This window comes from Amblyomma mixtum, chromosome 5, assembly GCF_055824585.1.
Source record: "Amblyomma mixtum isolate Tamu chromosome 5, ASM5582458v1, whole genome shotgun sequence".
Lineage (NCBI taxonomy): Eukaryota > Metazoa > Arthropoda > Arachnida > Ixodida > Ixodidae > Amblyomma > Amblyomma mixtum.
In genome coordinates this window covers 59,813,028-59,956,695 of record NC_143016.1, presented here as the reverse complement: position 1 = coordinate 59,956,695, position 143,668 = coordinate 59,813,028, and the positions used below count along the sequence as shown (strand labels likewise).

At 53.1% G+C, this 143,668-nt stretch overlaps 2 protein-coding genes across 2 annotated transcripts; both read right to left on the bottom strand.

Moving 5' to 3' along the window:
- Positions 1 to 38,845: 38,845 nt before the first annotated feature.
- Positions 38,846 to 49,133, bottom strand: LOC149342351 (polypeptide N-acetylgalactosaminyltransferase 1-like). Its single transcript, XM_089542154.1, has 3 exons — positions 48,197 to 49,133; positions 43,470 to 43,742; positions 38,846 to 39,292 (listed from the first exon to the last, which is right to left on the bottom strand). The coding sequence occupies exons 1-3, from the start codon at positions 49,109 to 49,111 to the stop codon at positions 38,981 to 38,983; spliced, it is 1,500 nt and encodes a 499-aa protein (XP_089398280.1). The 5' UTR covers positions 49,112 to 49,133; the 3' UTR covers positions 38,846 to 38,980.
- A 13,522-nt stretch (positions 49,134 to 62,655) lies between these two features.
- Positions 62,656 to 133,638, bottom strand: LOC149342350 (apoptosis regulator Bcl-2-like). Its single transcript, XM_089544644.1, has 2 exons — positions 132,991 to 133,638; positions 62,656 to 63,459 (listed from the first exon to the last, which is right to left on the bottom strand). The coding sequence occupies exons 1-2, from the start codon at positions 133,420 to 133,422 to the stop codon at positions 63,313 to 63,315; spliced, it is 579 nt and encodes a 192-aa protein (XP_089400770.1). The 5' UTR covers positions 133,423 to 133,638; the 3' UTR covers positions 62,656 to 63,312.
- Positions 133,639 to 143,668: the final 10,030 nt, after the last annotated feature.

Genomic DNA, 143,668 nt, shown 5'->3' with positions numbered 1-143,668 from the left:
TCGTGTTTCTTTTATTCTCTTTATTCAGTATTGTCTATTTGGATATAATCATACCCAACAAGTCTGGACAAAAAGAATTTTTTTTACGGGAAACCGCTTATGACCGCAATTTTTTCATATAATGTAAGATTTCACCGCAACAATCAATATATCCGCAGATCACCCGACGGCAGTCTTGCACTTTTTTTTTCGTCTATTAACGTTTTTGGTATCGTCAAAAGCGTTCCCCGTTGATTTTCTATGGCATTCTTTTCGATGCGATCGATGGGAACATTTTAAAAGAAAGATTTTGCTCCATATGATAAGAATATTTGTTTTTTGGGTTTTATGGTGCATAAGCAGCTAAGGCCATCATGCGCCAAGCTTAAGGTATATCATAAGAATGGACCATTACTTTCAATATTTCCGCAACAGTATCTCACAATTTTCCAATTTTCAACATTTTTGTCCGCGAATATTGAACATGTTGAACTTCTTGCATTTATTTATATCAGACTTATGTTGACATGAGCAGCTTTATAAACATGCATACGCGAGAAGTGATCGACTGCATTAAAAGCAGTTTTCAGACATGTTTCAGTTCTGCTAATCGTGCTCATGAACAGTGAAAACATGGAGGCTAATGTTACGGTCAAAACAAATGTGAGGGATGGAGTGCTTTTTTCTCGTTTTCACATCTGTACACTTTGTGATCATCATAAGCTGAGCGGAATCCACTGCAGGAGAAAAGTACCGGTCCCAATGGCATCTACTCCTGCGCCAGCGACGGCCACGCTCTCCCAGCAAATTGTCTGAGCTCGTCATCATCATCATCAGCCTGAATACGCCCACTGCAGGGCAAAGGCCTCTCCCGTGTGTCTCCAATTAACCCTGTCCTTTGCCAGTTACGGTCACCGTATCCGTAGCTCGTCAAACCACCCTACTATTAGCTGCCCCCACTCACGTTTTTGGTTTCCACTCTGACGCTCCCACCAGTTGCTAGTTATCTGTATTGCATGTACTACCCATGAACATTTCGCACTCTAAATTTCGATCAGAATATCCCGAACTCGCGAAACGCGTCCGAGCTGATCGTTCCTCTTAATCCCTCTCCTCAACCAGCCCCCGACTTCTCGACTCGTGAGAGCGGAAACTCGGTTACGGTCCCTCTGACGCATTCGGCGTCCGTAGAAGTCCGGTGGTGCTCTATGGTTTCCTGGAACCCGCGGTCGCCTTACAGACAGAATTACGACTAAAGACTCGCAGCGCATGCTGTCCAGGGGCGACTGCGGCGCCCTCTTGTGCACTCGCTGCCTGCGGCTTAACTGGGCGCAGTTCCTGAACACTTTTCGGCGCCGTGAAACAGCTGGCGTACGGCGGTGGCCAAGGTCCCCCGCTAGCCGTGGGAGCGTGTGGTCGTTTATAATACGCGAAAGGCTCCCCGGCAACCCCCTTTAACTCAGCGTGGCAGCCCAGACTGCGCGCAGAGCTGCTCTTGCTAATGAGCCGTGGTGCCTCTCGGCGTGCGGTTTATGTTTTAGGCCTCTCCTCTCGCGCCCGCTATCTCGCTTCAACGCTGCAGGCCGCCGCCACCGCAAGTTTGCGGGCGAGTTGAACCAGCTGCGTGCGGATGCCCTTCCCAGGACACGCGGTGCCTGTGCGTGAGAGGCGTGCTTGGCTTGGCTTGTGGCTGTGCCGTGGAGCGATTAAACCCTAATAAAGAGGACAAGGCTCAACAACTGCCAACGCCGCAAGTAATGGGTGCCGACATAACGCCATTTGAGGGTTTAGAGGGCATGGTAGTACACAGTACAGTGCTTCGCAAAGTTTGCCATGCCACTTGGCACTTGACCGGGTCTGCCACCGACACTTTGCGATGGTGTTCGTTGGAATCGAGGCATGAGTACCACCGTTTGAACGAAGTCAAAAATAAGGGGGTAGACAAACAGGGCGGAGGATGATGATGATGATGATGTCCTCGGGCTGAATGGCACATACCCACGGCGGGGGATTGGCCAGGGTGCATAAGGGCGGAGGAAGAGTCAGAGCTCGCTTTGAGGTCGTCGTTTTCTTTCCGCGCAGTCGCGTGATTCTGCTCTGTTCAAGGTTCAAGTCGACCTAGCGCACTGCATACGTTGGCAAAAGCCGCACACAGCTGCGCAGAGCACCTAGTTATTCAGCTCATGGTGACTCAACCTGTGCCCATGCTTTTGAACCAGGCCACGATTACCAGATGAGGCCTCGAAAACTGCCTTATACTACACCAGTAAGAGCCGTATACACAACTTCGCCGTATGAATATTTAGAAAGTGTTCAGAGCCTTACGTATACTACATATGTATAAAGTACATAAGTCCCACCTTGACTCCGCCCCATTTTTCTACCCCGTGTTTGCCCATCGCCAGTGAGAATAACTGCCTGCAGTGCGTGTTCTCGCTGTTCATAAGAACAAGTAAGGGCCACAGTTGTTCCACGCCCCCTCACCAAAATTCAGAGAGACCGTCGCTTGATCCACGAACACATCGTTTAATCATGTAATCAGAGATGATACGTTCTTCCCGGGCCATCAGGTGAACACCACAATGGCTCATTCGCAACGGTCAGATGCGGTCATGTTGTATGAGTGCCGTGACGTCAGTAAGCTTCGCTTATGATAGTAGTCCTACTACTACAACTGCCAATAATAAATGGAATGTCAATTTACTAAGCGTAGACAGGTGGGCTAGTTGGTTCTGAATGGCATTATGAAACATCGTTTCGGCGCACATAAAGCACGGGCGAGATGAGAGTACACAACACAAATGCCGGACATCAATTGCATTGTATTGACAAAAACAGGTTTTTGTGTACAGAGGGAGGTGCCACTGGTGACATCTAACCCTCACAGATAATCTGGGAACTAAAGTCAGGCAAAATTAGACATACCACAGCCCTCGTTGACTGTGAGGTTGGAGTGAAATACAGCATTACCCTCAATGTTACATCGGCCAGGCTGGGCGCTGTACGAGTGAACGATTGCTAGACCACCGCAGGACAGTTGCTTCACAAAGGGGCGGAGGCCATTTAGCTGAAGACATTCGCCGTTGCTCGCACGAGCCAGCATGCAAGGCGTCTTTTGGAACAGACACGTCTGTTGCGCAATTTGAGTACTCTGAAAAGCAGGGCAAGTTTTGAAGCCATCTTTATCTCTAATGAAAAAGATTACTGTATGAGTGAACCTTCTGTTGCGCTTGGGAAAAAGGAATCAGATTATCTAAGGGCAAACGTATTGATCGCATCAGCCAGGTAAAAAAGGACGGAGGTGCGCAAGAATGTACGTGAATGATGTGAAACTTATGCCCTTGATTAAATGTTCGTTTGTTTGTTTTGTTTTTGCCGCCTTGGATAATTGTCGCCTGGTTCCCGGATTATCTTTGAGCGTTAAATTGATGTCTCCGGTTGCGCCTCCCTGTGTACATAAAGGTCTGTAATAAAATTCAGCTGATATCCGGCGTTTGTGTTGTGCGATCTCGCCTCGTCTGTTTTTGTGCGCCGAAACGATGTTCCATTATGCAATGTTAATTCAATATTAACTACCACTCTTAATGGTACTCCTGCAACCATCCCCACCACGCTGTAAACCGATACAGATAATCTACTGTAATTCCGTTCTCAGCTATAACAGAAAACAACAAAGTCGTCTCGTGTCTGGACATGCGCTCGAAAACGATTCCAGAGGTTTCGTGCGTGCGCGTGCCAGCTCGCACGGGGTTACTCCGCGTTGTGCAATAACCGCACACGACTGAAGGAGGATGCTGCTGCGGCTTCGGGCATAATTACATGCAGTCACGAAGTCGCGTCGTATGTGGTGTAACGGGAGGGCGTCGAACTTGAACGAGCACGATTGCTCACGGAGCCCTCACACCACTCCTTCCGCAATGGTACAGTTATAGTGCCTAGAATATACTGCCAGTATATTCTAGGCACTATAGTGCAGCGGTTAAGGGATGCACCACTGCCCTTCTATGGCAGGCGCTGCCACCGGTGGGACTTTTCGACGCTTGTGCGATCCAAGTCGCTCTTCCCGACCAGCCTATCACGATCAGTCATTGATTTAACGGCCACCTGCCACGGTGGTCAATTTGCTCACAATCCCGTGGGAAGGTTTTGATGACGCCTCAAAGTCACGTGACTTAGGTGGCTCACTTAAGCTGCTTCTCCGGCGGGAGGTAACCTGGGTATAGGAGGCTTTGACCTGAGTCACCCTACGCCACCCTATTTTTTGGTCACAGCGCCGACAACGCCAACGCAGGATTTTTTTTTTTTTGGCAACGGGGCTTTAACGCTGTCGCGTTAATACATACCATGGCTGACAACACAGAGTCGACAGGAGCCCTCATCATAATCATCATCATGACTATGAGGTCACTATCATTGTTTGCCTCTTGGATGAGGAAGCGGAAACGGCCTAAGAAGAAACTCTGTAAGAAACTGTACCTGATTGCACCGAAACGCCCCCGTGATTCACCCCCCTTCCGCGCTCTCAGTGCTTCTGTTTGTTGTATTATTCCAAAGGCTTCGGAGCCTGCGTGGATTCCCGAAGAGGTGACGCACAGGGCCTATATAGCTGTGCATCTGGCAGCCGCGTACTCTAAAAAAAAAAAAACGTTTCATGCTTCCTCTTTCATTTTTCTTGCCGCCCATACCTTCCGGTCTTATGAGAGTGTATATACACGCGTGCTCCAGCGCGTGACCATTACGCTACCGGTATTCCTCGCTGAGAGGGAAAAACCACTTCTATCATAAGGTTTACAGAGGATTGCTACGCGGTTATGAAACAACCTGCACGTATCTATGTGTCTGTGACAATGCATGTATATATATAGATTTGCTAGTGACACACTTCACGAGTCACTGAAAATCGCCGGTTCTAGAATCATGGCTACCTGCAAACAAACAATAATAATAACAATGAAATTTAAAATGGTAGGAAACAAAGAAGCAGTTGGCGAGCGGGGTACACGTGTATTGTGTACGGGTTGGCAACAGATGTGCTCCACACACTCTGCATGTGACTACTCACAGGAAAGACTTTCACGTGAACAGGCTTGTCGCCATGGAACAGCTGTTCGCCTTTCTGAAGATATATGGTGAAGCGAGACAGGTGTTCTCTTTCCGCTTGTTGCACAGACGCGCTCCCATGGGTCGGGAGAAATGAGGGCGGCAAAACAACATTCCCCCGTCAGCGTTATTGATTTGTTTCAGGTATACGTTTCAACGGCCCGCTTTAACGCGAGAGGAATGAGGTTAGTTGCTATGAGCATAGACCGGCAGCAACACGAAATATGGTGCTCAGCTGTGCATCTGTTCCAATTTTCACCAAAGAAACAAGCACCAAGAACACCGAAGACGTTCATCCAACAGTGTGCGTGTAGTCACGGTATTGTCTGGCCGTATTACATGCAGACCATGAAGACTGATACGCTTTCACAGGAGTCATTAAGGGGAAGAGTGAAGGCTTTTTTGTTTAGTTTTTAGAAGTAGCAGGCCTTTAATATGTGACCAAGATCCCCGTTGTAGTCTGTTTCTTTTTGCAATTTGTTATAAGTGAGGAAAGATTGGCTTGTTGATTACACTCTATTAGAGGCTATGGGTCACATTTGAAGGACTCAAATTTAGTAATACGAAGTTTAGTAGTCTACAGTATCTGGAAGAGTTGTCCCATTGTGAAACTAACATTTTAGTGCACAAGGCAGCTGACACAAAGAACAAGGCTTCACACGAAAGGCTGTGCAAGTGGACCTTCAGAGTTTTTTCCCACAGTAATATTCACTCTTAGTGGGAGACCGTTATATCTAGATTGACCGGTATTATTTTACTACAAGTTATGAAACCCAACCAGGCAGGTCAAATTTCGATGGAGGCGAAATTCTAGAGGCCCGTGTACTGTGCGATGTCAGCGCAGGTTAAAGAAGCCCAGGTGGTCGAAATTTCCGGAGCCCTTCACTGGCGCGTCCCTCATAGCCCGATTCGCTTTGGGACGTTAAACCCCATAAATCAAACCAAACCAACCAGACAGGCCGTTGTGTCCAAATGAATAGTTTTTTAAATGCGTTGAGCACAGTAATATCGAAGAAAATTGGGCGTACCTAAGACGCGCCCAAGTTTCCAACCTAGGATAATTCTGAATGGGCAGTGCAAAGACAGATGAAGTGGAAACAAAAATGAAGTGAACATCGTGCATGGCGTTCTCATTCTAATTCCCACCTTTATATTTCAGCACATTCCAAAGAGCTGCTATCAAGAACATAAAAGAGATGCTGTATGCTTAACGGTGAACATGGTGTTGTATTTAAGCGGTTTCTCTCTGACTCTCTAATTTCACTATTCCTCTCCTAATATTCTGCTGCATCTGGACTGAAAAATACGTTACGTATACAATGGTCGAAACGTCACTGCGGCCGTATAGGATGGCAAAACTCCCACCATCCGGCTGCTACTTTCCCGAGGTCGCGGCGCTGGCCCCGGCCCCACGCCTCAGTCGTGCGTAATCGCCATTCAAAATCGCAAGGAAATGGCAGAATGATGACGGACGCGTGCGACAGCCGCTCCGAGCTGCCTGCATCGCAGGAGACGTCAGCGACAACTGACCGTTGAGGAGGGGGGGGGGGGGGGGAGTGGTCTTCGACAAGCGAAGCCATGGAGCTGCAGGAGGGAGCTGGGTGACGGGACAGATATTACAGAAAAGAGGAGGAGGAGGGGACGTATAATACGATCCCTCCCCCTTTCTGCTACCCTATGACACGTATACGCCGCTGCCCGGACGTGACACACAGCGACCGGGTTGGTGCGGGTCGCACGCCGTATGGTCGCGGCGCGTGACGCTGATGGATGCGTCTCCAGTGGGCAGCGCGCGCGCCTGAGCGATGCGAGCCAGCCATCCGGGCCTGAAGGAGCACAGGGGAAAAAAAAAAAAAGGACCCGTCGAGAGCACCGATGGAGAGCAGCCGGTGACCGGGCACTATGCAAGAGTGCCAGCCCCCCGACGGGCTTTCCAAGACAGCCGGACGGCTGTACATACGCCCCCGCTGAAGAACACGAGGAATGGTACGGCAGCCCGCCGTGATGCCGTGATGAATTGCTCGCGCAGCTCGCGCCGCTTTTCTTGGAGCCCGCGACCGTGTGGCAACTGGGATGCCCACCCAACGCGCCCTTGCTTTCTCACTCGATCGTTCTCTTATTCTGCACCCTGGCCCCTACGCCAGCGGAACTGCTGCCGGGTGTAACGGCTCTCCAGTTTAGGAAATGTATATTTCGCTAGGGTTTGGAGAGAATGCAGGCATACCGCGCTCCGCAGCTGGGTGCGAGCAGCGTTTTCTATTGGTTCCCAGCCTTTGACCCGGGCAGCTTGACGACAATTTTGCCTTGTAGCGGTCTTGTATGGCCTTCGCAGTTCGACCTGCGGATTATAAGTAGCTAGATGAAAACCTGGCAGTTCGAGTCGAAGCCAGATGGTCCCTCAAGAGTACGTAAGAGTCACGAATTGGTAAAGAACGTACGATGTCGCAATAGTCAACCCGCGGGAAAAATTCCTTTTTAATGTGAGCGCATGTATAGAGACTATAGGTCATATATACAGTGTGCAGTGTTTCCTCACTGCGTCTGTTTCCTTCTTTCAAGTGTATTTCCAACCTAGCCCTAGGAACTTTTTCTTCGTTATATACACCGGATGTTTCAGCGAATGTTTTGAAAAATTCCGGAAAATATTGGGTTCAATATAGCAAAAAAAAGAGGGTGTAGGATCACACTCTCTGCCCCGGTGGACACAATATGCTGCAAAACCCCTCTAATTATTCAGTAATAAACAAAAACCCTCTAATTAACTTTTTAAGTATCATAGCTGTGTGTGGTTAGTCCCAATTGGGAGTTTGATGCCGTGAACAAGACGATGTCATATCAGTTTTTGAAACGAAGAAAAATTCAATTTCTAGAGCCCTGCAGCGCGAAGAATTCCGACGCTTTTTCTCGCACGCGACCGAAATTGAGCGCCGGAAGTATGGCGTAAGCGAAGCGTCCGCTGGTGACGTGTCGTAATGAATGCAGCGCCCATATTCGAAACGCGTGTGCGAACTTTCCTCGCTAGAGAACCTCGGCGCTCAGCTTAGACCACGGACGGCGTTATCGACTGCTTCGTCGCTCGGAGTAAGGAAAATTATAATCATCGTCTGCTACGCGGCAGTCGCTTTCGGGAACACTGATAAGCACACCTGGCGCTCTGCCCGTCTGGTCAACTCCGGAAAGAGTTCTTTTAATCTTTTTTTATGTTTGTCACTAGCGTCGGGAAAGGGATAAAGGTACTCTTCTCTGACAGTGTGCAGATTACAGTTTAACGTCAAATAGTGCCGGTATATCGACATGCATTGCATTATTTCTGTGAAGCGTCTATCTCTTTTATGCGTTATCGGCTTGACTGCTACTATAAATGAGAATGATTTCGTGGATGAAAAGATTCTAACTGAAAACATTGCAATTTTAGCATTAAGATGCTCGGCACCGGCTCGCTCAGTACGGTTGCCGTGTGCTGGGTCAGACACGTCCCATGCTGTAAGAAGTGCTAGCAATTAATTAGAAAACCTTGTCCGCAGATGTTTAGCACTTTCTAGTTGTATGACAAACCGGAATGAATGAAATTTGTACCTTTTATGGATTTAGTCGGTTGCAGCACCGCTTCGAGACTCCAGGAGAGAACTAGTATACGGGATGAAAAGAACCCGTTTTCACATCACGTGTTCAAAATGCTTGCCATCCATTGCGATGCGAAGTAGAATGCGTCTTTGGTGAAATTCACAGCAGAATGATCATCTACCGTGGAATCTTTTTAATTGATATCTTGATACGCTCCTTCGGGTCTTTGAGGTTCGCTGGCTCCGTATTGAAAACTTCGTTCCTAACGTATCCCCAGAGGAAGGTATCCAGTGATGACAAATCGGGCGAACTTGGAGGCCATGCTGTTCCTAGGCGGCACTTCCACACATTCAAGTGATTTTAAACACTGGCACTGTAGTGACCTTGTCACACGCGCACCTCCAAGACAAGCGCCTGAAATGCTAACGACTGCGCTGTATGGGGAAATTGAAGCTAACACACGCTACCACAACCGCAAGAACAACTGCCCGATAGCACACAGCCGCTGCCACGCAAGCACTCCTTTCCACGCTGACAAAGCTTTTCTTTTTCTGACGTGGTTCCTGATGCACAGTGATTATAAGTAAACAGATGATCAACCTAGTGAGTAAACGAATTCATGATGACGCACAAAACCGAGCCCGTCGGGCAGCCATACCAGAAGCGGCGCATACACACACACACACACACACACACACACACACACACACACACACACACACACACACACACACACACACACACACACGAAAACGCCTGCAGATGCGCCCATCAGGGCTCTGAAAATCGACGTTCACGTAACTGACGATGGCTATAATTTTCCTTACTCCAAGCGACGAAGCAGTCGATAACGCTGGCCGCTATCTAAGCTGAGCGCCGAGGTATTCCGGCGAGGAAAGTTAGCACACGCGTTTGAAACTGGGGGCTGCTTTCATTACGACACGTCACCTGCGGGCGCTTCGCTTACGCCATACTTCCGGCGCTCCTCGTGCGCTCAGTTTGGTCGCGTGCGTGAAAAAGCCTCGGATTTCTCGCGCTGCATGGGTCTAGAAATTTTTTTCTTCGTTTCAAAAACTGATATGACACCGTCTTGTTCACGGCATAAACTCCCAATTAGGACTAACCATCGAGCTATGAAATTTAAAAAGTTAATTAGTGGGTTCACGTTAATTACCTGGGTAATTAGAGGCGTTTTGCATCATATTGTGTCCAACGGGGCAGAGAGTGTGATCCTACACCTATTTTTTGCTGTATTGAACCCAATATCTTCACGAATTTTTGAGAGTGTTCGCTGAAACACACACACACACACACACACACACACACACACACACATATATATATATATATATATATATATATATATATATATATCCTCCGCGTTCTAGTTACCTGCGACAAAATCATCATTGTGATGTGCTGCTTAATGGCGAAGCATGTGATTGCTTGTTACAGGGCAATTTCCTTAGGCATAACTTTCTTCACTACAGTTTTCAGATAGGGCAATTGCAATATGACAATCAGTGGCCGCCTGTTTGTGTACGTATCTAATGCTTGTCAAAGTGTTTTTTTTTGTTTCCTCATTTATTTTCAGTAATAATAGGTAAAAGGAAGTTACTCTTGTTTCAATGTCCTGCGCCCATGTCTAGAGGCCAACGAGCTAATCGAGGTGCGCTTAATGCAAAGTAAGTTTCGAACACTGGATTGTTCTCTTCGTCTATCTAGAGCGCTATTCCCCATTTGATTATTTCGTCAGCACAGGTCAAAGGTTTTGAAAACGAGAAAGGTTAAGCAAATGTTTGCACAGATGCCTAGAACTATGCAATAAAAAAGAGCGCTTTTTAGCTCGTAGCGAACGACCACTCTCCATATATGAGCGATGACCATGCCTTGTGATTTTTGTGTATAGGTATGCAATTCTTTCATATGCAGAATATTTTCATAAACATCTGGGTTGAACACGAGTATTCTGTACACAGACGCTTTTGCATTTAGCTACTTGCTTGCTGTAATTAAGTTATATGAACCATGATACTGTTTGGCATAGCCGTATCAGCCATTAACATATGCTATTGCTTACAGCAGCCCATGTGATCGAATCTGTCTCCAAGGCAACTTTATAAGCTGCAGCGTAAGCCGAGGGGGGGGGGGGGGGGGGGGGGGTCGTGATGACGTCATCTATGGTTCCGGTATATTTATGACTCAGAAGTGCTTTCTTTTAAGGAAAAAAAAAGAACAAACTGCATTGAAGGTAGCGCCTGCGGAGCGTTGTTTAGCGTCATCCGACGACACATGGTTAGTTGTGAGCAAGATCAGTGGTCATTTGAAATATTCCCGTACGTGACGTCATCCCCAAACTTCTCCGCACTCCTCCGTTGCTGTGAGGAGAATGCTGAAATTTAATCGTTGATTACGTCATCATTTTATGAGCTAGGGCAAGAAAACTTGCCATGCTTTCCCTACAGCTTATTCAGATTTGAATCCTGGAATAACGTAAAATTCTCAAAAATTGATGCAGCTGCCCTATTACATCAAGCATTATACAGCCCTAAAAGGTTTACCTCTGCTTTAAAACAAAATGAAATTTCTTCAACGATAAATTATTCGAGGCGTGAACCACAGGGCAGTAGAATACCACCTGTTGCTTGTCGCTAATTCTGGAACCCACAAACTTGTAGCAAACCTATTTTTATATTCGCTCCTTCAATTTCTTGTTTTTTTTTCCTTCTCTCTCGCGGGAAACGGGCACCGTGTCCTTGCTAAAATGGTGTCATTATATCGTCCACCCAGGCACACGGCTCACAAAAGCAAGAGCGGAAAGTTGGGGGCGGAGGTGGACTGCCAACGCCTCTGTGTTTCGAAATTGATCACCGGAAGAACCGTTAGAAAGCCGCCAGCCGGCTCAAAAAAAGAAAAGCACAAGAAGGATATGCGAACCAGTGAGCCATACTAAGGATCAGGTTTCACACAAAGAAGCAGCGGACGACGGCTTTGGAAACAATTTTCGCATGCTTCCATTCTTTTTTTTCTTTTTTTGGTACGTCGTCTTTCCCTCGCTCTCTTTGTGCGCCGGTGATATCGTTGCTACCATTTCTGCGCTTTCTATTTATTCTATTCTTACAAAGTTTGCTCTCTCTCGGTTTTCTTCCCGGGCAATCTGCGCGGTATTTTCCAACGCGTCATGCATCCCGGCTTCGCGTGTCCACTCTTTCGACACTAACACCGCGTCGCTCAGTTGAGCGGAACATAGGCTCAAAAAAATAACAATAATAATCATAAAACGGCGTTTCGTAGAGCTCGGTGCCTCAGCCGATTGCGGCAGGTGTCAGCCTCTCTCTCTTTACAAGGTCGCCCCATAATGGTGCACCGGGTGCGGGCATTTCTGCACTCCCCTTCCAGCTTTAAAACAGGACGCGAGCGCGCGCGGTCGGCGAGGTGGTGGGCGCAGCAATCCGCCGGTCACGCGAACAGGTGCGGATATGGGGCTCTTTAACGAGTCACGACGTGGCGACGACCAAGTCGATTGTTGCGCACAAAGAAGCCGAAGAAGAAGGCGTGCGCAGGCCGTTTCCACGCCGTTATGTGTATCTGCCTAAGCGCTGCACCGCTTCCATAGCTCCCATGCAGACGCGTGCTCGGGGCGTCCTTCGAGGGCGCGAGGCCTGCCGGAAACGTTCGCCCGAAGATTACACGTTAGCTGGGGCAACCTGTGTAGATTTCCGAGTAGTTTGTGTGGGAGAAAACGTCTGAAGGTAGGGTAACTAGAGCGTATGATGCCAAGAGTGATTGGAGCTCGGTGCGTGGCTAGGATAGTTACGACCAGGGGCGTATGGAGGACTCAGAGGAGTGGAGGCTAACTGCTTCCTCCCTCGATGTGTAAGTTCGCCCCGTGTGTAAGCAACGCTGATAGGCAGGCTTGTTTTGAGGTGAGCAATGATGAATTGTAAATTGAGGGGTTTGACGCCTCGGAGCGACACGTGGGCTATGGGGGACGCAGTAGGGGGGGGGGGGGGGGGGTGCTCCGGATGAATCGCCTCCATCGAAACGCGGCTCCCACGGTTGAGACTGAATTCTGGTCCTCCGGCTTAGCAGCCGAGCTCTCTAACCACTGAGCCTCCGCGGGGGGTCAGCATTGGTCAAAGAGCATCATGGAGTAAGGTATTTTTCGTCCGCACATAAGGTGGGACCAGAGCCCTATTTTCGAATCAGTTCACCCCAGAGAAGTCGAGGACCAGGCCAGAGGAAAGCTTTTACCCATTGGGAACCGGTGCGTAGCCGGCGGCACTGGGAACCGAACTCCGCACCTCCCGCATATGAGATGTACGCTCAAACCACTAGGCTACCGCTGTGGCGGCGAATAAAAGTGAAGCAAAGTGAAGTGAGGCTGTGTATAGCAAGCGTGCCAGAGCCCCATGGTCTGGCGGATATGTTTACTTCGTTTGCTATTTTGACAGGAAATCGGCAGAAGTTCTGGGACACGAGAGCCACCAGACGGTTGTTCTGCGTTCTGCCTGGACAGAGAGACATAAATTGTGAGGTGCTCCGCGTACTATTCATACATCGAAAGTGCAACTGCATTGTGCACTCAGTCTCGTGACTGAGAGGAAATTGGTACTCATTGGTACTACTTGTAAATTAGTACTACCTGTTTGGTACTCATTCCGTCAGGGTTTGTAAGGGACGGGAAGGGGAGGGATGTCACCCTTCCTAAACTTCGCTCCTGTTTGTGAGGATATCTCTACACGATTACTTTACTTTTTTATATTGCTTGTTTGCACGGGCACTTCTCGTTTTCAGTGTTTATCAGTGTGTTTTCCTTTGTGTGTGCTCTATGAGAGGCAACATCTCCGAAATCACAGCTGCTATCGTGACACCTCGCGATCCGAGATTTAGTGTTTCGACCTGCGACCTGTTTTCCGGTTTTTCAATTCCAATTTCTCTCATCTACCATCCCAGAAAAGTGAAGAGGCATGCCGATAAATATGTTATTACTACTAGTGCACTGCACGGGCTCGGGCCAGCCCGAAAGCCCGGGCCCGGCCCGGCCCGCGGGCCGGGCCGGGCCGGGACATGATTTGTTTTGCCGGGCCTGGGCCGGGCCCGGGCCTGAAGTTGTGGACCCGGGCCGGGCTCGGGCTTAAAGCTGCGGGCCCGCGCCGGGCTTGGGTCCGTACAGAAACGGCTGGTGTCCGACTTTTCATTCACTATAGCAGAGTGAAGTACACAACTGCGGCATTGAAGCAGCGACACGGATGAGCTATGGGTTATAGTACGCGCTGAGAAAAAACTAATCTTTATTCATTGACTTATTTATTTCCTTATTTCCACGCCGCAGTGCAGTAAGAGTAAAATTCAACCGGCCTTAATTGGCCATTGATCGTTCGTCATCCCAAAACATACCTATACTCTATTAGAAATGCATTCGGGAAGAACATATTAGTTTTGGACGCTTATAGTCTTCAAACACACACCGTGAAATACTCAAGCCTTTTAGCTTTTCGTTTCTGCTGAAAGGCGACCAGTTCGGCTATGAGTTCTACCTGTGAGATCGCGTTCACTAAAAAAATATCATCCCACTGCTTGCTAGGCAGCTTTAATGTTTATACTTTGCGGGTGGCAAAATATAACTGATTAAAATCGTGGGGGAATGCAAAGTAGCCTATTACGATGCAGCCCTTTTTGTTTGGCTCTCGTAACTTCCGAGTTTATCTTTGCGCACCTACTCGAGATCACTGACCAAAAGACAGGCCTGGCGAGCACTAACTACTCTTCATCACTTCCTTCTGGATTAAAAAATAACCAACTTTCTGCAGGCCAAACTGTGGTTTCAGAACCTTTGTCGGCCAGTTTCTTATCGGTCCAGTAGCAGTCTACTTCCTCAGAGTAAGCAGTATACCTCAAGCGTTACTCTGAAACGGACCGGGCCGGGCCCGGGCTGGGCTTCACTCCGGGATTCACGGGCCGGGCCGGGCTCGCTAGCGCGATAATTTAGCGGGCCCGGGCCGGGTCCGGGCTTGAAGCCGCGGGCCTGGGCCGGGCTCGGGCTCCAGGTCTCGGGCTTGGGCCTCAGATTAAGGCCCGTGCAGTGCTCTAATTACTACTACTACTAAACAGTCGAAAGCCTTGACGCCTGTAAGTAAGCATAGCAGCAGTTTCTTCGAGTACAGCTGTACTGCATCTCAGGTTGCAACTTACGCTAGCAACAACGTGTTTACAGGCGGAGTCGGCATGCGACTCTGTACACACTCTCCACGTGACATGACAGCTCAAACATGAAACAGAAGACAAGCGCACGCCATCGCGTCGCCGCCTGCTTCCGGCAAACAGTCCAGGCGGCGAAGATAACCCGGTGAGTGTACTTCGTGACGCTGATACAGCCTCGGGGAATGCCCACTTTCATTGTCGCTGTTATGAGTGACCCCGTAAAAGTATATTCCCACAGACCGACGTGCAGCGACATGTCTTAGAAGATCCTCATTTTGCCCTCTCTGAATTCCGTACTCTTTCTCCCCGCCCCGAAAGTGGTTCTCGAAAGGCTCTATCAACATGTAACGCATCGGTGAATATCAATTAGCGAAGACCGTCGATCGTCGCGCTCCGCTCGCGCTATCTTCAAGGCACTCGCTTTACGCTTGGGCTAGTGCGTTAATTCAGTTGGGTCTATTTAAGGCTCTCGTCGCGCGAGAACGAGCGAGACAAACCAGAAAGCGGTTCAATAAACTGCGCCTTTTAACCTCAGTTGCAGAAAAAAGAAAAGCCCGTTGGAGGATGCCGCGTCTACTGCGCAGAATTCTGTCAAACCAGTTTTCTTGGATCGTTGGCTGATCCTCACTTAACCCACCGAAATTCCGTCAATACAAGGGTAGGCCTAGACACTTGTCGCATTGTCATTGAGAATTTAGCGCGAAATTAACGCAGTTTTCTAAAGCATCTTCCAATTTAGCCTTGTTTTGGTTTATTTGTATCATTAGTAGATTTGCAGCGCAACGTTATCTCATGTCAGGTGTAGGCAGACGGCGACAGGAAGAAATGCTTGAAATCGCCTTAGACCTCGGTTTTAGCTTTGGAAAACCCAGTTCTGAGTGACCGACTGTATGCCTCGAGTGCAAATTTGCGAGGAGTGAGAGGACCTTATACAGTATTATCAATATTACTATAATTATATAGAATTACCGTAGAACTTAGCTCATTACTGATATAACAAGTCCAAGGTACGCGTAAGACGCTGCTGCAACTTCTTTCTTGTCTCATGGCATTGTCTCAGGATAGACAGCCTGCCACAGGATCCAATAAAAGGACGGCGCAGCACCAACGGAACCACAGAAGGCGTCCAGCACCCATAGAAATGTTTATTTTATGCGAAGCATACTAGCCGCACAACCGAGCTCTTCCTTGCTGTGCCGCGCGCGGCCGCGTAGCTACCACTTGACATACATCGGCGCACCACGTGATATGACGTCACAACAGCTGTGAAAGCTGGGGCTCAATTCGTGCGCTCGCTTGCGGACGCGCAGCCTCCACCGGCGGCCTAACTCCCGCTCCTTCCGCTAGGGGCGCTGACGTCACAACAGCTGTGAAAGCTGGGGCTCAACTCGTGCGCTCGCTTGCGGACGCGCAGCCTCCGCCGACGGTATGCTTCGCATCCTAGGCTTAACCATAAGCTATTTGATTTTACTTTACCCTTTCTCTTTTCAGTGCAGTTGCTTTTCTTTCTTCATGAAGCACTACGTAATGGCGATGGAATGACGTCATGACCCTGTAGACCAATGATGATTTGTGTAGTGACGTCATCATTGTCGCTTTGTGATCGTTGTTGGATGTTTGAAATACCCGCGTGAGGTCATGTGGTTGCGACGTCACAACCTTTTGACCAACCCGGATTTTCTCGACGTAGCACCGACACCAACTACAACGCCAGCTTTACCGCTGAACGGGACCCATAACTATATCGCGTTAGAAGTCGGAAGCTACGGCATGCGGCTGGGAACGGAGTGATGTACACATAGATTCAATAGGGAAAACGCATATGCTTAAAGGAAAAAAAAATCATATTAACTTCCGTGGGGAAACTGGGCGTGAACAGAACAATCCGAAGGCGAACAGAATGCGGATTCATTTTTACAAATTTAAACACTTGCGTGGCTAATGATCACTTCGGTAGAGCTGTGAGCATTCCACGAAAGTGACAACGAACTGCTTTTATTCGCCCTTCTTCTGTTATGATTCCCGTATTTTTATACCTGCATCTAAATTCTCGCCTTCGCATTTAATTTCACTCCAGTACAGCATGATGAGACAATGGATGAGACAAGCTACGTTTATAGTTTGCGGAATAATAGCGTCAATATTAACTGCACCAATGAGCTGCTCTTGGAGGGACAGAAGACTGCCATGCCTCAATGGTGCCGTGGGCAGATAGCTTTATTTTTCGCGTTTCTTTTTTCTCATTTTGGATGTATACAAAAGCGCGCGAAACTCCAGTAGCGCGCGAGATCACGGCCGTTCGCGTGCGCTGATAGCGATTGCAAATACATTCACACAGAATGCGTCATCACTTGCGTGGTCTAACGACTGAACTATCCGTCAGCGTCAAGGGAACAGAGATAAAGGAAAGCTGCTGCAAATAGAGAAAGTGACCGAATGGCCACAGATATTGAAGTAGACTTCCTACTTGTGGATCAACCAGGGGAAGCCGTCTGCAAGTTAGGACAAATTAATGCAAAAAATTATCGATTAGCACACAAATTACAAAAGGCTGCTGAAGAGAACACTTCACTTCTGTTTTGTGTTGTAGCACAACAAAGAAACACAAAAACATGACATCGTAAGACCCGTTGTATTTCCACAGAACACCATGTACACCAATCGAAATCAAAGGCATTTGTTTCGTCCCGGAACAAGCGTTCATTCCGACGCTGTATGAGCAGGTACGTTCAATCTGTACCCGATGCTGTGGAGGCTCCGCAGAAGAGACGGGCGCATTATAGGTCCGGGCTCGCTGCGGAAGGGCGATTTCTTGAGTGGCGACCATAGTAATTTCCTCGTCGGCGCCATCAAAGGCAGGATGGCCCCCCAACCCTCATTCAAATGGGCGAGCTGAGTCGCTCGCGTGTATGCAATCTCGCGGCACGCGAAATAAAGGCCTGTAATGGGGCGCCCAGCCGCTCGATCGTCCCTCCGCGTGTATACCGCTGGATGCAGCTTCGATTATGATAGCGATTGTTTTTCGATGTCCCCCTCCTAAAGCCCAAGGGCTCTCCTGTGCATACCGAAACGGTGGAATGCTTATGGTGGCCATTTGCCTGCACCGCTGTTCTGTGTACTTGCATGCGGATGAATCCCGCTCTGGGGGAACAATTTGGCTGCACATGAAGTTGGCAGAGAAGCGCATAATCTGGAAGCAAAGTGGTAGGATTTTTTCGCCGCGTAGCTCACAGATTCTGCGCTGTGGATCAGGAATTTTAGCGATCTCTTTTAGTGGCGCTCGAACTTCACCTGTGGTCTCCAAATGTCTTATAAACTGCATGGACAGAAGGAGGAGTTAGAGCGCTAATGGTTTCATGTTCACATAAGCGAAATTGACCATTATGTACTTAACATTCATAGATCCCTGGAAATCATCACACTACTACTGGCGCAGTGGTGCAGCGGTTAAGCGATGCGCCACTGCCCTGTGATGGCAGGTGCTGCCGCTGGTGGGGGTTGTGTAACCCAGGTTGCGTTCCCTGAAAAACTCCACGCGCGGCCAGTCATTAATTTAACTGCAACCTGCCACGCTGGGCAGTTCACTCACTATCCGGTGGGCAGGTTGTGATGACGCCAGGTCACGTGACCTAGGTGGTCCACCTAGGTTGCCAGAGCGGCCTAATGCTCCGGCATCTCCGGTTGTGAGGCTTCAAACGGGCGCCGACGCCAGTTTTTTTCCGGCATGGGGGTACTAACACTCTCGCGTTAAAAATTACCTCTTTAACACTGCTACAGAGTAGGAAATATCCGTGCCAGAGGGCGCTGGGTATGTATTCGAATAGCGAGGAATCGACGTCGTCCTTCATTCATAGTGATAGATTTCTCTGCGCAGACGAAAACTGCCGCCAGCAGCAAGCCGTTTACTAAGTCATGGGCACTCCGAGAAGTACCCCAGCCCCCATTTTCCCGCTTCCTTGTCTCATTCTCGATCGGCAATTACGCGCTAGCCGTAAATCGCGAAATAATGAGGCTCGATCGCCCGCCTATGAGCCAAGACAAATGGGTTCTTAAAAGGACTCCGACGGCGTCACCTACGGCGACATTCGATTCCACGCTACAGGTTCACCGACTGCGTACATCTGCACAAGCGAACCACTGAAACGAGATCACGAAACCCCACTGAGCCCCGCGGGGCGTCTTGAGTAGAGCGTGAGAAACGAGAGGTACGCTATCTCAAGCCACAGCAACCCGGCTTACATGGACAGTATTTACAGGCGTTGTCGGTCAGAAACACCGCGACCAGCGTGCGAAGAAAAAAAATATTACGAAGAAGAACACCGCAGGTCCTTCGCGGAACAAGTACACATCGCTGATAGCGATAAACACGCCAAACACGCGATACTGACTGGCCTGGCGACTCTTCGGATACGGTTTGCGTCACACGTATGAGCAAAAGAGCGCCGCCGAGAGAATCAACGCGCACGTTTCGGGGCTGCCCACGCAGTGTGGATTTAATTAACGCACGCGCTGCGATGTCGACATGGGGACGCCCACGGAACCGTCGTCTGTCTGCGTGCATGGCGATCGGTTTTGGTTTGCGAACGGCTGTTCGTGATAGGGACGAGAGAATCTCCAGACGACTCTGAAGCAGTGCAAGCCTGTTTCCTAGGAGTGCCCACAAAGTGAACATGTCTACTTGTTGCCCCGAATACGGAGGTGTCTCACGGCTGCGTGACGATAGCTGACGCGTCTTTCCTGTCGCACACTCTATTGGCTGAAACGGCACTTACCATTGCATAAGTAATTGTGACGCGAAAGTAACGCATTAGAACGACACAAGATGGCGTCATCGGCGTTTGTTTGTTTGTTTGTTTGTTTTCTGAGCTAGAGAACACGCAGCCCATTTGGATATGTCCACTTTGGGCTCACTTCCGGTACACGGGTCGGGACTGCCAGTTGGGCTTTGAAAGAAAATGCCATGCACGCACTTTCAGCTGTGGCTCGGCTGCTGTTTTGGGTGGGTCCAGTCTTGATGCCGCGACAATAAGGGAAGTTCGCAAGGGACCGCTTCTTTGACGCCGAAACGGCGACCAATTCGTGCCCACGCAAAGTGGCAGAGCGGCGCATGATTACCGACGCCTATGCGGCCCACGTATAGATGTGCTTGGTGACCGCTGCTCGTCGACATCTAAAACACCGCTACGTCCTGATGAAGGTACCATTTCATTTCATGCGTAGGCAGGAATTCTTTGGGGGCGATCGTGGTAGGGCCTCCAATTAGAAGAACGAGAGAAAAAACATTAAGAAGAAAACGACGAAGATGACGCGTCTAGCGGTATGGTGAGCCCTGCCCACCACCTAAGCATTCGCGGTGGCGGGCCAGCCGTCTTTCTCCATGGAGGACTAAGTGTTTTCCGCGATTCGCGAACCACATACAATGCAGACGCCACAAGATTTCCGTCTCAGACGCTGAGCAAGCAGCTGATACGAAGCGTTCCCATTCACCTGTGACGTTTTGTGTCGCACCCTCTTATCATCTTTCCGAGAAAGACTGTCAATGACTGACGAAATGTCAGGTTATCGCGCCCTCTTCTGCGACATGGAGAGCTTCGAGCACTTGAAAGCAACAAGCTCTTTAGCTATCTTTCCTCTTCACGTATTATTGCACGTGTCTTGAGCAAGTCCAGTTCAGTTGTTTTCTCTCCTTACTACAAAGAAGCAAATGGGACTGAAGGGCTAGAAAAATCTTGACAAAGTCCCTTCCAAGAAATTAAATGAAAATTCAGTTTATTTGCGGTAAAAATGGTTAGCTCCAGAGCAACTGCGTAGCAGATTTTAATGAACATTTCCTTTGAACTTTTCTTGGCGCAGTGAGAAAAACCGGAATGGCATCGCACCGGAATTAATCATACCGCTTAGGGAGTCAGCATTCACAAATGCTCACGGACATGCTGATTCTCTGCATCAAGAAACACAGGTGGTCGAAATTTCCGGAGCCCTTCACTACGGCGTTCCTCATAGCCTGAGTCGCTTTGGGACGTTAAACCCCATAAACCAACCGACCGATCGATCGACCGACCGACCAACCAACCAAATTTTATCTCGGAGCGACAAACACCAACACCGCCTTCAATATTAATATGTCGTCCTCGACCCGACATCAAAAATTTGACAGGGAGCTCAATCGCCTCACCTCATTCTCCAGATAGATCTCTCGCGAAAAATGCATCACATGAGCTGCACAAGCGTAGCGTTTAGAATCTCAGGCTTCAGGCTGCAGAGCTTTCCGCCTATAGACCGCGTCTGTCCTTCCCTTATAGCAGCTACGCAGGATTCGCTCAGATCCACTTCCCACGAAAGTTGATTTTCGCACGTCGACCGCGTCTGACTCCTGTCATCGAACGGGAGAGAAAGAAGAAAAAGGAAATGAATAGGAGAGGCAAAAAGAAGGAATCAGTCACTCCCAGTTTCCGCGCCTCACGCATCCACACACTCACGCGACAGCTATGTATAAATAGGAACGTGCCACGGCGTGCTCCGAATTGGACCGGCGATGCGATTCTGACGTGCCGTGTCGCGTCAACGCCTGCACGCGCCGTCACCCGCTGTCGCTCGAGAATGAAGAGCAAAGGGGAGCAGTTCTCTCCTTTCTTCCTCCCTCATCCCGACCAACCTTAAACCGTTCCCTTCAGCGTCATCCCATGTGCGCGTCGCGCGGAAAGTGCGAGCCGCCCGCACTCTGGCTGTCTGCCACGCGACTAGGCTTGCATGCATGCAAACGAACGCTCCCGTACACGCACGCACGCACGCACGCACGCACGCACGCACGCACGCACGCACATATATACACCCACACCTCAACGAACGACGTCAACCCTGCGAATCGATCAAAAAGCGCGCGCAGGCAGCACTGCCGCCTCGACTCCTCCTGTTCGTCCTTCTCTCCCCTCCCCCTTTCCGCGCGGGGGAAAAAAGTGTCAATCTGCGCTAAAAAGGGAAGCGGGACCGGGATTCAGGAAACGAACGCGCGCGTGCGCACAGCTGACAAAGTGTGGAGGAAAGAAAGTTGTCAGCTTTGTTCATTTCGCCGTTGGTCTCAGTGACGCTCCTCTGTTGCTTATTTCTTCGACCTTTTCTCCCTTCTTTTTTTTCTTATTATTTCTTTCTCTTTCTTTGCTCTGTTCCGCTCGCGGCATTTCGGTCGGCTGACAGCTGCACGTGCATAAAGGGACAGGGAGGAAGGAAAGGCGACGAATAGGCGGGAGGCCAAATTTGGAAAATAGGAGGCGGAGATTCCCTGTCGCCTATATTATTTCTATTTTCCTTTCCTCTTTCGTCGAAGCGAAGTAATCCACTGTGCGTCTGGGTTCGCGCACGAAAATGCTGACACCTCGCATTCGCTGCCGCTGACTGCACTGCATGGCTGCCACCCGCGGTTCCGAGCGCTGCGTGCGCACTTCTTTCCTCTTTCTGTCTATCCTTTTCTTCCTCTATCTTTGGCTTGCCTTCCCTGCTGGTTTGCCAGTCGAGTTGGGTTTTCTACGCCGCTTAACCAGATGGCGCCCGCGAGACTGTGTTTTGAAAGCTCCGAAAATGTAGCAAAGAACGCCGTCATCCAGGCTCCGAGGCGTGTTTTTGTACCGAAATGCTGCTAACCTCAACGCAATTTCGGTTTTTCCCTCATGTTTGTATTCATAACATTCTGCACATATGTGCGCGAACTCGTTGCAGTCCACATGCTTGAAATTCGTATAACGTTTATCAGTAGCCGGAGTGACGATGTACGTGTGGTATGCAGGTCGAACCGACTGAATGCCGCAGCATAGCGAATACACGTTTGCCTTTGCCTTGCCTTGGTTGTCACCAAAGACTGCCAGAGGATTGAAAGCCAACTGTTGGTTCTTAACCCTCAGCTGTTTTGCATCTTTCGTTCGTCTGTTTTCATCCGCTAAATTTATTTAGGGCTCGCAAGGCGATCGCATTTCAAACTAAAACCAACTATACGGGAAAATTAATATTTAGTTATTTCTACCAAACACATTTAGCGAACAAGGAGGAGGGGTGCACAGTGTGTATTGTTTTTGAATTTCTGTTCTTTTGTATTTTCAATCATTATTAAACAAATAACGAAGTAAGAAGCGCGTGTTAGCCCACGCGCTATCTTCAGACGACGGCATCACCCCGCAAGGCTGCGTCATGGAAGGTTTCGAAACCATCCGGGTCTAGACGGCAGCCCCGCTGTACCGAGCGCCTGATGGCGATCGAGGACCCCTGGAAGAGATGGGAGCAGCTGGCCATCCAGATGATGAGGCCAGCTGCCCAGACCCGATGGGGCTGTATACTTTGTGAAAGCTGTCGCCGCAGTCAGTGCGGCCGCAACGACGAGGCCTTGGACTTACTTGACCAATTTCGACACCGCGACAGCCGCATAACTCCAATAAACATCTGCGTTCTGTGGAGCTGTGGCGCTGTAGCGACGCTGGCCGCTGTCTTCTAAACACACGATGACAACCGTTCTTCACTGAGCAGCTGATGCTTCGTTAGAAGTTGTTTTGAGCCCTGAGCCGGCCTTATCGCCACCTTCGTATACCACTGTGCGAGTTGAATCCCGTGTATGACCGGTACGATACGGACTGTGCCAGCGTCAGCTTTTTCCCCCACTTCTGCGCTCGGCAGGTTTCAGATGACCGCGGTATTACGCCTCCCCCGTGCTGGGAATGGAGTAGCGTAGCCATCGGTGCCTCTGTCTTGATGTCGTGCCCGAGGAAGCAGAGATGCGCAATTGCGGGGGAAAGTACAGCTTGATGTACAGTTTCACATTACGGATTCAGGACGAGAAAGACATAACAGAGGTCGATGGCTACCTGCTTAATACAAATAGAGAAAATATTGCCCAGGTCCCCATATTGTCGTTAGGTTCGATGGCCACATGAAGTAACCGTGGTCGAGAGACATGAGGCCCGCCCTATAGGGTCAAAGGACACCTTGCCGCGGGTTTGTTTACTTTGGTCGTGCCATGGATGTTCTAAACGACAGGACGTCCAAGATAATTTCAGTGCCTATTGGGTTCACAGACGGCATCCGAGCCCCTGGGAGCAGGCCGCGGCGCCATGTCATGTCATCTCTTGTATGTCAGCTCTTGTATGGCCGGCACTCAGTCTCTTTATTTCTGGTGATGATCGCGCAGGCAGTCACTAATCTAGATCTTCGACAGGTGTACCGCTGCATCAAAAGGCGATGGAGTTGCGTTATATGCGTCTTTGATTCATTTTAAACGCATGGAATATGTGCACAGTTTTACAGTCTTAAACCTCTCAGAAATCAGAGTAATTTGTAATCAGAGTAATTGACGATTCGTGTCAGTGATCGCAGCTGATGGTTTCCCTGTATGGTTTCCCTTCAACGCGGATATTCCCTGTTTCAACTTCTTAATCTATTTAAGCACGTCTCACTTCTCAGTGGTGCCACCTGCGTTAAGATTAAGTAGCTGTCGTGTCCGGTCGCTGTGTTGAATGCAGCGAAAGACGCACACGGTACTTTAAGACTTCGTTTATTTAAAGCCGATGAGGGTGCGACCAGCGTCGACCGAGGCAGGAGCCGAACTGGCCGCCCGAAGAAAGGAGGGAGCGGAGAAGCGTCCACGGGAGGGAGTGGCTTCCCAAAACAGGAGGAGGATGCGGGGGCGCACCATGGGGGGGCATCTGGCGACAGCGTGCGACGAGGGGCAAGTGGTCGTTAGGAGGAGGATGCGAGTGGTCGTTAGGAGGAGGATGCGAGTGGTCGTTAGGAGGAGGATGCGGGGGCGCACACACACAAAAGCAATAAGGGGACACAACACTTCCTTCCCCCTTAGAAAGTTGCCTGGTATCGTGCAGGGGGTCGGCGCTCACGCGTGGAGGCGCGCTGGCTTTGTGCGCTCGGGGGAGAAACACTTGTAGGCTGGCTGTTGTTCGCTGTGTCTCCTAGGTCTGTCCTGGGCGAAGTCTCTTCTTCCGGGAAGAGGTGCCAGGCTATGTGGGAAGATGGTGCACGTGTTCTCTCCGCTGGCGGACAGCTCTCAGACGGCGTCGTAAATCTACGCAGCTGGTTGAGATGTCGGCGTGCTACTGTGCCATGTATGTTGACGAGCCAAGAGCGCAGGCCTATGCGTCTGACAATTGTAGCTTCCTCCCAGCGTGGCTTTTTCAGAAACTGTCGGGCGAGGACGCGCTGCCCCTCATTAAGCGTGCCGCAGCGCGGAATTGCTTTTTCTTCCCGGAACGTCTCTGCCTTTGGCTCGGGGAGGATGGCTGTGAGCTGGGTTCGCATTTCACGCTCGAACATCATTTTCGAGGGGGTGTCGCCTGTTGTGCTCTGAACCGTCGTGTGCTGCTTGAAGAGAAAGCGCGCAAGGCGGCGCTGCAGCGAGCCTGTCTGATCTCTTTCAAGGGCGCGTTTTAGCTCGGCTACGTAGCGCTCGGCTTGCCCGTTTGTCGCTGGGTGGTAGGGGGCCGATGTAACTGATGAGATCCCGTTGTCGCGATAAAACTTGAGGATCTCCGCAGACACAAACGGTGTTCCGTTGTCCGACACTACCTTGCGCGGCAGGCCGAACGTTGCAAATAGTGATCGGAGGTTGTCAATGACTGCTGCCGAAGTCGTCTGTCCCATTTGCCTTATCTCAAGCCACTTTGTGTAGGCATCTACGACCACAAGGAAAGTGCAGCCCTCAATTGGTCCTGCAAAATCAATGTGCAGTGTGTGCCATGGTGTGTCTGGCTTTTCCCATTCTGGGACAGGAGCTTTCGGCGGGGCGCTCCGGCTGCTCTGGCAAGGCTTGCATTCTCGCACCACTGTTTCGATGTCGTTGTCAATGCCAGGCCACCACATGTAGCTTCTGGCACACTTTTTCATTGCAACGATGCCCCGATGTCCGGCGTGGATGAGAGACATAGCTTGTGCGCGTAGTTCTCTCGGCATCACAACTCGGGACCCAAATATGATGCAGCCGCGATGGGTGCTCAACTCTGTAGCTCGCCTGCGGTAAGCGTCGAAGTTGTCCCCTTTGAGTTTATGCACGTTGCCTTGTTGAACAGCTGTGTAAACTAGCCGGAGAGCTGCGCACTTCTGCGTAGATGCTGCAACTGTGCCTGCTGTAAGCGGAGGTTCTGGCAGTGCTTCGAACATCAGAACGTCTCCTGGTGGAAATGGTTCGTCAACAGTTGCGTCTAGTGGCAGACGGCTTAGCGCATCGGCGTTTTGATGTTTACTCCCATTGCGGTAGACCAGAGCGTAGTCGTACGCTGAGAGTTTGATGCACCAACGTGTCATTCGCGGAGACAAAGTTGGTGGCATAGGCCTTTGTGGTCCCAGAATGCCCAATAGCGGTCGGTGATCGGTTATAAAGGTCACCTTCCGGCCGGCAATGTACTGGTGAAAATGTGTCGCCGCGTAGACGATGGCTAGCCCTTCTTTGTCAAGTTGCGCGTAGTTGCGTTCTGCTTGCGACAACGTACGTGAGGCGAAGGCGATGGGAGCTTCCCTTCCTTGCTCGTCAGTTTGCGATAGAACCGCGCCGACTCCGTACGGTGATGCGTCGCAAGCCAAAAGCAGAGGCTTCGTTTCGTCGTAGTGGCGGAGGACTGTACATCTTCGAATCAGGTCTTTCAGGGCATCGAATGACTGCTGATGGCGTGGCGACCATGTCCATGTCACATCTTTCCGAAGGAGTTGGTATAAGTCGTTGGCCACGGTAGCTCTTTGTTCCAAGAACCGGTCGTAGAACGTCAAGAGTCCGAGAAAAGCCTGTAGCTCCTGCTTGTTTGTTGGAGCTCGTGCTTCTGTGATCGCTCGCACTTTGTCCTCGGTAGGGTGAATGCCTTCCGCATCAATTCGGTGTCCCAGAAATTGCACCTCTGGCACCGCAAAACAGCACTTCGATTTGCTTATGCACAAATTAGCGTTTGCTATCCTTTCGAGAACGAGCTCTAGGCGCACTGCATGCTCTTCAGTGGAAGTGCCACTGATGATGACATCGTCAAGGTAGACACAAACTCCTGGGATGCCCTGAAGCACTGTCTCCATGAATTTTTGAAATATGGCCGGGGCTGCAGCTACGCCAAAAGGCAGTCGCTTGACTTTGTACAAGCTTTTCAGTGTGTTAATTGCCAATAATTCAGCAGTTGACTCGCTCACCTTCAGCTGCTGATACGCCTGGGTGAGGTCCAATGTGCTGAAGACTCTTGCGCCACGTAGTACACTGAATACTTCTTCAGGTGTCGGTAGCGGGTAAGAGGACGCTTTAGTCGCAAGATTGACGGTGCTCCGGTAGTCTCCGCAGAGGCGTATGGTTCCGTTCTTCTTGCGAACTACGACAAGTGGTGTGGCCCATTCTGAATGCTGCGTCGGCTCGATGACACCTTGCTGCTCCAGTTTGTCCAACTCTTTTTCAACTGAATCTCGGAGAGCAAACGGCACCGGCCTGGCCTTCAGAAATTTGGGTTGCGCGTTGTCCAACAACTCCAGTGTGACCGGGGGCCCTTCGTTTCCTGGAATCTCTTCCGAGAATACTCTTTCGTATTTCTCTTGGAGTTGCTCAACCATGTTCTGGCTCGGCGTCTGGTGTATGCCGCATATCATCACGCCTAGTGGAGAAAACCAGTTTCTCCCTAGAAGGCTTGATCCTGTGCCCTTCACAACAAGCAGAGGTAGCGTATGGGTCTGGCCGTTGTAGTTAACCTGCACGTTGGCAGAGCCCAATAGTGGCAGATTCTGTCCTGACCACGTTCGCAGGTGCGTGTCGTCTTGTTGCAGGGCGGGTGCGTCAGATGGCCATGAAGTTCGGAACGTGTCCTCACTGATCAGAGTACAGGCTGCGCCGGAGTCCACCTCGAACTTAATCAGCTGGTGATGTACGCTTACTTCTGTAAAAATCTTCGGTCGCGTGCCGAGATTCATGGTGTTCAGGTCGTACAACACAGATGGTGTTGCTGATGTTGTTCCATGGAGATCAGATAGCGGCGTATTCTCTGAGGCGTTGACGCTGTGATTAGGCTGGGAAGGTGACTTTATCTTGGCAAGTCTCCGTTTCGTAATGCATGCTCTTTCGATATGCCCTCGCTTGTGGCAAAAATTACACGTGGCTGACTGGAATCGACATCCCTGGGGGTTGTGTTGGTCGTCACACCGCCAGCAGCGTTGTGCCTTTTTGACCGATTTTACAACAACAGAAGGCTTGCGCACCTGGTTGCTTGTCTGGTGTACCGGCTCGGTGTTCCGGCGAATCCCTCTCTGCTGGTGACCGGCGCTCTCCGCTCGAACGGCGATGTCGTAAGCTTTGCTGAATGTGAGGTCCTTCTCAGCGAACAGGCGCTGCTGCAGTGACTCGTCACTCAGTCCGCACACAAATCTGTCGTGTAACATCACGTCCAAGGGAAGCATGGTGGTGTTAGCAGAAGAAGCTGCGTCTCCCTCCTGCCCGGTAGCTGTTGTCGACAGCGTTCCAAAATTGCAGTCGGCAGCGAGCTTCTTGAGCGCGGCTACGTAGGCGCTCACAGTTTCTCCTCCCAGTTGATCTCGTCGTTGGAAGCGAGCCCGGCTGTAGACCTCGGATGGCCTTGGGTCGTAGTGCTTTTGCAGCGCTTTTACGATGTCGTCGTAAGACACTGCCGCTGGTGTGCTTGGCTGAATAAGGGCGCAGACAGTATCGTAGGTCTGCTCCCCGCACAGCGTCAGCAGGTTGGCCCTCTTCAAGGCTGGGTCTGTGATGTTGTTAGCTTCAAAGTAGAACTGAAGGCGTCCAACCCACGATGACCACGATGAGCCGTTGAACTCTGGTATCTGATTGGGAAACCCTCGCGTAGCCATGGCTTGTCAATAGCGTTGCGTAGCGCGGGTCGAATCCACTTTCTCGTCGCCACTGTCGTGTCCGGTCGCTGTGTTGAATGCAGCGAAAGACGCACACGGTACTTTAAGACTTCGTTTATTTAAAGCCGATGAGGGTGCGACCAGCGTCGACCGAGGCAGGAGCCGAACTGGCCGCCCGAAGAAAGGAGGGAGCGGAGAAGCGTCCATGGGAGGGAGTGGCTTCCCAAAACAGGAGGAGGATGCGGGGGCGCACCATGGGGGGGCATCTGGCGACAGCGTGCGACGAGGGGCAAGTGGTCGTTAGGAGGAGGATGCGAGTGGTCGTTAGGAGGAGGATGCGAGTGGTCGTTAGGAGGAGGATGCGGGGGCGCACACACACAAAAGCAATAAGGGGACACAACAGTAGCCTTCTGTGGATGTCGGATATCCTGCATTCCACTTCGACTCCGTGACAGCCCGTAGCTTCTCCTTGGAATCCATAAGCTACGTGCAGTGAAGAAGATCCGTTGCTTACCTGCAAAAAACAAATGGTTATTATAAAAGAAGAGGTACTCTACAAATGTATATAATTTTAGCGAAATATATTAGGTAATGAAGACGTTATGTTAACTTTTGCGCTACTTTCGGCACAACTCTCAAACAGTTTTAATGCGATTAAATAAGAAGCCCCATTGGGCAGAAATAATGCATCATCGGTCGTATAATTACTAGGACCAGAAGTGATGTTTTGATACATCTTCACTGCATGTCGCCACATCTAGAAACCTTCGGGGAAACATATCTAACCCCCAGCTGGATGACCCAATGAGATGTCTGGTTATGTGCAGACAGATGTGTAGGGGTCTGCAGACAAAATCATCACAGCTGACTCAAAACTCGTTGCAAAGGGATCAATCTTGTAATACTATCGCAGTGCCAGCACATAATGTATAGGTGTCCCTGTGAGTTTATTATTTTTTCTCAACATTCGTTTAAAGTATGAGCAAGGATTGACGAAACGTTGGAGGTTGTAAAGTGCCATGGGAATTACAGGATTAAGAAGTGTTTCTAGCCCACAGAATGGCTAGGGGCCCAGTCAGGTTTCGATCAACAGCGCGCCGACGAGTTTGATGCTCACAGTGCCGGGCGCAGACAGCATGCACATGCATGCTAAGGACTCGATGCACCTGCAGCCAGCGGGAAACACGGTGGCGCGTGCATGTTTTTGCGCTACGCATATGCCATTTTATAAGCACGAGGAAACTGCGGCGCCTGTTGCTGTTGCTGAATGTTCGTCAACGTCGAGGTGCAGCTGCGAAATGTGCAGTTGCCGCCAAAGCGGCGCCGCCGCTGTAGCGAGGTTGTCGGATATGCACAACTCTAGCCCCGTGCATGCTTTTCATGTACAGTGCAGAACAGCGCAGCCAAAACAAGTTACCTGCGGTGAATGCCATTCAAATAAACAGGCGCATACTGGATTTATCTTGAGGGAAAACACAGCGCACTCCTAAGACACGGACAAAGAAAGGCAAGACGATACAGCGCTGTATCGCTGATACAGCGATACAGCGATACAGCGATACAGCGCGATTTATGCCCTGTAGCCAAAACTGAGCAAACGCCATCCACTCGTGTCTGCGCCCTTCCACTTTCCGGCTAATAAAAACTTGGTAGGGGTTTAGCGGAACTTTTGCACGACTTCTATCTGTTACAGGCGGCTACAGGTCATGAGGTGGGTGACCCAGCTGTGCGAAAGCACTCATACGCTCACCAACACCGACCAAGAATCTTGTCACCGTACGTACGCTCACCTTATACGCACATACAATCCTGTGCCGTTGCCTAGCAACCCGAGTTACTACCCATGTTACTCGGGTAAGCTCGGGTGAGTTCGGAGGAGCGTCGCGCGGTATAGCTGCGCGCGAGGTTGCTCGGGAGGAACAACATGGGTCGCCCAATCCTTACCACCGGTGGCTGTGACAGAAACAGCCATCTAGAAACAGTCGCGCATCTCTTAACTGCTGTCTACAGGGTCGACCCTAGGAGAAAACTCGATTCGCTACACTGCTGGTGGCACAGTATCGTTTGGAACGTCTCAAGGATCCTCAAAGTGGCTAGAAAAGCAGCGAATCTCTTCGGCATCAATGAAAATGAAAGCTACATACGGAAACTTGTCAGTGGTCCAGGCTGAGCGGAGCAGCTATTCATCTCTGTCCGACGTAAAATAAGACGTATGGAGATCATGTTTTCACACAAAGCTGTCGCTTGCATTTACACCGCTTTGGTTAAAGGGCCACGGACCACCCCAGCTCAGCAGACACTCTCTACCTCTCTTTCAGCGAGCCTCCTCTCCTTCCATTCCCTCCTCGAAATTCTTCTCTCCCGCTCCTCGTCGAGTAGGCTCGGCAAGGCAAAATCACCCCTTCCTTCTCCGACGTAAGCCGGAGGCGTGGTGTCTGTGGAGTGCGTCACGGGGCTACGTCATGGCCCCGCCTTCAATAGAATTCTTTTCTTGGTTTTTGCTGCTGGGGCTGAAACAGCGTCGTCGCATTTTCTCCGCACACTGAACGATCGAGAGGCGCGATCGGCTCGACCACCTAGACTTGTTAGCGAGCGCACCCTTTCATACATCTGTTTGTCATTCCCAGTTAGCGAGCCACCTTTTCATTTTTTTTTTTAGGCCTCCCCACCGTTTCACGAGCGGATGGGCGGAAGTCGTTTCTGTTCGAAACACACGGCGAAGTGCGGACCCGGCAACCGCCCGTTTGCTTTTCTTCATGTGTGTTTGTGTTCTGTGTGTTTGTGTCTTTTCTCCGCTCCGAAGCCCATGTCGTTCATTGGAGTCAGGGCGTACGCAAGATGCATGGAGGATAAGCGGTGTCTATGCGGAGCGCTCAAGTGGACGAGCGAGGGAAAGGCTCTGCTGCACTACTAATTAAAACCTTGTTTTGGGGGGCTCGCATAGAAGAAAAGAAACTGAGAAGGGAGCGCGCACGCAGAGCTTCTCGTGACGTGATCACGGCGGGGGGGGAGGGGGGGGCGAACCAACTCCCTCAGTTTTACTATTTTTTACTTTTTATGGCAAGGGTTCAAGGCTGTCGCCGCACGCTCCCTCCGCAGTTTTTTTTTTTTTTTTCCTTCATGCGGGTTTGGAGGCATGAGCCAGAGCAGAAGGCGCTGCGGAAAGCCTTGTGCAGACGACGCGACGCCAAGGCTACGCCCAACCTTCTCCCGTCAGTCAGAACGATGCACCAATGGAGTGCCTTTAGCGAAAGTAGCCACCCTTGACGTCAGCGGGGTGCAGAGTAGTGGGCGGGGCCCGTTTTTGAAGGAAGGAAAGAACGAACGGGCTTTGATTTGAATTTTCGCAGCTTTTCGGGGCGCGCATGGCTCTAGTATTTTGCAGAGGTTATCTTCGATGCCTCATCTATGCAGTGGGCTTGTTTTTCAAAAATGTCCGGACCCTGGTCAGTGGCCCTTTAAGCAGGGTTGGTGCGAGACGAGGACGCCGCCTTGGACGCCATGTTCACCGTGATCGCTTCGCGTTGATAGCTTTCGCAAAAATTCTAAAATGGTTGGTTGGTTTATGGGGTTTAACGTCCCAAAGCGACTGAGGCTATGAGAGACGCCGCAGTGGAGGGCTCCGGAAATTTCGACCACCTGGGGTTCTTTAACGTGCACTGACATCGCACAGTACACGGGCCTCTAGAATTTCTCCTCCAAAGAAATTCCAGCCGCCGCGGCCGGTATCGAACCCGCGTCTTTCGGGTCAGCAGCCGAGCACCATAACCGCTGAGCCACCGCGGCGGCAATTCTAAAATAAACTCCCTGATGGGGCTGACGAAAAGAAACGAATACGAAACAGAAGTACAGTTCTTTTGCAACGTACTGAATAGCGTAGTTTGTCCAGAACAGGCCCGGTTTTCGCTGAAGGGGCCATCTCGTGCCATTGTTCAAATTGAGTTGTTTGAATTAGTGCGGTAAGGCCAGCTGCCCTCGATGTTACATTTGTGTTAGTTATGCCACCGCAAAAGTAAGCCTGGCTTCGGCGTTTTCTCTGAGCTTTCTTTCTGTCTGCTAATGTTATCCTTTCTTTCCCATCGCTCGCTGCACTGCTCTTGACCTCCATCTTTACTCCTAGCCTCCAAGTTTCGATCCAATATAGCTGAGCACTGGCAGGATGCGCCGGTTAAATACTTTCCTACTCAGGGACGGGAGTAAACGGCTGCTCACAGCTTGGGGGGAACAGCCAAATGCACTCCGCCGCGTTCGTATGGGCCTATTTCTCTCTCTCTCTCTCCGGTGTGTCTTCCATTCAAAGACATATCTGCCCGTAACTTCACCGATACTGCTTCAGAGCTACCGCGCTTTTGATGCGAAAACTCTATGCGATGTGGGAGGACCTCCAGTATACTTTTATTCTCAACTACTTTATTGTAAACTGAATACATTCAAGTTGGGTCCTTGCGATTTTTTTCTTACGTTTTAGCGCTTCTGAACTTGTTCCTTTTGCGTGGTATTGTCTCCCAAACCTGCCACAGCGTCAAATAAGGCCTTGAGGTATATTGTAAATAAAATAAAAATAAATATGCGGAAAACTACTGCCCCCACACCCTAAAGTACTCCATGCTTTTATAAGTAAGCTCCGCACCGGAAACGCTTAGATCTGTGACGTCTCAGGCGACTAAGTGTGATTCATTCGCAAGCAGATAAAGCTTCGTTATGTTAGAAGGACAGACGGCACGTTGAGGTAAAGAAGAAAACCTCTGCCACCCCAGTAATGCATCGCGGATGTGCAACGGGGACAGCCTGACTCACATCCATGACGTCAGGCATCAGCTGTGATTCAGTGTTTTTTTGACTGCAGCAAGCTAACTAAGCTGAATCGCGGAGGACGCCGGCCGTCCAACCATTCTAACAATGTTCTGTGCAAGTGCTCGGTGGCTGCGCCTGTGTCAGATGAGGATACAGCGATCGACTGTATAGGCTTCCATCGGCATCTTCATGAACCATGCCGCAGACTGGAATCATACTAGCATTCGAATGTGCAAGGAGTGAGTGTATGAATTAACAGGCTTTACGGCTTGTGAATACATTGAAGAAGGATGGATAACTGGGCGAGTTTGTACTGATACATCGTGGGAGGGAACAGCGCGAAACAAAACGACGGACAAAGGAAGAGGACACAAAGACGAGCGCTGACTCGAAACTGAATTTTTTATTGAAAAACGAAAACATATATACATCACACTCACGTGAACAAACAAAGCAACTACCATTGGTCTAGTGGAATCAAGACTATCAAACGCACAATATGCCACGTGGTGAACTCTGAACAAAAGCACCCCTGAATCCCGAAATGAAGCAAGTCATGAATTATCTAAAAACGACACTTCTTTGTTAACTAATGCTAAAGAAGGCTGGCTGATACACTGTGATTCCTTCTTTCGTATGAAATAAGCTTCCATAATCTCCCTTGTCAATTTATCCCGGTGTCTAAACAAAATTTTAGTTTTTGTGACCAAAGGGCGGCACTTTTCCTGTTTTTTATCATTTTCCTTCCCACAGTAGCGGCAATGATCTTTCAGATGAGAGTATCTGGTGTCTGATAGTGAATTAAGATGTTCCCTCAGGCGAACATTAATACATCGGCCTGTCTGACCAATGTATACTTTTTTGCACGATAGTGGAAGGTCGTAGACTACAGAGCATGCGCATTCCACCAACGGTGACCTGTGAGTAACACGGCATTTAAATGGACTAACTCCTAATACACTTTCACTACGGTATCTGATGGCCCGGCAAAGCCCGCTCAACTTGCAAGGTGCCGAAAAAACAACTTCGACTTCAAACCTACCAGCTACATTTTTTAGATTATGGGCTACTTTGTGAATGTAGGGGATGACTGCCCCTTTCATACATGCCTTGTCCCTCTTTGACTTGACGAAATCCGTCCTCACCAGCCGCACCAACTTTTCGCACGTTGCCGAAATAACCGAATCAGGGTACCCTGCGGTTTTCAGCCTGCTGACCTGTAACAATACACTCTTTTCGATCCGGTGAAAACAAGAATTCTGTAAGCTCGAGCGGAGGGCAGACACAGCTATTCCATTTTTTACATTTTTTGAATGTCCGGAAGAATAGTGCAAAACCTGTTTCTGTGATCTTGGGGAGTAAAGCCTTGGACCGCTTGGACCGCTGGCGACGGCTGTTAGAAAAGCACAAGGCGATAAGTTAGATCTGTTTTTCTCCGCCAAGACTCATAAAGTTAACATTCCTTTCAGAGCTATCATTTCGGAAACTGGCACTTGGCAGCACTGTGTATCTAGTTATCTACAAAAGCACCTTTCGTATCTAGTTGTGGATGATCCTTTCCTGGTTAGTAATACAGACAAGGTAACCCTTTTCCTAAAGCATAGCAATCCAGGTGGTTGTACAGGCTTCAGTATTGACATTGAAGATCTTTACTATTCACTTCCTCACAATCGGATTATGAAAGCAGTAAAAAAGTGCATCACTGATGACAATGATGAAGTAGGCTTTATTGGTCAGTGCGGGGTTCCTCTTGACACCTTTCTTGAACTGTTATCGTTTTATTTAAGGTCAAGTCATGTAGGCTGGCAAGGCGGCGTCTATGTGCAAAAAAAGGGGATCTGTATCGGGTCTAGCGTAGCACCTGTTTTGAGCAATATTTTCTTAGGTGAGATTGATAAACAAATTAGTAGACACAGTGAGGGAATGGTGGTGAAGATTTTCAGATATGTGGATGATTTTTTGGTACTGACAAAAAGAGACAACTTCAATAGGACGATGATAGACATTTTGAAGTTGTTTCGAGAGTGCGCAGATGGCCTGTCGTTTACCTCAGAAGTGCCCTTGAAGGATTCTCTCCAGTTTCTTAGTATTAAGTTGTTTTTCAAGAACGACCATGTTTGTTGGCTTTACTCCCCAAGATCACAGAAACAGGTTTTACACTATTCTTCCGGACATTCAAAAAAAATGTAAAAAATGGAATAGCTGTGTCTGCCCTCCGCTCGAGCTTACAGAATTCTTGTTTTCACCGGATCGAAGAGAGTGTATTGTTACAGGTCAGCAGGCTGAAAACCGCAGGGTACCCTGATTCGGTTATTTCGGCAACGTGCGAAAAGTTGGTGCGGCTGGTGAGGACGGATTTCGTCAAGTCAAAGAGGGACAAGGCATGTATGAAAAGGGCAGTCATCCCCTACATTCACAAAGTAGCCCATAATCTAAAAAATGTAGCTGGTAGGTTTGAAGTCGAAGTTGTTTTTTCGGCACCTTGCAAGTTGAGCGGGCTTTGCCGGGCCATCAGAAACCGTAGTGAAAGTGTATTAGGAGTTAGTCCATTTAAATGCCGTGTTACTCACAGGTCACCGTTGGTGAAATGCGCATGCTCTGTAGTCTACGAGCTTCCACTATCGTGCAAAAAAGTATACATTGGTCAGACAGGCCGATGTATTAATGTTCGCCTGAGGGAACATCTTAATTCACTATCAGACACCAGATACTCTCATATGAAAGATCATTGCCGCGACTGTGGGAAGGAAAATGATAAAAAACAGGAAAAGTGCCGCCCTTTGGTCACAAAAACTAAAATTTTGTTTAGACACCGGGATAAATTGACAAGGGAGATTATGGAAGCTTATTTCATACGAAAGAAGGAATCACAGTGTATCAGCCAGCCTTCTTTAGCATTAGTTAACAAAGAAGTGTCGTTTTTAGATAATTCATGACTTGCTTCATTTCGGGATTCAGGGGTGCTTTTGTTCAGAGTTCACCACGTGGCATATTGTGCGTTTGATAGTCTTGATTCCACTAGACCAATGGTAGTTGCTCTGTTTGTTCACGTGAGTGTGATGTATATATGTTTTCGTTTTTCAATAAAAAATTCAGTTTCGAGTCAGCGCTCGTCTTTGTGTCCTCTTCCTTTGTCCGTCGTTTTGTTTCGCGCTGTTCCCTCCCACGATGTTGTGAATACATCTCATTTTAGCCTGGCTTCATAGCCTTGCACCATTACCTGACATCAGAGCCTGGCATATCAGCTTGGCATTTTAGCCAGCGCAGGCACACGCTACCATGCAACTTTCTTACATTTCAACAACTTTGTGAATTTGGTCTGTGATTAACTGACGTAAGTCCAGCCTTCAACAATGCTTGACAGTTTCCTGAAGATCGACCGCCAGTATCAGCGGTCCACGCGTGCACAGCATGCTGGCCCATGCTCCTTTGGGATTAGCGGGCGCGGACAAGTCAGAAACACACCAATTTTGAGCTGACCCGAACAAAAGCTCACAGTCTTCTTTCACGACCTCGGACAGAAGCTCATTGCACCGTGGCTTACATCTACAACGTGAGTTTGTGACAGTTTACCATGTAGTTATGGCTTTAGCTACAGGTTTTAGATGAATCTATTAAAAATTAATGGTCTAATTTTAACTTTGCTTTAATTTTAATGGTTTAACCATTAACTGAGTGAGTTCATGATTTTACCGTAATTTACTTAGAGTCAGGTTAGGTTGCGTTAGGTTTAAAGTTAAGTTTAAATACATGTGTTTATAATGAACGGTTAACAATTCGCAAACAACTTCATGAGTTCATGGCAGTTTACCGTAGGCATGGTTATCCGGTTAGAATAGATTAGAAATAGATGCGTTAACAATAAAACGGCTGATAACAGACTACTGCGCAAGTTAATTCTTGACAGTTTACTGGAGGTATGGTTAGGGTTAGTTTAGGCGTAAGCTTAGGTTAGGTTAAGTCCAGAGTAATGTCAGGTCTCAAGTACAGATAGCGAGCTTTTTGTCCGAGAACCGGGGAGCCGCTCGCGGACGGACCCCTCCTCGTCCGGCATCTTTTCTGCGCCCAGCCTACTCGGCGCTCGTAGTCAGCTGCTCCGCGCCCAGCGACCACGCGTCGCCCCACTTGTGTCGGCGGCACCTTTGGCGATTATCGAGCGGAAGAGGGCGTCGTCTGCCTAGCGCGACGATAACGGGACCACGATGGATGTCTTTTGTGCGTGCCGCGATGCCCGCCCAGAGCAGCGGCACAGCCGGACAGATAAACGCGCGCACGCGCTGTGCAGCAGCGGAGCGCGTCGGGGCCCCATTCGCCGGAGTAGGACAGGCGCCGCTGAGTCGCGATCGCCTTCTCTTCCCGTACACTGCATCACGTCAGCGCGTCCAATTAGCAACACACGACGCGGCCGGCGATGCTGCTGCTGCTGCTGTTCCCGCTGCGTTGTCGTACACGCGTGCCTGTCAGTAGCGGTGCGTCGTGGGTAGCTGACATCGGCAGGAGGCCTCCTCTTATTAGCCGCGCCAGCGTCGCCGACATTCCGCCAGCACCGCTGCGTGCTACGCGCGGCGACTACTGACTTGGAGGTGATTTGCACCAACGAGTACATTATCATCATCGTGTACTGCGATGTCAGTGCACGTTAGAGAATCCCAGGTGGTCGAAATTTCCGGAGCCCTCCACTACGGCGTCCCTCATAGCCTGAGTCGATTTGGGACATTAAACACCAATAAACCAAACCGAACAGTTTGCGGATATAAGAGACCGTAGTCAGCGCTGGATAGAGTTAATTGACGTTCAGTGGGAGAGGTGTTTGCCGTGGAGTGGACGTAGTTAAGTTGCTGCTGATAACGATGGCGATAATGATGATGATGTGAAGCATAGCTGTAAGTGTGGTCGTATATACAGGTAATCAACAACGAAACACTCCGGCTCTACGCTGCTACTTGTGCCCTGTACAACGAAGCCAACTATTAACGCTCAAGATGTCAAATTGCACAGCAAAACTGGCCCACATGACTGATTATTATCGTTTGTTCTTCAGGCAAATTACAAGGGGCACTGCTCGTGGTAACCGACACCACTCCCGCTCCCCGCCCATCTATGACATTTAAAAGCTCTTGTGTCTCAATGCTTCGCAGAACGATGGCAACTTAATGGAGGTTTGGGACCCACTTCTCTCGTCTATGAACTCAGGAATAAATTCACTAAAACAAGTGCTACCGAATATGGACGTATGTCAAGCATAGCAGCGAACGGTAAATGCAGGCAACCACACCACCAGACCACACGTACCGTTCACCCACTCCAGAGAAATGCTAAGATTGCCCCTCATTCGAACATTAATTGCAGGAGACAGCTGACATTGATTTTAATTTTGCCATTCATAAACAATCAGGCAAGCAGCCTGGCGCCACAAGAACAGACCTAATGACTCGCGGCATCCAGGTATATCAACAGGTGGAATTCAAGCCACCCGCGGCTTGAGTAGCAGCAAGGCCCAGAAGCCAATCGCTCAGGCGCCGTGCATCTCGGACTCCGCCCCGGCATCTGGAGGCGGTTCGGTGTGCGGTGGCACCGGTGGCACCTCCCCTGGGTACACGTTCCGCAGGTACCAGCGGAAGTCGTAGCAGCGCAGGTCCTCGCGCAGCTTCTTGCGCTCGCTAAGGTCTCCCGGGTCAAGCTCCTTGAAGATGGGCTTGTTCTCGTAGAAGATGTACCGGTACTCGTCCATCCAGACCTCGGCCGCACGCTTGGTGTTGCGGGCGTGGCTGTCCACCTCGTTGGGGATCGTGTAGGGACGCTGGGACCGGAACACGTGACCCACCTTGGCAGACAGAGAAGAGGAAGAGGAGGTTACAAGGAAATGAAAGGCGCGGTGACTGTCTCTCCCTCAGTGGGCACTTCGCGCCATGAATGAAAGGATAGAAAGAGTGAAAAAAAGTGGTAGGGTTTAAACGGGGCTAAACCTAGCACTCTTCCGAAAGCATGTGTTCAGCCTGGTTGGCTCATGGTTTCGCTTTGTGTGGCATAGTGTTTAGTGCTCTCGTGCAGTAACCAGCGAAGCTGATCTGTTCGCGCCGCTGCGAGTTCGAAGTCCAGTCGCGGCTATATTTATTTCATTTCTGCAGGTTGACTGAGGTCACCCTCAACGTCAAGCTACACGCAAGATTATTGGTTGGAACCGTATTAAGTCAAGGCCACTTAACAAAATTTTTTTGGTTGGAACCGTGTTAAGTAGTACTTTCGCACTAAAAGCAGGGGGCAGAGAAAGAAAAAAGAGTTGGCGCTTATCAAGGATTGTCTTGGACATGCGTGGGTATGTCCAGTTCATTTGTGCTAGCGGTGCCGTGCTTAATGTCGTGATTAACATGTCAGTGCACTTAAAGAACCCCTTAAACTTAAAGGTGGTCGAAATTTCCGGAGCCCTCCGCTACGGCGTCTCTCATAGCCTTAGTCGCTTTGGAACGTTAAACCCCATAAACCAAACCAAGCCATGTTACATCATAACTGTTAAGGCCAGCGGAACAGCCGGCTGCTCTTGGTAAAAAAAAAGGGTACACGCCCCGTTTTCATAAGCAGCTCGTATTCAAGCACGAATTCTAAGGATGGCCGATCTGTAATTTTTAATTGCATCATGGCGTCAAAGTACTGTGGCAACCTTCTTCAACGCCAAAGGACCGACCGCCTTAAGTGTTACAGTGAAAAGGCGCATTAAAAAAAAAAGTGCTTAGGACGACGAATTAGTGCGACGCATATACACTGTAGCTGTCTCGGAAGTGGATTAATACAATGACTTTATCCTAACTTCTGTTCCTGTTTTAATTTTCGCCACAGCTTCAAGCACCGCTATGTCTTAGTTCTCACTGCCATAGGCTATTCGACGCGGTGCAATGAAATAGATCTTGTATTAAAAACGCATCCAGCAGCATATACTCGCAGACGCTTAGAATCGCCTCTTCTTGGCACAGGAGGACTACACTTTGCACATTAGCCTGTATATGCGCTTGCAATTTTTAATGCTATAGCGTTTAGCTTGCCGTCTTGCAAAAACCACCATATTTCTCCGTAACAAAATTCCCTGATTGGTCGAGAGGGTCGTGACGTCATCACCATTGCCAAATTTAATGATCTGAATATTAGAATGTTCGAATACCTGTCATTGGATTATCATAAGGGATTGTACTAAGCCGACCCTGCTGCCCATCTTAATCTACTTAGCCATCTCCACTAAACCATATAATTACATCCACTAATCTACGCTAGTGTACCCACTTAATCCGCCCTAATCCATTTTCTGCGGTGGGCCAACCTCCAAATTTTATCACATTTACTTTTTCCCCCGAGTTTTTTCATCCCGTTTTTTCTGAGCTTGCCATCCTGCGGCACGGAAATTCGCACACGCGTCTTTAAGCAGAATCTCACTATCTCACACAGCATATCTTTTGTGGGCGGACGACATTTTCACTGTTGTTTATTTGACAAGGATACGGCCCCAGCTCTCTTACGCGTACTCGGACGTTTTCCCGACTTTGATCGCTCGCTGGACTTGTCGCTAGGAGACGCGAAACGAAAACCTCCCTTCGAACGCTTGCGGCGGCAGCTGTGTAGACATGCAGTCGACGTGTGTACGCTGCAAGGGGAGATACGCAGGTGTTTTTCAGTCTTCTTGGCGCCGACCTGGAAGCTCCCAGACACGGCGGGGAAGTCGACACCGCACTTTGCGCTGCTTTCACTGCGTGACGTCAGACTTCCAGCTCTGCCAGGCAACAAGATCGCGAAGGCGCTAGAAAATGGCCTGATTTGGCACGCCTGAAGCTGTCAGTATGTTACCCTTCTGCACAATAAACACTATATTTTATTTTATTGCGTTGTGTGGTGTTGTATTGTATATTTTTATTTTGTTGTGTTGTGTAGTACAGTATAGTACAGTATAGTATAGTGCAGTATGGTATGGTATGGTATGGTATGGTATGGTATGGTATGGTATGGTATGGTATGGTATAGTATAGTATAGTATAGTATAGTATAGTATAGTATAGTATAGTACAGTATAGTACAGTATAGTATAGTATAGTATAGTATAGTATAGTATAGTATAGTATAGTATAGTATAGTATAGTATAGTATAGTATAGTATAGTACTGTGCTGTACTGTACTGTATTAAAGAAGTTATCGTGCATCGCTTGACAGTCACGAGTCACCACAAATGGCAGCCGACAGGCACGAAGGCCGGGTAATTTATATAATAAATGGTAACGAACATATCACGGACTCTCTCAAACAACCAAACGCTCATGACCGGGGTTGCGTGGCCCGGCAGATTCTGCCGCATATTCGCCACGGGCGAAGACGGCACATAGTCAGAGTGTAATCATGCAGCGTCACGGCTACAGCATAGATATGACCTCACGAAATACTTCACTATTCTAAAGATAAACCACGCTGCTTCAGGTAATGTGCTCTAAAAAACTTCTGCCGCGACTACTGGAGTTCAGAGCTGTGCCTATACTTTCGTTTCACAGCTTAGTTAATGTTAAAGCCTACACTCTAAACAGGAAGGAGTGAAAAGGGAGTAACCTGTCCTCTAGCGCACTCCCTTCATAAAAAAGAATGCGCTAAAGGACAGCATGTAACTAGTCGAAAAAGCCAGACTTTGTCGAGCCGCAGCCGCAAGGGTAATCGCGTTTTTAAAATTCTAAAAACTGATGTGGCTATTACTAACGACCAGCTACAAATCTCTGATTGCAACTAGGCGTCTAACTCTGCTGGTTAAAAAATTATTTATTAAAAATTAATAAACCAGCTTACTACTGAAGACAATGCACCGGTTTTCCGGTGTCCGCCAACACTGGTAGTACTATGCCGCGCATATTTTTACCCCGAAAAGCCTATTTTTGAAAATTTTTGAAAGTGACTGCTGAAACACCCGGTATGCAGGGCTGCTACCTCCACATCATTGTGCTGTCACATTTATGAATCAGTAACACAAGTTAGCTCTTCCCTACATTGTGCAATTGAATTCCAACCTGAGGAAAAAGTTTCATACCACAGTTCTCTCTTTGCACTAAAAAATCATATTGTGTTCAGTTATACGTTAAATTTTACATTGCCAAGCTACCTCATGAGCAGTGTTTTTCGAGTCACAACCTACAACCAACTTCAACAACGTGACCTCTCCCATAGCCAATATAATATGAACAAAGGCTGTTCAGCTGAAATGGGAATCGTTTGAGCTATGGTTGCGGTTGGTTCCATAATCGGTGAGAAATCGGCTGTAAATTTAATTTTTGTTGCTAGAGCTCTAATTCACTTTTAGTCAATTATATTTATATTGGCTCATATCAGTCAACAACATATTGACTTTTCAATGAGTTGTGCGAAATGGGCTGTAAACGGATTTTTAGTTGCTTGAGTTTTAATTCAGTTGTAGTCAATTAAATTTATATTGGGTCATATCAGTCAATAAAATATTGACTTTTTAATGAGTCGTGCGAAATGGGCTGTAAATGAATTTTTTATTGCTTGAGTTTTAATTCATTTGTAGTCAATTAAATTTATATTGGTTCATATCAGTCAAGAACTTATTGACTTTTTAATGACACAGTGAGAAATCGGCTGTAAATTGATTTTTTCTTGCTTGAGTTTTAATTCACAGGTAGTCAATAAAATTTATATTGGGTCATATCAGTCAAGAACATATTGACTTTTTATAGACCAAAGTCATTAGGACTTGAGTATTAATACACTTTTTATAGACACAAATACGCTTCCATACGCTTATATGGAAGTAAAAAGAGAGTATTCTTTCCTCTAGCGCACTCCCTTTTACCCTTTTCTGTTTGGAGTGTAGGGACAACTCTTGAGGAATACCAAACTTCCCTTTTTTGATCTTTTTACCCCTTCCCAACGGTGTTACAACATCCCAGCCACCACTATCGGCGCACGAAGTTACCGACAAAAGGCACCCGCGCGGGGGGTAAGAGGATCGACATAGACTCGCCTGCGAGCAGGGCACGACCACCAGGCGTCCCCCGCACATCCAGGTGCGGAAGGAGAGCTCGAGGTTCTCGCCGCCCCAGCCGTTCATGCCGGCGTCGTAGCCGCCCATCTGGAAGAAGTAGCGCCTGTCCACGGCGAACAGGCCGCCCGCGATGGTCGGGCTGCGCACGGGCTTCGTCAGGTCCGAGTCGCGCCAGCCGTAAGGGGGAACGATCCAGTCGAAGTCGCCGTCCCACTGGAAGCTGCCCAGCTGAAGGAACAACGCGCCTCCGCCCTGGGACGATGTTCCGGGTGGTGTCAGCATGGCTTTCGTTACCGGAGCGCCATCTATACTACATCGCATGTGTAATAAGCTATAGACCTTTGCAGTAAGGGCTCCCTGGGCGCTGCCATATTGTTCACTGGACTGTCGTGAGCACCCCTCGCTAGCACGGTGGAAGCAGCGGCGGAACCGGCTTCCGACAGTCCAGAGAGGAGGCTTTTCGACAACTCCCTCGCCCGATGCAAAGGTCTATAGTTGGAAAGTGGCGTTTCTTTTAATACTTCCTCGAATTTGCATGCTGTCGATACGAGACAAGTCATCTGGGCTTTGACAGAATAGCTGTGAACGTGGCTGTCGTGGAAGAAGTTGTTGGACATGGGCCATTTTAGCCGCAGATGGCGCTTTTTACATTCGCAGTCTCTTCCAATTCGATCCGCTAGCGACACGCTATTGATCCGTTTGTTTTGCGCATGCATTATACAACACTAATGCCGTAATGGCCCTGAGGGTATAATAAATAAATAAATAAAAACATCATTTGTCTGTTTGAAGGGGACCATCTGTCATGAAGTGATCTCTGGCTTGAGTATTCTTTTCTTTTTTATTTTTTAAGGGTGGATGGGGAGGGGGTTAAGGGAGAGTGCGTCTTCGATTGGCTGCATATTCACGCGTGTCCGTAGCGGGGTTTGCACACCGGTGTTTCTCGCGTCGACGCCACATAAACGGCTTGGCAGTCACAGCGGAGTCGCTGCGCCAGCAGGGGGTAGATCGAGACGAGGCTGCATCTTCGAAAAGTGCACAGAAACCTGAAAGCGCGCCGCAGCGAAGAAAGTGAGGAGTTTGGAGCCCCACGCTGGCAGAGGTTGTGAAAATGTTTGACATTTTGGGAGAAGGATTGAAGTGGTTGGGATCCCCCAGGACGCCATTGGCTGTCGCTGCTCTCTCAAGGAGTGGCTCCTGATCCTCGAGGTTTGATACGTATTAGTCGCCTCCCAACCATCAGTCGTTGGCTAAGCTATTAGCTATGTTTCCGAATTTTCTTGGCAGGCCCGTTCCGTATGATATAGGTCCGCATTCTCCACGCAGAACTGGCATTCTTTACTGAAAGATTCTGGGTCCATGGCGTGTAATCTATAGACGGGTGGTTAAAAGTCTGTGTTTTTAGTCCCCTGAGATGAACTTCCTGCTTTTGTTGGGGCCCTCAGCCGAAGGGCGATACCGTCTACGTTAGGTATGCATAAGCAATGGGTAAATTGGCACATTCTAGTTCATCGGGAAAATGAGGTACCCGAAGAGAAAATTCCAGCGCGAGAGTGTGCACACTCATTCCCTATCACCCCTTGATGGCCAGGTATCCAAACTATATTTTTTAGATTTCTGTTATGTATTCTGCGTTTTCGAGGATACGCGTTGCCAGCGGGGTAATTCTCCCTTACGCGAAGTTTCGGTGCGCCACATGAGAATCGGTGAGAATCGGTAAGGCGAAAGCAACCGCTTCGGTGGAGATACCATCTTCTGAAGGTGACTTCGTCTGCAGTGATCGTCTGTTCATTTACATATTGATACTGCGTGCAAGTCAGTTCACTGGGCCCGCAGCATCCACGTAGTACGTGCCCTCTTCATGGGCGTAGGTCGTGGCTCTGGCCTTTCGACGTCCATCGTGATATGCCTAGAGTTTGCCCCTCGACGTCTGAGGAGGTCGATCGTCCTCAGCGGTGGGCGCAAATGTGATGCGGAGATCATCGAGGACTCGGCTTCCTCTTTTTGCGCTGACGAGAAAATGTACACAAGAAAAACATGCTGAACCCCCCTTTATTTTTTCAACGAAAAAAAATCCATGCAATACGTGGTTCAAGAGGCAACTGGAAGCAGAGGCCTTTGCCCTGCAGTAGACGTAGTAAGTCTGGTGGTGATGATGATGATGACCAGGCACGGTGGAGAGCGTACACTGGTGGTTCCCGTTTAGTTGCGCTTGAAAATAAATTAACTGTGCAATCCAAACAATGAACGGGACCAGTTATAAAATTATGCATCGATCTGTAATTTTTATTGCCACGTAGCTGTGATGAACATCACTGCATTTCATACGCAGAAGATATGTCACTCTTCAAACGACACATCATGCATGAAAAGCGCACTCTTTGGCGACGTAAAGTAGTATCTGCACCAGTTGGAGGCTAACTAATCTCCTTTTAGCAGGACGTTGACGCAGGACGTTGACGCGCTAATAATAGACAACTCGAGACAAGAACCGTAATCGCGGTGGAAGCAAAACGTGCGCAGAACTGGTCGCGCTGATCGTCACGTGTGGTGCGTGCGGGTGCCGTGGGAAAGGCTAGCGCAGAGCGCGCAAGAGGCCAAGGTAGCGCATTCCTTTCCCGCCGCGAGCTGCGACCCCCCACGCTATAATGCATTCGGATTCAAGGCAGCCGGCGCCGCGAGGCGCATAAAGGATGATGAAAGAAAAGAAAAAAAAAAGGAAAGGAAATAAAACAGTCACCGCCGCCGCCTTAGCTCTTGACGACAGCCGATTGTTACGACTCTCCCACTCCGCGCGTGGAGGAAACGAGGAAACAAGCAAGAAAAATTGTGGACGCTGCTGAATCATACCGCGCGCGCGGCCTAGCTCCCCCCTTTCCTTTCTTTTTTTACGGCACCTGGCCTCGAGGTCGTCTCAAATCGGCTTTGGAAAAGTTGCGACCGTCCGCGAGCGAGAATATACAATGAGAAGAAAACAAAGGGTGAAAATAGAAAAAAGAACACAAAGCAGGGGACGGCGCGCTATAGGGGACAGTGCCAAGGCCACAACGTATAACTCTTCGGCGATGGTCAGAGGATACTCGCCGCAGCAGAGACTCTTCGCTCCGGAAACGGACCATACACAAACGGCTACTTTGTAGTTTTGGGTACACTCGCTCTAGCGCCACCTGCGTACATGGCGCACACGCGCTCCACCTGCGCTCTTCGAAGGCCGTTACGAGTTCCCCCCCTACACACACACACTACTCTTGCCGGCTGGCCGGCCGGCGGCGGACACGTAATCAGGGAGGAGTAGTTTCTCCGAATGCCGACGACGCCACGGCGGCGCGAAGGAAGGGAAGGGGCGAGAGAGCGCGAAGTTTGTCGATCAAGGCTCTTTCATTGATGAAGTGACGGCCCCTTGGCTGAGGCCCAGTTGTTTACGCAAGACAGTCTCTCCCTTGACGGAGGAATGGCCGGCTTTTTCTTTTTTTCCTCTCCGCATTCTTCACGTACCGATGGAGCGCCTGCCTGCCTGCATCCACGCTGTATGCGTTAGGGATATATCGAATCCAGCAAATTTAGCTTTGCTCCCCGGGTCTCGTAGCTGAGCAGCACTTCGCCCGCTGACGCGGCCGCTAAGAAATGCCCGACGCGAGCGTTGCTAAGGGTTATATGCGTGTACGAGAGGGAAGTGCTGGCGTTGAGCAGCGCAGCGCTAGCGTCGCTTTCCTTCCCGCTCGAAAGGCCGCCGGTGCCTCTCACTTAAGGACGCTGACGCATTCCTGACTGCGTGACTCAGCGTGAGAAGGACCTCGCACTTACGCTAGCGTAGCAGCAATGCCAAATAGCCGAGAACAGCGAACAAAGAAGTGGCATATCTCAGTCGCCAGCAACAATGGGCTAACAAGTCACGTTGGCCACGGCGTGGATATAAAGATGAAAAAAAAAAAAAAAGAGAGACAGGCGATGGCGCAGGTAACGGACGGAAATACCTGATGTGGGAAGGTTCCATTGATAGCGAGTGGTGTAAGACCGGAGCTAGCGCAAATGTCCTCGCGCGAATTTGGCCAGTGTGCCAACTGGAAATAAGTTGCACAAATTTCTAGGGTGCGCCGCATTTCAGTGGTTTTAATACCGCACACACACAAACACAGCATAGGAGGAAGCTCTTTGTTCCAGCCAGTGAAATGACTTCCTTCAGTTCAGTCGTTGTGAGCAGAGCATCAAGGAATAGATAACAGTTGAACGCGAGGCAGCGTACGGCCGCACATAGCTCACAAGCATTTGCAATCGTTTCCTGTAAGAGCTGCCAGCAAGAGGAAACGTTTGTTTTCCCTTTAATCTAGTAAAATATCACCGTAGGTTGGCTGGTACACGTCATAATAGGTTTGCGCAATGTGTCAGGACAATCTTCGTTGTGTTAACTCAGGAGGTGCATGTCTCTAGCACAGCCCTTGCCAGCTATAACATGCTCAGCTGTCAGCTGGTGACTAATCTGGAAAACACTAGAAAATATATTACTCTGTACGGACACCGCCGTGATTAACGCTGGCCTACGCTGTGTCCCATAAATTTGCACGACAGGACATGAGAAATGTGTGTTGGTACGTGTATAGCGAATTCATATCTTTTTATATTCGCAGAGGTATCGTCCCTCGCCGTGCAGTAGCGCTGCGAACTCCTCGCAAGCCCTACAGACGCGTACGTTTCGTACAAAGACGTACCTCATGCCGGAACGACTTCTCGTTGATGATGGTGATGACGGGGCTCGCTATGGTAGTGGGATCTTCGCTCACAACATGCACGAGGGGCTCGAGCCATCCGTCGACTGCTTCGCAGTGCGAGTCCAGGAAGACAACCACGTCGCCGAGGGCCGCCTTGGCGCCCGCCAGCCGAGCCCTGATCAGGCCCTCGCGCTGAGACAGCCTCAGCAGGCGGACGAAGCCAGGCCGGAAGTGACGCTTGAGGAAGCGGTAAAGCTGCGCCTTCACTTCGGGCAGGTCGCTGAAGTCGTCCACGAGCACGATCTCGCGCAAGACGTGCACGGGACTCCTGTTGACCACGCTGTAGATGGTCCGTAGCAGCGCCGACAGGATCTCGTTGTAGAAGGTGATGACCACGCTCACCGAAGGCAGGTCTTTCGGGTACTTCAGGTTCAAGCACTGCGGAGGCCGGTTGTCCTGTAGCGTACGGTTGAGCGGTATCCGGTCGCTCACGAACACGTTGAAGCCAGCCTTGCTGAACTGCCTGTCTGCGTGTATTTTCTCCGGACCTGAGAGGTAGACGCCGGCGCCGTCGCGTCCCCATTCCTGGCGAATCCGTGCCATGAACTCTTGCTCTTCGGCGTCTTCGCCCGAGGTGTCCTTTGCGCCGTCGATTATGGGGTCGGGTGTCGATAGGGCGTCGTAGTAAGAAACCGCGGTCCCCTCGGTGCTGGGCATGAACTTCCAGGCGTTTTTGGCCGATTTCTGGCCCGGCCGGCGAGAGCGCTTGATGCTCTTCCTGGAGGTGGCGGCCTGGGACTTACTGTGGTGGTGCCACGCGTCCTTCCAGATGACGAACAAAGTGAAGGCGATCATGAAGGCGATGGATAGCTTGAGCACGAAGCGGGAACGACGCCGTCGATTCGTGAGGCACATGGCGAATTTTGGATGGCCTTACCAGTCTTCTTCTTTCCTTCGTCTCTGTCGAACGCGCCTGCTATTAGCAATGGGCGCATCTCATCGCAGTGAAAGAAAAAGATCTAACCATAACTTAAAAAAAATGACGGCTAAGGCTTAGGAAATAAAGGATTAGGAAAGAAAATGGGTACAAAGTAAAAATTATGAAAGGAGGTAATTTAGAGGGAGAAAAGAAAACTTCGAAGAAATAAATCGATGTCATTACAACAAGACAAAGAAAGGAACGAACAAACAAACAGGCATCCACGTCAGTTTGTTCATTCCTTGCCCTGTCCTCGTTCTACCAACTCTGCTGCAACCACCGTGAAATGGAAATCTAGGCGTGCGTAACCTGATCGCGAGCAGCAACATTCGTAAACCAGTTGGTTGTGGTCTCCTTCCTGCAGGGATACCTCTAAGCTGGACCATAAGTAAACTCAAATATATATTTCTCTCTCTTAAATGAATTCATGTTCGCATTCTCCTTGTAACGTGACTCGCGACTCCTCTGTACTCAAAAACGCGTTTGTTGAGCAGTGATTGAAGCCGCTTAAAAAGACTTTCTCTGAGCCAGTGGACAGCTTTGACCCATTGCGAGTCAAATTAGCGGTAAGTCTATAAGACATCAACCATTTTAGAAAAGAATCTCTTAACTGTCATCATCATCATCCTGACTACGTCGGCTGCAGGACAAAGGATTCTCCCATATGTCTCCAATTAACCCTGTCCTTTGCCAGCTGCGGCCACCTCATGCATCCCCGCAAACTCCTTAACCTCATTCGCCCACCTAACTTTCTGCTGCCCACAGGAAGCTGCACTAGGTGAGCTCAATCTCAGTGATGTTTTTCTGACAAGCTCTTGTACATCATTCTGATACGAGCGCTAGACTTAGTCTGCTGTGCTTAAATTTTAAAGTGACATGCATCTTGTGTGGCTTGTGTGGTGGGGAACAGCGGGGCCGCAGTGGAAGTCCACATTTCCATTACAAATGCATGACGCGGCGAGGAACATTGCTCTTTATTTTTACGCTTTCCTCTAAAACTTCCCTTGAAATCGTCAATAACCATATGCTTCCGAGCTAAGCCTGACTCATTGTACAGCACACACACACGAAAAGAAAGAATTGGAAGTGCGAACGGCCAGCGCCAGACCTAGATGACCAGTACGCTTTATATAATGGAGGAAACCAAGTTGAATAACACTGCGTTGCTTTCCGAGATACATCTTTCCTTTATTCTTCTTACTTTCTTTTTCCTCTTCGCAGCACTGAATGATGGCCCAAACGACCAAGGCACGTTTCCTCAGCACAACACTCTGGGCCGCACGCGGCCATCCAGCCCAGGGAGGAGCACATACGGGCCATTCATGAATCGGCGTGGCGCCGACCAGCTGCAGCGCAGAGGGGAAGGAGGGAAAGCCAACGAAAGGAAGCCGCGGCTACGCCCCAAAAAAAGACGCGTCGGACGGCAACATCCCAAAAATAGAACTCGCACTCCGCGACCCCAAACAGAGAGCTAGCTGCACGAGCTGCGCGAGGCGTCGTTTCCTAGGCAGCGAGATAAAACCCGAACGTCGTGTCGCCATTCACAGATAGTACAGGCGGCTTCGGGGTTCGTGATCGTACCATACGGTATTACTGAGGCCGCGAAGTTAATTTGTGACGGCGATGCACACAGGCTTCGCTGCTGCTCATGTGTTTTGCCATGTGCAACAAGATAGACAAAGCGCATCTGTTTAGTCATTCGACGAAGAAAAATGGCAGGAAGCACATGGCTGGTTGTGGCGATTCTTCGGCTGTCCAGGAAGAAAAGAAATTGCAACTACACACGCGAAATGCTGTGTAAATGTGATTCCCCCCCACCCCACCCCGTGGATAACCTATCCACTTACATATAGACGCGGTCATGTCTGCAGCGTGCACTATGTATCTCCTGAATGAGGTGTGAAATGTTTGGACACATGCGGCTTTTATTATTTTTCAGGGAAGCCTACATAAGTGAACATCTTTGACGGAAGTCTGTCTGGTTGGATTTGTTACATAGAATTGGGTTCTGTAACCAACCAAGGGTTGAAAAGCATATCCCAACGTTTCCCAAGAGACCGAGTTGGTCCCCGAACAATGAGATTTCATTTTCAACCCTTGACTGAAGAGACAGAGTTGGTCTAAAACGTTAAGATTTCATTTTTAATCCCAGCATAAAGGGACAGAGCTGGTTCCGAAACATTGAGATTCCTTCTATACAAACCTTGGTTGGCTCCAGAGTATTATTCTATGGGTGACCCTACAGATCTGGATTGCTATCCATGGGCGAGCTCTTAGTGCGAATGCAAAAGTGGGCTCACTAAAATCTAGCGTGCAGAGTCTAAAGCACATTTCTCAATTTAAAAACCCCAATATAACACAAAATGAAAGGTTTGACAGAAAGGTAATTACAGAGTATTCAGCTGTCAGTTGCATTAAATCTATTCTGCGATGACGGCGCGTACCAGCGAAGCTGCTTGCGAAAAGCGACATTAGCACTCCGCGCTCTTTCGGGTATTCAAGACGGATCGGACAGTCTACCCTGGGGAGACAGGGGAAGTCGGTCAGTCTTCATTCGGGAATATACCCTCACTTCCCTAGCTGCCCGAGAGTGGCTTATGCAACTTGTCACACGCGGCGAAATTACAAGGGCCTCCTCGCGGCGATCAATCAAGTCGAGAGGGCAGCAGCTCCCGATCACGCCGGGATGATGAACCGCCTGCGGTCCGGCTTTCGGCGAGTCCTTTCTTACGGAAGATTAATAGATGTCATTAAGGAGCAGCACAAACACAAGCAGAAAGGGAATCGAGGCGACGGAACTCCGTCCCTTTTCCACCCTTGCTTCCCAGAAAACCGCACTTCGCACGTCGTGTGTATACAGAAACCCTTCCCCTGGGAAGAGAGGCAGCCCGCACAATGAACCCGGCCCCGGTCGGGACCCTTCCGAAGACCGCGGTTGGCCGGGAAGGCGGAAGCGGCGGCTGTACGCACCGCGGTCCGAGCTCGCCCGCCTCGCATCCGGTGTTCGTTCTTCTCTTTTCAGGGAAAAAGGGTTTGTCCAGCGGCGGCGCGGCCGGCAAACTCGGTCGCGTGGGCCGCCTCTGCTCAACCGTCGCCGCATGCGTTCATCCGCGGATACCTCCAGCTTCGTCCGCTGCCTCCGATTCTGCTCCCGCTGGAGCGCACTTCCCGCGAGAGCCTGCACAGAGATCCGAGAGTGTCCGGTCTCCCTTCGGGGAGGGCCACACGGGACAGCGTTCCCTTTTTCCCACATGCCTCGTGTGACAAAGTTTTCCCACATGCCGCCGCCGAGGATATCGGGTGGTGGAAAACAAGGGGACATGAGAGCACGAGGCTGCATTGAGGCAGCGTGAGCGCGCACGACAGCTGCCAAGAGTTGGAGGAGCGCGGAATGAGAAATCACTTTGTCCGCGGCGCAGCCGCGCGACACGCAAATGGCAGAAGAATGGGGAAACAGTCCGAGATCTCTCTCATTCTCTTTCTTTCACCCTCGGTCCCTCGTTGACAAATGAATTCCCGGTCCAAGTGGCTCGCACCGAAGCCAAAAAGGCGCCCCGCTCTTGCGTACCCCCCCCCCCCCCCCCCCCCCCCCCCTCGAGCTCTTCGGTCTGCCCTTTTCGACGGAGTGGTCATGCGCTGCGACATTTGCGATTCAGCCGTGGGTTTCCACTCGCTAGTGCGTTGTCTCTGGAGCGATGGCCACGGCCAGAGGAAGCGAGAGAGAGAGAGATAGAGGTTCTCATCAGGGCTAAATAGCGGGCGGAGCCCTTTCCTCTGCTCCTTGCAGGTCCTTGCGTCAGGCAGGTGAGGCGACGACCATTGTGTCCGACCGTTGCGCACCTCTTGCCCGCTCGCTGCGAAGGGTTACAAGTGAGAGAAAGGCAATGGGGGGAAGGGGGGCATTGCGTGAGCACAATGGCCGGTCCCGTCGGAAAGAGAAAAGCCTCCTAGCGGCTGATCACGGCTCCGGCACGCACGCCCGGACGTGCCCGCCAGGCACATCCAGCAGGTCTGTTGCCTTCTGGCAGAATGACGGCCCCGCCATATATCACACGGCGGCGGGATTCGGCAAGGGTTGAGTGAACTGTCTCGCGCCCCCTGCGGCTTCGGAATGTCCTTCTGTGCGCACCAGACACGGGGCGTCTCTCACAAGCGGAAGATCGTTTCTTTGCAGGATTTTGACACATCGAGCTCAGAATTCTCTGTGCGCCATATGTAGAAACTTACTGTACGTGCAGCTGTCCTTCGCATGCTCGTTTAGAGCGCACATACGGTGCACTGATTGGTGCATCTGCGTCATCTATGAGTAGCCTGTGCCTCGAAACAATGTCATAGCGTGCATATGCTTTGCCAGAGATCGTGGCTTGCTTCACATAGAAAGCTTTATCGAGTCGAGAACGCACCGGCGTACTCGTCAACATACCCATAAGCGCGCCGTTACAAAACTCGAAACAAGTGCGTAGAGTGTACAGGTGCCCACAGAAGTTTTCGGAACGCCGAAATCACGAAAAGGCTGAATTTACTTGCTACGTAGAGGCACAGCCAGGCATTCAGAAGTGCATTGTTCAGGTCGAGTAGGAAAGTGCGGAGCACATCCATCAGTTCGTGACTGCCATAAATTAAACCTTCTTGTAATTTTTGTGTTAACCTTTCGAGGGCACCTGTACTGTACTTTGCATCCTGTAACCTAAGGATGACTGACTGTCACTCAAATGCTGCGCGAAAAACAATGGCTGATCAGTAGAGCTGCGATAAGCAAATGCTCTGGTGAACGGTGGTGATAGCATTCTTTAAACGCAACCGTCTTTTTAGAAAAGTCTGAGAGTGAGATCGAACTTACGCACGATCTGGAACTGTGTTGAGAGATTGGTTAAGTATCTTGGTATATACATAGACAGTGATTTGGCATGGAATACTCAGATGACTCACATTTGTAAGAAACTCAGAAGTGTTGCATGCTTGTTGTTTAATTTGCGAACTATGATGCCATTTTCTGTGAGAAAATTAGTCGCCCAGGCTCTGGGGTACAGTGTCTTGAGATAAGGTATGTGTTGTTTTTTAAACTGCTCTTTCACATGGAAATGTCGTGTTAATAGGATTTTGAAAAACATTGCTACAAGCGTTCTCTACTTGCCGCAGGAAAATCTGCCCAACAGTGTCTTTACCGCAGCCGGTTTGCCTTCTTTTGACAATCTTTTTAAACAAATTGTAGTACTGAAATATTTTTGGAATAGCGCATACAGACACATAAATACGAAACCGGTACCGTTGAGACATGTTCCTCGCTATCATAAACCGAGAGTGCGCACTCACTACGGCAAAGCAACTAGAAAATATTACGTGCCAGCTATCTTCAACGAATTACCGGATGATTTATTTTCTTTAACCACCCGCAAAAAACTGCGTGTTGCTGTTCAAGCGTTAGAGAATCTTTAACATGTACTAAAATCTTATCAGTGCTTTTTCATTCTTTCCGTGCCAAAATTTTTGTGTTCTTCATGTTTACGTCTTTTAATTTTCTTTTGCCTCTGATGGAGCTCTGATGTAGCGCGAAGATTGCCGCGGCTGCCGGTTGTCGCCGCACAAGCCCACTTGTGGCTTCGGCGCTTCCGTTTCTTTGTATGTTCAGATTATGCTGAATAAAGATTATTATTATTATTATTATTATTATTATTGTGCAAAACCTGATAAAACACAATGCTGGCCAGTATTCTGCTTATCACCCCGAAAGGAATGACAGTTTGCTAATTCTTTATGCTAATCAATAGCGGCCAATGCAACCACCTAACAACCGTGGAACGCTGCTTTTACCGCCACTATATTGCTTCTATAAAGCTGCGGTCGAAATATAAACTGCTAGACGATGTCTTCCGTGAAGTCCCTTCTATGTAATGAAATAAATAAAAAAATAAATTGTTGAAATGCTGTATTTTATTTTTTTTTATTTTTAGTTAAAACTATTTTAAATAACCAACTCAAAAAAGCTTAATTTTTTCTTTCTTTTAACTTATTTTTCAATTGTGTTTTATTTTTTCATACCCTGCCCTTTCGGTACATTGTGCTCCTAAAATACCAAATGCTGAATTCGCCTTCGAATAAGTACGGAACAACCTTCGCACAGCATGCTTCTCTAGAGATGAACTTCGAGCTCTGTAAAAAAAAGCAGTGTGACTGTCGGGAGAAATAAAAAAGAAAGCAACTGTGACAGAAACAAAAGCGTGACGCACCGCCAGTCAGTGCCCCGCAGTAATTCTTCAACGACATTTGACATGACTCACCGGTCATCGAGCTCCGAGGAAGATGAGGCCGGGCACCTTGTTCGTGCGCTGCCAGACAAAGGGCGTGTTTGGTCAGCCGGTGTGTGCGCACGGCACCCAAATGGAAGTTTAACGAGAATGACGCAGCGCGGCTGTGTGTGTTCGTGTGTGTTCAGCTTTGCCACTGCGCAGTTTAGTCAGCCGCAGCTTCGTACACACGCAGAGCGAGTTGCCGAGATCAAATAAAAACTATACAAAAATGAATAGGCAGTAAAGATGACTAAAACGTTTGACTGCCTGCTTACGATTTGTTCGTTGCCATATACTAAGTGCATGGATCACAAGACTATGCCGCATTGCTCTTGCCTATAGGCACAAACGGTTTGTCGTTCAGTCTGACTATCCTTTTTTGTTACTTACGCAGCAGGCATTAAACTACAGGAAGCCTGCATGGCTGTATTTCTTCAGGTAATACAGGCAGTGCCCGTTTCACATGCTGCAACTAGAACGAAAATAAAGAAAATTAGTCGGCCTAGGTGGTGACACACTGCTTTCACACGCAACGCGTACCCAGCGAATTCGGTAGGAGGGACACGCAAGGTTGCTTGATGTTGCATAGGCAAACCACGATTAAACGCGGCGGAAGCGCCACACGGAATGTGTTGGTGATCTTATGACCAGCGTAATTGTAGATGTAAGGCAATATTTGGTATGGTTTCATTCGAATAAACAGTTTTACTTCCGCCGAGGAAACAGCTCCCACGTGACCCCACGTCGTAAGCCGTCTCGGAGCTCCCCATTGGGGGAACAGAACCGAACAGAACTTGATCGCAAGCCGTCTGCGGCCAGACCTACGGCCCTTCGCAGGATTCGCAGCATCGCAGGCGAAAATCGCAGCCATGCGAAAATGCCGGCCAATGGCGCCTTTGCTTGTGCGGCTGTGAGTCAGTGATGACAACCGACGTAAAGCCTGTGACAAGGCCTTTCTACTTTTCTCATCCCTTTGAGCACACTGACCCGTCCCACGCTTGGAAACAATTGAGTGCGCGGATGTCGGCGAGACGAAGACGAATGGTATACGAAAATAGAAAAAAAAAAACAAAGAATATGGGAGAAAACCAACACGCATACGCGAGGCTCTGCTTTGTTTGCATCTTGTATATGCGCAAACGGCCCGACCCGTAATGTCGACAGTCGGGAACGTGAGAAGGGATTTGAGGAACGCGAACAGCAAGCTGCTATATGCTTCTGTTTAACGGTTGGTGGTGATGACCGCGTTATATAACTTATAACCGCAGGGCTGCGGCGGCCCATGGCGACGTGCTGCTCATCGCGAGGTCGCAGGTTCGGTACCATTCTGCGGTCACATTTATGGCGAAAGGCTGGTAGCTCATTGATGCTAGCGCAGACAGTTTTGCGCTTTGTGTAATGACCGTTGCTCTGTTTTCAGAGGGACGGGGGCATTTAAGAAGAGGGGGATGTGGGGTTTCTTGTGCTACCCGAGTGTGCGCCCGCTTCCACCGTTTCGTTCGTTAGAGTGACCCCCCGTGGGGTGTCCGCGAGAGAAATGTGGGCAGCCGCGCTGCTTGTTGCTCCCTTGCAAGGGAAGCTCTTTCGAGAACCGCAGTAAGTCACCGTCCCTTCCGTTCCTCCCGCTTCGGCCTCGCGTCCCCATTGGGTCACACCGAGTGACAGTTGGGGGCGTTGTTTCGGCGAGAGGTCCCGAGCGGGAAATGAACGGGCAGATCGCCACCGACTCGGGCAGCAGAAAGGTGCGTAGAGTTTGGATCCCGGGTGCCTCGGCCTTTGCCGGGGGCCCAAGAGCGCGGGTGCTTTGACGTGCGCACCTAGTATGTATGCTTGAGTCCAGGCCCGAACCTCCGGAGTCGTGTAGCCCGCCTGTGCGGCGCCGACGCTCTCCGGATTCGGGAGGGCCTGATTTGGCTGGTCCTCCGTCATCGCCAGGCCATTGCCGGTGACGACGCGCGATGAGCCATCGATGTGCGACCTGCGTCGTCAAGATGTGCTCCGCGTATACCCCATCCTTCCTCGTATTGCGCTGCGCATGATTTAACCCTTTGGTTGGCCGCGCGTCATGCGATCGCCCTTAGCTGTGCTGTCACGCGCGTATTTAGTCTTTAATTGCTTTGCGCGCGCAGCTCCGCGGGCCCACTTTCGGGTGCTGCGGCGGGGCTATGGGTTGCACCGAGGTCTGGGGATTAGTGCAGTGTTATGTAATGCAGCTTACTGTGTAATAAACACTCATCCTTTCGAATAACTGCACCTTCCTTCCTTCACAGCTAGAGCGCAGGCGCGCACCAAACGCTGGCAGTGCCCTCAGCTTGCTCCAGCCCGAACCCGCGATATGTGGGTGAAGTGCCACCTAATTAGCACACCGTCACTCCGGTGATGACGATCCCACACATTTAAGCGTTTAAGCGGAGGTCGCATTTAACGGATGCTTGCCGTTACTTAGGTGGTAGTTAAAGAGCACTAAGTGGTCTAAAACATTATACAGCCCTGCTTTACAGCGTTTATCACAGTTCGGAGCGCAAATAAATATCCACATGCAGTACCCTATCAGTATTGTATGCCTTAGTAGCTCGGTACACGCAGTTCAGCACACTTGAAAAGCTAACTGTTTACTGGGGGAACTCGTACGCTCAAGAAACACACACACAAAAAGAAACTCGCAGCAAGTGCTCTCGACTGTCATCGGCATCAGAATGATCGACACTGTCAGCGACCGCTATTCAAAACATAAGAATTGAAGTTCTGTACAGGGCACAGAATAACCCACATGTGATCACGAATCCTCAGTCCGGTGCAGTACAACGGTCGGTCATACACCAGGAGCAAGACGTCCACGACTGACAAAAGAATGAATAGGCCGCGCGCTGGAGGCGCGGTAAACAAACCACGCTGCGTAAAAAACTCAGGCCATCTTCCGTGGATCGTTTGAATGCGCTAGTAGCCAAACGTTCGCCACAATCGAGGTAGACGCACTAATACTACCTCTACTACCTTAGTACACCACATTGTGAATAACGAACCTTACTATGCTCTCTCGGATATAACGAACTTTCGTGTCTGGACCTCGGATGTAGCGACCTATAAGTTCGATACATCCGAGGTCCAGACCCGAAAGTTCATAGTAAGGTTCGTTATTTCCGAGGAGCAATATCAGAGGTTCGGACATGAAAGTTCGTTATACCCGAGGGAGCATAGTAAGGTTCGTTATTTCCGAGGCGCTACATCCGACGTCCACACACGAAAGTTCGTTATATCCGAAATAGCATAGTAAGGTTCGTTATTTCCGAAGTAGTATACTACTAAGGTAGTAGAGGTAATATCAAGCCCGTTCGCAGTCAGGTAGGCAGATTGTCACCTTCCACTGGCAACTGACAGAAGGCGGTCGCCATTTCCGCTTGCATAGACAGTTCTAATGCGAACGCAGATGATAGCGAACGAAGCTCGCGAAAGCGTGCTCGCTGGAAGTACAGGTTAAAGAATTGTTAAATACAGCGTTAGCACAATCTTCCCCGCTTCTGCGCCGCGGTCGTGAAGCCCCCCCGAGCGCTCCCGAGATTTACGGCCAGAGAGATAAGCTCACACGAAATACAGCCTCTACAGGGGCGCGCTAATCCGTCGTAACTTGCCAGACATTCAGGTCTTTCATTCTGTCACAGTAGGCGAGTGCGCTTGACAAATGAACGCGGCCAGTTCCAGCGAAGTCCCTATAGTACGCGACCCACAAGCGGCGTTCTTCGAGCCGTTTGCCACCCGAGTTATGGCGCGTGCGTAACGACGCGTGCTTAATGGCGCGCACTTTACACCGCCCTGCTTTCGCATCAAGCTCCAGCACTTGCAAGAGCGTGGAGAGACGAAGTCGGTGGTCATGAACCTGCGAGTTACCAATGAGCAAGAGCAAAACGCAGTTTTCGCGATACACTGAACACACGAAGGGCAAAAGCAGGCGAGCTGCTACAGCCACGGAGGAGTTCAAAGTGCTATAGGTACCGTGTTAACGCGAACTTAAGCTCCCTTCTCCCCATACAGCTCCGCATACAGCACGAGTCACTCTCCCGGATTGTGTGGGCCTGTTGTCGACGCTTTCTCTCACCTCCACCCCCTCCCCACACTCAAACTTTTTTTCATTTGGAGTATTGTACTTACAATGATGGCTGATAGATCATGCGTGTCACTTCTTCCTTCGTCCTGCCTTCGCATAGTTCTCATGCCCCAACCAGCAAGTTAGCTAACACTATTGTGAACATCCTAGCAGTGCACGGAGTTACAGTCCCAACGCGCGCGCGCGCGTTGTGACTAACTGTGTGCACGCACGCACGCACGCACGCACGCACACACACACACACACACACACAGGATGTTTTGCATTTAATTTCACCTCCATTAAAATGCGATCGAACCCCGCCATCGGACTGAGCAGTCTAACACCATGGCCACGCAGCCACAGTGGTGGGTGTTTCCAACATATCGCCCTGCACTGGAAAAAACAAAGCGCAGCAAATGGACACTGAGCTCTGGAGGAGAAAAATGAAACAGCACGCACAGTTCTACAGTATAACGTGATTTTTATTTAGTACTTCAATAGTTTCCTCTTTTCAGGTTCCGAAACAAAATATTTACAGCATACAACACGACAAAAGAACGAACGCGAACAATAAAACTGCTGCTGAACACAGGAACATAGATGGATCACCACAGGGAAAAAGGAACAACTCAGTAACACTAGAACGAAGAACGAAAGCCAAGTAGAATACTAAACGCATATTCGAATAACTATGTTTAAAAACTTCCCATCGAATATATAAAAAATCCGGCATGTAATGGACAAGCGATACCTGCTCGCGCACAAGCCTCAGGTTACGGTATGTTTAAGGCAAAATGCCTTTACCAATGGACTTATGCGGCTTGCTGAGAAACACTGATGGGTGGTTCCCTAGAGCCACATACATGACTGGCGTACAATGAGCCACTGGAAACTGTGGCACAAGGGAAGGACATTCTACTGAGCACAAAGAGACGAGCGAAAATGACGTCACTTACACCCTTCTGCCCGATATAGCATCCACTCCCATTAAAAAAACTTATTAATGTATTCCTATAACATTTGCTGAAGTTACTAACGCGCGTCCTGCGCAGGCATAAATTATAAATAGTGGGAGGTCAAGGACACAGCCAGTGTACACAAGCAAGTGCCTGCTCATTATTTGAATAAACTTGAGGCAAAGGAGGCCCGCGACCCGGGGTGCCAACCAACAAAGGCAATATACCGAGTCAAAGCTGCCCGAGTGAACGGCATAAACCGGGCGTTCAGATGAACGAAACACAATGCACATGCTCCAGCAACTAGAAAATTTCACAATAGTCACAGCAGTAATGAAGTACAAATGACACAAACACGCGAATGGTACATGCGTGCTTCGCATCGCCCGAGCTAGGGCGTTGCACCAACGCTTGCACACTGGAGTCGAGTTTGAACACATGGCGTAATGCCGGTGAGGTGGACACCTGTCAGGGACATCGGGGCTGGTGCCGATTAACACGAAATAATACTCTCTGCAACAGCTCACACGCGTTCGACATCCGGAACATTCATGCGCTCTGAAATGGACAGTGAAGGTGACCACAGCACTCCGTACCATCACCACCAGTGTGAAACTAATGCTTAATTCATATATTTCCGTTTCACTTGTGATTACATTGCAAGGTAAGGGGCAAAGGGGGCGGGGGTATAGCAGCACGAAAGCGGCGGTGGAAGCCCGGGCCAGAGTTTTAAAGAACGTAGAGTGTTTACCCAGCACATACGGGGGGAGGGGAAAGCGCAGGTTCTATGCGGAAAAAAAAAAAAAAAAAACGCAGTGAAGGACTGTTCCACATACACATCCAGCGATCGAAATTTGCCATCCAATGACAAGAAGCTGCAGCTAAGTGGGCTCGGCATTCAGTTACGGCATGTTGCACTTCAGCGATACACTCACTGCTGGTGAGCATTGCTGAAGAGATCTTACAAGCCCACAACGAAGACGGCACCCCCTTGGCATGATGTGCCTTTCTGCCATTCGAAAACAGCCAATCCAATGCTTTAGTAGAAATCTGTCCCTCGTGTGCTTGTGTCACTTACCGTTCAATGAAAGATACTTATGAAATGCGACATGAAGCCACAAAGTGACATCCTGAAGTAGAGCCTGCGATTAAGCCTTTCAGCTTCTCAGACGGCCGAGTATGATCTGCCTGTGTTAAAATACTGCCCATTAACTTCCAAGAACTGCACACGTCATTCCGGTAATGCTCAAGTTGACCGAATTTGAACATCGACAGAAAGGACGTTCAGACAATAAGAGTGCAGCAACGCCTAGACTCGAGACTTTCAGCACCGAGAATGTGGATGTACCCTTCATTAGTACCTTGTAGGGGTGCGGACGGTCTTGGCAGTGATTGACAAAATGACTCGTCCACTGATGGCTACAGCCACGCTCAATAAAAAATAAAGCTAAACAAAGAAACAAACAATATCGGCAAAAGAAACATGTGAACTACTTCCCATCATACACTGTTCTACTCTGCTTTGCACCGCAGAAGAATAATTATCAAGATGAATTACGTGCTGCGAGTGTGTTCTCCAGGTATAAAAATTGTGTACAAGAAGTTTTCGCTAATGGAGGATTCAGCCAATGGCTGCTTCCATTGTCTATTCTGGCCGCGTTGGACTAGCTGGCGTTGCTGGCAGTACAGAGTCCGGCGTGGGAGGGCGAGAGCATTCACACGCAAACGTAACATAAACAAGAAAAATAAAAACTTGGAAAAAACAAAGAGCACACAAGTCTCCACCTTACGCACAATAAAAAAAAAAGCATTGCTAATACAAGTTCACACATTCACAGAAATCAGGTAAAAGTAAACGAAGTTCTTCCACATTTCGATATATTTAGCTCGGCTGTTGCTTCAGGTGGTCGCTCGGCGCAAGAATGCGCTCTTCGTGTGTTTACATGGATAGATAGGGAGACTAAACGCGTTTCAAAGTAAAAAAAAGGAAAAGGCAACTAAAGTTTTACCGGCACACGCGCACATACAGAATCTTGCAGCGAAGAAGAGCTCGTCGCAGGCAGGCCAGAGGAGAAAAACCCAAAAATTCTGCGATCGCACCATTCGCCGCTGCCACCACCCATCACATTTTCGTTCGGCAAGTCCCGGCGGGCAGGCATGGCGGGCAGGCATGACGACGCAGCGCAGTTCCAAGTACCGCGTTTACAAGTCGGCCATCGCTGGTGCACGGCGGTGGCTCTTGACGGAGTGGGAGGTTCGCAGGTGGTCGTTCATAACACCGCTGCTTCCGCGAGCACCAACCACACACACGCAGTATGAGGGGCTCCGTGGGCCCTTCCAGCCACCTGCTGAGGTCTAGCAACACGAGATGGCGGTCACGACACTCGTCCGGACAGCGGCCGGCAATACACGGACTCTTGTGTTACCGGAGAACTCGCAAGTCCGCGCAGACCAGCGTCGCGCCCGTTTCCACAGACAAGGGTCGCTGGCGCCATCGCTGTCGGCGAGAGGCACTCGGCAGAGATGCGGGACGTGTGAACGAATCCCCGCACGATAAACCAGCGCCTCCGTGCTCTCGTGCCGATCAGCGGTGTCACGCACACTGGACACACGGCAGCTGGCAGCAGGCAGAGACCGGATCCCCCTCGTTTCGTTGGTGCAGGTACACGTGAAGTCTGTGTGTGGTAGTAGTGGTGGTGGCGGTAGTGGTGTCAGCCAGGTAAAAGCGCACGCACTGACGACGCACGCGCGAGAGGATGTGGAGCAGTGGTCGTCCAGTGCAGCGCAGTGCCGCGGGGGCCGTGGCGGAACTACGACTTGGACGTGAGGAAGGCGCCGAGCGTGAGGGCACCCAGGGCAGTGACGGCCACCCCGCACACCACGTTCTTGAAGATGGGCCAGGGAGACTCGGCCGCCCCGGTGTCGTCGCGCTCCTCGCTGAACACGACCAGGCCATCCTGCGCAAAGCAAAAAGGGAAGAAAAAAGCGGTCAGTTAAATGTCGGCCCTAGAGAAACGATCGACTTGCATTGGCGCCACAAGCAGCCGCGACAGTGCAAGCAGTCTGCCGTTATTTAGAATTCCGGCGCCAGTCCTATTTGAGAGTAACTATCGGCGCCCTGGCAACCGCCTCGCAACAAATTGCCTCTTTAGAAGGCCGCGCGAAACTGGCCGGGTGTAGGACCGGAAAGAATTTCCAGTTAACAGTTACGAAGATTTTTAGCGGCGAGATGGAACTCCGAGGCACAAGTTAACAGTGCCGCGATGCAGCCAGTCAAGTTCACCGGTCAATTAAAAAAACTAACAAATCGCTACGGGGAAGGCCGGCAGCTACGAGTCTCTTATATCCACCCCGCTCTCGTAATACAACTTTTAGGAAATCCTCAGCACGCGAAAGAAAGCAACAGCGAAGCTCACAACTGGACTGACTGCTGCGCGTCTGCAATCAGGATAAAAAAAAATCAAAAGAACTTATTCAGCGAGTCTCATGCCCGTATATAGTAGACAAGGCCAAGAGAAATTTGCGGGACGTATACAGACGCGGCGCTTACAAGCAAGTCTGCCTTCAAAGAAAAAAAAAATTAAAGCGAAACCTTAGGTCACCGATCAAGTAAAAAACTGAACCTGACTGTCAGAACAAACCAGCTTTTCGACCTGGCCTGTGACCAGTTATTTTCAATATTATGCTATTGCGATTCATGACCACACAAAGACCGACCGGTCAGCAACCGACTGGGAAAACCACCCGACGAATTGCAACCGCGCAGCGCAATCCCGTTCTACGGCAAACGCGGGGGTTACGTAACTTCTTGCAGACGTGAGAAGACAGGCAGTAGCGCTGACCCCTGCTGCACTGCAGAGCGACATGTACACGACATGTTCAGACCCGCTTAGCTGCTAACGAGCAAAAAACGAAATGGGCGCTTCAGATCGAAGTCACCTCGCGACTTCACAAGGCTCGAGTAGAGCGAGAGTTGCAGGCTTCCACGCCACGCCTGACAAGCGACGAACAAAGCGCTGCAGCAGCGAGGCAACAGTCGTAATTCTTAAGAACGCCAGAGAAAACGACGTATAGGCGCGCATTTGAGAAGATATCTTAAAAAGAAACACCATGCGACTAGACTGCGTACACGCACGCGCTTACAGGTAAGTGCCTAAAGCGTCCGCAAAACATCCTACGCGCAGACGTCATCGATTTTTCGGTAAACGCTTCGACGTTTATCGATTCGTCAGCTGCCTGCTACATGGCTTCCACCGCAGTATAGAGAGACGCGCAAGGGTTTGCGAGCACGCGGGCAGTCGCTGTTTGTCAGACAGTTTAGGGTCACGCACGTAGTACAGACGTCTGTTACAACATAGAGGGGCGTCAAGATGATGAAGTGCATCGCTATTTAGGGGGCGATCGCATAAGACGAGATGGTGCAGGATATGGAAGGTGACAGGATAGAATTGAGGACAGTAAAAAAAAAAAAAAAAAACCCTTCTTCCAGGACTGCACACCAGGGTCCCAGATTCCAAACTGACCCTCCTCCCCTCACAGTCGACTTTAAACATGAGACGAGAAGCGGGATCGTTAATCTACCCAACTTTGCAGGGTATCCAAATAAGCATAACAAGGATCGCGCCGGGTTAACGCGGCAGAAACATTGAATGGAGATAGGAAGACGAGTGGAATCCCGACAGCTCCCACAGCTTTAACATCTCATTGCAGCCTAAATCCTAAACTTGAGCGTTTTTATGGTCGCTGCCATCCGCGAGCAAGTCGCGCAGGCGGCAGACCGAAGTGTGGGGACACTGACTGCATGCAGCGTCTAAAAGTACGCTAACTTGATTGGCGTCGAAATAAACCCCGCCGAGATGACGGCGCCGGCGTCACGTGTCCCAGCAGCACTCGTCGGCCGGATCCGTTTCTGACACGCAAGCGTGCACGATAGCGGCAGCGATCGGAAGAAAACAAGACGCTGACATGCTTCGAGACGCACGAGGCAAGTAAGTCGATACGCGCACGCACGCGGACTCGAGTCTGCACTTTCGCCGACAGGCGAGGTCGCACGCCCTCGTATGCTAAAGTCGGCACACGCGCGCTATGCAGACTCAACGCTTACTGCGTCGCTTTGCTATCGGGAACGAGGCACACAAAAACGGGAGGCGGCAACCGAAAGAACATGCTCGCCTGTTCCCGCCGTCGATGCACACTAAACACAACGAGAACTGACCTTCAATGCTAGGTAACGCCGAATGGAACTGGTGTCTTCTAAACCAGCAGCGTTACGGACTGGTGCTAAGAGAACTAAGACGTTGAAGGACGCAGTGCTGAATGTGAAATCTATAGGTCGCGCTACCGAATTAAAACTGTCAGCTGTCATTAAACAGAGGCCACGGGAATAAAGCCCAACAGGGATGCGCGAATTAACAGATGGACGCAGCAGTGAGTGCGACCGACGTGACCACCCTTTCGCGAACTTGGTCCCGCTCAACGTCGCTCACAGACTAAGGACTTAACAGCCAGCCCCAAATCCCCCCCTCCCCTTCACTTCTCACACCGAAGCTGTTTGTTCCAGCCGTCAGCGCTTGACACCACAGGCCACAAAAATTTCAAAAATACGTTCACAGGACAGGCGTGTCCGTCATCACGCGTCAGCCGAGAAAAAGAAAGGAAGCAAACGATCCCCCTCTCCATTCATTCCCGGCCCCAGTTTATGCAAATCGCTTCAAACGCGCACGCGCTTCCCTAAACGGGCGTGACGTCTCCCCGCCCCGAGAGCATATTAGCGCGCGTTTTCGGGAGAGGACAGACACACCACGACCGGCGACAGCGCGTCGGGCCTCAACGCGCAGTCTCCGTCTCGAGCCGCGCCCAATCAAGACCAGGAAACGGTTCGCACGCACGCACTTGACACGCCGCCACGGTCAGGAGTGGCGTTTTAAAACATGCGGGAAAACGGAGAAACCTGCGGGACGGGCGGGAAATTCGGATGGGGGGGGAATAAACGGACACGCACTACGGTGGTGCGATACAGTTTTGCTTACATTACCTGCGGTCGCGCGGAGCGCAACGGATTCTCCGCGCACAATGTTACGCAACAGGCCCTCACATCACCCTTTCCTGAAACGTGGACCGCAGCTCCCCCCTCCCCCCCTTTCTCCCCAAACCTAAGAAAACAAACCGCGTCCGGGTGCGTACAAGGAGGACAGGCAGCGCCGCAGCAGAAACGGTTGCGCGTGCGCCCTCGTTGAAAACCCTTTCTTTTCAGCGTCACGGCGGACTGGACGTGACGTGAATGCCCGGCAGCAGCAGCAGCGAAGGCGTGCACTGAGTACACAAATGCCGAGTGACAAGACATCACGGCGCAAGGTGCGACCTTCGAGGGTTCTCCCGCACCTCCGCATAACAACGCGACGCGCGCGAGATGACAGACCGGGGCGCGCCGCTTTTCGCGCGTTTCCTTCACACGCAGCAAGGGGCGAACCAGGCGTTGAAACGGCCGCTGCTGCCTCCGCTCCTCAGCGAGTATTACAAGACGGTTAGGCAAACAGAGCAGCGCGCGTAAGGGAACAAAGCATGCGGCAGCAACTTGCGCCTGCCACCGGTGCGGTTCCCTCTTCCAAGGAGGGCCCCGTACCCGTGCGCAAAGCAAAAAAAAAAAATAAAAAATAAAAAGAGAACACGCAAAAGGCGAGGGCCGACGATGCCGGCCTTATTAGCGCATTGGGGAGCGTCAGGCCGACGGAGCAGGCGCATGTGTGGCAGCTCCGAAATGGAGGGACAGAACACGTCGCCAAGTTTTCTGGAAGGGGAGTGGGGAAGGGCAGTGAGGATGTGAGCGCGCCTCCGCCGTGCTGTCGCTTTCTTTATTAATCTGTCGCTCCGTTCGTCTCTTTCTCTCACCTCCCCTGAGCTGATTTGCTTTGCATTCTTTTTATTTCTTCGCCCTGCTTGGCGAGGATTGTTTCGATGCGCCTCGCGTTCCGCCTCGTTTCACACGGGGTAGTGTGTCAACGTCACGAGGAAGAGATGCACAGGCTCGTTTCGAGGTGACGGCGCGACACGGGAGACGACGAGACCCCCCTCCCCTTCTTCATGGGACGAGGCCGTGGAGGGGAAAGTGCCCGCCCGCATGGCGCGCAATAGGACTGCTTACGCCGCTTCTTAGCACTCGGCGTTTAGCAACGTGGGAAAGAATACGACGGAAGCAGCAGCGTGCGAAAACATTGGGCCAAACAAGACGTGGGCGCCGCGTCGACCAGTGGTAAGGCTTATCCAGAGGGGGAGAAAACGGAGAGAAGGATTGCGGTGCGCGCAGCTAGCACGTACAAGTGGCACGGGAGGAACGAGCTGACGTGCAACACAGAAGAGAAAAAGGCGTGTTTCACGGCGTGGCACGTTTATTGTCGAAAGAGAGAGCGAAGGGTAGGGCTAAGACAGAAACCGCCGGATCAATCGTCATCATCACTTTAGAGGCCCGAGTTCGCGAGTGATGACCTCGATCTGCGGATTCCCGCCGTGAATGCAGAGGCTCCGACGCACAGAGACGGTCGCTTCACTGAGGAGACACATATGCCAAAGCGAAGGCATCTCGGTTACGTCGCGACGGAAGATCCGCAGGCGAAGACCAATGTTTGGAAAGCGTCGCGCGCGGGGTCACCCGCAACAGTCGTAAAAGGCGGCCACCGTCTTTCGCGCGGAAGATACCCGACGAAACGAAACAACAAACGGAAAAGGCGTCGCTTGAAGAACGAAACCGAAGCGGAGAGTTGACCCGAGCCTCGCGGACAGAAAACGGCCCCGGCAGAGAGATCACAGACAGGACAGAAGTGGGGAGGTGCCTACGAGGACCACCAGGCGAGCCGACGGAGGAGATGGGAGAGAGGGAAGGACAGAGGCGGCTTGCACAAACCCACACAGATACACAACACGTGCGCAACGCGCGGCGGCGGCGACGGTGGCGCCTCTTTATGACAGCGACAACGTGTCCGCCACACGCTCCGTGAGAACGGCCTTGGGGAAATTAACAGCGCCACACACACAAACACAATCGGACTGCGAGGCCGCCGCCGCCAGCGAGGCGGAAGGCGGAATGACGGCGCCTCGGCGCCGGGCGTGGGATCGCAGACGCCAGAGGGAGACTCCTCCCGCGCGGGCAACGAAGACGACCCAGCCCCCCACGTCTTTGAGGAGGGGCCCCGCTAGAGTCCCACGTGCGAGCGGCGGCGCTGCTTTGCGCCGGGCGTAGTCAAGTCTGGCTTCTTCGACCGACAGCCATTACAGAGCAGAGAGCGCCGCGGAATACCCCCCCACTCATGGAATATGCCCACGGAAGTGCAAACAAAGCGTCATTCCATTGCGCTGCACTGTTCAAAGAGAATTCGCGCACGTGGTAAGCACGCAAGTCTGTGTCCCCGTGGACGCTCAAGAATCCGCACAGGCGGATACACTGTAGGCCGGGATATAAGGGCGGATTTTTCGCGGCACCGTGCACACAAGAAAGCGTGATGTTTGGACAGGCAACGGCCTCTATGCGGATCTGGAAACCTTGATGGACGCGCACAAAGACTGATCGTAACAAAGTGTTACCCGCCTTCTCCCCCTCTCGCGCACAAGAACAAAGCGGTCTCCTCCCTTTCACTCCCGGATGTAGCAATAGAGGGCGTCAGCATCGCCCATACGCAATCCCAGCGTCATCCAGAAACAAAAGGCTTTTGTTTCCTTCCCCCGGGGTGCGCCATTGCACCAACGCCGGTTTCACAGTAACGGGGACAAAATCTTGCGTGCGCTCGGGTGGATAATCTTCGGAAACCAGTCGTACCTACACACCGGCCGCAGTCTGGATTCCGCCACGAAAACACGGCACACTCCTGATGCCAGCAGTAAACGCGCGTCGCTCCTGTACCTCGCCGACCGCATAAGTTTTTTTCCAGATGCAAGGCGAGAAAACGGCCGGAGCATCACCACCACACGCCAATGAAGGAGGGGTCGAGAAGCGAAAGCGCAGGCAGCAGAAATGAAGACCGCGGCAGCCGGCGCTCAGTCAGTCTTCCCCGCCGAACGTAAATCACAGCCTCGATCAGAGCGAGGCACGCAAAGATAGCCGGAAGGAAGCCTCGCGGGGGGAAAAGCAAAAAAGATGTCGGCGTTTTGTCTTTCGGGACCGCCACACACAGTTCCCATTAAGGGAGGGCCATCCTCCTCCCCCACACTACCTTCCCCTCTTTCTCCTCCTCGCAGCCAACCAGAGAGCGCGGCAACACCGGCGCCGTGCGAGCCCGAGCGATCTATCTCTCGGTATTGGCGAGCACCGTCGAAAAGGCGCCGCCTTTTGGCCGTGGGAAGCCCGCTTGACGGACCGCCGCCACTGGACCGTCATTTTTCACTGCCTTCGGCCCCTCTGGAATGCGCCGGCACCGAACCTATCGTCTCTTCCTCTCCACCGAGGGCGCGCTTTCTCCCTTGCCCGTCCGTCGTTACAGCCAGGCTTCTTTCTCTGCCAAGTGCGCGAGCGCCGCAATCGCCGTTCCTGCAGACTCGACCGCTCGCGGGCGGCGAAGATGCAGCGAAGACAGACTCGTTCCTCCCGGACCGCGCTTATCCGCAAATGGCCGTCATCAAAGGCGGAGTGAGAAAATCCCGCTCCTGACAAGCAGGTCTCTGGAAGCCAGCCATCTTCCGACCGACGTTTGGACGGTCAAACGCCACACAGCGGCTGGTTCGGTGGGAGCCTGCTTGGTAGGAGCAGGGCACACCTGTACTGGATGGGTCGTGAGCAGACTTCCGGGAGGTTCGAGCAACGTGACTTACAGGTCGCTTTTCGCGTCGTAATTATACACGATATACATTACTAACCCACAGAAAGTAAGTATGAACCTTCTTGAAGAACGTGCTGAAAGCGAACCTATATAGTGGAAGCGAGCCCACACAGTGGAAGCGAGCCCACACTGTGGAAGCGAGCCCACACTGTGGAAGCGAGCCCACACTGTGGAAGCGAGCCCACATTGTGGGAGCGAGCCCACACTGTGGGAGCGAGCCCACACTGTGGGAGCGAGCCCACACTGTGGGAGCGAGCCCACACTGTGGGAGCGAGCCCACACTGTGGGAGCGAGCCCACACTGTGGGAGCGAGCCCACACTGTGGGAGCGAGCCCACACTGTGGGAGCGAGCCCACATAGTGGAAGCGAGCCCACATAGTGGAAGCGAGCCCACATAGTGGAAGCGAGCCCACACAGTGGAAGCGAGCCCACACAGTGGAAGCGAGCCCACACTGTGGAAGCGAGCCCACACTGTGGAAGCGAGCCCACACTGTGGGAGCGAGCCCACACTGTGGAAGCGAGCCCACACTGTGGGAGCGAGCCCACACTGTGGGAGCGAGCCCACACTGTGGGAGCGAGCCCACATAGTGGAAGCGAGCCCACTGTTAAGAGTGGACAACGTGGTCCTGAGAGCCGGGTGTGTCTCATCGCAAAGCAAGGGATATGACGAGGCCTGGCGCTGGCGGCAGAAGCATAGACGACGACGGCCGGGGCTGTTGCACTCCAAATCACCGAACCTCCGACCCGATCGAAGGACGCTGTCTCCCACGGACCTGGGATAAATTACTGTCAGACGAGTGTCGTCGTTAGGCAAAGATGCGGCGACAGCTTGCGACAGCAGCGGCAACGATGAAAGCAGAGATGCACAGCAGCACGGCGGAAACACCGGTATACGTTGGCCGAGTCGACCTTCGGGTCACCGGACTGGAAGATGCTACGCAAGGTCACGCTGAGAGAGGCTGCTAATTGAAAGACGCTGTGTCGAATGGGTCTCGTGCTTCGGCCATCCGGCGGGGGAGTTCGAGAAGGTTCAACCACCTGCGAGGAGGCTGCGGGATTCTGCTTTCCCACGGAGGCAACGTACAGAAAACTTGCGGCAGTGGTCAAGGTGACGCATCTGTGTTTGATTGTCTTCCCCTTCTCATCCCCCAAGCTGTGAGAGAGCGAGAGCTTCAGCACCGCCCCGTGCCGTGGGTGGTACCGCCAGCGTCATCAATGGCCCATCCGATTGGACTTCGTTATTCGAACTAAGTTCCCCGGTCAGGGATCTGGGGAACGCGAACCGTATTTAACGGGATGTTGTTGTGTGATTAGCATTGCATTGCATTTGCTTTCGATTCGATTCTCATCTGTAAATATGTAGAATAAACCCTTCTGTACAGTTTCCACGATAACGCAGTCCGTCAACGTCATTCGGAGCCGGTACCTGTGGGGCTAAACGAGTTAGTCATCTCCAGGACCCCTCCGTCTTCAACACTGGTTCCAGCGGTGGGATAGAAGCCCCATCTTTAACACTGGTTCCAGCGGTGGGCTGTGGTGCCCCGTTCCCAACACTGGTTGGCAGCAGCTGGGATGGACCGTGCGACATCGTACTTTCTCCACGGGTGAGCGTTTTGGCTTTTGCTATGGGATTCGCCAGGCTGTAAGATTCAGAGAATAATCTTGACTGGGAATCAGGGCTTTGTCGTTTGAGAGGGGTTATTCTCAAGGCATTGTGGAGTTAGCAGAGCCAAAGCGGAGAAGGCGTTGTCATGGAACTAATGGAATTGTGGAGGTCGGACTTGCTGTTGATATGCGAGGAACTGTCTTTTGAAGTGCCGAGCAAAATAACCAAAATTGAACTGTGCGAATTCATTCGTAAACAGGTCAGCAATAACGATCAACTGCTGGTAGATACGTGGAACTTGATACAGGAGGAAGAAGCCCGTAAAGAAAAAGCCGAACAGGAGGAAAAAGCGCGCACAGAGGAAAAAGCGCGTAAAGAGCAAGCTGATCGAGAGTGGGAAAAAGAGAAGGAACGGCAACGGCAACAGTGGAGGGTTGAAATTGAAACAAGGAAACTAAAGATATTAGAACTTCAAAACGAAATACGAAGAAAGGGCGGTAGTGTGAGAGCCGGAAGTCCTGAAAGAGCAAGCGATGCTTATGAAGTAGGTCCGCAGATAAGACCCGAAAAGTCTGGGACCGTAGCCGCGTTGGTAAATCGCGACACCACGAGGGAAGTGGCAGAGAACGCGTTCAACCGGTGCGGTAGTCCAAGGAATGCCGCAGAATCCGAGACCGTGTCCAGTGTAGTTGGACGTAATGCTAAGAAAGAGCATTCCGAGATAGCGTCTCAACGACACGAGTGCGAGGATTCTCCTCCAGGTGAGGCAGGAGTGGCAACGGACAACTTTGTCGGGACTGTTACGAGCGCGACCCTTTCAGTAGAGACGATACAGGCGTCAAACCGGCAGGACCGCGAAAAGGGAGGTTTACCTATCGGGAAAGGTTTCGAAGTTGAAACAGCGGAAACCCCTTTTGAGAGTAACACCCGCGGTAAGATCGAGTTGAGATGTCACAGTGGCTTCAGTGACAAAGGCTCGGGAGAGGCTACCTTGGCAAAGCTGGCGCAAGGAGAATGCGAGGCTGCCGAACATAAAGATAGAAGTAAGAGCCAGACTTCTAGACGAAGAGATAATGGCACGCAAAGCGACAGCCAAGCGGGCTCAGTTGTAGCTGAGCACTGCAGTAGAGAGAATGGCGCGCAGAGCGACAGCCAGGCGGGCTCAGTTGTAGCTGAGCACTGCAATGTAGACAATGGCGCGCAGAGCGACAGCCAGGCGGGCTCAGTTGTAGCTGAGCACTGCAGTACAGAGAATGGCGACATTCAAGCGGGCTCAGTTGTGGCTGAGCACTGCAAGGTAGAGAATGACGCACCGAGCGGCAGGCAAGCGGGCTCAGATGTAGCTGAGCACTGCAATGCAGAGAATAGCGCGCAAAGCGACAGGCACGCGGTAGAGGACAACTCCCTAAGGAATGAGCCAGGGATCTCAGGGGCAGTTTCATGTCCGTCTGTCAGCTGCGTGGAGCTGGCACTCTGCTGCGAAGGCACAGAGGCCAGTTTGGAATTCGAGGAAAATTTCCAAAGTGCGACTGAGAAACTAGACGTAGCTAGGTATGATCAGGAGACGCACGCGGTACAGTCTAGGCGCAGAAAAAGAAAAAGGGCAAGAACCAAGAGAAAACGAATCAAATTCAAAGCCCTAAATTCGGTTGCGCGCACAGGTGCGAAAGAAAGAAATGCAGTGGAAGGAAAAGTGAAGCCTTCCCGCGTTGCGCCTCGTAAACTTGCAGCTGTAGTTAACGATCTAGCGACACGAGCAGCTCGTTCGAAGGCTGGCTGCAGTAATGAAAAGGGAAGAGCACGTTTTCCGACCAGAACAGGCGCGAAGTGCTTCAAGGGGCATCGGCCTGTAAGAAAGCCTAGACGGGACAAAAAGCCAGTTAGAAAAAAAGCAAAGCGGCCCAAGAGATCAGAAAGCGCAAGGTTGCGCGGCACTCAGCGCATGCGAACGCAGGCGTCGAACAATCGAGACGACACATGCAGGCGTGTTCGGCGGGCGCACTTGAAAAGGATTCGTCCTTCACATTTGGCACCGCATTCTAAGAAGCGCGCATGCCGACAGGGTAGCCGAGCTTCCTGCTTGGGGCGAGAGAAAGGCGTACCTTCTCGCGCTGGTCACTGCTCGTTGTCCAGAGCCAGAGTCGGTTATCGACATTGTAGGCGCGACCAAGGTTTTCGGAGAGCCTCGAGGGGGCGCGGAAACGACAGGGAGAGTCGGGGATTGTTTTTTTCTGCAGCCTTTTGTCACGAGTTGACCGCAGTACAATCAGTCAAAGCGCGACCCCGGCGGGCGCGTCTGAAAGACTAATCCTTTCAACTCGGCGGCGGGGAGTCAGCTTTCCCCCCCGCGTGGCGACTCGAAGTGGCTGTTTCGTTTTTTTTTATTCCTCTTTTTTTTCTGTGTGTGTTTATGAAATCAGGCAGGGAAAGGCTACTTTTGAGTTAAAACAAGTTGATCGGAGGTTACTGTTTTTTTTCCCTTACCTTAGACAAAGGCTATGGCCTCACTGAGTTAGAAATCACAGGTGTCTATTTCCCATGCTACCAACTGATGACGGCACTCACAGGAGTGCAGCTCGAGTAGAACTACGCTTAACGTCGCGTAGACGCTCCGGAGCGTAGATCCCTTGATTGACTGACACCTTACGAAAGGGAGCCCCACTGACGTATACTGAGATGACCTAAGAGAGAACTCTTTAAGGAGCCTGAGAGATGCGCTCGGGTCCAGACCTTTGCTTCGGACCACTTATTATGGTGAAGAGTTAAGTTCAGTGTGACGCCAGTGATGGAGGACTACGTGCTATTTTAAGTCACGTTGGCGACGACCACGAAGAGCACCATGTTCAGTACGTCAGCCGCAGGCTGACATGTAGAGAAGCGTTAAGCGCTTTAGGCAAAGAGCGCGCGTTTGGTTTAGGCGGCACAGAGGTTGTCGGGTTACCATAGTTACTGGAACGGCGCAAAGTTCATATTTGAGACTGACCATCGTCTCAAACGTGCTTATGACAGTTTTGTCCCCCCAAAAATGGTCGCTTGCTTAGACGGAGTCCTGCTCTCCAAAAACAGAATTTCTCGATGCGTTTCAGGAGCGGAAAACCGCACGGAAATGCTGATGGATTCAGCCGATTGTTGCAGACAGGAGTACTTGGTAGGACCACCTACTGTGTGTGGGTTTTTGTTTTTAACCTTGGTCCAAGCAGTCCGTCTTTGGCGATTTCAAAGGGGATATTTTGCGCTTTCTTGGCACCAAAATTACGCCAAAATTCAGTAATGTTTTATTAAACATTTATTGTCATTGTGGGAAGCCTGGTGGGTCTTTGGCAAATTCCGAGCGCTTGCTTGTGGGTCAGTGCCCTGTCTCGTGGAACAGTCCACTGATGCCATTCTTTGTTGAATGTTCGAGCTTGGATGCCATTTCTGGAAACCAGCCCTTCCACCCGACTCCGGCCTCATCTCTTCCTGCCCAGCGGTCGTGGACGCTGGCCATTCGAGATTTTTCGGGCCGCGGACGAGCTGTTAAGAGTGGACAACGTGGTCCTGAGAGCCGGGTGTGTCTCATCGCAAAGCAAGGGATATGACGAGGCCTGGCGCTGGCGGCAGAAGCATAGACGACGACGGCCGGGGCTGTTGCACTCCAAATCACCGAACCTCCGACCCGATCGAAGGACGCTGTCTCCCACGGACCTGGGATAAATTACTGTCAGACGAGTGTCGTCGTTAGGCAAAGATGCGGCGACAGCTTGCGACAGCAGCGGCAACGATGAAAGCAGAGATGCACAGCAGCACGGCGGAAACACCGGTATACGTTGGCCGAGTCGACCTTCGGGTCACCGGACTGGAAGATGCTACGCAAGGTCACGCTGAGAGAGGCTGCTAATTGAAAGACGCTGTGTCGAATGGGTCTCGTGCTTCGGCCATCCGGCGGGGGAGTTCGAGAAGGTTCAACCACCTGCGAGGAGGCTGCGGGATTCTGCTTTCCCACGGAGGCAACGTACAGAAAACTTGCGGCAGTGGTCAAGGTGACGCATCTGTGTTTGATGACTGTCTTCCCCTTCTCATCCCCCAAGCTGTGAGAGAGCGAGAGCTTCAGCACCGCCCCGTGCCGTGGGTGGTACCGCCAGCGTCATCAATGGCCCATCCGATTGGACTTCGTTATTCGAACTAAGTTCCCCGGTCAGGGATCTGGGGAACGCGAACCGTATTTAACGGGATGTTGTTGTGTGATTAGCATTGCATTGCATTTGCTTTCGATTCGATTCTCATCTGTAAATATGTAGAATAAACCCTTCTGTACAGTTTCCTCGATAACGCAGTCCGTCAACGTCATTCGGAGCCGGTACCTGTGGGGCTAAACGAGTTAGTCATCTCCAGGACCCCTCCGTCTTCAACACTGGTTCCAGCGGTGGGATAGAAGCCCCATCTTTAACACTGGTTCCAGCGGTGGGCTGTGGTGCCCCGTTCCCAACACCACATAGTGGAAGCGAGCCCACACTGTGGGAGCGAGCCCACATAGTGGAAGCGAGCCCACATAGTGGAAGCGAGCCCACATAGTGGAAGCGAGCCCACATAGTGGAAGCGAGCCTACACAGTGGAAGCGAGCCCACATAGTGGAAGCGAGCCCACATAGTGGAAGGGAGCCTACACAGTGGAAGCGAGCCCACATAGTGGAAGCGAGCCCACATAGTGGAAGCGAGCCCACATAGTGGAAGCGAGCCCACATAGTGGAAGCGAGCCCACACTGTGGGAGCGAGCCCACATAGTGGAAGCGAGCCCACATAGTGGAAGCGAGCCCACATAGTGGAAGCGAGCCCACATAGTGGAAGCGAGCCTACACAGTGGAAGCGAGCCTAGTGGAAACTCCCCGTTAACGGAGGCTTTGCTTGCTGCTCATTTTAGGCAAATAGCTTTCCACGCACGCGCGCCACAAAGGGGCGCCGATTTCGCGCGCGGTATTCGTGACCGCACTACTAAGATCCGAGCAAAGCGGGCAGGGCGCGGGGAGAAACAAACGCGCGCCCCGAACCAAAATAAAACGAGCTAAGGACAGAGGGGAGGGGGGGAGCAACAGGCAACACAAGAAGGCGGCGCCATCACAAAAACAGAAACACCGTGAAAACGAAAAAGAATTGCGCTTCGCAGATGGGATCGCCCAAGGCCCCCGGATTTCACGCATCGTAGGTCACGGCGTCAGCACGCGCGTGACGACGGTGGGGGCTATCTCGACGCTAGTACTCCTGCCTACCCCCTCCCCACGCCCCGATCCCTCTGCACTCCCACCTGAGGGCGGACAAGGTTGCTCCAGGAATGCCGACGCACACGCGATGAACAACCCTTCGGCTCCCACATGCTTTCTCGGGCGGTCCTTCGCTCGAAGGCACTCGCAAGGAAACCGGCGAGACTTCGTGCACAACTGTGGCGCACGGACAACGCCGAACCTGCATTTATTGGGAAGTGGAGGCGAATGAGCGGGAAGACAAGAGGCCACTCAGGCAGCGCACGATCAGCGCGCTGTAATCTCGACGGACTGAAACTTGGAACGTGCTCTCAGTAAAAGTGGGCGAATAAGAGTTCGCCGTAACTGGTTCGCACAGTTTCCTTACTATAGTCTAACCTCGTTATAGCACGTGTTGACCCAGCTTCCAAGTGGAATCATTCCTTCGTTATATTCATTATTTCGTTCTAACGAAATAATGACGGTTCCACTGAGAAGCTCGGTCAACACGTGCTATAACGAAGACCCGGCTATAACGAAGTTTTCGGCGGGACCCTTCAACTTCGTTGCAATGAGGTTCAACTGTATTTCAACCTTTTTCTTTCTCGTGTGGTGGCGGAGATATTCTACACCAAGTTCAGCGAATATACGCACCGTAAAACTATGGCTAACTAAGAGCAAAATTCAAACCATGCACTGATGCTGCTGCAGAAAACTCGTCACACCAGGACGTCGCACAAACGCCAGTGCGTAAGGCAGAATTTTTTGTCCTCGCGACCACACCTCGATACGGCTTCAACAACTCGCCAATGGTTGGTCAACAAGAGACGCAGTCGACGACAGCGCGCGACGGAGGGACGGATGCTGCCCATCAGCCCCGCGGCGATGACGCAGCCTTTTCCCAGGCTTAACAGCCTCCCAAGGTCACGCCGCCGTTACCCTCCCGCCGAGGCGGGAAGAATAGATGCGCAGCCAACCTCACCACCGCGGGTCGCAGACGCAGCGAGGAACCCACCCCGCCCCCAATGTCCTCCGCCAACCAACCAGCATCGCCTCGAGTAGTGATTCATAGCTCTCGCGTTCAAGTTCCCTTCACACAGCCCCGACCGCCGAGTGCTCCGACCCTGCAGCGCTCTTAAAGGCTCAACGACACAAACAAGTGGTCAGGAGTACAGCAAGAGGTCATCCTATAAGCCAGGGCTGAGAACAAAAACAAACACACCCAACGAGCACGGCACATATGGCAGCGCTGCAAATGACAGTTCCGTCTTGCGTCTAATGAAGTCAATAATTTGGATGGCAAGACGGCAAGTGTGTGCGAGCGCACAGCGTGCACGGCAATTCGGTGAAGGCGCCACGGCCTGTTCCCAGGCGTTCGTTCCTTAAGGCCCAAGACGAGCCAGCGTACTGTAGCCGGAGGCCACGCCACGTGACGAAACCAGGGATTGTTTCGCTACCCGGCGAACAGTTCATACAAACCGACCATCGCCTTCCTTCGTCCCGAAGCCGTATCGATGTTCAGAGCTTGACTTCTTGTGCAGCTGACCTTTTCAAGTGCTTTGACAACTCCACAGAGCGGCTGGTGCCCCGGAAATTCCCCTACACCGGTTTTCCGCATCACGTGGCGACAGAATTCGCCGTAAACGAGACAGGAACACACGCGGACAACTGCACAGCGTTTACTTTAGAGGGCGAATCCCGGGCGATCCAGCAAGCTCCGTCGGGACGAGGAAACTGCCTCGAGGGACTGTGTGCGCAGACCGAGGGAAAAAAAAAAAAAGCCGGCGGGCGCCACACACGTCGAAGGCGCGGCGCGATTTCTTGCGGCTTTTCGCCTTTCACGCCAGCGCGCACGGCTTTTGTAGACAGCAGCATCGGCCCGCGCGGAGACGAGATGACGAAGGGCGCGGCTAAGCCTCGGGGCGGCGGCCTCGGCGCGTCTCCCCGGCGGCACGATCCAGGAAGTGACCGGCTTTATGTAAGCGGCTTCCTTGCTTCGCGCGCAGACATAAGCCGGGGGAAAGTTGCGAGCAACGACTTGCGAACGTTAGCGACCCGACGGCGCACAGTATTCTCACCAGGATTGTGTGTGCACGCTGACAAGCACGATAATCCAGAACTCCAAGGGACGAAGGAAATTACAGGAGGACGCAGTTCACTGGGACTGGAAGCGTGGGTAGACAAAACGCAGACCCCTTCTTAAACGATTCTGTGCCCGGTGCGCGATGCCGCGAGAAGAAAAAGTCTGCGGTGAACGCGAAGGCCAGCCACTACAAGTCCCTGTCACACCACCTGTACCATCCCGAGGCAGGAGCGGCGATGGTCTTCCCCACCCAAATCGAAGCGGCCACAGCGACAATGGTCGCGTCAGACTTTCTCTTCAAGCAGACCACCAGGCAGTGTGACTGCCTCTCCGCGGCCTCTCGGCACGCAAGCACGCACACAGCGCGCACAAGAGTACTCCGCGGGTCACCGAACGGCGTGACAGACGCGTAACGCGGAACCGACCTCGCTGCTGGCCCAGCGACGCACGGGAACAGTTCCGGCCCACACGCCGAGAGGCCTCGCGGCCAATCGAGCAGAACCGCGACGGCCGCAGCAGCAGCCGCAAACCGATTCGCCCACGGAGCGCGGCACGCTACACGAGGACGCACACGGGCCCCTCGAGACGCAGGCAGGCAGTGTCTCATCGAGGCAGCCAACAGAACGAGCGCAGCCCGCCAGCATCTCCGATACAAATCCCGTTCGAAGACGTCGGCTCGGCAACGCCCCCTCCTCCGTCGGCACAGCGGGCGTGCACGATCGTGGAGATGAGAGGCGACGCCGCGAGGAGCGCGCAGGGCACGGCCGAGAGGGAGACAGCAGCCGAGCGATGGCCCGCGCAGAATGCCGCGCAGGTCCTACTGGAATTGACAGGAACAACGGCCCGCTTCATTCCGTCCGGCGGCGCGGGGCGCGCATCCTGTTTGAGGCAGCGGCGGGGAAGACCGGGAGGGCAGAGGCACGACCGTGAAAACGGACGCCGCGTCGTGAGAGGGGAAGGCAGAAGACGGCGGCTGATGCTGCTACGGGGCGTGGCGCAGAGAAGTCGGTCTGCAGCGCGGCCCGCGGGTCATTAGGAGGAGACCTCGAGGCCCGAACAGCGGGAGGAGCGCTGCCGGCAGCCACGGCGAATCGCACGGTGGCCAGCCAGCCCCTATGACGGCAAACGATGCCCCCCTTTCTCGCCACGCACGGCCACAAAGACTCCTACTGCACTACGCACACGTGGCGGTTGTAGGTCGTGCGGTGCACTCAGACCAACAACGCAGGGCAATGTCAGTGGCTAGGAGAGAGGGTGGCCCGGTCGTACCTACATAAGAGGCTGCTTCGCCTTCAACGCCACGTCTAGGAAGGCTGGGAACTTCAGAGGGAACGCCGCATTAACTGCTCGCGAGCAACGGCGACGGGACGGCGGCATTCCAACGCGCGCCGCCAGGGGCACGGGAGGCCCCAGCTTGTCAGGAGTCCCTGAGAGCAACAAAAGGCCGGCCGCAGTCGCGGTGGCCCGTAGCAAGGGACGCGCCGCCTTCGACGCCTCGTCAGGTATTCGCACGCACACCCTCCTCCTCAGCTGTCACACAGGTAGGAAAGGTAATCGATTCCCGAACCACTCGCGGCAGAGTCCGTCCAGCCAGCCGGTTCTATCTGAAGGTTTGGTCTTTGCCGCACTCGTGCATCTGCTCGGGGAGGAGTGCGTCCGTTGCTTAACGAGGACAACAACGTCGGCCATTGCGACGCGGGGCCGCGAGGAGCGTTCGAAACGAACGCCATTAAAGGAGAAGAAGCGCCGTGATGGATTCGATGGGAAGCCGCAGGCCGCGCTAGCGCGCGCGGCCAACCGCGAAATGAAATTGGCTTCCGTGTTACTGCTGCTCGCCGGCTGAGAACAATCGACGAGAGCCTGTCACGAGCGCCACATAGCTACTTCGCTGCTGGCATGGACGGTCGTGGCGTTTTAAAGCGACAGCTTTAAGGGCCCCGTTATGCAGAAAATTCGATGCCGCCGGCGTAGATCGTGCGTTGGCCGTGAGCGAAAATGCTACCGCTTAATTGGGTCGTGAGGCGCAAGCGCCGAACGTAACAGACCCTGGGGCCACGCAATCACCGCCGTGTGCGACTGCGCGAGTGGGCAAGGTTTCGAATCCTGTCAGCTGGGCACGGAAGTCAATAACGGAGCCAACAGTGCGTCGCCAACATTCGCCAACAGTGCGTGAAATGGGGACGGCAATGCATTCGAGCTTCCGAGGAGACTCAACGAAGAATGGAAGAGGGCCGAGGATGTTCCTATCGTTTCGTAGGAGGCGATGGGATGCGTAGCATCGATCTGAAACTACTGGCCGCGAGGGATTGCCAGCCTGCAACGGGCACTGCAACAACAGGAGATCGGACTTAAAAGGTACAGCCTTTGTCAAAAGTAACCAGGCTGCACGGTTTGCTTCTAGCTCGTACAGTGGAGCCCTTGCAGTTTCCCTGAAGTTGAAATCGTTGTTAAAGGTAAGGTCTGGAAATCTTCACCTTCCAACACCTTTTGATCTTTAGGAAAGCCACAAGGGATCCATTATACAAGCTAGAAGCAAACCATGCAGCCTGGTTACTATTGACAAAGACAGCACATTTTCACACTCGCTGCCAGAGCAGATCGTCGGGAAAACGGACAGGAAGAAGGTTGACCACGGTAAGCACCGCGACAACAACCCTCCAGTCACGACCCAGGGGCAGCTCCTTTTGCGACCAGCCGATCGCTGCCGTCGGGTCCGTGAACCCGCCGGACAAGAGAAGACCGTACGCACAGCAGGGAGAAAGAACACACGGCATTCTCCGCGTCGTTCGGGAACCGCACGGCGGCGGCGTTCGACGGCCCGTCAAAAAAGCGATGCGATGCGGCGCCGCCGCCCATGGACCGCATTCCAAGACCGCAGAGAGACGCGACACCGGCGGAGAGGGGAGGGGAAGAGAGGGGGGGGGGGAGAAGTACTGACGCACCGCGAGTGTCGTGCACAAAAATGCAAACGCCCGTCTTGAAGAAGGGCGGGGTGGAAGAGGACGAGGGCACAAGACGACAGGCTGCACTCGGCGGTGGGTGGGGAGAGAGCCCAAAGGCGATCGCCGCCTTGCGAGGTCGTCGCAGAGGCCTCCCTCCTCATCCTCGCGCCCTCCCGACGAAGACGGAGCGGGGCATAGCAACGGCGGTGGCTGGGGGTAGGCCATGGGAAAAAACGACGCCGCCGAATCATCGCGACATGGGAACCCGGCGAGTGCACGCGCCAGAGAAACAAAATGCACCGCAAGCGTCACCACAAGACCGCTGCTGCTGCCAGCGCGCAAGGAGCAGATAGGGGATTGCGGAGGAAGCGACAAGGACTGAGCTCCTCCATATCAGCACCAGCGAGATGGGTGCAGCGGAAGAGGAGCAGAAGAGGCGAGCGCATTCTGCGCACCGGTTAACCGCAGCATCGGAGCTCTGTGCGACAGGCAGAGTTAAACACAATGTATTGTAGAACCTCCCCTTGTCTGCACGATAACTCGAGCGGCGTTTTTAAAAAGGATCGGAATTCTGAGTGCGTATGCAAAAAAAAACAACATACAAATTGGGAGCGATTCATACAATGTCCCGCCTCTCCCGCGCTATATCTCTCTGCTATGCCACGCCAAATAGTCCAGAGTGCCACCTAAGTGAATGGTAGAAGCTGCGGATTACGCCAGTTAAGGAGGCGACTACTCAGAACGGAACCAGTGAAGCTAGCCTTACCCGAGACATCGAAGAAATTCTCCAGGACATGCACGAAGACTACGAGAAATGCCCCGAGATGGAATCGTTCGCATAGTTTCGAATTCGATCAAGAGGTCGCAAGGCGCTTAAGCCGGAACGGAAGCCTGGGAATCGGCGAAGAGAAGCCTCGTACAGAAGCCAGCTCAGCGCGCTGTTCGCACGGGAACGCCGCGAAAGCAGTCGTCGACGGCGCAATCGCCTAACTGGCCCCGGAAGCGAAGGAAGCAAACGTTGCCTCGCGGCACTGTCGGATGGAGCGCAGCCGTCGCGACGACGACGACGGGTGGCGACACGAAGGCGCCCGTTTAATAAGTGCCCCTCACGCGCCTGGTGACAGCGGAATAACGCCAAAGTGGCCATAAACGCGCCAGGCTCGGGGCGCAAGTGGGGACGAAGGGCGAGAGCGTGAATCAGCGACGGCTTCGATCGCCTGCGTGCGGGGCCCCTCCCCACCACGCGTCGAGGAGCTTGCTCTCGGAAGACTGGAAGAGCGCGAGGTCGACGACCAACAACTTGGCACTAACCGCAGCGCGGACTGAAAAGAAGCAATTGAGGCTAAAGTTTTCGCGGTGACCACCTGCGAGCCACACTGACAACTACGACTCGAATGGCTGGCGAGAACATTCACATGTACTGCGAAGGAAAGCCTACCGCACCACACTATAAACGCCGCCCCATGTCCACATCGCACTACTTTCACTGTTTATTGCGAAGAATTCTTGTGCGACCTAGGAAAACGTCGAATGCTATCGCTAATTATATGACTGTGGCGAAGGTTTTGTTAAACCTCTGCGCAGGTAGGAGGAGGCCGATGCACTGCTCGAGTCCAGCGGGTTTTGAGGGCGCCAAGCGGAGAATACAAAAGCGATATGTCACCGCCTCCAAACCAAACTGTACGGGAATACAGGACCTGAAAAGGGGGAAAATGCTTAAGAGAGCAGAAGCCGTTCGCCCAAACACCGTTTCCACCATCGAAGACGTGTTGAAGTCATTCCAGTGAGGTGCACACTGACACGCTAAATACAGTGCCTTGAGGGTGTACTGCGATGCGATAGGGAACATGTACGGAGCGGGGCTGGACACCAAGCGAACCGAGAAGGGGAATCGAAGAGGAGGATAAGGCGCTATTCGCAGGCCAGACGCAGAAGACTACGGGCTGAAGACACCGCGCAGTGGTGACGCGTACATCCGCGCGTCAAACGAAAATGGTCGCTCTTTTCGTCAACACCCCCTCCTGTATTCAGCGCCTATTACCGTTCCAATCCCACTCCTATACACAGCGGCACAGCGCCGACGTGTGTACACAGGGACAAAAACAGGGCCGTCTCCGGTTCCTCTCCGCGAGGGGCAGTTGAGCGAAAGAACGGCGCGAAACCGGCTAGAGGTCGAGTCAATATAACGTTTCGTCACGAAGAAGAAGAAAAGGCCGCTTGCGAACCTTCCTCCAAGGCGCCTGCTCGCATGCGGGCAAACAAGATATAGCCCGCGAATCAACACGGCCGCCGAAAGCCGAGGGCCAGAAGTAAAGAGGAGACAACACAGGTCGCCGGAGAGAAATAAGCGCCAGTGGGAAGAAAAAAAGCAAGTACGAGACGACGGCAACGCGCGCCAGCCGTAAGAACCCACCGGAGGCGGCGTTCCCACGCCGCGAAGAACCGCCGACGAGCTGCGCCTCCTCCTTTCCCTACTATACTCTACCCTCCTCCCTTTTTGCCCGCGCGTTTTCCTTTCAACCCCCCACCCGGCCAGTACCTCGTCGACGCCGAAGTGCTCTTCCGCTTCCCTTGCAGCAGCAGCAGCATGACGACGACGACAGATGCGTCAGAGGCTCTCCTTCGACGTGTTCGCGGGCGCAATTCCACGCAGTGACTTCGCTGCGCGCTGTTTTCTTGCCCGTTCGTTTCCCACGTCTGACGGGACGCGCCGACGTCAGTCATCGCCGCGGTGCAGACGACCGACAAGGCGAGTTCGGAAATGAGAAGCTTCCACGCTGCCACATGCGTCCGCCGGCGAGGGCCACGAAGACGAAGCGTGCGGAAGGTAGGTAGGTAGGCAGGCAGGCAGACAGGCAGCATGCACCTGCTTGAGCCTGGCGCTCACTGGGTGTACACAGGATGCAGACGCGACGAGTATGATCGAAGACGACGAAAGATGTGAACGGGCGCTTGAAAAATGAAACGAGCTGAACGTCCCTCTATTAAATGAAAAGCGCCTGACGGGGGCTTGTAATTCTGCTCAAGGCACGAAGCGATGAGAGAGAGATTACATTCTTAACAGCAACAAAAAAAGACTCAGGGCAGGATTTCTCGTTTGAGGTCCCCCGCACAATGGCGGTACATTCGATATTTACTAGCCAGTTAACGACGGAGGTCTTAGCAGGACTCGTCGGTACAGCAGCTTCCTCCATTCGCGCTGATTCCGAAAGCTCTCTCTCTCAGTCGCAAAACTGCTAACGAAGACACTGGGTGCTGCAAACAGCAGCGACAAGCCGGGTTCCGCCAAGACGCGCCGCAAGAAGGTCTGCGGAAGCACAACAGCACAGCAACTGAGGCGGCTAATCTCCGAGCAGCTACCTCGCAAGCATCACAGCGTCACGAGACGCGCGGGCATTGCTCACCGGCGACGATAGAAGAAAGCACGCGGGAAGAGGAGGAGGAGGAGGAGGACGCGGCGGAGGGCAGAGTTCGCGCACCCTAGGCGGCGGCGCTGCTTCGCCAGAACAGGGAGAGGCCTCGGCGAGCAGGCGCCGCCGCGCGCGGTGCAGGCGCACGTGACGCAATCCGGAGATCGCGGGCGGTCCACCGGATAGTGCGAAGCAATGCATGTACGCGGGTGCGGCACCGCCAGCCATCAAGCTAGTCTCCCCTCGCCTCCGAACGGCGCAGAGTTCACATTAAGATTCGCGGAATGGTTCACGGTCGCGCTGTAGCAGCACGGCGATAGGTGGCTCTAGGGCAGCGCGTGGGCTCCGTTCGTAGACTCACTTCGTCGCTCGAACATTCGATGCAACCCCATGCGGAATGCTCCACGATAACAAGAAAGCTCGACTTTCTTTGAAATGACGCTGTCCACGGTGAAAACTTGCAACGCAAAAGTGAACGCCGAAGCTTAAGACTTATGAGCATCTTTGCGTAAAGCAGGGTGCACGGTCGTAAGTCACGAACACAGCCCACTCTATCCGTGGTTCCGGGGGAAAGGCAGCATGGCGGCTTCTGTGAACCATTAGGATGCCGACGGCCGCCACCGGTAGCGCCCAAAGCGGGTCCACACTGAGCTCCGATCGACGGTGATAAGTTGCCAAGAACTGAGCGCGAGGAGCCTCTCTTCCCTCAAACGGCTGCGCCTCTGTAATGCTTCCCGTGGGCGGCTCCCGAGCGCAGCGGGCCGGGTTACCGCCTCGTAATGACCGGCTCCGACGTACGGCATCGCACCCCAGCACGGCACGCGCCGCAGTACTACAACTACGCATCTCTGCCGGTTCCGCTCAAAAAAATTGTGCCGGAAAACAGGACGATGAAAAGGAGGAGGAGGACGAGGGGGGGGGGGGGGGGGGGTTCGGACACGACGAAGTGCTGCTAACGCCTGGCGCGCAGGGAAACAGTTCCCGCCCCTCGGAGAAAGGAAGAGCTCGGCGAAGCGCGACGCGTCTTAATCGTTCCAACGACAAGCTCTCTGCACTTCGGCGCGGGGCAGGAGGGTTGTGCACTCGTTGTCTCGCCCATTATGTTCGCACGTTTTTCTTTCCTGTTACTCCACCGGCTAAAGGTAGAGGAAGCGCAAGCTGCACGAGCGCCGCCGCTGACGAAAGGTGTTTACGCTCGAAGCGTGCCGAATTCCCGAGACACCGACGAGCGCTTTCAGCGAAAGCGTTGCACACGAGTTGCGAATCACGCGCTGAAGGAAATCATGAAGTTCGCGAACATAACGAGAAGACTGCAGTTCCAATGCCCGAGCAAGGGCCACTGCTGCGCTTTCCAATACAGAAAACATGCGCTAACCCGATGAATGTGGTCGCAGAAACAATGAACAGAGAATGCGTTCTTCGCACGGTAAGACGTGAATTCAAATCTCTGGAACCTCTGATACCCCGAGGGGGGTAAAAAAGAAAATCTGTCCGGACTTCGCTTTTGGCAGCTGTGTATGCAAAAAGAACAACTAAATGCGTGAAGGAATGAAGACAAGGGCGGCAGCACCAAATGACTCCCGCCTCCAGGATCATATTGTACGATATCGCTACCCAATCTTCCTCGCGCTTGGCCAAGGAACTCGAAACAACCTCGCTTGCGCCCGGCGAAGCTATAGAAACAAGGCGGCTGAAAACCGGGCGGCAGGAGCAAGGCCGAGAGAAGTGGCTCGCCACCACCGCCAAGGCAGCAACGCTAATTAACGCCCATATCGGGCTCGCTCATCAATGAAGGCCGTCGGAGGGAGCGAAGCTAGGAGCGCCGGGCACCGCGTCACTGTTCGCCGGCGCGCACGAGTGCACTGCCTGACGCGCGCGTGCTTCCGAAGGTCGAAAAACAACAGTGCGCCAGCGCCGCCGCTGCGATACGCCAGAGCCGTTCACTCGAGCGACAACGCTGACTTCCCTCCGCGAGCGCGTAGCTGCTGTTCGCGGCACACGCGCCCAACTCTGCGGAGTCGTGGCTGGCGACCGAGCGATGGAGTCGCGAAACAAGTCGTGCGATCCAAGTCAAGTTCAGGAGCGGCCTATCGTTGAGTCTCCCCCGTCAGCATCGCTGGAACTCTGGAACCCTCGTGCTTGCGGCGGCGCCTATTCCTTGATTCGTCCTGTTCGTATCCCCAGTCGGCTTAGCTCGGACCTTGGAACCCTCGAGTTCGGCAGCCGCCCCAAGATCGCCGGCGACTCTTCCACGCGTATAGTTCCGTTCACCGCGTGATCCCTAGATAGAGTCGGATGCGGGGCACCTCGTGACCGCAACGCAGGACGTTATGTGTCTTAGGCCGGAGATGGTGGGCTCGCGTGACGTCCGAGTCATAGGAATGCCGACAGCAAGAGGCGCGGCTAGCGAGAATTGATTTTTCAACGCGAACGATTCAGCTGAACGCAAGTGGTGTCACATCGAGCAGTCGGAAGCATTATCCCACGCTGAACCAGGGGCAGATTTTAAGGGTCCCCCGGTTCTATTTCAACTATGTATTCCTTACCGACATTTTTTTTCCTTAGAGAAAATGTTCAGCACGATTTTCCTACGTAATATTTCTCGCTTACGCAAGGAGTGGAAACACGTCTCTACATTTACCCACACACAGTTCGATTAACACCGGCCGGCAAATTACAACGGCCTTTGAACGTCGGGCTATTAACGCGTCCAGGCGTGACGACAGTTGCAGCGTAGCGAAACGCGCAGCAGTTTTCGACAGGAGGAACGCGTCGCGTAAGCGTAAACGAAGGACCGCGCCCAAGCGAGTCGCCAACTCCGCTCCAATCCTACAGCGCACGCCGCGACCTCCTTCCCCGCTCCACACGGCAGACGTGTTTTCGTTTCTTTCGCGTATACGCTCTAAAAGGAAACGATTTTAAAACACCAGGAAAGCAGCAGACAGGCCGACGGAGCCAACCTGCCGATTTCCCGCGAGCCGTATATACAAACACGATCCGGAATTAAAAGCCTGCGCCCGAGACTTCACAAGACGCGCCGTCGAGCACGCGAGTTGCCTCGGCCTGCCAACGTCAATAGCTTCCCGGTCCGTTTCTCATGCGTTCCAGGGCCGAACCGCCCTCTCCTGAACGACAGACGAAAACTGAGGGGGAAAAAAAGAAAAAAAGAAAGACGTCGCTTTGGGAGCCTCGAAGGACGCGCGTACAAAGGCCGTAGATCACGAAGCCGGCTATAAGGTGTATCTTGGTTAGGCTTCGGCGAGCTTGGGGCCAAGCGGAAGAAGGTATCCGGCACAATCGCACCATACGGCCATCTTGCACGCCACGTACCGGGGAAGTGCGTCCGAGCACGCGAAGAGCTGCGCGAGCGGACGAGCATCCTCACGCACGCTGCCACTGCCGAGAAACGAAACGTCGCGGTGTTTCTGTGGGTGAGGCAACGCTTTGCAAAAACCTAGCCCACTTCAGAGTATACAGTGCAGGGGTGAGAACCGTTCACTTGCGGAACAGCCGGGTAATTGCAAGGAAACAAAAAGAGCGTCGAACAACGCTCACAGAACGCAAAAAACGAGCCGCGGATTGTTGCGTTTACGAGGGTTGGGGAGGCATTGGTCGTGAACAAGCTGTATTAATGGTTCACACGAAGCTTGATCAGTCGTGTGACCTTGCTACGTGATGACGTCACTTCTGACGACAACCACGGTACAGTCCGTCAAAAGTAACCAGGCTCCATTGTATTGCTTCTCACTCGTATTGTAGAGCCCTTACGGCTTACTTAAAGATCAAAAAGCTCTTTGAAGGTGAGAACAGGGTTTCTTCTTACCATACAGAGATTTAGAACTTGAGGGCTGGCATAATAGATATACGACTGAGAAGAAAAACGTGCAGCCTGGTCGCTTTTGACAAAGACTGTACATATACCAGGGGAGGCTCGGTACGTGCTATTGCGTCTGACGCCGCAGAAACGTCTCCATTTACGTGTCTTCCACTACTACAACCAATAGTCAACTGGAGTTCTGTAATGTGTACACGCACGCCCCTACGAGAGCGACATTGCAGCAAGATGCCCACCTTTATGTTCCAGACCCACACTGCGGAAAACTGCGTGCCGACTGCCAGCCGCCAACAAACAAGACAGGCACGCTAGAACCCAGCGCCGTTACGCAACCTTCGCCGTGACAGCCGCAGGACGGTGCGGCGGCGATGCACACACGCATAAACATCGATGCGGAAGACGGACGTGGCGAATGGCCGGACGTTCACCTTCGCGCGCGAGTGCAGTGTTTGACAGCGGTCAATCGGGCCGCCATGCATCATCGACCCCTGGGCGTTACTCGCGCGGCGGTGGTCAACCTTTTTGGCCGCACCTATATATAATGCCCCTCCAGAACGCACACGTTCCCACGCACGTAACTGGTGTCACATTCCAGGACATCCTCCTCGAAACATCTTTTCACGGCAACGCAGAGCAAAACAAAAAATTAAAGATATGCACAAAACGGCCAATCCATAGCCGGAAGTGCAAATCGGCTAGCGGAGACCAGCGTCGATCCGCCACTGCGGAATACAGTATTGGAATATTGTCTGCCCCCCTCGGCTCTCCGCCACCGGCGCTAGCTCCTTCCCAGAGTCCCGTCCTGGCGCTCCCGGGCTCGCGGCTCAACGGTTCAGACAGGCCGCACTGAAGTCGGCAACTTGCCCCTCCAACTCTGGGCACGACCACAGGCGAGCGACCGCTGCAGGGAGTGAATGTGAGCTGGCCGAGGCCAGCTAAGCACTGCTCGCAGCGCACTCAGAGGTCATTATAACGTAAAGGTATATTACTGCGCAGGCACTACGCAACGGCGAGCGCGGCACCCAGGTCGGATAAGAGGTGGCCGGTCGACACACCGCGTGCCCGACGCCCTCGCCCAACCGGATCGCCTGGACGAAGCACGTGCAGCAGCAGCAGCCGCCACTGTGGAATGCGTAAAAGCCGCTGCGTGCCTTCGGGGCCGCCGGCGCCGATTTTCTTTCCGCTCCAATGGGAAACTGCCGCGGCGTGGGAGCCCGTCGACAAACCGCACCGGAGGGACTGGCCAGCTGATCGCGAGAGCGTGCGGACAGACGCTTTACGTTGGTAAAGTTGAAACCGAGCTGCTGGAACCAGTCTGATGGCGCGCCGAAATGAAACAGAGGAGACAGAAGACAGGGGACGCCACGAACGGTGCACAGGAGTCCAGGAAGTGTGCCCGAACTGCTGCGGCAACACATGCAGCGGAGTGGCTCCTCGCGAATAGAACACGGCGAACGGATGGCAGCTGTTCGCGAAGCGCAAGCGAATAAAGAGGTGGCGCTCGGCGGCTCCGCAGATTCCGCAGACGTGGCCAAGGAAAGACCCGAGAGAGAAAGACAAACATGCAGGCACCGATCGGGAGCAGCGAGGAAGTCCCCGCCAGGATCAAAGGGGAAGCCGAAGATGCCAATTTCCGCCGGGCAGCAGCAGCAGCGGGAGCCCGAAAAGAATTACTTCCACATGCTCAAGCGAGAGGAGACCCCACGGCCACCAAAGGCAGCGCTGAGACAAGCACCCCCTCCGCCGAAAGCTCGTTTAGAAGTGGTTCGCGCTTTGTATACAGAGCAGGGCCCATAGGTACGGGCCCTGGGAGACCCTGCGCCTCCAGCCGAACAAGGGATGAGGGAAACGCTGATGGAGCTAGAAAACACGCAGCGCGCACAAACACAGCCGCCGTTCCTCCCGCAGCGGAGGGGCCGATCGGTCCGCTGCCGGCCAAGATGGACGGAGATGCTCTCCTCTCCCGCGCCATTGCCGGCCTCATCTGCGCCTCCAATCTCTCGGTGCGGCGCACAAAGAAGCGCTGCTATCCGGGCGATGAACGGCGTCCTGCATGCCGGCGATGGTGGTGTTGTGGACGCCAACATTTCAGGAGGAGGCCGGGCGCCCGGCCAAGAGCAACAATGGCCGAAGCGAGAAGCAGCGGCAGTCACGTGCCGCCGCCCGCTCCTCCGCACGGCCCACATCCGGGTTTGCCCGGCGCATCCACCCCGGGCGAGGCCCAGCGCCGGCCGATCTCGTTCTTGACCGTGCGCCGCCACCGCCCGCCTGTATTATATATCGCCACAATCGCCCCTTGCCAAGGTGGCGCCTCGGCCGCCTGCCCCGCCCCTTTAGAGACGCCTGGCTCGAAGCAGCAGGCTGCTAATGAGCTCGCCAACCCCACCGTAGTCCGAGCAAGGACGAGCTCGCCGCCTCGGCAGCTGGCTTTGAGTTAGAACAGCTGGCCTAGCCACCGCCGACAGACACAGCATGACTAGAAGCCTCGAAACGAGAGACTACGAAAAGCAATCCACTTTCCACACAACACAGAGCCAGCTTTTGCCTGGAAATGTACGGCGGCAAGTCTTCCCTTTTCCTCCCCACAGCGAAGACCTGAAGCGAAGGCTAAAAGACAACCGTGACCTCTTCGGGGTCGCAGGTGAAAGAATGAACGTGACACGAGCAACTCGCATGCCACTTATCCGCAAAGGGGGAAGGGGGGGAAGTGGGGTAACTCCAGCGCTCAGAAACATGCGCTTTTATGGCAGCTTAAAGAGAAAAAGCCACGGTGTTCTCGGAAAGACACACAGCGACCGCAAAAGCCGGGAGGAAAACAAGGTGGTTCTCCCCCGGCACACAAGTGCAATGCAAAGAAGATGCAGCAGGCCGCCACTGCAGCAGCAGAGGTCGAGGGGCCAAGGTTAGAGAGGCAGCGCACATCCGACGGAGTAGAAGTTGAAATGCTGAGCAACAACTACTTCGAGTCGGTGCGCTGCTCTGAGAGGCTGAGGCAGACGACCCGGCCGGCCGAACGGCGGCGGCGACGAGCGCGAAGCCACGTTCCCACGAGCAGAGCCTCCCCGGCGAGAGGAGAGCGGGCGACGAATGTGGGAAGAAGGAACGAAGGACGCCGACGACATGAGGGAACGAACGAACGAACCAGAGAAAAAGCCACGTGACTCGCCCTCTCCCTCTCGCCTCCACGTGACGCGGCCGCCGCCAAAAGAGGAAGGGGGAGGAGAGGGAGAAAGTTCATTGAGGAGGCGAGAAAATTCCTGGAACGCGGCGGCCCCTACAACCTAAGTACACTCGCCCGCGAAGCCGCCCAGCAGCGGCGCTCGCAAGAACGCACGCACCACGGAGGAGGAGAAGGAGGACGGCCGAGAATCGGAGAACGAAGGAAGGAACAAGGATGCGAGAAAGAACAGCGCGCACAGAGCAGGGCGAACGCAAAGCAAGAACACAAGAAGCGAAAGCACGACGTGTGTCTGTGTGTGTGCGCGCGAGAGAGGGAACGGAGCCTCAGTTACGTTATTTTCCTCCGGCTCCCACCCTCTCCACAGCGACGGAGGAAGAGGGATACCTTTTATGTTTTCCGTAGGTTTTATGCACGCAAGCGCTCTTTCGTCCGCCTCACACTCTCCACTCCGGCACGGAGAAGGAGTGCAATGCGCACCCTCTCCCACACAGGCCGCCGTTTACGTCCCGTAGAGGGCCGGCTGCTCGTGCAATGTGGCTCTATGCACACGCACGGAGCGGCGTCCTTCGGTGTAGCACTACGGCGAATGAATGTGGCAGCTCAGCATGTCGTCGTGAGTGTCACGCCTACCTAGGTTTTACCACTGCGTTGTGTGTCCGTACCTGTGTCGTCAAATGCGCTATAGTTATGAAACAGGTACCACTTATGGATTACAGGTAGGTAACTTACGCTTCAACGCTTTGTTTTCAAATAGCGAGTGAATAATACTGTGCACAGCAAGGGGGCCGACAAAAAAATAGAACATGTGAAACGAGGCGCCTGGAAACGATGCCACAACTACTTCTGGTTTTCACTCTGCGTGGAAAACTACACAGGCCCAAGCGACGCTTTCAAGCCTCGAGATGCACACATAGCAGTGGCGGGCTAGGACAAGCACGGACCGTGAAAGCGGCCCGACTCGAGACCAACTGCGGCGGCAGTGATGAGCGACACTCGAAGCCGACAAAGAGCTCACCGAGCCGGCAGCTCCCTTTTCTCGGGAAATTTAATTAGGAGCCGGAGGAACCATACGTACACAGAGAGAGAGAAGGCCGCACCGCTGGGTCGTACTAGAGGAGGACGCCAACACAACGAGCGCGTCGGGCCACGAACCCGGCTGAGGCTTCGGCGGCATCGATCGCGGGGGGGAACTGTTTGCCAAGGTTGGCGATATACTTGGCCTGGTCTGCCCTTCCCTCTTCTCTCCTGGCCCTCCCCTGCGCGTTCCACTTTCGCTGGTCTGACACCCACAGCGAAGCCTCGGTTCGCGGCCCCAGCGCTGACAGGGCACTCACGCCCCAAGAGGAGGAGGAGGATGGGGAAGACGAGGACTAGAACGGGGGCCGCTAACCCTTGCCGCAGCCCGCTCCAGCGCCGCTGCTGCTTGTTGGGAAGGCCAGAGAACGAGAGCATCCCCGAGACAACACGGATCGGCCTCTCCGCTGGTTCGCAGAGATGTCGGGCAGATAACTGCCACGATTGGGGTGCGTCACGAGTCTTCACGATTTGGTGCACTGTCAAGAAAACGCTACCGTGCGACTTCACTTCGGCAAGATTTTGTTCGCCTCCGCGAAATAGACATTTTCACGAGCCTCTCTCATGAGGCCGATCCCCTACCGCTAACAGCCACAATGTACCGTCAAAGGTAACCAGACAACTGCGTTTGTTTCTTAGCCGGGCGTAGTGGAGCACTTGTGGCACCTCTTTAGCACTAAATGTATTTGAGGTAGGCAGAACACCTGTCGAGACCTTCTGCTCTTGGTTTGGTTTATGGGGTTTAACGTCCCAAAGCGACTAAGGCTATGAGAGACGCCGTAGTGGAGGGCTCCGGAAATTTCGACCACCTGGGGTTCTTTAACGTGCACTGACATCGCACACTACACGGGCCTCTAGAATTTCTCCTCCAAAGAAATTCTAGCCGCCGCGGCCGGGATCGAACCCGCGTCTTTCGGGACAGCAGCCGAGCACCGTAACCGCTGAGCCACCGCGGCGGCTGCCTTCTGCTCTTCAGGTGTGCCGTGAGAGCTCCACCACGCAGCTGAGAAGAAACCACCGTAGCTTGGTTACTGGTTAAATGCTAGGACAGTTAAGTACACCTCCGTGCACTTGTGCTGCCTTGAGGAAGAAATCAACTAAAGAGAGAAACGAAGTATCATGAAACTGCCATCTTCGTCAAACTGAACTCGCAAAAGAAACGCGACCTCATCCAGCGCTGCCGAAAGGCGCCGAGCAACGACGACGGCCGGTCCTGTGCCGGGCCTCCTCCAAAATTTCGGCAGGGGCCACAGCATCAGCCATCGCACGGAGGAGAACGGCGGCGAGAAAGACCCTCCCAGCGGCGGCGGCTGCGAAGGTCGTGGGACCGCACGCTTCCCATTGAGTTCCTGTTCCTGGGCACGATGGAATGCGGCCCTCCTCGCCAGCAGCCGCTTTTTGTTTGTCTTCTCCCTCCATCACAGAGGGACGGGCGGGGTGGGTGGGGGGCGGCGCGGGGTCCCCCCCGCTGGGGGCCCCCTTCCTGCGCTCCCCCCTCCCTCCCTCCGTCAGTAAAAGGGCCGCCGCCGGCTCTACGAGCTGCTGCTGCCGGCGCACAGTGATGCGGCTCTCCGCCGCCTCTACTGCTGGGACACGTCTCTCCTCTCGGCTGAGGAATTTGCAGGGCCGTCGAACTGCCGCTGTTGCCGCCAATGGTGCCAACGCCGCTGGCAGGCGGGCGTCTCCTCGCGCCCTCGCCCAGGGGGCAGCTGGTGGTGTGCGCCAAAGGGAGACGACATGCGCGGTGCACGAGAACTCGCGTTGCCACTCGTTGAGCAACGATCGCAAAAACACGCTGCGCGCGTTCACCCGGAGGAAAGCGATGCGAATTCAAATATCCTCTTTCCGAGAGAGAAATGAGCAGGCGTTCGAAATTAACAAAAAACCAGAAACGCGAAGAGGCGACGGTCGAAAGGCGACGTCGTTCGTGGGCACGAAGCTTGTGTCAGTTTTGGAAGAGATATCCTGTCCAACGACCACCGCGACACTTACCGGCAACTGCACGAAGGTGGTGTGCTTGGTTACGGGCTACGAGCTTGGACAGCCGCTCGAGAAAGGTGGAAATAAGTAAACTACAACGCGTCCCCGCCACCCAGAACCTTCCAGCGGAATCGGTCTCAAGGCTCTGCTCACATGACGCCTCGTGAGAGCGCACAACAGCCAAAGTCCCAGCAACATCGAGGCGGCGATGAGAACGAGCCTAGCTGGGACCACTGGCAGAGAAGCACCACCACCTGGCTTCGTCTGCGAGCGAAGGACACCCGAGACCTCCCTGGAAGGTGGGAAAAGCGACCGTCTCGAGAGGACGGAAGAACGTGACCGAGTGGCCAAACAGCGAGCGCGTGTTTACGAGCGACCACTCAACTCCGGTTTCCAAGAAGCAGCTGCGGCAGGTCTCACCGCTGAAGGTCGAGAGAGAGACAGTGATCGCCCGCTCCGGCAGACAGACTCCGAGGGGAGCAGTTCACGCGGAGGCCAGTAGGAACAGCGGAACAGAAACCACCGAAACACAGCCATCTGGAAGCGAGATGTGCACAACGGATCACTAGCAGAGCGGATACCGTTCATACGCACACTACGAGCATTAGAAGTCGAGTATTTGACGTGACTGAGCTGGCCAGTGAAGGGATGCCGCACCGAAGGGTGATCTGAAATAGTGTGTTGAAGAAACAGGAGACCACGAAGGAATCGAGGTTACAGCAGCATAGAAAACAGAACACCATCATCTTGTCTAATATCCTTTCTCCATGCTGTGGAAAAGCCAAGTCTACCACACGAGCGGACCAGACCCCGACCATTTCCGGAGGGCGGACGAAACCTTTTCACGGTCAAACTTTCTCCGCTGGCGCCGGGAACGAAGAGGCGTAATTTCAGCGCTGTACCGCTTTCCTTCCTGTTGCTGCCAGGCATTCGTGAGTAGAAGACAAAAACAACGACGCACGCAGGCGTTAAAAAAAAAAACGCAACAGACCTAATTTCGCGTACAACAAAAAGCGTCCGCAGCTGCAGTGATTCGATCCCGCAACCTTGGGCGCTGAACTACGCTTAAAGGGAGCGGCGAAGGAATAGCTCCACCACTACCTTTGACCTGAAATACAAAATGCCGAGAAATTCACTGCACAATTCGTTGCTGAAACGCGAGACTACAAACAAGGCGAAGAAGACACCTTCTAGGCCACCACACGGGGGCGAGGTGGAAACGGTAACACGCGGACTTGAACCACGCAGCACCAGGACAGACCAGTCATGGAGTTTCTGCTTCTTCACCAAGCTCACCCGAGCCACAAACACAGGGCATTCGCGCAAAGATAGCCAAGGAATGCTGCGTGAATGTGGCGGGTCGAATAATCCTTTCTCGAAAACACATTTCTTTGTATTTTTCCGGGCCAAGGAGAGATCGGCAGAGGATACGTGGTGCTTCCCCGCACAGCATGCAGCTGGCTTCTTTCTTGCCTGCCCGCTACGTGGGGAATGCCGGCTGAGAGAAGGAGCAAGGGGGGAGGGGATAGGGGGAGGAGGGCACCGGGAAGGCTTTCAAACGTCCTTCACAAACACCACCCAGCATCGAAGAACGCCCCAAGTTTTCATGCTTTATTTTTCTTTGCTTCGATTCGTTTTCCTTTCTGCTTCACCCCGTACACAAGTTGTTTTCTCTTTCGCCAGCTCCCCGCCATTACAAGGCAATTCTCAGCGGCGGCGGCGCTCCTTTGCTCCGCGGAGTGCCACGGGCGTTTACGCCCTCCCCGAGAGCGAGCAGCCTCCTCCTCCTCCCCCTCATCCTGACGCCCGTGGCGCGAACTCTCCTCCTCTAAGTGAAATCTCCCCTGGAATGCGTTCCGAGAATCGCCACCCAGCTGGACTCGTTCTTCTCCGCGACGGTCACGAAGGCACAAAATAAATACACCGCGCGCTCACGGCGGGCAGACCAAAGAGGAGGAGGAGAGAAGGAGAGTGGAAAAGAACTGTGCCTCTCTCTCGCCGACTCTCCCCCGATCCCAGCTTTTCTAGACTTCAACCACCGAGGCCCGCAGCTTCGGCGATCGCCCTGCAAAAAGCCGGTTCGACGGGAAAAAAACACTGCCAGTGAACGAGGCCGGCACGACAGACACCCCAAGTTCACTTCGCTGTTACCCGGGGGGGGGGCACCTTGCGCACTGCGCGATAAAAAACTGCTAACGCCGAGCGTAGTTTGTGACAGTAAGATGCGACGCCAGACGAGACAGCTACAGACGGCACGGCAGTGTACGCCGCTGCCAGACGATTCAAAAAGAGAAAACTGTCCACACTGCTGCACGTTTCTCAGGTCGATGACGAACGTTTGAGGACACTGACGACGAATGATTGTTCTAATCTGCGAGGTAACGGCGGACCAACCGGACTACGGGACTCTACGACTGCGTCCGGAGCATAGGGAGACAGAAGCGGAATCCAGGGGCGGCCAACAGCCGGACCGCACGGACGAAAAGCAGACAGCAGGCTGACGGTTCGCCCCTTTCTCTCCCAGAAGCGACATCTCCTCCCGGGGGGAAAGGAGGAATGGCGACAAGTCTCGCCGTGACGGCGGTGGTCGCTGTTGCACCACGAGCCTGCAACCCGAAACGACAGGAAGCGCGAAGGGAGTGGGGCCCGCCCAGGCAGCAGCCGCCTCCCACCCCGCGTGCACCCGGGTTCAAGTGACGGACAAGGGACGGCAGCGCATCTCGCAGGGCACCAGGCGTCACTCCCGTCAGGCGGCGTGCCCAACAGCGCCACCCCGAGTCCTCCGTGCGGAGGACCCCCCCAAGTAATGCCAAACCCAGGGCCCTTAATAAATAACAAAACGGTGCTGATGAGTGCCACACACAGCGTGCAGACCATCGGAGACGCAACTTCCGCGGACCACGACGGCAGACAAGAGTTCCCACAGCCAATGGATGACGTCCCCGACTCCGAGACGGGGCACTGCTACTCCGAGAACACGCACGCACGCGCGCACCGCGGCAAGTAAAACGCGAAGGTGCACAAATTAATAGCGTGCGCCGCGCCGCCCCGGGGAAGGAAAAAACGAGGGGCGGGCTTTTCCGTGGGCCGACACGGCGGCTTCTTCCGCCGCCGCCGACTTGATCAGCTATTACCGCGGCGGCGCCAAGTGTCGTTAACCAGCTGGAACTAACCTTGACCGACGGGGCCTTGAAGTGGGTGCGCCGGTGCGGCCGCACTCGCCTGACCCCGGCGCAGACGCGCGGCATTCGGCGGTGCGTGCGTTTCCGCGTCTCATCCCCCTCCTCCGCGCTTTTTCCTCGCCGCTCAGCGTACGCACAGCTTCACAGCTCGGGCGGGATCCCCGGATGATACGCAATGCCGGAATTGGCGTATCAAATTCAGTGGAACCTCGGCTAATTCGAACTTCCGGTTAATTACAAGTGGAGCTTCGGTCTCGTCAACAACCGATTCACTATAGCGGCTCTCTTAATATTCGGACAAATTTTTGGTCCCCATGGAACACGAATTATCGCACAGTCGGCTGTATTTCCTACTTCCCCATGAAAGGCCAAGGCGGAATGGGCTGGCAGCAGCAGCAGCAACACAGCAAGCGTCGCGGGAGCTCGTTGTGTATCAGACACTAACGGCTGAAATAAGGACGTGGTTCAGGACTCGGCGAATGTGGCGACAGGGTGACACTTGCCTGCACTGCGGCGAAGCTCTTCTAATCGAATTCACTGATACTACCGATTGTTACCAGGAGACTGATAAAAGAAAGTCATGTTGTCTCGTATTCGAAGACGCCCCAAGTGAGGGCAGTGCCAGAATGACTTCCGCGGAAGCCGTCGTACGGCCTGCACGGCCCCAGTGAGAAGAAAATCACCAAATTCGGCTCTTCGAAAATCGGCACCAGGGCAAGAGAAAGGCGTCCGCGCTTCCTTAACCGGTTTGCAATGGGCATCTTTTGGAAGAGAGATTCCGCTAACATATCGGCCGAAATTTGGGCTGCCGGCGCAGCAGCTCTCCCCTCGGTCCGCACGCGCCGGAAAGGAAAAGGCCAGTGGGCTCGGCAATGTCGCCGAGGCCAGTGGCACTGCGGACACGGGGGAGAGTGGGGAGGACGTCCTTCCCGGCCTCCTCGCAGCCGTCGCGATGCCGGCGGCCCATTCTCGAGCGCTGAGTCAGCAGCCGCCCCGGCATCAGACTTGGAAGACGACGACTGCTGCTATCTCTCCTCCCTCCAAGCGCAAAGCAGAGAGGGGCTCGGGAGGCCCCCGCGCTGCTCGCTTGCCAAACCCACGCGCCTCCGCCGCGAGCCAGCTGTTTCTCCTTCTGTCCGGACGCAACGATAAAGGCCCATTTCCGGCAGTGGAGGAGCAGAGCGAAGGATCTTGCTGCGCCGTCTTGTAATGTACTACAGCACTCATGATGTAAACAGCGCGAACTGCAAGGGACAAGAAAAGAAGGGACAGCGCTCGTCCTGTGTCCCTTCTTTTCTTGTCCCTTGTAGTTCGCGCTGTTTACATCATGAATATCTACCAACTCGCCCAACTGAACGTTTTGCTATACTACAGCACTGCGTCCTACCCACAAACCAGAGAACAGAAATACGCTGAAGTGCCCGTTGTGCTTTACAAGGCGTCAGCTGTTATGGATAGATCCCCTCACCGAGCTCTCGCGGTCGCTCTACGTATAAAATTAAGTCATCAAATAAGACCGCATTACAGCTCTCTTAAGTTTGTCACTCTAAACAGGTGACGCTAGAACCCGCATATCATTACGTGAACACCCTTCCTGAAGTGCGCTAATGGGGAGCTGGTCCCATTCGAACGTTCTGTTTCGGACTTCTATACGCCGACAAAATGAGGTTCACTAGTGTTTCTCAGTGCACAACTTCTCGCTTAAGAAGGGAGACCTCCGCGACTTCCCCTCGTCCCTCCATGAACCCGTCCCCCGCATCTTCGCAGGAATGGATCTAACCGCACCCGAAACAGGGGGAAAAAAAGCACGCGGATATCTCGCGGTGAAAGAATGCGACCAAGGACAGCGCTTCGTTTCACCGGACTTCCCCATTCTTCCCCAGATGCTTGCTCACGTGCACAAACACGGGCAGGACGAAGCCCGCGCGGGAGGAGGGCTACATTTCGCAGTGGCACAGACCACAAGGGGGACGCACGTCAAGACAGGGACCGCAAGCAGGCGCCGACCACGAGACACCGGAGAACTGGGTTTTACACCAGGGGGAGAACAGGCACTCCCCCTTTTCTCCGGTCAAGCAACTGACTGGCCCGGATTCTCCGAAAGATCTGTCCAGTGACCGGCAAACGAGGGGTTGAAATATAGCACTTGGAAGGGGGAAGCACCCCCGAAGAACCACTAGCCGACCCTCCCGAACAGGCGCAGCGGGCAGCAAAGGCGCATTGCGCTCCTCAGCACCAAGAGGACGGCGATGGGAAAAAGCAACGCAGCAACAGCACCGCCCGCGCATTCCACGCTGCCCCTTTCCCCGCTGCGTAGCAAGAACGGAGGAGGACGAGAGCGCAGAGACGGGGCCTTGCAGGCAGGCAGGCAGGCCAGGTTCTCCTCCCGGCCGGTCGGACGGCGGCTCGCTTCCTTGCAGGCGGCGAGCAAAGCAAAACAAGAGTGGCGCTACATCCGCGTTCCTCGCTCCGCAGGGACGGAGGCCAGCCAGCAACAGCGGCGGCCATGCACGCTCCCCGGGCCATGTGCCGGACTGCACGGCAGCGGCGAGAGAAGATGGAAGGCGAGCAGCGGCGGCGGGCACGCACACAGCGGAGGAGCGAGCTGCCTGCTGCCGGTGGCTGGGGCTAATCACAGAGTCGGGGCCCCTTCCCCGTCACTGCTGCGACGGGTAATGGTCAACGATCGCCCCGGGACCGATCCAAAAGAGGAGCCGACAAATTGGGCGGCGGCGGTCAAGGGGCCAATGTAGGCTGCGCGGCCGGCTCCCGTGGGCCGCGTGCGGGTGTCGGAAGAACCACTCGCCTCCATCGGGTTATGCAGAGGGGGTGGGGGGAGACGAGAGAACGACCGATGCCTGGCCAAGCCACGCGCAATCGCTGCGGTTCGCACGCCTGCCGGGGCAGCAAGGGGGACGCCGGAGCTGTTCATGCCACGGCTACGCCTTCTTGAAGCAAAGGCCGCTTCTCCCCAACTGGTTATAGGCGGTTGAAACGTGCTTTGAAGTTTAGCGCCATGCTAACATCGCGGTTAAGTCCCGAGTCCGAACGCCAAATACATCGGGAATAGCGCGCAGCACTTCCCTCAGCCGGACCACAGCGGTTTTCGAATAGCCATCGCTACATATGTGGCCTGCAGGGGGGGCGTCCACCCTTCGTCCACACGAAACGGAGTCGGACAAATTAAACTTACGCGACGCGTCAGGGCTGCGTAAACTCTCGAAAATAAACCGTTTTATGAGGACGACACCCAGCGCCAGAGCTTGCCGCACGCCCAGTTTCACCTCCGAGTGTGTCCGGCCGCCTATCAGGCCAAAAACACGCGCGTCCTTCAGACGCCACGTACATTCGAGCTTACCGCACTGAGCGACAAACCCGCGGAAAACCGCGCTCGCAAAGAACACACGCACCGCTCCGATGCAGCTTACGCGCACATGCTTCCACGCAATTTGCTGCCTTATCACGGCGGCCCCGAACCGGTGCTGCGCCGGCGGTGATAGAGCACAAGGAGGGGGGATGGGGGGAGGGTACAAGGAGCAGAACCGGCGACTGGCTGAAGAGTTTTGTTATTCGCTAACGCAGACGCTCCTGCCACGCGTTTTTCCGCACCAACGAGGCACAAAGGAGCCGCCGCAGCGTACAGACAGGCGTCAACGCGCCTGAAAAAACTCCAAAACAAAAGCCGAACGAAACTGGCCCTGAAGAAGCCGCACCAACGACAAACTAGAGCACGCCGAAGCTGCGCCCTCCCAGAAGAAGCGCCCGGCGCTTTTTCATTTCTTCACAGCCCCCCTCACTCTCGTTACTCCTCAGAGGGAGAGAGGAAGGAAAAAAGAAGCGACAAAGAGCGGGGAAGCCCCGCCGATGATGCCACGCGGAAAGCGAAGCGCGCATGCGCAGCGAGGGACCGCTGTCCTTTTCGCCCCTAAGCGCGCTCCCCCCCTTCCCGTCCTCCCCAGCACGAGTGAGTCCTCCGCTGCTCCCCATCCTCCCAAGGGCTTCGCATAGCGGGAGAGGAGAGCGGCCAGAATCGATAATGAAACGCGGCGGCACAGCCGGTCGCCCTCCTCCTCTTCTTCCCGGCTGCTGCAGCTGCCAAAGCGGGGCGCGAGAAAAAGAAGCCGGTCCGCGTAAAGCGGCACGCGAGTCATGCTGAACCGCCCACGCTAAGCGAAGTTCGTTTTGCGGGAACTTGGTGCCGTATAGCCCAGCCACGCATGGCTCGCTCCATACCCTTCTCTACCTCCTGCCGGATTCCGGGAATCGCTCGGACGAGGGGGCTCCTGCAGCTCTGCTCGCTGTGCATGCCACTCGAGATAACGGCTCTATATACGTTCCCGCATTCGCTGCCGAACGCGTGCTTAACGTTTCCGAGACGAGCAACGTTGGCAGGGCCAGAAAGCGAGGTGAGAACAGCCGGGGGAGGATGACGTGGGGTGTTTGCGTGATGCAAGAAGCTGGGGGGGAGGGGGGCACGGGACTACCACGGCGTCGCCGTGACGCAAGCTGGCATTTCGCCGGCTCATCAGATTCTAAGTCAGCAAGTGGATACCTCAGAAGAACTTGAAATTAAAATCGGCAAAACTAAGCCGTCAGTGCGCCTTCAGTGACGGGCGCCTGCGAATCGTTCACCGACGACGACGGACAACGGCTGTCCGTTCGGAAGCTGGACGGATCGCGTACTTGCGCCGTGACATTCGCTCTGAGTCACATAAGAGAGCGTCACAGAGTGCGTCCATGAGGACAGCATGGACACTAAGCGGCGACGACGACCCAGAGTCCATACTCCGGACTCCGAACCAAACGGCGTGAAGAACGGAAAGGGGGAGGGAGGGAATACAGTTCCGGGAAAAAAAGGGCGCAGAGCGATGAGGATGAGGAGGAACGAAGAGTGGAAAGGAGAAGGCAGGAAGGAAGAGAGCACAGGAAACGGAGCACGCGGCCCGGGCGCGCTTTTAAAACCCGTAATCTGGGGCGCGCGCTCCTCCCGCTGGCAGAGATGAGGGGAGGTTCCCGGGGCTGACGCCGGGGCTCGGTTTCGGGCGGCTCGTGTGATGAGGAAGGCCCGGGGTGCGGCCAGGCACGCACCAACTTAACATTCCCGGGAGCGTGCGAGCATACGCGGAGGTGGCGAGGAGGCGTACATGAGAGAGAGATGGTGAGAATGTACCGCATGCCGCGAGGATGAAGCACGTCGGACACGGCACCACCCACGCCGGCTGCGAATCCAGCGGGGAAGGAATTCGAATTATCGAAACGCGTGTAACGGGCAGGCATGTGAAGCATGGCGAAATTTGTGCGCAGCTCGAGAGAACACAGAAAATTAAAAGCCCGCACCGGATAGCTGGGAAGGCAGTAACGCGGATGAAACTGAATTAAAATTCCTGAGAAGACGATGCTCCTCCGTTACACAGTCATATGTACAATGGAATGCCGCAGAACACAGCCCCAGACACTTCTTCAAACTCGGAATGTCGCACAGGCGAATTAAAGTACGAAAGAAGCGCTGAAGCTCGATCGAGAGATTCGGCCACGGCGCGTATTATACCAACGCCAGCTCATTTCAAAAGACCCTAATTCTGGGAAGCTACGGGCACGGTCGCCTACCACAGAAATGGTCCGTCCGGACACCCGCGGTGTCACGGACACCCGTCGGGCGAAGGGGCTTCATTGCCGAGTTCCGGCCCCCACCGCCAGTGTGCTGGGTGGCATAGCGGGGTAGATGACATTAATGCTAACCCCCCCTCCCTCCTTCCTCTCTGGGACCAGCTACGGAGCGCTCTGGGAATACCGACAACGCAGGCGAGCATCATCCTCCCCGAGCGCCAGAGGAGTAGACATAGCGGTGAGCGTTTCGCGGCAGCGCCAGCAATTAGCCCAGATGCCAGCCGAAGGTGACGCTAATGCCTTCGCGGAAGAGCCCGGGCCTCGCTCTACGCAGCTCCGCGGCGCGCGCGCTGAAAAAGGGAGGATGGGGAACCCTGATGGGATCCGAACTCATTTAGCCGAAAGCGATCCCCTTCGCCCCCTTTCCTTACCGCTCTTCTTCGGCTGCGTGCACTGCGTGCGCTTCAGGAGTACTCCTCCTGCCCGGAGCTCGTTATCGAATCTCCCAAGGTTCATCGCGCATCACGCGCCTTTACGCTGTCCTACACCAGATTATGCCCGGACGGCGGAAATGCAGAGATGGCGAACGGCGGCTGCTGTTCGCGAGAGCGGATTATACGAACGAGTTCACTGCCGAATTCTTTAATCACTTTCAACGAGCGACCAGCGGGGATTATTTAAAGCCAAGCGTCAGCCGCCATCAAAGCTGAAGTTACTCCCCAGTCGCGCGAATTATTAAAAAAAACGAAAAAAAGGGTACACTACAAAATAAAGAGAGCCTTACAGAGGCACCAACGGCAGGCCTACGCTACACGGTAAAACCTACAAATGGAATACAGGGAGGTTAGAGCTAATACGGAGGCAAACTTCGCAAAGCGGCGTCCACGGGCAAAGACCTCGTGATTGGTTAGAAGCCCTGAAATCTGACATTTGGGATATGGTGAAATGGGATTTGGTGGCGCACAGCCAAGACGCTGGCTAATCCCTAACCGATTTTAATAGGTTTGACGTGCAGATATGCTTGGTCAATCAAGCCTGAGAATAGGAATACTGCAAACCGGAAAGCATTCATCCTCAACATTCGCCGCAAAATGGGCCTTGTTCCCAGGACGAGCAAGGAAAAAACCGCAAAAGGCAAGCCAGTTCAAACGACAGGAGCGGGGCCACAGCCCGCAGTCAGTCCCTCGACTCGGCCGATTTTCCCGCGGGCGCACGGAGCACGCTCGAATATGATGGATGCGCGGACGCCCGAGCCGAGATTACAGACCCCGGAGAGCCGCAACAGCGGCCCAAGCCGCCGGCCGGCCTGCCTGCCTGCGCTCCTCCTTTCCCTGCCCGCCACCGCGCTTTGTTTTCGCTTCATTAAAAAGCGCCGCCCCGCCCACCACCTCAAATTTCGAGAACCGTAACTTTTGTTTCTCCTGCTTTTTTTCCGGCCGTTTAGAGGGGATTTCATGCGCTCTACAGTTTCCTTACTCCGGCGAAAAAAAAGCAGCGCTGCAAGAACTGCGAGGCACGCAATACCTTGGGCAGAGAGATTCACGCACGTACACAAAAGCAACGGGCGCGAGGGGAGCGATCAGAAAGAGCACGTGCTGCCCCGTTCCCCCGCGAAATGGATGGACGGCGAGCGCCAATACGCCAGGCGGTTGCAGCAGCTAGCGAGAGTATTAAAAAAACGCGGCTAGAGAATGTCCACTACGTGGAAGCGTAATGAACAAATGCACCGAGCGGGCTATTCCGGGCATGGTAATAACACAAATGGCCACGACACACTGCACACTAAACAAGCTTCAATCTCCACCACACCGTGGCTTCCAACGTTGGAATGCACGCCACTCCGTTTCGACTGCAGGCCATGCGACGAACCCAGCGCTTTACCGAGCTATATAGGAAAGCGTCAGAAGACGCGCTACGAAGGCGGGGCGTGACGCCTCGACAGCCGACACTGATCAACGAGCGTAGAAATGCCGCTCTTACGCAATCACGGCTCGCATTCCCACGGAACAACAAACAGCGTGGCCCGTGAGAACCAACCGCAAGGCAAGACACAAAAGGCGGAATGGAACAATACAACTCCTTCTCTGCCTTCAACCTCGAAAACAAAGCCTCAGCCATCTCGAGAAACGCATCACAACAAAGTCCATAGCGGTGAAAAGGGCGCCTCGAAAATGACATTCCGCGCGCTCGCATCTCCAAGCTCCTCTACTCGGCCCATATGTGCTAGAGGAAGACCGCCAAGCTTTCCATTTCCGTTTCGGTCGGGCGCTTTTCCCCGACAGTTGCGCGGCGGATTGAAGCCCGCTTCGAAAACAAGCTCGGTTGGGGGAAAAAAAAAAAGAAAGAAAGCAGCCGAGGACGAAAGATGCGTGTAGACGCGTGATGGATTTGCGTCTCTGGGCCGCCCGCGAGGCGTCCCGCATCCAAGCGCGAGCAGGGACTTCGGAAGCAAAGAGACGCATCCACCCACCCATCCGACGCGCACGCTGCTTCCTGCCGCCGTTGCAAAACTCGCAGCGCGGTGGACGGGAAGCGCATGATGCGCGGCCATTCTTGAGGGATGCCTCTCGCGGAGAATTCCCGGCGTGATGGATGGCCCGGGAGCCAGGCTGCCAACTCGCATACCGCGAGAGAAAAATCTCCGCGCCGTAGGGGGAACCGAAGCAAACAAATATAAAATGAAGGAGAGAAAGAAGTGGTGCCAAGAAAGGAATCAATCGGATGAAGCAGCCGATTTCAATGCCCACCACGCAACGAGAACTGTCGGCCTCTTCCCGAAGCTCACCTCGCATCGGAGCATAATGGGTGCGGCACGACGGGACTGCCGATTAAATAGGGGATATAAAAATAGGTAAAATTCATGCGCTAAATGGCATACCCGCGTGAGACAACAGATGATGCGACCATGAGCTCATGAAATCGGAATCTGGCCAGGTGTACCTGCAGACAAAAATTAACAGGCAACCATAAAAAAAGGCGGGCACGTCTTTCGGCAAATCTTGTTCGCGATAGTAAGACTAGTCGCGAAACGCTATCATCGAGGAAACAAACGTTCAGCACCATGCCCAGATGACACGAGCCGCTTCTGCGTTGCCCGGACGGACTGTGGCAGTCGTCCCGCCATGCTCGACGACGGGCAAGGATCGGTCAAGCGCACGCGAGCTCTTAGACCGCCCGAAGAGGGGGCCCCGTCGTAACCCTCCCATCTTCGAGAGAAAATCCGTTGTTTTAGTTTGTCTTTCAAACTCGCAGCAACATCATGCGGACGGACGACCGAAAAGCACGCATGGCAAGCAGCTGACGCTCGTAACGACCACCGCCACAACCGCGCGCGTCGCAGCTGACGCGCGGCAGCACCCGAAGCGGAGAGAGGACAGGCTCCCCGAAACGTCCGCGCCGTGACTCACGCCCCACGCGTGCTGGCCGGAATGATACGGGCCCCGAGGGGAAAAAAGGAATAACAAAGAAGGATGACCACCACCATTACAACACCCTCCCCATGGAATAATACGAACAGCCCGCGCGCGCCGCCACACACACGCCTACATCCTCCGCAGGTGTTTGTCGCTCGGGAGGAGTACGCCTACATTTCTCCGGGCCCGTGTACGTACAGAGAATCCCGCCTCGCCTTGCGGCGCGATAATGCAAGCGACTACGACGCCGGAGGACACGGCCATCCATCTCTGGGCGCGCACGCCGATGTAGGTATGCAAGCACCTGCTCCATCCGCGGCGCGACCGTGCCAAGCACGGCGGAGACAAAAGGCAGCCCAACGACGACGATCGCGTAAGCGTGCGCATTTACCGCCGATTTCTCGAGGCGCGCGACCTTCCACCTCGAGCGGTCCTCCTCCAATCTGCCGACATTACTCCCACCTACCTACCAGGCGGAAAGGGCTTATTACACCCTCGTACGTCGTCGACGGGGCGCACCTTCCCGCACGACCACCCGGCGCCCGCGGCTTCGTAGCTGCTTTCTCCGAGACCACGTGGTACGCGCGCGCATACCGCACCGCGGTCCCGCGCGGACCGACAACAGATTAGGCAAAAAGTCCCCGCGGGTGGTCATGGGTACAAAAAGGTCGTCCGTCCGTGCGTGCATGCACGGCTCTCGCCAATCAAGGTCGCCGGGTGCACGTGATTGAGGAAGGGCGCACTCAAAGTGACGACTCCCACCAAGTAGCCGCCGCCGCCGCTCGCGAAACAATGATTCGTGCCGTGTCATTTCATGCAGGTACATACACGTCCGTTCCTAATGGCCCGAGCGCCGCCGTACCCTCGTTCCCCGAGTGATTCCGTCACGGCAACGGCGAGTCGGTTCAATCCGACGGCTGGCGTCGGCCGAACCCGGCAACGCGAAAACATGGTCAAGGTGCGCACAATGGGAAAAGAGTATTTCCTATTCCTGCAAACAATATTCATGGACCTTGGTTCAATTAAAAAGAAACGCACGGCAAACGAGGATAAATAAGGGTTCCGCTAGTTGTGCAGCAAGATACGGCGAGGCCATTAGTTCGCAATCGGAAGTTCTAAGCTCGCACGCGGAAACATCTTCCTGAATTGGACACAATATCTGGCACTCGCTTACTGCTACCGGAGTGACGACACCGTACGAAGACTATGCGGTACTGCTTATAACGAGTCCTACCCGGTTGCTCAAAGCGGACTTTCGAACAAACACGAACGCTGAATACGCGGAAACGAACAGGGCATTTTAGGCCGTGGTGAAAGCCACAAGCCGGTTGCGGAAAGGAAACAAAACACGGAAGTGCAGAAAAAAAAAATTATTGCCGGACATGCAGCAATACCACACACCTACACGCCTTCCACGCGAAGCACGCCCCAGCGTCACCTACCATACATCCCACACAACAAATTACCAAACACCTCCGCTTTGGTCCAGCGTGAAAACACCACGGGCGCGCGTCTTGTTCTTACCTAATACGCGTCGGCCGGATCATTGGTATGCAAGGGATGCCGCGGCATAACGCGGCGTCGGTGTCAGCAACATGCCGTATCTCCTCGCAAGTTTGCAACCGAGCTTCTGCGAATGGCGGCAGCAGAGCGCAAGGCATAATACCAGCCCTGGCAGATTGTATATAACCTGTCTATAACGAGGCAAAATTAAGCAATAAAGAGAAGAAATTAAAATATGACTACGCATTCGCACGAACATACGATTCAGAGGAAAAATCGACGCTTGGATGCCGCTGTTTGCACACACAACATGGTCAGACTTTTTTCTCTCCTAGTCAGCGGTCGTTTTCACAGCGGTCGTAGAGAGTGAACCACGAAAACCCATTTCAATCCATTTCAGTGAACCCATTTCAATACTGGCAGAATTAAAACCTCGCTCTGCAGATCTCTAAGGCAGCTACAGCTGGGCACCATGAGAAACAGAAGCAGACAAGAATCGACACTTTTCTGCGGATTTTCCAAGCCCTGCTCTGCAATACAGTCCTATCCCAATTAAGTACAGCCAATCATCCAAACCAGCTTCTCCGTACCCCGAGACGGCAAGCAGCTCACCACGGAGTTGACGTATTACGGGCGAGAAAACGCGGCACGCGGCAAGCTGTCCTCAGCGGCCACCTAATGGGTCGTCATTACGGGTCCCCGGGCGCTCGGCGACGGTTCGGCTATTGCTGCTTTTTCGCGCAGAGACCCTAATGCGCGCGCGCGAGATGCTCGACACCCCCGCCCAGCCAGCGAGAGAGAGTGCGCGCGCGGTGGCAGCGGCTGCCTTGTGCAAACACTTGGGACAAACTGCGCGCTTTCGCAGAGGCACCTACAGCAAGAAGAGGGCCGGCACACCGGCGAAGCCGACAGCAAAACAGGGAGCTCGGGCAGCGCCGAACTCGGCCGCTTAATAGATGTGTATGTGGCGAGGATTAGGGAGGGGAGAAATGAGCCAGGAGGTGGGCCGCTCTATAGCAACGACGCGGGTGCGACGCGAGAAGAGTGATGGGACGCAGTAAGCAAAGGGCGCTCAGGTTATACATATTCCCCGGCTCCATGACTCTGCCTAGCTGCTGTAGAGGAGCGACAGCCCGGAAAGTGGCTAATCGAGGTTAAAAGAAAAGGCACAATCGCGGCCTAATGCCGTGACTGCCGTCGAGAAAACGGGATGGGAATTGGGGACCACGAGTACGAAGCCAACTTGCACCGAGAGTGGCTCTAGGGCTCTAGAGAAATTTCCAACATGCTCGTCAACCTCGCCACACAGCGTGTCGTCTTCACGACACTGCATCTTTCGAACTCCGCGCCCCCAACCGGCTACGAAACGCAGCGACGCTCCCCGCACGGGCACCTCGCTCTTGCGTGACAACACGACCGCCGCCATGTACACCCCGATGCCGAGTGACACGCGGCGGCACAACAGCGGCGGCCCTTTAACCGTTGCGGGGCGCACAATGGCGGGTCCAAGGCCTTCGCTGCAGCGGGGCCGGACAATAGGAAGAGGAGGCAGATAACAAAGGGCAACACGGGAAGCGGCATTCCGCGCCGGTGCCTTCGCATGCCGAGTGACGCGCGCGCAAAATGCACGGGAGGCAGCGGGGAGACAAAAACGACGCGCTCTGAGGCCTCGGCCAGAGAGAAAGCTTCCGACGCTATAACATGAATGGCGTTACGAGCGTCGGCGCCGCCGCTGCTGCTGCTGCTGCTGCCTCTCACCAGCGAAGCAGCTCAGCAAAGAATGACGACAGATATCAAGAGCCCTTTTCGTCCTGGCTTTGGCACAGAACTGACGTGGAGCTCCAGCTTCGCGCGCATTCCTGGGAGCATAACTGGCGAAGGGAGGGCCTCTCGAGTCAGGTGCCCACTTAACGATTCCCGACAGTCCAGTTCTGATCGGGGACTGCAGCTCCAATGCTGCCCTCTTTGCACGCTTGGATCAGAGCAAACAAATTACTAATCAATAGCGGTACATCATTTAGGAATACGCAGCAGCCAAAACATGTTGAATAAAACTGGTCACGAAGTTCACGTTTCGAGCGGTCTTGGCGAAATAACGGCGTCGTCCGAATGTACGGCTTCCACGTGGAAGCAGTTCTCGCCGGGTTTTCCCCGAAAGGCCGAGAGAGAGAGAGATCGTCACGCGTCCCGAGCCTCAGACACGCTGGAGGGGCGCACGCGAAACGCGGTTTCGGGCCGCGGTCGATGATCGCGCGAGCACCGGTGTTGGCTCGGCTCCCGACCTGGCCGCCGCCGCCGCAGCCACCTCCGTCGCGCGGGAAGTATTTTTGGGCAGGCGGGCGCCGCTCGGCAGCACGTGTCAACCCCGCCGGCTCTCCCGCCCTGCAAGAATGGCACCGCCGGGAATACACCTCGCAGAAGCGACGCGCACCCACCGAAGCACGGGAAAAAAGCGACAGCGCCAGAAAGGAGCGCGCGCGCGCCATTCCGCGCGTCACGTGCAGCTTGACGAAGTCCGCAGTTTCGGGGAAAACAGCCGCGCCTGGAAGGATTTCGACCAAAATGAAGCAGATGAGGAGCGACACGCAACCCCGGCTGTTTGCGAAACTGCGCCGTTTGCAGACCGACCAAGGGCGCCTCCTCGGAGGGTGGGTGCGCGAGGTCAAAAACTGCGCCAATCCCGCGGTACATCCAAGCACGCCCGATGGATGGGGAGCGGGGCGCCCTTCCTCGAGACAGCGTGTCACGCCGCGACGCACCGCCACTGGATGCGACGGTGTGACGTTGACGGCTCGCGCCCGAGTTTCGTGATGACGGACGGACAGCCAAACGCCAGACCACTCGCAGCGCCGCGCGCGGCGACCAAGTTTCTCGACGTGAAACTGCAGACGCTAAGCCTGGGCGATCCAAATGCTTTTGCTCTTATACGTACTACGCCAAACATAAGCCAAATCCCGAATGTGTGTATGAACGGACTGCTGCCCCGTGTAGGTTGTGACCGAATGCCAGAAGGCGCTTGAAACTTGAGAGCACTTGAGAGCTCGATGCGCCATGCCACACGACGGTCCCGCGCTCGCACACACAGACCACGTGACAGTCCTTACGCAACGAGGGAGGTTACATAGTAAAACTGCGCACTATAGGCTCCAGAGAGGAAGCTACGCTGGACGCAGCCGTAATGATAATGAGACCCACAGGTGAGCGACGACGGGAGGAGGAGGAGGAAAAAGCGAAACACCTGCCGCCGTCGTCGCCTCCGAGGAAAAGAAAAGGCAGGCGGCCGCCGACCAATCACACGGGCGGCGTGTGGCAACGGCGGCCAAGCCGAGGGCGAGTCGAATCGTCGCGCACGACAAAGAGGCGTACGAGGAGCCCGCCTTGGCTCGGCGAAGAAAAGCACCTGCGCGCGAGCTTGCATAATACGCCGGTGCCTAAGAACGAGGGAGAGAGGGACGAGGAGGGCCGCTCTTTCTGTCAAGGCGACCTTTTGTCTCTTCCCGCCGCCCTCGCATGCCTTCGCAGAGGGGACACACACAACACGCACAAGTCTTCCGGCCAAGCAACGACCACGACGCTTAGCGCAGAGCTGTCATGCGAGAAAACTGCAGAGGAAGAAAGCGGGCCATGCACTCTCCTCCTCCTCCTCCTCCGTCCGCGCGAGCGCAGTGGCCACGTTCGTTAAGCGCCGGAAGTGGACGTCCGTTGCGGACCCATAATCGCCCCGCAATCGCTGCTCGTGCCCTGTCACCGAGGCCGGCCATTATGCGAGACGCTGAGGCCGACGCGTGTGTTGCCACAGCGACGACGGACACGAGACTACCGGTACCCTACGACCTGTCTACAAAAGCCCTTTGTTTTCATCTACACAGGCGCGAGTCGGCTCGGAACGGCCATGGCCACGCAAAGACATGAAGGCGGCGAGGTGTTGACGAAATTCCCAAGCGGCGTGACTCGGCCAGCCGAGTACGTTTCGATTATGCTTGCAGGCGTAAGACGCATCCAGGTGTGAGCCTGCTTCGATCGAACACTTCTCGACATGCTGTTCGCGAGCGAAATGGCAGGACGCGTATCTGCTCGAGTTCGGAACGGCTAGTATCGGTATTGGTCAGCGTGAGACTTGGCAAGAACGAACGCCAAATGTGGCGGCTAAATTTACCGTACAGAGAAACATTACACAGGACTACAAGAGTATCACAATCGCTCCACACACAGGGCGATTGACAATGCAAGCATAGGAGCGCAGGCGACCGTATACTCAGGATTGTCAAACAAATAGCGTCCAATAAGTCAATCAACGGAACGCAGTTGCAGACACCCGAGCACCGTTTCAGACATCAAGACGGGAATTACTTGACACAGGGAGCCCCGTAGACTCATGAATAGACCCTCGACTCAAGTCTAAAACGTGACTGAGCACACACAACCGCCGCCGAGACATTCGTCGTCTCCGCCGATACTCGCGAGAGCTGATATCGTCAACTCGGATCTGCAACGTCTTCTTGGTAAGTTTCCAACGATGCCGATCAACAAACGCACTTGACGCGAGGCTAGCTCCCGTTAGGAGTTCTCCTCCGGCACACATGGTACGCGGTATCCCGCAATCAACGCTCAGCATCTACACACCACGCTCCTCACCTTCGTGACACCACACAGAGGAGGGGGGGCGGGGGGGGGCCGCAACAGTCTCTTCCCTTAAAACGGGAGCAAACTGACTGCGCAGTACGATAACGCACCCATGGAGCGGCCCCATCTAGAACGCACCGTACTCCGCCACTTCCAAACCTCGGGTTTTATCATCGCGACCTCATCCGAGTTTCCCAAGGGTATATAGCGCCCACCGAATATGGCTCGGGTTCTCGCTCCAAACCTTTCCGCCGCCCCAAAGCTTGTCGCCTTCATCCGGCCGCGAAATCTTCCACGCACCCTTCTCGCCCTCTTCCTCACTGTCTCCCCCTCCCCTCCTTACAGCCTAATCTTCGGCGCTGTCCCCGCGGCAGCTTCTATTTTTCCTCCGCTGTTTCGAAGTCGACTTCCGGCGTCGGTCGGCTGTTGTCGGTTGCACCTGGCGCCCGGAAGACGCCGCGAGGGGAGAAGGGGGGCGTATATTTGGAAAGATGATGCTGCGCTCTGGAAGAGACGGGGCGCCTCTCCTTTTCGCCATCCGTGGAACTCTGCAATGAACAGAGTCTGCGTGCCTACCTGAAGGCACGGTAAGCGAGACGCAAGCCGAAATGAACCAACGCTCATCATGTCAAAACGCAAAATTAAGAGCTATTTTACAGTTAAAAAACTTCGACACTCAGGGGTTCTCACGTAGGAAAGCAACAGAGGCGCCGCAATGCAGCACCTCGGCGGCTCTTGCGAGCACGCACTCGAACGTAGCCCCGAAGAACCTTTTCAAAGAACTGCAAAGAAACTGCGCGGCAGGATGAGAGCGCAGTCGGCAAAGAGGCGAACTCGTTGCACGCGGAAGCGCCGCTGCCTCGCGAGACGTCAAGGAACTTGACGCGGCCTGGCCTGGCCCCGAGAGCGACCCCGGTAACAGCAGCGGCAAGAGCAGCGCGAGAAAGGTTTCCAGCGCGCGCATTTTCGCCGAAGAACCGCGACTCTCCCAACACGCGCATCGCGGGAAAGAGAGAGAGAGAGACGTCCACAACAAAGGAGCCGCATTGAGCAATTCGGACCTCTACGCGTAGTGGGAGGTCCACGCACGCTCTTTTACGAGCAAGCCGCGCACGCAAAGACCAAGACAACGAAAAAGTTCCCGAAAGGCAGTCGACGCGTCTTCGACACAGACAACACGCCTCGTGTTCCTTCCGGAAAAGGATGCTTGTGCAAGCAGCAGCAACGAGCGCTAGCTGAGAGAGCGACGTGTACAACCGCCGCCGATTTTGAGAGAAGAGAGAAAAAAAAACGGCGCTAATAAATTTCTGGCCGCCCCATAAGCGTCTCGCGTAGGCGCCGCAGTTCCGCGCGGGAGAGATGTGCGCGCGAGCTCCTCCGCGTGACTCAGCTCGTTCGACCCTCGCCGCCGCAGCGGGTGAAGAAGGGCGGCGGTATATAGTGGGTGTAAATACGCGCCTCTCCAGAGAGCGGGCCTGTACAACAAACAGCCCGTATTTCTGGAAGTGACGCAAGGAAGCGCGAGAGCTTGAACGAGGAGAGATGCGAGGGCGCTTGCACACCCTCAGACCAATCCTCGAGAGAGGAAGAGAACCTCTTCCACTAACCCCCTTTATTTTTTTTCTTTACTGACTGCCCCCGAAAACAAGCGCGGGCTTTCAAAACAACTGCGGCCCCGCGCCACGCGGCAAACCTCGCAAAACACGTGCTCCCCTCCGACGTCGAAGAAAGGGTGAAAGTGCGAAAGAGGTGTCTTGAGAAACTCCACGCCCACACAGACACGGATTGAGCAAGACTGTAGGTTGGTATGCAGCTACACGCAACCGCTGGAAGCTGGTAGTACCCGCTGCCTAATACGTCAAAGCGAAAAGCAACACGTACTGCGGAAATGGATGACAGGAGCAAAACAAAACGAGATGGTTCCCAGATTAATTTCACTCCATCGAAAATCTAACGCTACTTTCCAACAGAACGCAACAGGAGCGCCGTAGTGCACCCAGCTGGGAAGCAGCTTTTGTATCAACGGTGCACGCGAAGCAACGCGTTTAACTTTGGCGAAGAACTGCACGAGGAGCGGAATGTGGCGCGTGGGTTATCAGCGCAGTCAACCCCCCGACACACGCGCGTGAGCCCGGGCAGCCCATTCAGGTAAGAAATCACGACGTGTACATACTGCACGCAGCAACCGTGACACGACCATACACAAGGCGATGAGCAGAGTATTTCGCAACGGTTCTCTCTCGCTCTCTCGAGAAGCAATGCTGATACAAATCGCTGCCAGACGAGGACGACTACGGCGGCGGCGACTCACGACTGGCGGCAGCGCAACGATGCGAGAGACGGTATAAACGCAAGAGAAACGAGCGTCGTTCAGTCCCTCTCCGCGCAACGAACGTCGAGAAAAGAAAGCCGGCAGTCGCTATAACGACGACCCTCGCGTTTACTCTCCCTGGAAAGCTGCACTGCCCCGAATAGAGGCTGTTCCATCGTCGTCGTCGCGCGGGCAGAGCTCACTCGGGGAACGCGCAAGAATGAATTCGCGAAGAAGGGGAGAGGAGGAAAACAGAGGGAGCGGCTGAGGGGACGGAACAACTGTTTATTCGCATGGCAGAGAAAACCATCTTCCGAGGGCACGCACCGGACGAAAGCGCGCGTCGTTCACACGCACAGCACCAGGCACAAGCAACGCGCGTACAAAGCGAGCAGAGAAGCACATGGGGGGGGGGGGAGTGGGGAGGGGAGGGGGTCGGCGCTGCGCCACGGAGGAGCACGCAGAGGAAGAGGGCGCGCAGCGGCGCGGAACGAAGACAATGCCACTGCCACTGATGCTGCTCGCACTCAGACCTTTCCCCCTCTTCCGTGCGTACGCGCGAGCTCGGTTTCCAGGGCTCTCGGCCTTTCTCGCGCTAACTGCCGAGGCACTAATTTCCAACGAGCGCCGGGGAGTACGAAACAATGGGCTCCGAGACGCCAGATGGACGAGAGAGAACAAGCTCACGCAAGTGGAGAGAGAGAGAGAGATGAATAGGGAAGAGGAGGGGAGGGTTCAGTGGCGGGGCAGCCAGCGTTGCCATTCGAGGTGCAGGCTCAACGAATTTTCGACGGCAGGACCGAGCAAAGGAGAGGGAAGATGATGTCGTGGGGGGAGGGGAGGAGGACAGTAGACTGAGATGAGCGATTTCGGGTAAGCGAAGAGCCTACGACTAGCAAGGATGGGGGAAAAACTAGAACAAGAGTGGGGGGAATCTTAAACGTCCCCAGCTGATACGGTTCAAGGAGAACAGGCCAGGGAGAAAGCGCTCGCGTCATTTCAGCGACACGATTAACTTTGCTCCCTTTCCCTCCAGAGGGGAGCATCCCCCCCGCTCTACGCGCTTCGCGGACCATTCAAGAATGACAATAAGAACGCTCCAGCGTCGCTGATTAGGGCCATTATAGAGCGGGAAAGATGGGGGCAGAAGTGGCGCCACGGGGACCCAAAGACAATAGGAAGGACGCGCAGCGAAGGGTAACAAGAAAAACACGACCGACACGAAACAAAGCGGACGGAGCTAATGACGGCGCCGTGAACACAAGATTCACGTCGCGTTCTACGAGCACGCTGGCCGTGCCGAGAGGTTACGACGTTGCACGCAACGAACGGCACTGCCCCGCGTCCTTTCAGGCCGTTCTCTTCTTGTCTCCATTCAAGGGTAGGACGGGAACACTGCAGTCCACGCCTCAATGAATAGAGCGCCGCTGCAGCGCGCACTGCCATTCATGCGGGCGCGCCTTGGGTCCTCGGCAAGGCGGGCGCGCCCAGAACAGTAGGGCGTTACGGGGACTTTCCCGTTCCAAAGCTAAACTGTGGCCGAGGTGTTAGGAAGTGCGGCGCAGGTTATCGGTTCCGGGTGAATTTCGATCACCAGGCGTAGGGGAATTGACGGTTTCCACTCCAAGCAGGCCACGCTTTTAGGGAGGCACAAATAATTTCCTAGTGCTATAAGTCTTCAGTAGGCAAGACTTGCGAGGTCACTGACCGCGCTCGCAGAGTTATCACGCCTTTCAGCAACTCATCGGCGCAGGAATCCACTGCACACGTCGAGTGCTAGGCAAGGGAGAGAGCGGTACAAAAAGGAAGTGGGGAACTTAGAAGTCCAGTACCTACACTAACGAAGGCGACGGCAGCGCAGCGCTTCGGCTAGAGCCACAAAAAATTCACGAATGCAAAGAGTGCAACTTCAACGAGAAAAGATACCAAAATACTGAGTGAACTCCTACGGGACGAGCACGAAAGGAGGCGTGAATTATAAATGCGAGCACGCGCGCCAGGGGAAAGAGATAACGGGCGCAGGCGACGACGGGTTCTGCATTTTTTTTTTCTCTCTACCTCTCTCTAGGTTCATCTCCCCATGCTATAACGGAACGGGTATATGAGCGACGCCCGGTAGCGAAACATATATACGCAAGTAGGTCAGGCTGCGAGAGGGCGCTGCCAAAGCGGCAGCATAGTCGACGCGTGCACAGCACAAGGGAGAGGCTGCGGTTGGCCCCGTAATTCGATTTGGCCGCCGCTCCCGCTTTCGGCATCGGCCCGACGACGGAGCTGCGCTGCTCGGTAATACGCGCACTGCACGCGCAAAGCTTTCCCTTGTCGCCCCGAGGCCGAAAAGACAGAGGAGGGGGGGAGCTAAGACGGCCCGATTAGCACCAAGCCCCGAAATGAATCGGGAGGAGCGGAGAATGAATTGCGCCGCGCGAAAGGCTTGCCCGCTCCACTGCCTTATATAACGTGCGAAGCAGACGCGTTAGTCAAGAGGTGCTGCCGCTATACTTTTGTCGATACGTGATGAGCAACACAGGCCTTCGGTAAGTGAAGAGGCGAAATTACGAGAGGGCCGGAAAGAGAACGAAATGCGGGACGAACACGATCCACCAAGGCGAAGATAACCCCAATCACGGAACTGTTAAGTTCGCGGGTGTAGCATCTCAACATTAAAAAAAAAAAAAAAGCGAGAAAGATATGGCAGCAGGGTTGTTGCAGCGTATACCGGATGGAAACGGCGGAGAGGACGAGATATGGGGAAGGCTCTGGCGCGCGGAGTTTCGAGGTCGGAGGCAGCAACTAACTGCATGCATGCGTCTGGAAACTTCCCACGCACAAGATCTTGTGGAAGTCAGAAGTCAACCGTGCTTCCGAACATTGAGCAACTGCGGAGTTATCGAAATTCACCAAGGCTTTTTACGTACAGGCGCGAGCTATGTGGAAAAAAAGAGCACTTGGCTTGCACTAAGAAACAAGATTTATTTTTGCTTCTGCGCCTACGTTCTGAAGAGCATAAAAAAGAACCTCAGCTCAGAAAAAATTCAGGAAAAAAAGTGTAAACACGGCCGTTTCGGAGGGGACTGACTCATATTTAGCGAGTTCAAGCTGGCAGAGAGCACAAAGAGTTCAATGCGAGGAAAATTTGATTAAAAAAAAAAGAGGGTTGGATATGACAGAACTGCATGAAATACAACTTTATATACCCTCCAGAGCAGAGCGGAAGAGCAGCGTGCTGTAAAAAGTAGCGCAGCTTTCACAGTGAAAACACAAAAAGGCACACCACACAGATGGCGATATAACAAAAGCGCTGAAAGTTTGATTTGGTGTATAGGGGTCTAACGTCCCAAAGCAACTCAGGCTATGAGGGACGCCGTAGTGAAGGGCTCCGGAAATTTCACTCCGTCGTCCCTCACAGCAGGAGTCGTTCCCACAAACTATATACGGTCGCTCGAGCGCGGCAAGCGCCCAAACAACGCAATACCGGCCGCATTGCTAAGTCGAGCCAACCAACGAACGACACACAACGGGTCGTAGATATTTCTCGTGAGTATGCGAGCCGCGTGATATATACACAGGCGAGGACGGGAAGGGGGGGAGATTCGAGCTTGCATTCACGCCTCAGCGCGGACGCTAATTGGGTCCTAATAACTAATAAGGCGAGATGAAACGCCGCCCACCGGTCCGCCGCTGCTGAAACGGCGCCGCCGACCGTCACTCATCCGGAGAAGCGCCGCAGCGGATTGGCATCAGTGTCGCCCCACACTCGCCCCAGGCCATCGTCGCAGTCGGTGCGGCACGATCAAGGGGAACGAGAAGCAGAGCCACACCCCGGCAGACGGGCTACCGCCGGCGGCAGCCAACGGCAGGCTAAAACGCTTCGCGCACTGGCGACGCACAATGGAGGTGTCATCCCCCTGGAGTCCAACGCACGAGACACGGCTTGCCGGAGCGCCAAAGCTTGTCGTCGTGCCGCTTGACCAGGCCACGACAAGAACGTCTCAGCCACGCTATCCAGGTTTCGGGCAGGTCGCATGCAAAAACGTCTGCCTCGAGTAGGAGTAGCCTTGAGAGTAGTAGGGAGCATGTGCACCGTACCGTCATTTTCAGAAGACAACCGGATCAGCTCCGGTGCCGTGAAACGTATTTCCAGTAACGCCACTCGCCCTCCTAATCGGCTGTGTGGCGAGGAGGGGGAAAGCTTTGCTCACTCAGATTTTCCGGCGCCGGGCAGCGCTCAGAAGCGAACCTAGACGATTGTGATCTCTTGAAATGGACGGCGCACAGCTTAATGCATGCTATGCACAAGAAAACACGCGGCTGCACTTTCCTGCCAAAAATATAGTGGCTCTCACAGCCTGAAATCACACTAACTCGGGATAAGTCGCTACCGAAAGTGGTTTCCAGTGTAGGTGGGAAGAAACTGACGCTGTACTAGAGCTTCGAGTTAATCGGGGGAGCGCGGGGGAACATTCAAAGGCCCGGAAGAAGCCGCTAGTAGAAGGAGCTCGCGGAAAATAGCACGCCAGCGAACTCATCCACCGCCCGCCACGCAGCCGCCGAGTGCGCAGGCGCCCGGTACGAGAGGAACAGCAGGCACGGCAGGAGAGCAGCAGCAGCAGCAGCAGCTGGTCGAGCGTGCGTGCAGCAGCAAGCAGGGGCGAAAGAAAAACAGGCCGGCCGAGCGAAAAAGGAGGGAGGAAAAGATGGCGAGGCCCCGAAGAGCGGAGAACGCGGAAGCGGCCGCAGCTGCTGACGCCGCCGCTGGCCCCGTCACGGCGGAGGTCTGCTCGGTCAGCGCTCTTCGGGCTATCCCGCCGGGTGGGCTCCTCTCAATCACACACACCACCGACGCCCAGCGACGCAAAGGAAGAGGCCGCCCGGTGGTGTGTATGTCCTCGCAACTGCGACTGACAGCTTCGAGAGCCCTCACTATAGGTTTTTGCTTTGTTTGAGTCGAGGTTGTGCTGCGCCTCGCGCACTTCCTTGTGGGGCACTGACGAAAGCCTCAGTGAAATTGGCTGCAGTCAAGGAAAAAGACTCGCCAGGCCTAAGTGAGAGGCCCGATTAGTGAGACATACTTGGACGACGAAAACAGCCACAGAGGCGACACCAAAAAAGAGACATCGACAGGACTGGTAGCATATACACCTCGTCTATTTGTAGTCTTCGTTTCCGCTGTTTTCGTCGATCGAGCGAACCGACGTTGTGAATGACCTCCACAGTTTTGATTTCAAAACCCTCGCCAGAGCTAACTACAGGAGCCGGATTCAATGCAAGGTTTTCGCGATGATTTCCAGGCAATCGCTGCAACGGCGAAGCGAACCTCATACGTCGAGAGATGAGTATCAACACCGGCACGTTTATTGCTACTGTATCCTACCGCCGACCTGTTCCCGGTACGCCACCGACCGAGCAACGAGACAGCGAAACCATGGGGCATGAAATACTGTGTTTCTTTCCGAAGATATTCGTTCCCCGATAGCTATATGCTAACAGAGGAGAAAACGCCATCCCTGTAGTCTTTTCCGTGCGGCGGCGAAAAGAAAAAAAAAAGCACGGGGACGACGTGAGTTCCGCGGCTACACTGCGCGATAAAGAAGAGTTTACATTCGCACCGCATATACGCCGGTTGCGTTGTCGGTCAACTTCGAGCCTCGAGAGGGGCGTCTGCAGCCCTCCTTCCCAGCGACATCTGCCCGCTGTGGGAACAGACGCGAGGAGGCTGGGGAACATTCCCATCACGTAGCTATAGCAGCAGCCAAGTAGACAGATCTGGGAATAGTAGAAAGAAGCTGCCACGGCGCCTAATGGCTCTTAAACACGGGCACTCTGCTCGGAAGCAGATGCCCAAAAATAAAAAAAACTAAGAATAGGTCCACTACGGTTCCTTCCCCTCCCACGTCGCCAAAGCTCAATGTATCTTCGTTGTCTTCGTTAAGCCCGCCGGACCGTTAATAGGAGCTGCGCGCATAACGAACTAAAACGAAGGTAAAAAGAAAAAAAATCCACTCACGACATAAGCTCCGTGCGGGAATGGGGAGAGCGCTATACTGCGCCCTTGACTAACTACCTTTTTTTTTTATTTGCGCCCTAGAAGCGGGACACAGCCCACCCCGAAATCTACCCCAGTACCAAAAGAAAAAAAAAAGGACATCAAAACAGCTGGAATACCCACAACGCAGGCGCACGAGAAGACTGGAAAAGCAAAAGACAATGAATGCGCTTCCGCGCGGGAGGAGCCCCGTAGCGGCGCCATATCCCACCACCCTGTGCGCCCTCATTTTCCGGCGTTAGCCCCGGCCGCCTCTCCTTGCCCGCAGTTTCTATTTCCACGCCGGCCGTCACGCCCGTCGGAAGCAGCACGCTTCCTGTTTCCGGTCCGCGCCTGGCGGCGGCGCCCCGTACTATCGCCCCGCACAGCACAACCGCCGCTGCAGAGGCCTGTGCCGAAGCTCAGAGCGCCAAAAACCTGGAACCCCGAGCAGCACAGGTCTGTCTCTACCCGCCAGCCTCGCGTATGCGCCGGTCTCTCGCAATCATTTCGCTAATGGCTGGCGTGGCCACATACGCTAGCGGATGATCCCGGCCAGGAGCGCAGCTCATCGCACACTGCGGCCACAACGCGAGCACACGGATATACTATATGTCTCAGTTTCTACCGGGCGAATTCTGCAAGACACTTTACACAAGCCACGCTTCAACTGCACTTGCGCAAGCACCTTCTAGCGCTCGAGAGTCAAGCACGGTGAGCGCGAGAAATTGAGCACACATAGTCCTATCTGCAGGCATCCAACAATAAGGGGAAAAAAAAATCCCGAACAAGAAAGTGAGTAAAAGACGCGCGATGCTTGACCCGCAATGACGGCTACGCACAGATAAGAGGCGGACCTGACAAAGAACTGCCGGACCACACAAAAACGCTACGGACACAACACGGAAAAAGAAGACCACAATGACAACAAAAGTCCTGCGGCGACGGTTATGCAGGAAAAAACAAATGACAACCGCTGAGCGAATCTAAAAAAAAAGTGACCAGGCTGGCACTCGCAGAGGAAAAGAATGCCCTGCGGTGCCGGGCGGAAGGAAGAGATCCCCGGGGCTCTTTACGACCGCCCGCATGGCCTCTGGTCTCGGACACGAGGTGCCACGTCCGGATAGCACGCACGGTCCGCTGGGGGGGACCTGTGCTACCACTGACGTTACGACCGGTCACCGGAAGAACTTCGGCAGTAGATGGTCAGGGACCCCGCGGTGCGCTCGACCACCGGTCTTTGAGATGAGGCCCTCCGCCGACGGCTGCGGTCTGCCTGTTGGCCGAGGGTCTTTGAGAGACATGCCGCAGTGAACAGACGGCTCGCACCGGCACCCACTGACCGCCATGTTGGGGTACCAAGAAGTCGGTGAAGGTGTTCCCGTTAGACCACTGCGCTTTTACGCTACCCTCGGCTCTGACGTCATGTACAAGTAATCTGTACAGTGTGCAAAGCGCAGCGTGTCCTCCCACCTCCCTCGACGGGAAAACGGCGATGCAAGATGTCGCCACGAGGACCAGTGCTACGAAGGCAGCAGCAGCGAACCCAACGCCCAATCTCCCCAGTGCTGGTGGATAGATAACATGAAATCTTCACGGCTAACACGGTTGCGTCGCCTCACGAGGTGGCGAGGAAGCACAGTTACGCGCGGCATTTTCGGCGTCTAAACCACCGGTGGTAGCGCCTGCGCTCAACACCGGTGACACGCGGACAAGACGTGCCCCAACGTCGAAGTCGTGCGCAACCGAGAAAATGCGATGCAACGTACGGGGGCTATGGCGTACTTGTGAGAGAAAGCGCCGCTGCACTCCTCCATACCCGTTCTTCCGGAAAAAGAAAAAAAAAACAACAGATCCGACAGCCGTAAGCCGTAAGCCAGTGGAGTACCGACAACGACACGCTGTGTACACCAGGGCGAACACGAAAAGATGCTTTGGTGCGTTTACCACGCAGGAAATATCGCCGGACAAATTTCGAAGCATCACATCCGCAATCCATATTCGAGAGGGCTTCACGCGCCCCAAATGAGAGGCATATGCCCGTCGCCCGCCTCACACCAGCGAGTGTATGACAAGGAAAGAGAGAGAGAGAAAGAGGACCAAAAGCGACGGATGAGGAGGAGAGAAAGAGGAGCGTCGAGGAGGAGACGAGAATTTGCATCGCGAAGCCGGCGAATGCAAATGACGCTCCCACTTAGCCACGCTCATGATTAAACAAGCGACGCACCCCGCCGCCGACGCGCCACTGCAGCCGCCGCAGAGGAGGAGCGGCGCAACCGTTATATCCGCTACGCAAGGGGAGGGGAGGGGGGAGGATGGGGTAAGGGAGAACGCGACGAAAAGCAGCACTGCTGGATGCGTGCTGAAAAAGAAAAGCCACGCCTCGCATACTCCCCATGCTTTTAGTTTCTCACACTACCATTCGACGAGGAAGGAAGAGGAGGATACGCCGCCAACACTGACGATAAAGAAAAGGCAACGAGCTCGTAGACGACGACAGTGACGACGAGAAGGAAGAAGAAAAAAAAAAGAAAACGAGCGAGGCGGTCATTCGTAATAAGGAAAGGAAAAAGGGAAGCCGAAAATAAAAGGCCGAGGTTTGGATCCTCCGACGGAGGAAGACCGCTGCTTAGAAGGAGCGGAAACACGACCCTGGGATGAGGATGCAAATCGCGAGAGGCAGGGCAGGCAGGCAGGCCTCCCCGGGGTCGGTCGCACTGCACACGCGCCTCCAGTCATCTTCAGCATCCCCGCCCCCCTCTCTGCCCTGCCTTGACTCGCGTTCTTGCAAGGATGCGGAAGAGCAAGGGATGGAGAGGGGGAGTACCGCAGAAGACGCATGCATGCAAACGAACGAACGTGCTGCGGGGAAGCGAGGCAATGGACGACGAACGAGAAGACGCCGCCGCGTCAGCGGATGCGGCACGGAGCAAAGCAATACAGCGCAGAAGAGAAGCGCGCGTGCACACCATCGCCGCCGCTTCGGCACCGCCACACGAACCCGCACGGCGATTACGTCCCGGTGATTTACGGACCTCCCCCCTGCCGAGTTTATGGTGGTCGCACGGAGACGTGCTCTCGCTCTTCTCGGATCGCTCTGCATCCCTCCTCACCCTCTACCGCCCTCGCCGTGCCGTGTTTGTTGCGGCCCTCGCAGTGCACTGAGGAAACACGCGTCTCGACTGCGCTGCCGCTCGTGCTCGGGCTTCGCAGAGACTGCCATCTGCACAACAGTCAACTCGGCGGGCACCGCAGATGTTAGTAACCATATGCGCGCTAAGCAAAGGAGGGCCGACGCGTTGTCGCCACGATCGCCCACGATGCTCTCCCCCTCCTTCCGTTCCAGCGTCGCGAAGAACTTCGTCACGCTGCCTGGAATCCAATTGTCACGGAGGTTATACATCCCGACATACGTCGTCAGAGACGTCGTTACGCCGAAACGTCCACGCTGGTTTCCATCCGCGTCGACACACAAGGAAACCGCGGGCCGCGCTGAGGCTTCTCGGGTCCTTGAAAAAGTTGAGGAATCGCACGGTGCACGAACAATGCCCACTACTCAACGACAAAGCCCACTATGGTACAAGTGTGGTATGGAGGCAGCGCTCATCCGACACACACGCATAGGAGGCGTCATCACCCCCAGGGAATCCTCTCGCGCGTCACCCTGGGAACCCCGCGGCGGCGAATTTCTCAAACCATTAAGGGCGTGAGCACCGGCGAGCGCTTCTGGCGGCGAACCGCAGCGCCACAACAGACAAGCCGCCGCCAAGCGGGAGGGAAGAGCACGGCGCGCGGGGTCTGCAGCTCGGTCTGGCGGCTATGACGCAGGGGCCGGCGCCTGAACGATCCGAGATGCCAGCCTGCCTGCCTCACACGGACACTGTACGCCAGCAGCAGACGGGTTGCGCGCAGGCCGGGTCACGTGGGGCGGAATTCTTGGAAGGCGCTGCAGGCACCCATCGGGCGGCAGCCATTACGTGGCGGAGGACCATGCTCAGCACGAGGGGGGGAGGCGCTCATTCTGTATACAACACGCAGGCCAGCCGCCCTATAAGATATGGCGGTGACCGCATACCTCAGCCGCAGAGGAACGAGGCAAAAGCAATACGAGCTATTCTAAGCCGTCGAAGGAGAGGAGCTGCGCCTAGCTTTCACGAACGGAAGATGGAAGAAGCCGTGTGTATGGTTGGTCGTTTCGGCCCGTCAAGGTAATACCTAAGTATAAGCGTAAACAACAGTTGTTCCTTTGTTGTAACTAGCTCTTCTTAGGGGAGGATAAGGGAGACGAGACAGCGAAAGCGAACTCGACCGATGCTAGGGCAGGCAACAAGCCCAACGTGGAAAAGAAAAACCTCGCATTCCACATCCCTTGTTTTCACCGCTCTAACAAATGGCGTCAGATACGCGAACATTCAAACAAACAGCGACCAGAGAGAGGCAGGACGGGTTGCGTTTCCCACGGTGGAAAGCATAGTACACGCACGCGCATAATCCGATCCAGATTGGCAGCAGGGGGGTGTCCCACTGGGCGTGACGGGGACAAACGAGGCGCAGCGAACGGCACGGACGAAACCAGATACTTCGCACATGTCAGGAAAGCGCTGCGCACGCACGACACGGACACGAAAGGCGCGTTGCACCCACGCGGGGACAGCACGCACGGCAGAGCGAGAAAACCCGAAGCCGCGGCGAACTAACCAAGCCCGTAAACAGGACACGGATACCAGAAACGCGGGCGACATCACGAAAAAAAAAAAAAAAGGAAGCGTTGCAGGAGGTGCTAGACAGCTGCGCCAAACAAACCCTCTTTGCAGTGCGCTATATACAGCGAGGAAACGGTACACGGAATCTGCTGGATGCACGCGCGTGCAGCCGGACAGTCTCTCCTTACCCAGCAGGCCGGGATGTCCGTTTGTTGTTCTCGCAAAAGCTCGAGCTCTCTGTGGGAACGGAAAGTGACTGCGCGGAAAACGTGACTATTCCGAGCCCGAGCTATATAATTGTCACGCGAGCGGCTTTACTTTCAGCAGCAAGCCGCTCTGAGTCGCCAAAGCCTGACAGACCGCCGCGATCAGCAAGTCGCTGCAATGAGATGGAATCAGCTCAAATCGTTACGACGGCACTTCGATAGTTGTTCGTAAGCTTGGTGAGACATGAAGAATAAAGGCGGAAGTGAGGAGAAGGACTGGCGACAGCGTTGCGTAACACTCAGCTCGAATACGATGCTGCACATCAATAGCGTTGTGCGTGACGTAGGATTGAAAGACAGCTCAAGGCACACAGCGTCCGCTCCTTGCACGCCATAGGGAACTTCGCGCACTGTTTCTAGCTGCAACTGACAGGACAAGGAAGGCTAACCACGCCGGTTACGAGAACATTTCCCTCTTGTTAGGGCGCGCGCACATGCACAGACACATCGAGATGCTGTCAGGAGATGAGGATATAAAAGCGAAAAAAGAAACGAAGGCGGCCCTAAGTGCTGCTGCGGCCAACGCCAACCGGATGTCCAACTGACGCCGCCGGCTTGCCGCCAGCTGACTCTCGCAGTATAAATACCGAGTCAGCGGGACTACAACGGCAGTCCAATGAAACGCTCACTGACAGCCGGATTCCGCCGATGAGTCAGGTCCCCAGCGAACACATTTTATCCTTCCTGCCGCAGGCGGAGAATGCGAGAATGACTGCTAAACAATGACTGCCCCAGTTGCGAAAAAAAAAGGCCAGTGTTAGAGAAGGCGCCCGTCGTAACGGAAGAGGCAATCCCGTCAACTGCCAACAACAGGTCCGCCAACTTTTGCCGCCTTGACGTTTGCAGCGGCTGGACAGCCCTACATAGAGCGGTAGTACGCGTAGAGTTTTGAAATAACGCGTGGCTCGGGAGCTAATGGAACAGTTACGCGCAAGAATGTTACGCGTAAGCTACGAGACGACAGAATCAGCTGGCGATTAGGTTTCCTGGCGTGAAAACGAGAATAACGAACAGGGCGGCGTGTAGTACAGTACAATACAGTACAGTACGTGCAGTGAGCGCGCCCCAAAACCCGTGGCAACAAGAAGTGTTGACCACCTGCAACTTTCGCTCAAAGCAGCAGCAATGCTGCAGCGAAGACGGGACGCACCTGCGATCACGCCTAGCCTCGCGTAAGCCAGCTTCTTTAGCCAATTTGGGCAGCTCACGACGTGAACGAGCCGAGGGTGAACGACCGTGAGGCTGTGCGCCTCCCACGCAAACAGCAGCAGCGATTCGTTCTCATCTTCGAAAGCCGAGCAGCTACAGCTGCGCGTGCTTTGCCCTGTCACGCAGCAGCAGGAGGGCCGCGCTCTCAGCTGCGATACGAGGCCCGAGAAACGGGAGAACCGCACAACGGCGCACAAAACAAAAGATGCTTCGCACATCACAGCCCGGTCACGGAGACACGTGACTGCGGAAAGCGATGCTGGTGGTGGGAGCGAGCGCACAGCCCTCGGAATAAACACTCGACCGGAGCGCGGAAGTGCAGCTGCTCTAGATTCGCGTTCGAAGCGCTCACCGACTGCACTCTGCGATTGGAGGCGTCCTTTAGCGCTGAGGGAGGCTGCTCGCGGGCGTCCAAGGATAAACTTCCTTGGAAGCGATAGTCGCAATTAATCGTTGCCACCCCATTACACAGCGCAGCTATCGCACCAACTGGGCAATCGCCCTATTGAATACCGACCAGCTGGACTATACTGGCAACAGCTCCCTACAGGGGCGTTTCTAACCAGCTATCTACCTTCGGAATAGCCACGCCACGGCCCGTATTCTTCGTAGGCCATCGACCACGACACGCAACAATATCAATGTCAAAGAGGTATACACACAGCGCAGGACAGCCCTGGACATGACGCGTTCAAGTTTTCTGCTCGTAAGCAAGCAATATGTTTGGCGACTTGCGCCAACGGCGTGGCCGGATAATTGTCCTCATCATTCCCAAAACAGGGGCGCCCGCTAAGCTCGAGGGGCTGGGCTGTGCCGGAGCCAAATAAAACGTTGCAACATCCGGAGTTTTGCTGCCGTCGCAACAGCTTGCGCCCGCAAACGCGACAGCGCGGCAACACCAGTAGTGAGAGATAGAGGATCAGGCTCGAAGCGATTCACCTTGAAGGCAGCCAGCGGCAGGCAGGCAGGCAGGCAACACAAAACTGCCCCGCAGCAACGGAGCGCAGGCCAACGGGCCGCGGTAAAAAGGAAAGAAAACCAACGCGCGCGCTCACTGGCGAATTGGAAACAGGCTGGTAACGGATTCGCGCAGAGATCTGCAGGGATGGAGGGACGTAGACTCGCAATTCTCCGCAGCCAACTTCGTCTATAGCTGGCCAAAATAAGAGAAAGCACTTCAGAGTCGGGAACCAAGGCCTCCCTCTCTGCCGAGACCACCACTGCCCGGGGCACTTTCGCACGGCCTTCTCCGGCTCCGCGCTGGAACGGCGGCTCTTTGCTGCTACGATTACGGCGACTGTTTATTCGCATTTAGCAGCAGGCAGCGCGCCAGCGGTTCCGGACACCCGTCAGGTCAGTGGCAGCCTAAACGGCTCGCGCCAACTATAAATGGAACGCGACGCGCGGCCAAATATAAAGACGTTTCAAGTTAGGGCTCTCCCCGTAACGCGTAGCGGATGAGCGGCGGTTTGTGTTTACTACATCAAGACAACTGGTGCCCCGCCCCCCAAAAGCAAAGTGACAAGCGAAGAACAAAGCGCGGGAAGGCGCGGCCTTTATTTATAGGCACTGCCGCCGCTGACACGTGCAGTCACAGTCGAGCCAAAACGGGGCTCGCCAGGTCTCCGCCAAGGAGACACCCCAGCATCGGTTCTGCAGAGCCTGGGAGTTTTGAGCGCACAGAGCAAGAACGGCCATGCCAGTCACGAAAGCTGTTGAACTGACTGAACACTGACAAGAGCGTAGTGGTTACGGTTACACTTTGCGAAGCGGGTGTTACGCGCAATGTTGTAGAGGAATGGCGGTCATGCATGCTTCCAATCGATTCTTTCGTATCTGCAACGTCAAAGATCATGATGTTTCCAAGGCGGAATTTGCAGCCTACACACAGTAAATAGCTTTAGGCCATATCGCAACCTTTAGAAGACATGCGTTGCAAAAGGAAAGGCTACGCCAACTAGGCACTACTTCACTGAAACGCAGACAGCGCGGACTTTCCTCAAAATGCAAGACGAAGAGCATCTACAACTTGGGCCACAAAAAGTAGCCTGGACGTTGCAGAAGTGAGAACATTTACCCTAAACTGTTTCCGCACGCTGTCAACCTGATGGGCCGTGCTTTAGCGATGATAGAAAAAACTTCTGACCGCTACAGGAACATCCCAAACGAATGGAATTGGAGCAGAGGTAACAAGAATTAATAGCAGATCTCTGCGGAACAGTCAAGCACCGCATTAATTGCTGCCATTTATGACTGCGCTGAAGTTAGGAAGGAGCGCGAAAGCGTCGCCTACACATAGGATAGCACCAAAACCAGAATGTCTACTTAATATCTGAATTGAGGAGCGTGAATTACCACGTGCCTTTCGTTACGACAGTCGTCTGGATGTGCAGGGGCTAAACAAAGCCTGTCATGCGCTCCCGTCACCACTGGCTGGCTTCGCACGAATGCCAAACTTAAAAAACAAACATCAAGCAAATTTACAACGTCTGCCAACATGCATGACGCCAAAAACAGTGTGGCAGAAGCCTTGGAGAAGCACACAAATGTGCAGTGAGTTCAGTTAATGGTGCAGTATAACGTCAAAGGAAGGCAGACAGTTCCGGAACCCTCACAGACAACGCTTATCCACGGGCGATAACGGAAACAGACAGAGATAACGGATAACCGTCAGGACGAAAACAAGACGCGCTAAGCAACTCATCGCGCGGCACACAGACGCTCACAAGAGCTGGTCGCTCAGAAGCCAACGTGACACAGCAGCTCACGAGCAGGCGCGGAGTCATTACGAATAGCACCCGCATTTCGATCGACAATATACGACGCGCGGCCAAACCCATCCGCAATCAAGCGCCGGTTCTGCCTGTTTAATCGAACGCGCACGTTAATTGGGTTACCACGCTCAGCGGCCTCTATCCCAACGAAGCGGCAAGCGCCAGCCGCAGCGTGAACCATTTTCAGGCCGGCCGGCCTCGAAGCTCGCCGAGCTCTCCAGAAAAACAGGCCGCCGCTGCGCAGTAGGCCAGGCGGCGCGCTGCGCACGTATATTTTGCTCGCCTAAGAACGGCTCCGTGAACGTGCGTTCGGAAAATGCCGAGCTCATGCCAACCACAGCTGGGAACGCTGACGGCGAACGCACTTTAAGCTTCCAGCTCGGAGCATACAAGCTCTGGAAGGCACGACGTCCAACGCGTCTCCGTGCGGTACGATCGCACGAAGCGTTTTGACGCCACGTTTCTTCGGAACCCTGTGCGTAGATATCAACAACGAAACCCCGTATACGTTTATCGGGGTCAATCGTCCATGGCTTATACATACAGCTGAAATACAATCCACCGCGTTTCCGACGCGACCGGCCATGAATGGCCGAGATGAGGTTCTTGCGGGCGTGGGAGCCCGCTGCTGTCATGGGAAAAGCACTGGCCGTCGCAGCAGCATTGCGGGAGTTGGAACAGCCGGGAAGGCCGCATCCGCTAGATAGGCTCGGGAACACGCCGGAGGGGATGAGGGGCTTTGCCTGGCGACGCGATAAGCGCTCAGAACGAGCCGGAAGCGGCTCAGAGGCGACACTCCCATTGACTGGGCAAGGAGACGCTTCTGCGAGCCATGCGCTCGAGAAATGCGCTCGCAGTAGAAAGGGCTAGCCGTTTGGTTGACTCGTATTTGGGCCAGCGCTGTTGAAACTAACGCTACTGCTCCGCGTTTTCGCACAGCCACAATGGCTCGCAAAGGCCAGCGTAGAATTCTTTGCTCAAAGCTGGCGCGGTGTTCTCCACTGAGCCGCGGCCAGAACGACTTACCCATGTGTTACTAAAGCGACGCAGTCACGCAGGGTGACGAAGATAATAGTATTTCTGGGGACATTTGCTTGCTTCTACATAACACAGCAAAGCATAAAACTACACTGCGCAGCTCGCGAGATTTCTTTGTGTAATGGGTTCGAGTATCCGACGGCGATGTGAGCGTCACTCTGCCGCTTGCGACGCCGCACTGTGCAAGCAAAACGTTTCCGAAGCTCACTGAATTTAGTAAAAGGTAAAAACACGATTGAAATGCACGGTGAGCATGGATTCAGCTGCGCACAAGCTGCGAGCGATTTCCTTAGTTCGCGAGCAATAGTAGAACTGTGCTTTGCTGTGACTGTACACTTTGGGAGATTTTAAAGATGGTGAAGATATTTTAGGCAATTTAGTCACACTTCCCAGTAAACAAAAAAGAAAAACGCCAATTCCAAAAAACTGTTTTAAAAGTAAACACCTCGCGGAACATTAGCTCGAACGAAGCACTAACGGCTAGACTGCCATTAAGCATATTACGAACCTACATTTATATTCTTGTGTGTACTGACGGCCATTGGCCTTATATCGCCGAAAGTGGAGACAACCGAACATAACCGCTCGCTTGTGTTAGCTGCGGTAGCTTGCGACGAGCCGTTAGCAGCTGAGCCAGGATTTGAAAACGCCGGCTCGCGTTCGAATGCGCACGCATAATGAGGGCGGCTTTCGGCAGAAGATACTCACCCATCCTTGGTGGTCTTTTATCCAGGGAAGAAGCCTCGTACATACGTAAGAGGACAACCAGGATGCGATGCTGTCCACCAGATCTGACCAGTTCTTTTCGACGCAGAGAGCAGACAGCTCCACACTGAAGGCGAAGGCACCCACAATGCGTGCCCACGTAATCCCTTCGCTGAAAAGCTCGTTCAGGACGTCCATGTAGGCCGGCTGAGCCACAGAGGGAGTCATGTCGAGTCGGCCGCACATCTGGGTGAACTCCTCGCGATATTTTGTGATGAATTCTTCACCGAGTGTCCGCAAGGCGAGAGCCACTTTGGATGGCCGCGGCAATGGCGGGCACGTATTCCACTGCAGGCCGCGCCGGTTTAGCTGGTAACGCATGAAGTCATTCACCAATTCATTCACTTGGGTTTTCTCAGCCTCGCTGACGGCCATGGTGGCGACGCCGGCGGCTATGGGCACAGGAACGAGAAATAAAACTGCACTCAGCCTTCGGCCGCTCACACTCACACCGAACACCGGCTACGCGACTCGCTGACTGCCGGCTCCCTCAATGCCGGCTTGAAAGCTTTCACGACCGCTGCTTCGCTCAGACTCTGAGCCACGCCGCCGAGCTGGACGCGCCTCGCCGCCTGCCGGTCGCTCGGCAAAACACTCGACGCTGGCGGTGGCGAGGGGAGGTAGGCAAGAATGAGGGAGCGTATCAGAAAATCAGAAACGATTTCGGGACAACGGCGACCCTAGCGGGTTTCTGCTGTTGTGGCATGGTGGTAGCGGCGGTACCTGCGCGGTTTGTTGTCGTTGTTGCTGTTATCATAAATTCAACGTTTCGCAGTGCTGACAAGTGCTGAGTGAAGACTTGGACGAGCTGATAGCGCGCACTTACCTTCACATCGCAGTACCTGGCCTACGTTAAGGAAAAAGGCGAAGGAGCGTTATTTCGATTTCTCCCGATAACACCGAGATCAGTTTCTGCGCGTGCTATTCTGTTTCGGTCGAAGAGTTGCGGAACAGTTTGTTATCAGAGAAATTGGGCGAAAAAAGTGCGCTGCTTTAGCATGCTTTAGTTTCATTGCATGCTGTTTTGTTTTAGAGTAAGTATGGACAGGTTATGAAGGTAAAACTCAAAGCTACTCAAGCGTCAGGCTGCAGTTCATGCGCGACAGGGTTGTGAACGTTTCTTGCGCTTTCCGTAGTTGGCCGTTCGCTGTTCTTAGTGGTTTGTTGCATCAGGATAGCTTATGTTGCGTCAGTGATTTTTTCAATGGCGCTTTGCTTGGCGAAAGAAATAGTGGGTGTGTTACCATTGTGTCTTAGCGACAGTTTTAAGACCGAAAATTTAGACAGACTATCTTTAACCTAAATTTATGGAGGAGACTCGTAACCGGCAAAAAAGAAATGAAAAAGAAAGAACTTCATGTCTGCAAGACTAATGCTGCACATGTTGTCTACGAAATGCACTGGGTCAGCTACTCATTCGCTTCGATACCCATTTGCGTGTTTCGGCTGTGCTCTATAGATTGCTGAACGCACTTAATTTTTCCTCTCCACTGAATTAGCTGGCAACCGCTCTGAAGTAAAGCACTGAGACCGCATTATATGCGCCTTTATCAGTTTCTTCTTCTAATATCGACTCGCTGCGGTGGCTGAGTTGGTGGCGTTATGCTGCTGATCCCAAGGTCACGGTTTTGATCCCGGCCACGGGGCGCGCATTTCGAAAGAGGCGAGATACAAAATAAAATAAAATAAAACGCGCGTGCTCTGCGCGTTTTATGGCACGTTTAGGAACCCTGGGTCGTCTAAATTAATTCGGAGCCCTCCACTACAGTGTCTCTGGTTTCCGCGAATTTGTGGTTGGTAATGCATGCCTTTTTAAAGTTATATTTTTGAAGGTTACAATTTATAACCAAGAATTCAATGCTGGAAACGAGCACCTTTCGCTCTGCCTGTTTTAACCAAATCCTTCATGTCTTTCTAGTTCTTTCTTTCTCTCAATAGGCGCCTTTTGAGAGCGCGTATCCAGCCAGGTCACGTTTAGCGCTTTGCTTGTAAACAATGAGCGCGCCGAAGATGTACGCGTGGGCATGAAAATGGTGGAGAGGAGGAAACGGGAAAAAAACCGGCTGAGCGCGAGCGTGTGTCTTGGCGGCCCGTAACTTTCCGTGCGAGTTTCCTATACACACGTACAGTTCTTGCACAACTGCGCAATTCCGCATTCCTTGGGGTGGAGTCACTCGGGAGTGCAGCACTTAGCAGCGCACGTACACTTCTTGGTCAGAAAAGGGAATTCGCACTTGGACCTAGCAGTGGCCGGGGAAAAAAAATAGAGAGAGAGAGAGAGAGAGAGAGAGAGAGAGGGGGGGGGAGAGAGAGAGAGACGAAAGGAGGCAAGATCTTTCGTGGAAATGGCAGGCGAAATAGTGAATGGGACATGTGTAAAATAAAGCAACGTATAATACTGTCTTCTCGGTCTGAGTTACCCTATATCCATTTGTATTACGCCATTCTTTGTCTCCAGAATAACATATTTTTTGTTCCCGCTTATGTTTTTCAAATTTCTGTGAAGTTTGAAAAAGAAAAACGGCAACAAAAATATGTTATTCAGGAGACAAACAACGGCGTAATACAAATAGATGTATGGCAATGTATGTAGAGTTTTCTTTGTTTTTTTTTGTTCAAATTTCCCTGAAGGGGGCGCCGCGGTGGCTCAGTGGTTATGGCGCTCAGGTGGTGCTGATCCCAAATACGCGGGTTCGATCCGTGCCATGGCGGTCGAATTTCGGTGGAGGCGAAGTTTTATACGCCCGTGTGCTGTGTGATGTCAGTGCACGTTAAACATCCCCAGGTGGTCGAAATTTCCAGAGCCCTTCACTACGGACGTTAAAAAACCAACGAAATTTCCGTGAAGTGCTCGCTTTTTGTTTTTGTTTCTTTGTCTGCTTTTCCATACTGTATTGGTGGTGTCTATTAATCAGTGCGGAAAGATTCAAAGTATTGTTCTGCAAAGGCAACACTGCTCAGGGGCACCGTTTCCATGCCCCGCACTCGCCTGCCCTCGTCGTCACACTTCCTCTCCGCACATTCAAATTCACACGATAGATAGATTAAAAAAGGAATTGCGCTGCGCGAAGCGATTAACGTCTGGAGCTGCTAAAAATCTCGCCTTGATTTTTGTCAGCTAGAGCCTTTGAATGAAAAGAATATTCGGTAAGGCTCCGGCTGGATCATCTACGTGCGCTCGGACGAAATTGATTTTGCAAAATTTGGCCATTAGAAACTGCCAAAAGCTACCGTCACTGATTGGCTGTCTCACAGGCTTTTGTTTTAGAGGCTAAGGAAAATTAGTGGGAACGAAAAAGGTCTATGTGACGTTAACTATACTCCGTTTCCTGCATAGATTCAATGCTGTCGAAGCGAGCGCTCTTGTTTGCGCTGCCTACATCCGCGATCAGAAAATAGCGCGTTCCTTGTGGTGAGCGAAAAATAGTAAATAATTTGCCTGCAGGTTTATTGCGTGAGACATTTGTGATGGGCTTGAATAAATGCGCTCTTACTGCTGACGGCTTGGACCACTCGGCCACAAAACAAGCGCGGAGTAACACGCATCCTTTTATTTTTTCATGCGGTCTATTTCCGTACCTCTGGCATCGTCGCACAGTGGTGTATGAAACGGAGTATATAGGAAAGCAGCGAGGATTAGAGAGCAAGCGGGGGTCGGTGATATTTCGTCTGAATTTGAAAGGAAGAAATAGGTACAGGCCGTACATGTGAAGCACTGATAAGATAGCTGGATATACAGCTGAAACTATAGTTATAACGAAGTTGAAGGTGCCCGACAATTACTTCGTTACAGCCCTTGTTGACCGCTCGAGTTTCCAAGAGGAATCGTTAGACTTGTAACAGAGTGGCAGTGTGGACTTTGAAGGGCGGAAAACTAGAATGGCCGGAGGTTTAGCACTGCTAAGCACGAAATATTGTCCAAAAGCGCGGTTTTCTGCAGCTGGACGCCACTGCCACATACCTCAAAGCGCGATTGAATAGTCCGCTGCCTATAGGGATACGCGCCTTTCCGTTCCTCAAAATCAACGGAGCCTAAACCGTCAGCTGGTTTTAAGAAAAGGAAACAGTATAACTGCCTCAATTTGTATATGTGAACGTCACTGCCTATTCACCACGCGACTGAGGTGTCCACTGACCCAACGAGCCATTTACACTTACTACTCAGAGGTTTCAAGTACACAGACACACACTGCACAGAAGTGCTTTGGCACTAAAAAGTAGTCCGGGAAGTGCATGCTCTTATAGAGCGATGAGGTCAGGAAGTCTGCTGGAAGGAATAGTGCGGCCGTGGCTGGCGCTGTGTCCTCGCATGTTGCGCTATATTTCGTCATAGAAGATAGAGTGAGCCAGCTGCGGCCCAGTAGCAAGTGTTATTGAACGAGGGTATGCTTTAATTCAAGGTCTCAGGGAAAGGCCTTGTCCTGCGCTATAGACTCAATTTGACCGATGGCAACGATATTCTTTTGTCTCTGTCAATCCGTCAAGAGCGAATATATACTTTCAAGCGCGCTTTCCTAAAGTCTTTTAAACAATGCTCCATTCAAGAGCATATACACTAGACATTATAATAGTACATTGCACTGAACCGCCACCGCCTCAATCTACCATTCGATGGACGCATAGGGATTGAAAAGAAATATTGCGGGAGCGGACACTGATTAAGCGCGGTCCTGACTGGCCGAGATTGCGTGCGAGAGCGCCCAGCGGTGCGCTATTTGTAAAACGGGGGAGGGGATACAGCGCGAGCGCGCGCACGTCACATGTAATTAGACGGCCCATTCGTCTCGCCCGCCGTATTACGACGTCCATGCTATACAACCCCGGCCGCACAGCCCCCGTCCAGAGAGCAGGCTTACGAATCCGCACGCGAACGCCAGCGTACCTGACAGGAAGCACGATTTTCTAAAGTCCGTTAAGAAGAAGAAAAAAAAGCAGCGAGAGTGAAAGAGAGAGAGAGAGAGAGAGAGGCTGATTAACTTTGCTCTTATCCATAAACTTTGCGCAAAAGGTAAGTACGTTTCTTTTATCTCTTTCTCTCTAGACGGCGCCATTAATTTTTTCTGGTCATTCGTATCTTTTAAAACGCCTTCGAATGAAAGGGAATTCTGAAGATAAATGAGAAGAATAAATGCTTTCGTAGATCGCTGTTTTCTTCGTATATGTATATACACTGACGTCAACGGAGTAATTTTAAAGAAAACGAGTAACGACGCGCACATATTTTCCTCGCACGTCACGCAGAGAAAGCGAGAAAACATTAAAGAACAAGGGAACTCCCTTGAGGGAACGCTTGGAAGTAAACAAATCGCTGCGGGGGAACTATCGCCGAGGTGAGAAAAGTGCTCCCTAATTGGGAGGAACAGTGCCCCGAGAAAACTCCCAACACACGGGAAGGACGTAGGAGAGAAAGTTTGTGATAAAAGTATAGAAAAACGAAAGTGAAAAAACGGAGAAAAGCTGGCATGCCGCCCTCTGGGGGTGTAAACGTATGCGACAGACGGAAGACTCGGCGGAAAACAGGCGGCGGCGTGCGTGGCGCTGCCATCGCTTTGTGTTGGTGTGTGCGCGTAGCAAAGAGCAAAGAAGCGGCTCTAATTTAATACGGGACCTCATCAATAAAGCGCCAGGGGAGCGGAGGGATACAAGACCGCGGCGACGGAATTCTTCGGGGGAGCTGTATACTCGTAAACAAATGGCAAAACAAAACGCCCATGCTTTGCCGTTGGAGCTGCGTAATAAACGGCTTGAAGTGAAAAGGAAAAATGAAGCCGACACAAATGCGTCAGCTTAATTTGTTATCGGAAAAACTGCTAGATCGAAAAGAAATGCGCAGCAGTGGCATAAGGACGATGCGTAACGTGCTTCTATGACGGCAATCGACAAGTCTGCAACGCGGATCACAGGGAAGTGGAAGATGCAAAATACAAAAGCAAACAGAAACTGCTTTTTGTTGCGCATAACAGGATAACAGGAAATTCTGTCCTTTTACCTGGCCCCGATATTATATAGACACCAGAAACTGCGGAGAAAACGGACTTTAGAAAATTCCTTCGTTTGCACATCTGTTTAGTTTGATTGGTGTAGCTCCTCAAGATATACGCGACGACACCTGCAGTGAGCGCTGAGATAGTGCGCGTTTCGTACCAGCACCTCCCCCCCCCCCCACACACACACACACCACACACACACAAGTTAAGCAGCGGGGCTAACTTGACCGATCTTGCCCTATTGCCCTAAAGCAAGTCCGTGTCCGACATTGTCGCACAAAAATTTTGAAAATTGTGAAATTTTGAGATACTTTAGTGGAAATAATATTTAAAGAAATGCTTCGGCGCGGCAGACAAGGACAAAACGTAGAAAAACACCACAGAGAGAAATATGTATGACCAACTGGCCTACAAAACAACCCTTCTCAGCTTTAGTGGAAATATTGAAGGTGATGGTCCATACTTCTGATATGTAGCAAAATCATTCTTTTAAAGGGTTTCCGTCGATCGCATCGAACAGGTAAGACTGCCGTAGAAAACCAATGAGAAACGCTTTTGACAATTGTAAAAACGAGGATAGAAAAAAATTAAAATACTACCTCGGCTGATCTGCGGATATCTTGATTGTTATAGTGAAATCTTACAATATATAAAGCAATTGCGTTCATAGACGGTTCCCCGCTGAAAGATGCTTTTGTCCAGAACTGTTGGGTATGCAAACGGCCATTGGGTATGCAAAAGTCAGTAATAATGGTTTCGCTCCCTCGCATCCTACTTCCTCAGGGCAATTCTGTGTTGGAGACTTAAAATCGCTATGGGGTGCGCTACGTAAAAAGTAAAGTATACATTCTCTTACTGAATTACTCGATACAAAGCAGCAAAGATAAATTCGAATGTGACGTGCTATAGAAGCCACCATATAGGTCTGCCGGTGCATGCAGCCACAGCCTAAAATGCAATGTCTGCGAGTTCATCCGGCTCCTGACTCACGCCGTGCAGTAATTCAGTCCAAGCGTCGGTCCTCTCGTCGCCGCATCCTGCAGTGCATGTTCAGACACGATCCGAGGTATGTCGGTCGATTGCAGCAATTCTAGGATGTATGTGGAGATAACGCCAGCGAGGGAGGGTGCGGAGCGGTGACTGGCCTCCTCTTATTTCATGCGAGGGACGCGGTCCGACGTTATTACACGCCCGGCCAGTTTAAGCCCTGTCACAGAAACTGGGCGACCTGGATTGAGCAAGACAGCCTCCCTCCCATCGAGAACATCCACTGGCGTTCATTCAACCGCGCTCATCTCGATTCTGGAACCACAGCAGAACATTAACTGCACTTTAGTTTGTGGCTGCATTCGTTTTAACCCTGCATGGGGTAGTAATTTACCTGTACATTGAGGTATTTGCTGTTGGAGCCCTCTAAAAGCATACTTCGCATCTGAAAGCTGCACTCCCGAAACCTACCGTGCCCTTTTTACCTCCCTCGATCGTTAAGTATATAGTTTTAGTTCAGTGAGCAACAACAGAAGAAAATATTGCTAGAAAACTACAGAAATCCTTCTTCTCCATTACGGAGTGTACCTTAGCCAAGAATGCCGAATAAACTCCTGTTTTCTAAATGCAGAATTCTGTTCGAGTTGAACAGGTCGCTTCGTTTTCTGTTTCTGTTATATTTTTTGAATTTCCAAAGTAAAATTTTGTATTTTTTAAAGCCAAATATAGGGTACAAATCGGTTTTTGCAATAAATATCTCCGCAATTCGTTCTTCAATTTTTTTCAGGGTATTGATTAATTTGGCAAATATATTTAAATAAACTATTTGCGCTCGTTCTGCTGCTGGACACAAAATGCCTGCCTTTTCTTATTACTTTCAGGGCAATTTATTCACGTTTAATACGGCTGTCAACCTCAGCGTTTTTTTGTGAAAAGGCATCTTTTTCTCTCGTGCAGCAAAGCTCTTAGTTATATCTTTAACAACGTTAGTTAGCTAGCTCTTTAACAGTGCCGCAACTAATCGTAGCGTTAAAAAAGAAGTAAAGAAAACATGGTTTCCACACAGCTTGTGCGCGTCGGAACAGGTGCAGTTTCGTAATTAATCGATGCCGAGCGGGAGTGTTGACATTGCTCTTGAACCACACGATGGGAAAGGCTGGCCTTGCATTTTCCCTGACCCTCTACAAACACGAAGTGCTCCTAAGGGTGCCATACATGGAGCGGACCATATGGGCGGCATTGGGGCTCATCAGCTGAGCGATACTTGCGGGGACCCCAGAACTTTTTTTAGGCGAGGGGGGGGGGGGGGACTTCAAGTTTGTTTTGTCATTTTTATTTATTTCATAGTTTATGTAGGTATTATTTTTATATTTCTTGTTTATATTTTATTTATTCGCACTGTTCAAGAGGGTACTTGTTAATGCATGTAAAGCATGAATTGAAATGGGCAGGAGTGATTGGCTGCATTGAAAAAGTTTGCACATAGACTGCTTAAGTTCTGCCAAACGGGCTCATGAGCAGGGGTCAGACATCAACAACTTCTGCGGGGACATGATTCGTTTAGGTTACTATAGAACGATATGTTTTACGCCTGGCCACGAGGCCAACTAGCTCAGCCCCGCTCTGCTTTACGTTAATAACGTGCTAGAATTGAAGCGTTTGTCAGAAATCTAATCTGAGTGCAAACAGTTGGAGGCTAAGGGGGGGGGTGGGGGGGGGGGGGGGTGAACTGCCCCCTCTGGAGTCATATCGCAGTATATTTCGTTTGCTGAGATAAAAAAAAAAAAAGCTCCCTCCATGTAACATGGCTTGGAAAGCAGTGCAGGTCAGAAAACGAACCCGCCAACGAAACCTCTAAAAACCTGCAAACAACGCCAGTCATCGTCCCTATCTCATCTGCTATATAAGCGACTGTGTTATCTGCGTCAATTAGTGGATTGCGTACAGTTAATCTCCGTCAGTATCTCCTCTATGACGTAGACTCTTCGTTTAAAGCGTAATTCTTGAACAGCCAGACTGCAGATAAGGCAGCGTTGGCCACTCGTGACAAAGATTCGAGGGCCTCAGTTGCGAACAACATGTGTACAATGCGTTTTGTTTGCTGACGAAAGAGGGCGTACGGCAGACAATTCTTATTTAGAGAAGCTCAGCAAACTGTGGCGTAAAAGAGCGGCTCTCGTTGATAAACCTTAATGAAGTCTGTCGCTCGAGCAATGCCTTTGTTTAGCATTAACTGGCAGCCCATTCTATACATTGCCCGCGATAAGGCTGCGAAGAGAAAACAACGCAAGATCAAACAGTGTCCTCGCTGGCCCTGAGTGTACTGCATACAATCATGATTTCCAGATAAAGCAGAGGTCAGCCTAATGGTGCTGAATATGAAAAAAACAAATTTCTATGTGAGCAAAATTTTGTTATTAATGATGTTCTTTTTTGGCTGAGATTAAAGTAACAGAAGAAACTAAAATACCAAAGGAAAGTGAACTGAAGTACCGAGATGGGCCATCTATGCCTATACTTAATTGTATGCAAATACTTCAAAAAGAGGGCAGAAACATTACATTTAGCGTTGTGTGTTTTGCAAGGCCTGCAAGGCCTGCATGATGCGTATGTATGCATAGCGAGTAAACAGGCAAAAGGCATAAAAGAGCTGCAGAGTACGCGAAACCGCGTGCATACAAAAAGGGCTGGCAACAACAACCGGACCCGAAAGCGTATGTCGGTTCCCGAGCTTATGTACTGATCTCGCACCAGATTGCGAAGAGCATATCCATACGCAGAGCGGCGGCTGTCCGCAATGCACCCTATATAGCTCATAGCTCGGCTGTGCGGGAGGCAGCACCCGAGCGGCCGCATGCATGCAGATTCGGCACGAGCGCTTAAGCGGTTTCAGTCGAGCAAAACACGAACGAGATAGCCAATCTCGTCTCCTAGAGTCACCGCCCGAATGGTGGTCGCTTTTTGTTTCGAGAACAAAGGGCGAGATCAGTTCCCGCCATCAACTACAGCGGCCGTTGTCTTTGCTTTGTGGGGAAAAAAAGAGAAGGGTGAAAGAAAGAAAGCAAAACAAAACACACAGTGAGCGCCATGTATGTCGAAAGCTATACACGAAAAACAGAAAAAGTTGCCCTCATCAGATCAAGTTTCTATCTCATTCTCTTGTTCTCCTTTCTCGCTTTCGTATTTCTACGCGAGTCTCAACCGCGTTTTCGACGACGTGAATGAGGTCTGTCTATATCAGTACCAGGTTTGCATGTGGGGCATGTGCCGGAGGCCAGGAAGCAGAGCGTGAGCCCCCAATGGGTCCGCAACCGACTATGACCGCCCAAAGGTTGAGCTGTACTCGTAATTTCACTTTGCAGGACACGTAAGCCTCGCTGACACCAAAAACTTCAAGGGAAATGCAAGCTGCACCCGATAGGCACCACTCGCCTCCACTAGCTCCACTAGGCGATAGGCGGCTCCACTAGCTCAACCAATGAAGTTTTTGGTTGGTTGACGCCACTGCAGCCTCCTGGAGCCTACCGGCCGCAGCTCGTATTCCGCTTGCTTTCTATGTGGTCTAGCGTTTTGCACACCCCTTCTTGTTGTGAAAATACTTGAGACGAACGAATCACAGTCTTCGCTGTGTGCGCGGCGAGTGTCCA

What these genes read in the sequence shown, in the direction of transcription:
- LOC149342351 (XM_089542154.1), bottom strand. Translation starts at nt 49,111, where the DNA reads ATGTGCCTCACGAATCGACGGCGTCGTTCCCGCTTCGTGCTCAAGCTA. An exon ending in AGAAGTCGTTCCGGCATGAG is followed by an intron (nt 43,743 to 48,196) that starts GTACGTCTTTGT and finishes ACATCGTCCCAG; the next exon opens with GGCGGAGGCGCGTTGTTCCT. An exon ending in TGGTCGTGCCCTGCTCGCAG is followed by an intron (nt 39,293 to 43,469) that starts GCGAGTCTATGT and finishes CTGTCTGCCAAG; the next exon opens with GTGGGTCACGTGTTCCGGTC.
- LOC149342350 (XM_089544644.1), bottom strand. Translation starts at nt 133,422, where the DNA reads ATGGCCGTCAGCGAGGCTGAGAAAACCCAAGTGAATGAATTGGTGAAT. An exon ending in TAAAAGACCACCAAGGATGG is followed by an intron (nt 63,460 to 132,990) that starts GTGAGTATCTTC and finishes TGCTTTGCGCAG; the next exon opens with GATGGCCTGGTCGTGTTCAG.